At 32.5% G+C, this 108417-nt stretch overlaps 2 protein-coding genes across 2 annotated transcripts; both read right to left on the bottom strand.

Annotated features, from left to right (window-relative positions):
- Positions 1–46331: 46331 nt before the first annotated feature.
- On the bottom strand, positions 46332–57922 carry LOC145316490 (uncharacterized). The gene is made up of 3 exons (XM_080157054.1): positions 57829–57922; positions 51259–51465; positions 46332–48161 (listed from the first exon to the last, which is right to left on the bottom strand). Exons 2-3 carry the CDS (start codon positions 51298–51300, stop codon positions 47769–47771), a joined length of 435 nt encoding a protein of 144 aa, XP_080013180.1. The 5' UTR covers positions 51301–51465; positions 57829–57922; the 3' UTR covers positions 46332–47768.
- An 822-nt stretch (positions 57923–58744) lies between these two features.
- LOC145315399 (uncharacterized) lies at positions 58745–95729 on the bottom strand. The gene is made up of 6 exons (XM_080155382.1): positions 95530–95729; positions 88717–88859; positions 65212–65274; positions 61676–61771; positions 61317–61463; positions 58745–58903 (listed from the first exon to the last, which is right to left on the bottom strand). The coding sequence occupies exons 1-6, from the start codon at positions 95537–95539 to the stop codon at positions 58745–58747; spliced, it is 618 nt and encodes a 205-aa protein (XP_080011508.1). The 5' UTR covers positions 95540–95729.
- Positions 95730–108417: the final 12688 nt, after the last annotated feature.

Genomic DNA, 108417 nt, shown 5'->3' with positions numbered 1-108417 from the left:
CCACAGCTGCGCAGGTGGCTGCGATTTTTTACTCTTGAGAGTTTTATATTGAAGCGGCTTATAGTGCCTATAAAAAGAATAATATCATACATTACAAATGACCAATGATAGGCCAGTATACTTTTTACCATTGCTCAATTAAAATGTTTACTGGCCTATTATTGGTCGTTTGTATTGTATGACGTCATTTTTATAGGCACTATAAGATGCGTCTTCTACATTATCAATGTAGTAGTGGAAACTTTACCTCAATTATTTACTTTAGAATCTTTCCAATTATTAACTTGTAGTTTTAAAATAACATTTACTGTATAAAAATCTACTGCTCTTTTCATAAAAAAATTCTACGCTACTTATGTAGATAATTGTCCCTGGCATATTTAAGATTTGCAGAATTTTTCATATTTGATATGTTATATTTGATTCTATTCTTATAATTTGAAATATTATACCAAATTTGTACTCCAGATTAATCCTAATATAAAATTATTATCAAACTTCATGTTACAAATTAAAAGTTATCCAAAAGGCCAACGGAGACAAACCTATTTAAGAATCATGTAAGATCGGGGAATGCTTTTTCTAATAAACAGGCGCAACCTACAAGCATCTACATATTGGTGAGGGAGTGTTGGATCTTTTAACAAGATGACCTAATATAGTAAGTCTATATGATCAACCCCGTTGGACCACAAGAAACACTATCACGGACGGCCAAGCATTCTACCGGCACTAAAAGTTTTACATCATTAAAAAATATTTTTATTGAAACTTGATTACTTAGTTCAAACTTAGTTACAATTGATTTAAATATATGATTATTTTGTTTGTCATCATTGGGGAAGCTATTTATCCGCAAAAACGGGAAAATAACGCCTTTACGCATATTCTCGAGTATTCTAACATAATTAAGAGTGTTATCTAAAAAACGCACATCTCAGAAAACGCCTCTCTTAAAAATGCCCATATCAAAAAACATATCATATAAATGTGTTTTTTGAGTAAAGCCAATTAAGATGCGTAGAAGAATAGATTATAGCTGTGTATGTTAATACTGCTACGAAGAATCAGAGTATTTTCTATGATAATATCAGGGATCTAAAATGATAAGACAATGTCCTATAAATTGATGTACATCCTCAATGATGAAACACAAAATTACCCCTTCTGTGGATTAAAATTAGTGGTAGAAACGTTTTAACACTCAACTCGATGAATCAACCAATCAAAATTTACTAAAGTCCCCAAAGTTGTTAACCCAACGATTAAGAAAACTTTGGGTACTACTGTACTAAACAGCCCATTGTCCCCCTCTCCCTCTGTATACAGAATCAGAATATTTTCTATGATAATATGCAGAAAAGCTTTGTAATATTTGTATGCAAGCACCATCATGGTAATTCTACAATTGTAATCAGGCATGATACTAGAAAAAAAACAATTATTGCCCAAAAATCTCCTGTTTAAAATTCAAAGCCAATGTTATTTTATCCGTTGTTATTTAAGAAGCACATCTACTCTATAAACACAAGTATAAACCTGATTGCATTTAAAGGGGTCATCTCAAAAAACGCCTATTTCAAGAAACACTTTTCTCATAAAATGCCTGCTACATTTTTAGAAATAAAGCCTTGTGTTTATATTGTAAACTAGTTTAAAATTTTGAGCCACAGCTATATAATTAGCGAAATCCTACAGACACACAGAGATCCTGTTACTTTATTATAAGAATCGAATGTTTCTTTTTTTTCAGCAAGACTCTGTTTTTCATTGTTATAGCTGCCCCATTTATAAACGTAATTATCCTTGTTAAAAGCGAAGCTTTTCTATAATTAGGGCCAGTCGGTTCATCCGTAGCGAATAGCTCTTTTCGACAATTTAGACATGTTAGAATTATCCAATCGATTTTAAACTTTGCAACTTGATTTCTATAACAATTAGGTACAATACAGAAAGTTTAGCAACTCTATAAATGTTACCAGAAAGTCAGTACGCCCATTTAAATTGATTTTAAACCATTAAGAATTTTTTTTATGTGATATAATTATCCTATTTATCTTATTTTTTCAATGCTAATTCCTATTACAACACAGGTACAATAAGCAAGCACCTCCATAATCAAGTCCTAAGAATGTAAGTCCTGAAACAGTATCCTGTAATTACGTAGTTTTGCAATAAACTTGCTTACATTATTGTTTATTCAGTGCTGTCACTCTACAAGTGTAAATGTTCGTTTGTCCTGCCGTTTCAGAAAGTCACTTTTATGAATGTTGTCATCCTTGTTATAAGTATCTGTATACCATTGTTTGTATGGCTGAATTTAAAAAGTGCATCGTTTTGAATATTTTCTCCCATCCCAAGAGGATATGGGCGAGTTCTTGCATTTATACTTGGGTTGGGCCGGATACATTTGTGGCCAGATACCGGATATCCGACCGATTTCTAATGCCGGATATCCGGTTTCCGGTCGGATATCTGGCGAACGTTCGATATCCGACCAAACCGGATATCCGGCCCAACCCTAATATATACACAGGAATAAGGTATAGCAAAGCAGTTTATAGTGCCTATAAAAAAATAAGGTCATACAATACAAATGACCAATGAAAGGCCAGTATATATTTTACAATTAGTGAATTAAAATTAAAAGCCTATCATTGGTCATTTGTATTGTATGACGTCATTTTTATGACACTGTAAGATCTTTAGGTATAGATAACAATCGAAATATGTCTAAAATGATGATTGGGTGGCAGATAAAGGTTGTCTTTCATCGAAGCCGTGCTCCTCAGAGTCACAAAAATTAGCTGAAATTATCAATTATTATTTTTCTAATTAATTTACATACATGTTGGTTACTGCTGATTTATACATTTACACTTTCCTAATATCCAAATTTGAATTTTTTTTGTGAAAAAAAACAGGGATCTAAAGGGATAAGATAATTTGATGGACATCTGTAATGATAATACACGAAATTACCTCTTCTGTAGATGACAATTAGAGGTTAAAAAGTTTGGACACTAAACTTAATGAACCAACCAACCAAAATTGATATAAGTCACCAAAGTTTTTACGTCAACTAATAGAAAACGTTATTATAAAACTTTGGGGACTAGTGTAATAAACAGCATAGTGTCCCCCCCCCACTGGAAAAAACCTGTATCGAAACATAGAATAACATAGAATGGTTTTGACACAAATTTATCCCTTCTGTAGATTATAATTATCGGTTTGAAATGTTTGAACACCCGACTTTATGAACTAACCAAACAAAAGTCTCCAAAGTTGTTTAGCCAACAAATAAGAGAACGCGCTATTATAAAATTTTGGGGACTAGTGTAAGATCCCAATATCCCCTCCCTCCCTAATATTTTGTGTTATTTAAAGTATACCCATAGTATTACCTACACGTGTAATATAAGCTAGGCTGTAATTGATGCACTTAAGTAGATATTTTTGCACACCTTACCTAGCTAAGCTGCTCTATGATTCCTACTGCCTTGTCTGTTCAAGATTATTTTCTCTGTTGACATTTAAGATAGAGAACTGAGTTTAAAAATATCCTCTGACCGATGAATATCCACTATGTAACTTACTTTGACTGTTAGTCAGCCCATTGTGCATTTATTTTATTTAGAAAAAATTTAATTTTTACTTTTAACTTTTTTTCAAAATCCACGAAAACCCACAAATATATGACAGACTGACGGACGAGGTATATTCTAAACTAGATACTCATTGTTATAGGAAAAAAAATCAGCCATCTATTTTGAACAGCAGTAAGAAAATCTCCTAACCGTAGATGACAGACGGACTGGCGGACATTTGAATTATAAAGTAACTTTGCTACTAAAAAAACAATTTATTTGACAAAGTTCTGTATTGACATAGATTATCAATATTATTTATCCTATTAACATATATATTGTATGTTCAATATTCCTATTTTTAGCAGGGAAATGGAAAACTTATTCCTTAAATTAAAACGCCAATCAAAGATTATTATATTGTATTCTTATTGAAAATTTATTCATTTCCATAGTTATGTAGTGATGTGTTCAATTTTTGACCTTCATTTATGGTTGTAGGGTGGAGGGGGTGGTGTCAACAACCACCAAAATAAAGAAATTAGTAAAGGTCTTTAGGTATCTTCTTTAAACAACTCAAATCTCAGAAAATCACGAAACCTTATATGCATAACTGACTTTTGTAATGACTTTATAGCCTTACTGATAGACAGACGGACCATGTATAATCTTTACTGAGGCTCATAGGAACAGGGAATCTTCACTGGAAATATCAGCTGTCTATCTTGTATATCAGCTGATAATTTAGTTTCCCCCGCACTGCGAATTTTAAAAGAAAAAAAGTTGACCCTCAAAATTTCACCTGAAAGTGATACTTTTCTTATAGTTTATAGTCCACTGAGTCGTAAGCAGTAAGAATTAAAATCTATTAAGTCCCTTCTAACGAGATATTGGCAACTTTTTGCACACATTTTCGCAAACGGCAATTATTTCCTTTATTTGAAGTTTTTGTTAATAACATTTTCATAAAAGTTTTCAGTAATAATCATTTAAGATCCATTGTTGAGAAGAAATAACTGAAAAAATGTGTTTCCATGCAAAATAAGCTTAAAATCTAATGATTTTTAATATTTGCGATTTAATGATAAAAAAGAATGTTTTTTGCTTTTTGATAGCCTGAATATGTTTAATTTCGTTTTTTATTTAATCTATTCTTTGAAAAGACATGCATATTCTTTCAGATTTGAAAAAAATTAAAAAAATTAAAAATCGGAATTAATCTAAATTAATCTATAGCCTTTAAAAAATACTTTTAATATTTTGAACCTATATAATCAATAAAATCAATGGAAAATAAAATAGTTTTATAAAATAAACTTTTGGAAAAGGTTTAAGATAACTTCATAAAAGTAGCATTAAAGTAGGATATTTTACTTGTCTTTTTAAAAAATGCAAATTAAACATAGTTAACGACTATTTAATTATCAAGAATGGTAATAAAATATTTCAATAACCACTTAAACCTTTTTGTGGCTATGTTATTTACTTAAACAGAAATTCTATTTTGTCAGAATTATAAAAATAATGAAGTATTTTCCAAAAAGCTTGCAAAAAAAACGTAATTTTATCAAATTTACTCACAGTTTATAGCAGATATTGTTGTAAAATATTAATTATCAAAATAAAATCTTCAATTTACAACATTTAAAACACCTGAAAGTAAATTCTAAGCAAAATTAGATTTATCCCCTAGATTTAGAGTAGCTGCGCTACTTAAAAAAACATCTAGTATTCAAACCAATCAGCTGATCAAATTGCTATAGACATAATTTGTTGGGTTGTTATTATCTGAAACATTTATTTTCTTTTTAATTTTAAATGATGCTTGACATACTTAAAACAAGCGGCTACGCCCCCAGCGCTCATTAGGGGCACTAGAATTTGATCCCCTCCATTTTTAAATTTAAGTTTTACAAAAAAAAAACCAAGAACTATATCTGTTCAGTGGATAGCGAGTTCCTTTGTTACAGACAGATATACATACATCTCATTATTTCCATATAAGGACTATCGGCTACGTACGTAAAGTCTCTAGGGGCACTTGGGGATAGGGAGGGGAGAGGGGGGGGGGGTGGATAGTCCTAACTATACTTAAGATGATTGTTTTTCAAAATTTTTAGAGGGTTATTTTTTGTTCAGGAGCAATTTTTATATGGTGGAGGCACCCTTCCCAAAATAGTTATAAACATTGCCAGCTTTAAAAAGCTTTAATGTAAAGAAAAACCATATCTGTCTAGCAGTTAGCAAGATTCTTTGAGACAAATAGATAAATAGTTATCATGATACTTTTATATAAGGATAAAAAAATCAAAGACGTTCAAGCTTTATTTTGGGATTCAAATTAAAAAAAAGAGTTATGCGAAGGGTTTGTGGGTAAAATGATACTCGGAGTGTCAAAATGCTGTTTCAAACTAACTTGAAATTTTTACATTGTGGGATCAGAACTGTGGTGCAATTTGACCCATTTTGTAACAACTACAAGGACGTCCAAGGGGAGGGGGTAAAGGGGTGATTATTCCCCCCCCCCCCCATATAAAATTTACCCCCCCAAACAGTTTTTTTAATTGGGGGGTGAATATCCTCCCCCCCAAAAAATAATCCTAAAAAATTTAGAGAGCCTCATGTGCATTTTTATGTCCACTATCAAGATTTTTTACCACAGCCCAAATTCAAAATACTTTATGGTTACGCTAATAAATTTTGAGATTTCTAATATAAAATAATAATAAAGATAAACATCTTCTGAAAAAATTGTTTTTCTAACTTTAAAGATAAAAAAAGGCAGCTGTTTGAAATATTTAAATAAAAAGGACCTAAAAACAAAGGTTGTTAAATAAAAGGGTTAAGTAAATTATACGATATGATATTTAGTCAAATTTCAAACAAATATTTTTACATTAATTCATTTATAAAAATCAATATTATAAATATGAACTCACAAAGAGACGTTGTATATTATCATAATATATTTAGTCTGCTTTGTAAAACAAAACACACATTTTTCTTTCTTTAATGCAGGGATGATTTTGGAACAAAAAAAAACATAAAAAAATAAATTATTTTTAATTCAATTTGATATTATCGTACAATATTTTTTTATATACATAATTTAAGAAATATATTCATAATATAATAACCTGTCATAAAGACGACATATAAAAACATCATCCTGATAAGGAAATTAAAATATATCTTCAAAATTTTCAAATTCTTTTTATATTCAAGAAGGAACGAGAAGGATTTGAATTTCAACATTAACTTGTTATTTTGGTTGTATATTTATCATATCTCTTTACAGTTTATTGGTAAAGTTTGGTAATACTTTATTTCGAGTCTATGCCATTGTGCCCGTTTCGTCTCTTGCAGACGTACGGCCATTTTGAATTATAAGTTAGTAAAGCGCTGAAAAGAGTCATGCGTGACATCATAAAAATTCGCCTAAATTCATGTATTTCTTAGGGTTTCCTTTCCCACTTCTCCTTTTTAGACGTTTTTTTATAATGTCACACGTGACACTTTCCAGCACTTCAAGATATTTATCATAAATTCCATCTTGTTGCTATATCCAAAAATATTTATAGTTTATTTGTCTTTTTAGATCAGGGCTCGGCAGCCACAGCCATAATTTAGCCATGCGACCTTCAAAGCCACCAGTTTTGCCTCAGCCACATCCACCAAATTTCAATTCAGACTTGCGCGACTTGCTCAGCAACCTAATAAGTCTAAGTCTAAATCACGCGTCTTATTTAGCCACCCATTAATTCTCAAACATAGACTCGCAGCCAATCTGCATAAGAGCGCTGGGCTGCTTGGAGGAAGATTCAGTCACAGCCTAAGCAACTATCAGATGTTGCTGCAATTTTGTATTTAGCCGCAGCCGTGTGACTGAAGGACTATTTTCCTAAATCCTTATAATAAAGTAACAGGATGTCTGTCTGTTTGTACTACTAAACTGATATGGCTCTCCTTTATAGGGTAGCTTCTCATAGGTCCTAAGAAGGTTTATAACTATTTTGGAGGAGGGTACCACCACCATCTCAAGAGAATTCGCCTCTAGAAACATATAACTTACTTTAATACTTACAATTGAAAGTGGGAGGTCGACTTAACGCAACCACCCATCCTCCTTAAGGCCCCTAGAGGTATCTAGGGGCGTAACCGCTAGTAATAAATAAAATATTAGATTACCAAATATTAACTTTTTGCTTTTACCAAGAAATTCCTGCTTCCTGAATTTTGGATAGAAATTTAAATGATAAATATATTCTTTTTCTCAAGTCCTATGAACAAAATTCTACCTTTGGTATCTGGTCAATTTTGTGGAAAACGTAGGGTTGTAAATAATAACTTAAACAAGTACTGTATTCGCCCTACGACTGTTGTAAAACAAATGGTTTGTACGACCATTAGTGAGATCTCAAAGGACAATTGTTTATTTCTTAGCATCTTGGATTTATAAAAATAATATAAATTAGAGCCAAACCTATTTTGTTTCATTTGCAGACTGTCCTCCCCCCCCCCCTTAAGTATAAAGTTAAAACATAAAAATTCTCAACATAACCATCTATTGAAAATATCCTTATATCAAGTAATAAGTAACAGGATCTCTCAGTGTCTGTGTGTGCGTTTGTACCGAAGGATCTCGCTATCCGCTGAACCGATATGGTTTTCCTGTAAATGTAGCTTCCTAGAAAGGTTTATTGCTATTTGGGAGGGAGGATACCGACACCCTCCCAAGAGAAATCGCCCCTAAATAAAATACCCCTCCCTCAATTTTTTTCTTTTAAAAAACCAAAAATGGGGGGATGGACGTACAGCCTCCCTCCGAAAGAAAAAACTCCCCAATTTTTCCTTTTAAAACTAAAATAAACAATTAGGTCTTCGAAATCAAACCCCCCACCCTCCCTAAGTACTCCTAGAGACATCTAGGGGCGTAGCCGCTGTATTAAATTCTGTAAACTTTTAAAGAAAGTAAAATAAATTTTCTGCTGAAAGGAACTAAGTGTAATTTTGTCTGACAATAATACTACACAGATATTTCTGCTGGAGATAAATTTTCCTACTCATATCATATACATTACACACATATATATATGTATGTATATATAAGTGAGTGCCTAACAATTCTATGTTAAAAAAAACTTTTAGAAATTGAACATTCAGACGTAAAAAAAACATTCCAATTCTTATATTTAATACATAACAGATTTATTGACATAAAGGAAAAATAATGAAATTGTTATAGGTTTGCTTATATAACATTGTGTATAACTATTAACTATCAGAGCTATCCTTTGTGGACGTACGGACCAGCTTGCCTTGTAGAAAATATTTACTATATAAAATCTTTTGTAATAGTCGAACTGGGCTGTTCAATACACTAATTACCAAAGTTTTTAAAGAATATTTTTTATTCGTTGGCTTAACAACTTTGGGGACTTTTATTAAATTTTGATAGGTTTTTCTTTGAGTGTCCATATGTTTCAAACTAATTGTATTCTACAGTGGGGTTAATTTTGTGTGTAATCATTTTGGCTATTGTCTTATCCCTTTAGATACCTGCGAGCAAATTCTGAGAATATTCCAACACCAAAAGTTTGTTAAAACACGGCGGAAACATCCGAGGTTGGAGGAACGTATGTGAGCGCGTAGATTCGGCAACATCTCTCATACATTCCTACACATCTTCGTGTGTGTTTGTGTGAGTGTGTGTGTGTGTGTGTGTGTGAGTGTGTGTACCATTCTCTAGAGAGAGACACAGCATAGGACACATCCAAAGATGGGTGTTGTGTTTCCTCTGCACATATAATATCTCTCTTTCTGGGTATATTGTATGCATCCTTATACAAATACCCAGCTTAATTTACATTTTCATTTTTTTTATAGATTTAATTACACTATTTTGATTCTTATTAAAAGGTTTTACTTTTAAATTTAAACTTAATATTGAAAACTCTACATCCTCTATAGACAATAAATCCAGGTATCAAAATTGATAAGACAATGACCGATAAATAGATGTACATCCCCAATGATGATATACAAAATTACCCCTTCTGTAGATGGTTGAAACGTATGAACACTCAACTTAATAAACCAACCAATCAACATCCCTTGAAAGCTTCTTAAGTTGTTAAGCTAACAAATAAATTTTCAATAGGGGAATAGCAAAAAAGTTATTAATTAAGTTAGACATGAACAATATTATTCAATACTAAATTTTCGAAATAAATAAATTTTTTTTTATTTGAATGTTGTTAGGTGATAGGTTTTAATCCTTGCCGGAAAGGTGATAGGTTCAAATCAGTTAAAATTTGTATCCAGTGCTTAATTTTCAGTTGCGCGACATTTTTACCTGTGATATTGTAAACAGGCACATTAAGAACACAGTAATAGTGTCTGACTGATTATAACGTAACAAAAAAAATTAGCCAATGAGAGGCCACTATAAATTTTACCATTGGTCAATAACGGCCTCTCATTGGCTAATTTTTTTTGTTACGTCATAATCAGTCAGACACTATTACTGTGTTCGTAATTGGGATTTTAGTGACTTTGGGCCTATTAAAACATTTAAAAGCGAAGTTTTTATGGATGTTGTAATCCTTGTTAAAAGCATCCCAGAAGTTTTAAACAGGCACTAAAACCTGATATTGAATGCAAACACAAAACAATTATGAATGGGAAATCTGAATGTTCTCTTGTTAAATGTGGGTCAAGTATATGAATATGATTGTTGAAAATTTTATGCAAATGCATTTTAATATCTTTAAATGTGGCCCAGCCTGTCCTCACAATATTTGTGTTGAATGTGGAAGCTTTAAGTTGACATAGATTTCAGAATATATAAGACAGGGTTTAATAACTGTTTGTCCACGGGGCGGAAACCCAGTTCTGACTCAGTCAATTATGTCTTTAAATATCAGTCAATAGCGTCAGAAATATTAACACAGCCAAGTCGCTATAAAACAAAAGAAAGCTGAATTGAATGTAAGGGACAACACCTCCTCTTATAAGTGTCCCTATAGGTAACTGCATATTGTTGTCGCGGATACAAAAAATATCACAGCAGCAAGCTATTTTGTTGCATTAATAGCAGCAAATGTTAACAGGGAAGTTAGATTCTATATTGATCTAGAGGGATAAGACAATGGACGATAAATTGGTATACATTCCCAATTATAATACACTAAATTACCCCTTCTATAGATGACAATTAATTGTTGAAACGTTTGGACGCTCAAATGAATGAACCAACCAATCAAAATACAACAAAAGGACTAGAGTTTTTGAGGCAATGAATAAAAAAAGTTTGGGGACAAGTGTAATGAACAGCCCAATGTCCTCTTCCTCCCTGAATTAGATTCCATATTGATCCATTGTTAAATGTAACATTGACATTCATGCATTTTTCTCAAGGATTATACATTGCCTCAGATTGCCTCCTGAAAAAGGCATTGGGGCCAGGGATGCGAAGCGGTAGGTTGTTTTTAATCCTTACTTACTTATGTAAACTTTGATTGCTTGAATACAGGTAATAGTGAGAATCACAAACGAAGATAAGTGTCCCTAATGGTATTTTCTTATGTCAGGCTTATGTAAGCTTTTAGTTAAGTATCCCTTAGGAGTTTCTTAGTTATTGTTAAGTATTCCTAAATGTAGTAATGTTAAGTAAGACTTAGGAAAGGTTTAAGGTACCTTATGAAGTTTAATAGGGGTTTCTATTTTGTTCTTAGTTACATTAAGCTATGTCAAGAAAAAGCAGGTTTGATATACGAGTACCTTTTGGGTTATGTCTTAAAACAGCCAATTGTTTTTCTAACTAAAATTTTTAAAAAATATTCCTATCTTTTTAAATTTTTTGAGCACGGTTCCTTGTAAATTCCGCCACATACATCCTATCTGTGTTATACATAATAGCAAGTAACCATCTAAGGCCTCTTTAAAGATATTTTTGATTTTTCTAATTATAAAGAATGGTTACTTAAAAATATTTTTATAGGGTAATTTTTTTAATAGAAAAATGGTAAATTAACCTCCCCCAATATATATAAAAAACACAAATCATATTCAAATATTGGAAATGGGCAGGTGTCCTAAACATTTGCAAATTATTTTTTTTTGTTAAAATGAATGAACAACAAAATAGATGTAATCATTTCATTCTACATTTAAAGAGTCATGATTCAAAATTTATTACAATGAGTACACTTTTAGTTATCTATAATGTTTCTTTTTAGTAGCGAAGCTACTCTATAATTCACAATGTCCGTCCGTCCGTCTGTCCGTCCGTCTGTCCGTCCGTAATTAATGAATTAAGGGAAAAATGATTTTCTCAGCTCCTATAAAAGGTAGAAAGCTGAAACTTTTTGACAACATTCTCATCAATAAGGAGCACAATTAACTATAAAACATCAATGGCGGTCGGACTGCTTTTTAGAAGGTTTTAGGCTATTTTTATATTTTGCAAATTTTCCCCATATCTTTGGTGTTTGGTCCGATTTTCAAACTTTTTTCAGTTAAAGATATCAAAATTAAATTTCCCGTCGTTTGAAGAAAACAACGATGACTTTCAGTCTGCCTTTTTGCAGGTTTTTGGCTATTTTTATATTTTTTACATTTTTCTCCATATCTTTGTTGTTTATGGTCCGATTTTCGAAAATTTTTCAGTTAAAGATATTAAAATTAAATTTCCTGTCGTTTGAAGAAAACATCAATGGTGGTCAGACTGCCTTTAACAGGTTATTGGCTATTTTTATATGTTTGACATATTTCCCCATATCTTTGGTATTTTTAGTCCAATTTTAAAACTTTTTTGCATTCAGTTTCCAAATAATTTTTCCCATTGTTATGTGCATCTAGAATGTAATTTACTTTAACCGTCTTCATCATACAAAATAAAACAAGGTTTTGTGTTTATTTTCTCCAATAAATCTATTCTTGATTTAATAAATACACTTTAAATCTACTTGTACGTATTCCCATTCACAATTTGTGCTTCGCTACTTATGGATGTTGTCATCCTTGTTTTCTATTTATGTAGACGAAAAAAACTTTGCTCTAATTAAGACTTATCTTTCATATTTTTTTTTATTTTATTTCTTAATTATTTAATTAGGGTTACATAAAATTACTTAGGTATACTTAAAATATTAAAGATATCTCATCTAGTTAAGACAGGTAGAAAGCAAGTACAAAACTTATACATATAGCCAAACAAACAAGCAACACTAGCTTTTTTTCTGGCGGTCAAATGTTTCCTTTATATAACATACAGACCACAAGCAAACTTTCGAAATGAAAGCATTTCATAAATAAAGTCATACTGGCCTACCAATCGTCAATTAAAATGTATACTAGCCTGCCATTGATAATTTATTCTGTGTATTGGCCTATTATTGGTCATTTGTATTACATGGCGTCATTTTTTAAAGGCACTATTAAGAGCTTCTTTGAACTGTGTCTTTTCATGCCTATTTTATGTTCGGTTAAGTAAAGATTAGTAGAGCCCTCCAGGGTTAAACTTTCCAACAAGTACTATGAATTTGTATTTTTAGATAAGGATGAAGAAGGAGGAGGTGTTGTCAAAAACTTCTAAAGAATACACAAATACTAAAATTTGTAGCTATAATAGTCTATACAATACAAATGACTAATGATAGGCTAATACACAGACAAAATTACCAATAGTAGGCCAGCATACATTTTAATTGACCAATGGTAGGCCAATATAACGTTCTTTTAAATAGGTACTATAAAAAGCTTCAAGATTTGGATCCTCATATCTGAATTAAAGAAGGAAGTGAGAGGAACAGAACAGGGATATAAAGGGATATGACATTGGCTGATAAATTGATGTTCATCCCCACTGATAGTACACAAAATTATCTCTTCTCTAGATTACTTTTAGTGGTTGAAACGTTTGGACACTCAATTAATGAACCAACCAACCAAACAGTAAAGTTTTTAAGAAAGCGAATACGAAAACGTTATTATAAACTTTGGGAACCAGCGTAATAAACAGCCCAATGTCCCCTCTCTCCCTGGGAAGAGAAGGGGTGGGAGGAATAAGAATAAAATATGTGTTGACGCTTCACTAGGCCTTCTTTGCATTTATACAACCATCAAACTAAATCTCAACAATTTCAGATAAAATATGAATCATAAAAGCTTCTTGTAAAATTTACTTTTAAGAATGCATTTTCTAAGGGCTCGGCACTCATGATATACAGTTTCTGATCAAAAAAGGACCTGACGTTAAAGTGTCATTAACAGCAACCTCGCCCGTACAAACCAACGAATTGTAGACTGTAGAGTAGCTTCTCTCATAGTAAATTATAAAAAATAAGATAATTTTTACTTCTTTTACGATTGAATAGAGATGAAAATTATGATGATTCTTTTCATAAAAAACACACAAGAGGAAAAAAACTTTGCTATGCTATCTAGTTTTCTATTGGTATAATATATGTTGTACAATTAACAATACATATATATTCATACTTTTTACTTTTTAGTATTGCAGCCACTCTATAACTAGGGCTTCCCTTAAAAATTTGTGTTGATTCAATATGAAGACTTTAGTTATAAAGTCATTATTAGAAACGCGTTTAAAGGACTTCATTGGTTTATCTAAATTATTCATAATTGCAAGCCGAAGCTCTTTATAGTGACTACAAAGAATGACGCCATACAATACAACTGACCTATGATAGGCCAATACACAGACTAGATTACCAATGGTAGGCCAATATACCTTTAAATTTACCATTGGTAGGCCAGTATGATGTCATTTTTATAGGCACTATAAAAAGATTCTAGAAGTTCGATTAAATCATAAATTTAATATCATATAGTTGGTATCAATCATTTTAATTACGTTGTCACCATTATAAGAGAATTGACACTATACAGTCTCTACGCAGTTTATTAAGTCTTGCCGTGCAAGCAATGTGCAGTACACACACAAGCATTTGTGAACTTGATTGTAGCGAAAATATGCTACAGTTTTCTAATTCTTGGGACAGCGGAAAGTGTTATGTGTGACGTCATAAAAGTACGTCTAAAAAGGAAGGATGAGAGGATAATAGACGTATTTTTTATGACGTCACACATGCCATTTTCCGCAGTCCCCTAATACTTGACTTATAATATAGCATACACAATTACACATTATATATACTTAACATGTAATAAGATTTCTTTCTTTTTCTTGTTTGGAAATAATAATTATCTTAATTATATTTCGTTACCTATGGAAAGATAGTCCTTGTTATACATAGTATACAGGGAGGGATGGGATATTGGGCTGTTTTTTTTACAGTAGTCCCAAAAGTTTTATAATAACATTTTCTTATTCGTTGGTATAACAACTTTTGGGACTTTACTTGAATTTAGATTGGTTGGTTTATAAAGTTGAGTGTTCAAACGTTTCAATCTACAGAATCTACAGAAGGGATAATGTCGTGTATCATCATTGGGGATGTACATAAATTTATCATCCATTGTCTTATCCCTTTAGATCCCTGCCTAGTGTATATATGTATACAAACAAAGCATTGAGACACACGACAAACACAAGGAAATAACATTATCTTTTGTTGGAGAAAAAAAAGTTTTTGTTGTTGTATAGTTGTTAGGTCGTCTACAATGGACGTTACATCAGGGATTTAAAGGGATAAGACAATGGCCGATAAATTGAAGTACATACCTAACAATGATACACAAAATAACCTCGTCTGTAGAATATAATTAGTGATTGAATCGTTTGAACACTTAACTTAGTGAACCAACCAATCATATTGAATGAAAATCCACAAAGTTGTTGAGCGATAGAATAAGGAATTGTTACTATGAAAATTTGGGGAGCAGTATAATAAACAGCCAAATGTCCCCGCCCTTCCTGACGTTATATACAGTAAGGGCACTTGAACTGATTAGGGTTTTATAGAGCAGGTTTACAAGTTGTCGTATGTTACTCTTAGGGTTGGAGGGTCCCATTGGACAATTTTACTGGAACCCAAAGATTTATAAACAGTAAACACAGATTCTTATTCGTTGGCTTTAAACATTAGATACTTCTATTGAATTTTTTGATAGGTTGGTTCTGCAACTAGTGGTTTCCCAACTTTTCAATCATCAATTTAAATAACAGAAGTGAAAACTTTGTTTATAAGCATTGGGGATGGATATCAATTTATCGCCCCTTGTCATTTTACTTAAGATCTGGTAGTTCTTAAAGGAAGACAAGGAGGTATTATATAACTACAGAAAAATATTATTTAATGTTTGTTTCTTTTACGCTACTCATGCTAACAACTGTCCTTGTCACAAAATTAAAGTAAAACAATATAGATGGGGAAGGGTTAAACAACCGTATGAACCCAATCCGAGGAATATGTGCCGACTTTCAATTGGGTCTTTGAAAACCAACAAATAGCGTTGGGAATATTATCACGGCCAAGTCGCTACATAAGAGCAGAAATCAATTTTGATAGCAGACGAAAAAGGTCTCCGACAGGGGGATCCGGGTAGTTGTCTGGTTATACATCTATATTTATAGATTTCTGTCACAAAATAGTTAGAAATCTTAGTTAGAAATATAAAGTAAAAATTAGGTTTTTCCGCAATGTTTGCTAGGTAACCACGGGATTGAACCCACATGGGATTGAACCCAACGGGATTGAACCCACGGAATTGAACCCACACGGGATTGAACCCAACGGGATTGAACCCAACGGGTTTGAACCTACACGGGATTGAACCCACGGGATTGAACCCATGGAATTGAACCCGCACGGGATTGAACCCAATGGAATTGAACCCACAAAGGTGTAGGTTTCCCCCAATTTTTTTTCTTCAATTTTTTTGGGGGTTTAAGTCTCCTCTTCCAATTTTTTTTTCTTAAATTTTTGGGTGACTTATTGGAAGACTTATTCCCCCAAATTATTTATTTTATCTTTTTTAAATTTTTGGGGGTTGTAAGTCTCCCCCTCCATTTTTTTGTTCAATTTTTTGGCGGGTTTAAGTCTCTGCACCCAATTTTTTTTTTTGGGGGGGGGGGGTGTAAGTCTCCCCCTCCAAATTTTTTATTTTTTTTTTCAATTTTTTGAGGGGTTTAAACTCCCCTCCCAAATTATTTTTTTCTTGATTTTTTGGGGGTTGAGAAAAAAAAATTTGGTGGGGGAGGCTCTCAACCCCCAAAAATTTAAGAAAAAAAAATTGGAAGAGGAGACTTAAACCACCCAAAAAATTGAAGAAAAAAAATTGGGGGAAACCTACACCTTTGTGGGTTCAATCCCATTGGGTTCAATCCCATGCGGGTTCAATTCCGTGGGTTCAATCCCGTGTGGGTTCAATCCCGTTGGGTTCAATCCCATTGGGTTCAATCCCGTGCGGGTTCAATTCCGTGGGTTCAATCCCGTTGGGTTCAATCCCGTTTGGGTTCAATCCCGATGGAACCGTTTTACTATTATCAATTCATAAACCTCACTGGTATGCATTGTGTAAGATGTATATGCAAGGATGGAATTAATGAATGAAGAATACTAATATGGAATAATTATCTTAGTTTTTGTCTTTGTCATTGTATCTTTCTGTCTGTCCCAGTGTGTGTTTGTGTGTGTGTGTGTCTGTCTGTCTGTCAATGTGTGTCTGTCTTTCTGTCTGTCCCTGTGTGTGTGTTTGTCATGGATGTAGAATATACGTAGATATTAGGACAGGGGAATTTGTTTTGTCAATTTAGCTTGCTCGCATGGAACTCGTTTATTGGTCAGTTCATTCATCCAGTAAGAGGGGAGGGGATGAGGTAAAAGGGGGAAATAGTTATTTTATTACATTGCACGTTTCACTTTATTAAAAAAATGAGAATCTGTTGTAAGATCCATGTAGTAATATACCCATTAGATCTTTTCATGAAAATACCCTTTCTCGAATTTCATTCTTCTGCTAACCTAAAAAGTTACTTTAGGGGCCTAGAAATACATGTACAAAATTTCAGCTCTTTATCTCTACTGGCGACCTAGCGCCAGGCATGTAAAATATCAACAGATAACGGTAGCACGGCGGTTTTAACAATATCTCAGTAATGTGCAGGTTTTAAGCTCTTCTGCATATTTCAATTTAAACACATGAGGCCAAAGATATTATATCCAAAAAATCTTTTGTCAAAGTCTACTCTACACCTAGCGCCAGTCAGTTTTCTAAAATCATGCATTTTATACCTGTGAAAAATGAAATCGCCAGCGCTAGGTGTAGAGTAGACTTTGACAAAAGATTTTTGGGATATCATATCTTAGGCCTTATGTGTTTAAGTTGAAATATGCAGAACACCTAAATTCACCTTCCAAGCCATTCTCTATGCATTTTAAATTTTTTAATGAAATAACGGGATTTCAAAACTGCCTTTTGAAAAGGCCTAAAAAGTATCTTTTTTTGTCCCTTTTTTCACTGTTTATAGTTACAACTTATTCAGATATTATTCTCAGTTAAAAAAAAATTGGCGCTTCCAGCACCAAAACCGGCAAAAACAGGCAGTTAAACTTCTGTACCCCTACTTAACCCCCTAACAGACCCCCCCCTCTATTTCGGCTCCTGTTACAGATAGAAACGTAATTTTTTTTCTGGTGGTTATATGTATTTTTAGAGAAAATTACTTTTCTATTCATAGCGGTCAAACTGCTCCTTATCCGCTTTTTTAGCGGCCAGCCGCTAAATATTAAAACTGCTGTAGAGCAGCCAATTTTGAAGCTAAGAAAACCAAATTTAATGACGAACTATTATTTTTTATAACAAAAAAATACCTTTCCTGACCATCGCCGAAAAACGACAAATAACGGAAACTGCCAATTTTGGCGGTAAAATGGTGGCGCTAAATAATATTTTTATCTGTTTTTAGTTACAATTTATTAAGATATTATTCTCAGTTAAAAAAAGATTTGCGCTTCTAGCACCAAAACCGGCAAAAACAGGCAGTTAAACTTCTGTGGGGTACTTAACCCCCTAACAGACCCCCCCCCTCTATCTCGGCTCCTGTTACAGATAGAGACATAAAACTTTTTTTCTGGTGGTTCATGTTTATTTTTAGAGAAAATTACTTTTTCTAGTCATAGCGGTCAGACCGCTCATTATCCGCTTTTTAGCAGCCAGCTGCTAAATATTAAAACTGCTGTAGAGCAGCCAATTTTAAAGCTAAGAAAACCAAATTTTATGACGAACTATTATTTTTTATAACAAAAAAATACCTTTTCTGACCATCGCCAAAAAAGACAAATAACGGAAACCGCCAATTTTGGCAGTAAAATGGCTGTTGGCGGCGCTAATTAATATTTTTATCTGTTTATGATCACAATAAAAGACTTCATACAAAAATTGGCTGATTAAGGTCCAGAAAGGGGCAACACAGTTAATTGTTGAAACTAATGTAACAGATTTTTATTTTAGTCAGATGCCAGACGCAGGCAATTAAATAAATTAACATTTAGAAATAGGAAAGAAAACAAAGTCATTCCTAATTAGGACAGAAGTCACTGGAAATTGATCTAATTGATCTAAGGAAGGCTACTTATGTCCTTCATCTAACAAAATCTAACTTAAGGGAGGTGACTTATGTCCTTTGTCGGACAAATTCTTACATTAGGAAGGCTGCTTATGTCCTTCATCTTGCAAAACTTAGCTTTTCTGTCCTTCACATAGCAAAACCTCACAAAACATAGCTTTTCTGTCCTTCACATAGCAAAACCTCACAAAACATAGCTTTTCTGTCCTTCACATAGCAAATTCTTGCAAAACATAGCAAATTCTTGCAAAACATAGCAAATTCTAGCTACACATAGCAATTTCTTGCAAAACAGAGCAAATTCTTGCAAAACCTAGCAAATTCTTGCAAAACATTGCAAATTATTGGAAAACTTAGCTTTTCTGTCCTTCACATAGCAAATTCTTGTAAAATATAGCAAATTCTTGCAAAACATAGCAAATTCTTGCAAAACATAGCAAATTCTTACAAAACATAGCAAATTCTTGCAAAACATAGCAAATTCTTGCAAAACATAGCAAATTCTTGGAAAACTTAGCTTTTCTGTCCTTTAAATAGCTAATTCTTGCAAAACATAGCAAATTCTTACAAAACATAGCAAATTCTTGCAAAACATAGCAAATTCTTGCAAAACATAGCAAATTCTTTCAAAACATAGCAAATTCTTTCAAAACATAGCAAATTCTTGCAAAACATAGCAAATTCTTGGAAAACTTAGCTTTACTGTCCTTCACATAGCTAATTTTTGCAAAACATAGCAAAATCTAAGTTTTCCAAGAATTTGCTATGTTTTGTAAGAATTTGAAAATCTAGGAATCAATCTGATTTGACACACAAAAAGTGTAGAAAAGTATGAATAAATATATATGATTGATCACATGGTACCTTCTGAATAAATTTTGACAAATAAAATAAAAATGAGGGACAACAAAACTTATGTAGTACAATAAAAAAATATGGATTTTTTTTGTTATAAAAAATAATAGTTTGTCATAAAATTTGGTTTTCTTAGCTTTAAAATTGGCTGCTCTACATCAGTTTTAATATTTAGCGGCTGGTCGCTAAAAAGCGGATAAGGAGCGGTCTGACCGCTATGACTAGAAAAGTAATTTTCTCTAAAAATACACATGAACCACCAGAAAAAAGTTTTATGTCTCTATCTGTAACAGGAGCCGAGATAGAGGGGGGTGTCTGTTAGGGGGTTAAGTACCCCACAGAAGTTTAACTGCCTGTTTTTGCTGGTTTTGGTGCTGGAAGCGCCAATTTTTTTTTAAACTGAGAATAATATCTTAATAAATTGTAACTAAAAACAGATAAAAATATTATTTAGCGCCACCATTTTACCGCCAAAATTGACGGTTTCCGTTATTTGTCGTTTTTCGGCAATGGTCAGAAAAGGTATTTTTTTGTTATAAAAAATAATAGTTCGTTGTTAAATTTGGTTTTCTTAGCTTCAAAATTGGCTATGTGAAGGACAGAAAAGCTAAGTTTTCCAAGAATTTGCTATGTTTTGCAAGAATTTGCTATGTTTTGAAAGAATTTGCTATGCTTTGAAAGAATTTGCTATGTTTTGCAAGAATTTGCTATGTTTTGCAAGAATTTGCTATGTTTTGTAAGAATTTGCTATGTTTTGCAAGAATTAGCTATTTGAAGGACAGAAAAGCTAAGTTTTCCAAGAATTTGCTATGTTTTGCAAGAATTTGCTATGTGAAGGACAGAAAAGCTAAGTTTTCCAAGAATTTGCTATGTTTTGCAAGAATTTGCTATGTTTTGCAAGAATTTGCTATGTTTTGTAAGAATTTGCTATGTTTTGCAAGAATTTGCTATGTTTTGTAAGAATTTGCTATATTTTACAAGAATTTGCTATGTGAAGGACAGAAAAGCTAAGTTTTCCAATAATTTGCAATGTTTTGCAAGAATTTGCTAGGTTTTGCAAGAATTTGCTCTGTTTTGCAAGAAATTGCTATGTGTAGCTAGAATTTGCTATGTTTTGCAAGAATTTGCTATGTTTTGCAAGAATTTGCTATGTGAAGGACAGAAAAGCTATGTTTTGTGAGGTTTTGCTATGTGAAGGACAGAAAAGCTAAGTTTTGCAAGATGAAGGACATAAGCAGCCTTCCTAATGTAAGAATTTGTCCGACAAAGGACATAAGTCACCTCCCTTAAGTTAGATTTTGTTAGATGCAGGACATAAGTAGCCTTCCTTAGATCAATTAGATCAATTTCCAGTGACTTCTGTCCTAATTAGGAATGACTTTGTTTTCTTTCCTATTTCTAAATGTTAATTTATTTAATTGCCTGCGTCTGGCATCTGACTAAAATAAAAATCTGTTACATAAGTTTCAACAATTAACTGTGTTGCCCCTTTCTGGACCTTAATCAGCCAATTTTTGTATGAAGTCTTTTATTGTGATCATAAACAGATAAAAATATTAATTAGCGCTGCCAACAGCCATTTTACTGCCAAAATTGGCGGTTTCCGTTATTTGTCTTTTTTGGCGATGGTCAGAAAAGGTATTTTTTTGTTATAAAAAATAATAGTTCGTCATAAAATTTGGTTTTCTTAGCTTTAAAATTGGCTGCTCTACAGCAGTTTTAATATTTAGCAGCTGGCTGCTAAAAAGCGGATAAGGAGCGGTCTGACCGCTATGACTAGAAAAAGTAATTTTCTCTAAAAATAAACATGAACCACCAGAAAAAAGTTTTATGTCTCTATCTGTAACAGGAGCCGAGATAGAGGGGGGGGGGGGGTCTGTTAGGGGGTTAAGTACCCCACAGAAGTTTAACTGCCTGTTTTTGCCGGTTTTGGTGCTAGAAGCGCAAATTTTTTTTTAACTGAGAATAATATCTTAATAAATTGTAACTAAATACAGATAAAAATATTATTAAGCACCACCATTTCACCGCCAAAATTGGCGGTTTCCGTTATTTGTCATTTTCGGCGATGGTCAGGAAAGGTATTTTTTTGTTATAAAAAATAATAGTTCGTCATTAAATTTGGTTTTCTTAGCTTCAAAATTGGCTGCTCTACAGCAGTTTTAATATTTAGCGGCTGGCCGCTAAAAAAGCGGATAAGGAGCAGTTTGACCGCTATGAATAGAAAAGTAATTTTCTCTAAAAATACATATAACCACCAGAAAAAAAATTACGTTTCTATCTGTAACAGGAGCCGAAATAGAGGGGGGGGTCTGTTGGGGGTTAAGTAGGGGTACAGAAGTTTAACTGCCTGATTTTGCCGGTTTTGGTGCTGGAAGCGCCAATTTTTTTTTAACTGAGAATAATATCTTAATAAGTTGTAACTATAAACAGTGAAAAAAGGGACAAAAAAAGATACTTTTTAGGCCTTTTCAAAAGGCAGTTTTGAAATCCCGTTATTTCATTAAAAAATTTAAAATGCATAGAAAATGGCTTGGAAGGTGAATTTAGGTGTTCTGCATATTTCAACTTAAACACATAAGGCCTAAGATATGATATCCCAAAAATCTTTTGTCAAAGTCTACTCTACACCTAGCGCTGGCGATTTCATTTTTCACAGGTATAAAATGCATGATTTTAGAAAACTGACTGGCGCTAGGTGTAGAGTAGACTTTGACAAAAGATTTTTTGGATATAATATCTTTGGCCTCATGTGTTTAAATTGAAATATGCAGAAGAGCTTAAACCCTGCACATTACTGAGATATTGTTAAAACCGCCGTGCTACCGTTATCTGTTGATATTTTACATGCCTGGCGCTAGGTCGCCAGTAGAGATAAAGAGCTGAAATTTTGTACATGTATTTCTAGGCCCCTAAAGTAACTTTTTAGGTTAGCAGAAGAATGAAATTCGAGAAAGGGTATTTTCATGAAAAGATCTAATACCCATTGTGTTTGTGTGTTTCTTTTATTATTTGGCATAACCTATATAATCATGTACTATTGTATTCATATTTTAATATTAAACCTCAAAACTGATTTACAAATATAAGTTATAAGTGCTATTAAAAATCGGTCGATTTTTTCTTATACATTTCATAATCAAACGTGGGTAATTATCACCCCCCCCCCCTCCCTTTAGAAGAATTTACAACATATTTTTTTAGGGAATCAATGTAATACTCCCCCCCCCTCCCCTTGTAACAACAAAAAAAACAGAAAAATGACCAATATACCCTGTTAAAAATTGCTCCTAAACAAATTTATTATGGAAAGAGAAGAGAGAAAAAATCCAAGAATTTTGACAAACAATCCTTATTTCAATATGAACGTGAATTATATGTCGAAAGATCTAAAGAGACAGACAAACGAACATCATTCCTACTAATTCTATGTAATGTTGTATATTATTGTTATAACCTTAGTGATGTCTTTCAAGTATTTCCTAAAGTTAACGTCGATGTTCCATCTCTTCCACAAATGTGTTATGCCTCCAAAGGAATAATTTCGCATAGAATATGAACACAAAGAATTATGAGGCTGTTCAATTCATTAGTTTAATGATGACACAAAATATCACAATTATGCTGATGTATTAATAGACTTGCGCTTTTGTTAACATTACTTTGTAAAGGATTGTGTACAGTGGTGTACACAGGGTTTTGATGTAAAAAGGAAGGTATGCCATTACAATTTAAATCATCCCCTACATTACCATTCCCCGTGCTTAAGTTTTTGACATCCTTTCATTGTGAGCTTTTTTCATCAATATTTATTTTTACTTGTTATGCTTATAGCATTGCTGTGCTAATACTTATAAAGTATCAAAAAGGCTCATTTACGAATTGTATGGACACCGTGTGTCTGGTTGACGGACTAGATTGTATGAACACTATGTGTGTCTGGTCTAAATTAAGTTGCCAATTTGCATTGTGTTGCTCGGGACAGATTGATCTTAGCATAAACACATCTGGCACCTAAACAATCATTTTCAAAGCGACTGTTTTCAACAATTAGGGCCTTACCGTCCGTCCGTTGGTCCACACGTTATTATATTGTTGGAATTGTTACACGATCAATAGTAATTCCTATAAAAGTTAGGTACAAAGTTGATCTCAGCATAGACACATCTGGCACCTATACAATCATTTTTAAAGGGAAACTTTTCTTTATTTAGGTTCGGTCTGTCCGTACGTCTTCTAGGGATTTTTGTTCATACTTATAGATAATGTTCAATATTTAATGCTTCGCTTTTATAGATGTTATATCCTTGTTCAGTACACACATTAGAAAAGTCATGAAAACTTCACATTTTGAAGTAAGGTGCTCTTCAATACCCCCCCCCCCCCTCCCTGCGGATCTTCCTATGAATTTAGATTTAAAAGGGTGTTGAAAAGGGAGTATTTTTAGCAGTTTTCTAACACAACATAAAGCCGGACTAGTTAAAAGAAGAAAGAATAGACGGACGGACTCTAAAGCTTCTAATAAACAGAGGTTCCAATTGACAATAGGAGATTGTAGCGACAAGCCTTTATAAATGCTAGGTCGTTCAGCATAGTGCACACGATTAGATTAGGGATGTCATACATAACTTTTATTTTTTACAGTATGGCTCCGATATCGATTTATATCCGCTGGATTAGAACCGGTTCTCAGCCGTCATGAAAAACCATCTGTAGCATCATATTACAGACAATTTCCCACAAATATCAAAATACAAATAAAATTTTTTTTTTAATTTTATAATTTTTCATTTTAATATCCGCGGAAAGCTGTCTGTAATACGATGCGATAAATAACTTCTCTATAATTGTTAGAAGCGAAGCTGCTCCATAATTAGGGTTTTCGTACGTCAGAAACGGATAGCACTGTTCTTTATTTTAGGTATATTTAAATTGTCCATTCGATTTTAAACTTCGCATGATGATTCCTTTTACAATAGGGATTAACTTTAAAAGCATAGCAACTCATAAACATTAGACCTTAGTTAATATATATTACATTTTAATATTACATCTAATTTTGGAAATAGTAATTAGGCATTATGTTATAAACAAAGCATCTCAATAATCAAAATGTAAGGATGTACGTACATATCAAGCTTCCCTGTATTGGTGGACATTTTAAGTTTCTTTTTAAGGATATTGTCATCCTTGTTAACTGTATCTATAATATAAAGTAGAATGATGTCTGTCTGTCCGTCCGTCTGTCCGTCCGTCTGTCTCTTAAGATCTCGGTAACCACAGAACCGATTGGATTCTACTCTTCGGGAATTATATCTACTGGTCCTCTGGTGGTTTTAAGCTATTTTCTTGGTGGGTGGGACACCTCCAACCCCCCCCCCCCCCAAACACTAAATAATCCCTCTCAATTTTTAGAAATTTTTTAAGCAGTTAATTTAAAATAATTAGTTGCAGCACCAGAGGTACTTAATTTTGTTTATTACTCTATGGGGAAAAAACCCTAGAGGCTAGGGGCGAAGCCGCTAGTTATTTCTAAAGCGTCTGTTTATTAAAACTCAATTAGCAAATAAAATAAATCATATTTTATCATATCATTTTGTGAAGGAAAGGAAATTATGAGATGTGATGTATTTAAAGTCTCCAGACCTTGACTTCTTGTAGCAAAGTTATTCTTTGTTCTTCCTATTGTTTACTTCTATTAGCAAATATTTTCATATGAGGCTTAATTAACATAAACACCATTGCAGACAATTTTCCACGAATATAAAAATAAAAATAATATCTTTATATGTAGTGAAACCCTCTAATTCTTTGTTAATGTCTTCCTATTGTTTACTTCTATTAGCAAATATTTGCATATCAGGTTTAATTAACATAAACACCATTGCAGACAACTTTCCACGAATATTAAAATAAAAATTATATCTTTATATGTAGTGAAACCCTCTAATTCTTTGTTAATGTCTTCCTATTGTTTACTTCTATTAGCAAATATTTGCATATCAGGTTTAATTAACATAAACACCATTGCAGACAATTTTCCACGAATATTAACATAAACACTATAACAATATGGCTTCCAAACAGATTATTAGAACCGGATCTCAGCCATACTGAAAAATCAGGTTTAGCTTCGTATTACAGAAAATTTCAATAATATTAAAATAAAATCATAAAATGGATACCAGTTTTGTTAGCCTGTGGTTTTGTCCCCTTGATCTTATTTTTTCATTTTAATATCCGCGAAAAAGAAAGAAAACAAGGATGACAACATCCATAAAAGCGAAGCTCATAAATAGAAGGACAAACAAACATTAACGCTTGTAGAGTGTCAGAACTGAATTAGCAGAATATTAATGCATAAGTTAATTGTTAATTGTAAGTAAAATTGTCGCAAACTGCTTAAATACATGATACTGGTTAAGAACATACTAACATTTTTAGAACTTGATTATATTGTACCTTGTTGTAGTAGGAATCAGTATACCAAAAATCAGACGAATCGGATAATTTTAACATACAAAAATTTGTCTTCTAAAAAGTCAAAAATCAACATGTTTTAAATAGACGTACAGACTTTCTGGTAACGATTACAGAGTTGCTGCGCTTTCTAAGTTCTACCTAACTGTTATAGGAATCATCATGGAAAGTTTTAAATCGATTGGACAATTCTAACATGTCTAAATTAACGAAAAGAGCCAACCAGTACGAACGGACGGACTGGCGTACCGACCTTAATTATAGAAAAGCTTCGCTTTTAAAAATTATATAAGAAATAAAGACATATACTTTTCTCGTAATCATTCGAATCCGGTGGATAAGAACCGGTTCTATTCCAGACAAAAAAACTATGTCCAGTATCGTATTATATACAGCTTTCTACGAATATATGACACAACCCAATCTTTCCAGATTTTGTATAATTTTTTGAGGAACACGACTCCAGTGACGTCATATTTTTCTTTCCCGAAAAAGGGAAGGGGGGAAGAAAAAAAGAGATGGGAGAAAAGGGGGAAGAAAATCTCTTCAAAAGAGATGGGGAAAACCCCCTTTTAACCCATCTCTTTTTTTCTTCCCCCTTCCCTTTTTCGGGAAAGAAAAATATGACGTCACTGGAGTCGTGTTCCTCAAAAAATTATACAAAATCTGGAAAGATTGGGTTGTGTCCGAATATATAAATGTACAATCATAAGATTAAAGCCAGTTTTTTAGCCCGTGCCTTCGGCACCTCGGGGTTTTAATCTTATAATTGTACATTCTATAACCGCGGAAAGCTGTTTATAATACGATGCGAGAAATACCTATTCTGGCCTACTTAATAAACTGAATATGGTGCCTAATTACTATTGGCGTGTGTGACATATTACAGGGATCTCAAGGCATAAGACAATGGCCGCTAAATTGATTTATATCTCCATTTATAATACACAAAATTAAAACTTCTGTAGATTACAATTAGTGGTTGAAACGTTTTGAAAGTCAACTTAATATACCAACCAATCAAAATTCAATAAAAGTCCCAAAAGATAGTAAGCCAATCAATAAGAATAAAAAATTATAAAACTTTGGGGACTAGTGTAATAAACAGCCCAATGTAAACTACCTTCCTGAATATATTGCCTAATTGGAATAAACAAATATTTATGTCAGTGCAAGAACGCATTTATCCACGGAGAGAAAATGATAGACCCATGAAAATATTTTGAATGACATCATACTTATATGAGTCTACTTTCAGGTTCCTCTGGGAAACTTAGAATAGTTAAATATCGCATCGTGTTATAGACAAATTTCTGCGGATATTAGCATAAAAACTTATAAGAATAAAACCAGTTTAGTTGGGGTTTTGAATAACAGCCAATAACGTTGAAAATATTAACACAGTTAAGTCGGTACAAACTAGAAGAAAGCAATTTGCTAGCAGACGAAACAATTTCCCAACACTAGGATCCAGGTAGTTATCAAATTATATATTTATTGAATGAACAATCTTTGATATATTTATATCTTTGATTCCTCTATTGTTTTGAAACGAAATGAATGAGGTTTAGTAAATCTACTGTATATTGTCCATACAAAATGAAGAAAGTTTGGAAATGCATTCAACTAATGATAATAAAACCATCCTTGAAATTTTTATAAATAAAAATTGAGACATATTACAGTTAGGGAGTTGAATCCATTTTTATAGAAGCAGAAATATAATCTATGATTATGGTTTGGACCCTAGATTATATTTCTGCTTCTATAAAAATGGATTCAACTCCCTAACTGTATTAGAAGTACTCATATAGAGGGAATTATTTCAACTCACAAAATTAAGAATTAGATCTGTAGTACAAAGCCTCTTTGAAAATAAAATCAAATTGTTTAAGTAGTTAAAATAAAGAAATAAGAAATAAATCAAAAAGAAGATGAAAATCAAGCCTTTAATTCTAGTTATTATTTAAACTTAATATAAAACAAAATAATATATTCCATAACTATTTGTATTAAAACAGAAATTAGAAAAAAAAGTAATGGGACCGAAAGAGAAAGGATATTTAACAACAAACCATAAGGTGGAAAGATTTGAGACCTACTAACCAATAAAATAATATTATGAATATACGTGGATATTACGACTGCTGAAAAATTATCGTCAATTTAGCTTGCTAACATGGAAATAAGTTATTGGTCAATTCGTTCATACAGTAGGAGGGAATGAAATCGTCATTTTAGCCCACTGCGCGTTTTACTTTATTAGAGAACATGAAAATCTGATGTAAGATCCAAGTAATAATATATCCGTTGATAAATATGACTAAAATTGTTTTACATCAAATCTGGAAAAGAAAAGTATAACCCGGATATATCACCTTGCATTCCTAATAGGACGGAATCCGGTTGGAATAAATTATGCTAGAATGAGTTACTGCAAGCAGGGAGGGAGGGGACAATGGACTGTTTATTATACTAGTCTCCAAAGTATAGTAACGTTTTCTTATTCGTTAACTTAAACCTTTGGGAACTATATTTAATTTTGATTTGCTGGTGTCAAAACGTTTCAACCTTAAATCTTAATCTACAGAAGGGGTAATTTTATGTATCATTGATGGGGTTGTACATCAATTTATTGGCCATTGTCTTATCCCATTAGATCCCTGTACTGTGAGTGTATGTGTGGTGTGTGTGTGTTTGTGTGTGTGTGTTGTGGTAAGAAGACATATTACAGTTAGGGAGTTGAATCCATTTTTATAGAAGCAGAAATATAATCTATGATTATGGTTTGGACCCTCTAAAACTGTAATCTACCTTTCCACTTTCCCCTCTCTTGGTGAAGATATCTTCAACGCCGATACGATTTTTGAAATATAAGATTCCACTTTTGTCTCTCTGGTTAAAGATATCTTCACCAACAGAGGCAAAAGTGGAATCTTAAATTTAAAAAATCGTATCGGCGTTGAAGATATCTTCACCAAGAGAGGGGAAAGTGGAATCTTACATTTCAAAAATCGTATCGGCGTTGAAGATATCTTCACCAAGAGAGGGGAAAGTAGAATCTTACATTTCAAAAATCGTATCGGCGTTGAAGATATCTTCACCAAGAGAGGGGAAAGTGGAAAGGTAGATTACAGTTTTAGAGGGTCCAAACCATAATCATAGATTATATTTCTGCTTCTATAAAAATGGATTCAACTCCCTAACTGTATTACTTAAACAATTATATAACTAAGTTGTTAGGTAAACAGCCTATTTGTACATTATTAACTGGTGTATTAATGGTATATTTATTACTAGCGGCTTCGCCCCTAGCCTCTAGGGGCTTTTTTTTCCAAAGAGGTAATTAAAAAAGTACTACTGGTGATGCCAGTAGTTTTATGTGAACTGACTTCCCCATAAACAATATAAAATGGGGGGGGGGGGATTTTTTTATTTTTTGGGGGTTGGGGGTGTCCCACTCACCAAGAAAATAGCTTAAAACCACCACAGGACCAGTAGGTTTAATCCCTGGAGAGTAGAGCCCAATCGGTTCAGTGGTTACTGAGATCTTGAGCTTCAGACAGACAGACATCAAGCTACTTTGTATTATAGATATATAGGATATGTGTTTGGGGTTGAACAATTAGTTTTGTAAGCCTTGGCCTTCGGTCCCTAGGGGACATCAAAACTGGAATCAAGAATAAATTTTTTTCGTTTTAATATTCGCAAAAAAACGTAAAGAGAATAAATAAATATTTTTTAACTATAATGCGTTGCGATGAATAACTATTCTTCCATTTATCAACACCTGTATGCCTTGAAATTATCCTATTTTTTGTAAATTCTTTTCACGACTACTTTTAGGAATAGTTGAATTCTAAATCCTTATAATAAAGTAAAATTATGTTTGTCGAAGTGTCTGTTTGTCTGTACCGAAGGATCTCGCTAACCGCTGAACCGATCGGGTTATCCTTAACAGGGTAGGTTCTCATAGGTCCCAGGAAGGTTTATAAATATTTCCGGTCAATACTTAAACTAGCTTTTTTAGTTTAAGTTTTAACGTTTTTTTTCGGTTTTCCTTATCATTTATTTTTCCCAATGGTCTATTGACTATTCATAATTTTATTTAGATCTTTGCAACTTATGGATGTTGTTTCTGAATCTATCCCATGAATAATGTAATAAAATTCTGAAAGTTAGTATAGTATTAAATTTATTTACAATTAGTTACATTACAAAAAAATCAAAATATTACAGTTAGTTAAAAAGAACGAGTTACAAAAAAACTGGTACTGGACTAGTATATTTACAAATAAAAGTTTAATTACTGGTTACTTAAGTTATATATATATATATAGTTACAGGTTATTGATGATTGTGGTGATGATGATTCTGTTGATGGTGATGATGATTCTGTTGATGATTGATGAGCAATTGTTGATGGAAATTAAATGTTACTGGACCATTAAAAGTCAAAGTCACTGGACCATTTAAAGTACCTGAAAATATGAAAAAACCAGGGACCGCTGGCTGGACGGCTTGCGGCTGGACCGGTGGTGGTGCCGCTGAATCGACGGCTGGCAATTCCACTGGCTCGGCGGCTGGCGGCCGCTGCTGCCTACCACGGCCGCCACGCCCGCGACCGTTTGTTACAGCTGCCGTTTCGCTGATAGAAGTAGTTGCACTGCGCTGCAGTCTAGCTAGATCGGCAGCTGCTTGCCTAATCGTCTCCTTCTTAAATCCGTCAGGTTTTCTGTTTTTCTTTTCTGCAGCTAATGTTGCTTTCAGAATATTTGAGGATTTCTTTGGCATTTTGATTTATGATGAGTAAGTTAAGAATTGTTTAGCGTATGATATGTAAATTGACAATGAATTATGTGCTTGTATGAAGCCCGTATTTATAAACTTTCAGAGCTTAACTTGCGGTCATCGCTTAAGTTACGTATTCACCATTTCCCCCTTTGTAAAGTAACCCTTCTTTTCCCCTCCTACCATGACCCCACTATAGCGTGGGTTTTGGTTCCGGTCAACCGATTCTGTCCCCCTACCAACATATTTAAACCTTACTCCGCCCATTTTTTGGATTTAAGGCTTGTTTTAAAATAATTTTAGGAAATTTTTAATAAAATTAAGACTTATTTTTAATATTTAAAATCTTTTATTAGACTTTTTTTGCGTTCTTTTGATATTTTGAGATAATGATAACTTTAACCGGACTAAAAATTAAAAGCAAAATAGTTATAATTAAGATGAATTATTTCTTTCTAAAGATTATTTTCTTTAAAAAATTTAAAATTGAACAAAAACAACTCAATTTATTTGAAGCAAAGATGCGCAAAAAAGTTTGATTTAAGAACATTTGCTTTTACTCTTTGAAGAAGTAATTGAACACAAACACTAGAACTTCATACAGCACAACAAAATTTCACAATATTTTTAGTAGCGAAGCTACTCTATAATTCACAATGTCCGTCCGTCCGTCCGTCCGTCTGTCCGTCTGTCCGTCTGTCCGTCCGTCCGTCCGTCTGTCCGTCCGTCCGTAATTAATGAATTGGGGGAAACGTGATTTTCTCGGCTCCTATAAAAGATAGAGAGCTGAAATTTTTTGACAACATTCCCATCAATAAGGAGCACAATTAACTATAAAACATCAATGGTGGTCGGACTGCTTTTTAGCAGGTTTTAGGCTATTTTTTATATTTTTCAAATTTTCCTCATATCTTTGGTGTTTATGGTCAGATTTTCGAAATTTTTTCAGTTAAAGATATCAAAATTAAATTTCCCGTCATTTGAAGAAAACAACAATGACGGTCAGACTGCCTTTTTGCAGGTTTTTGGCTATTTTTATATTTTTCACATTTCCCCCCATATCTTTGGTGTTTATGGTCCGATTTTCGAAATTTTTTCAGTTAAAGATATCAAAATTAAATATCCTGTCGTTTGAAGAAAACAACAATGACAGTCAGACTGCCTTTTTGCAGGTTTTAGGCTATTTTTTATATTTTCCAAATTTTCCTCATATCTTTGGTGTTTATGGTCCGATTTTCAAAATTTTTTCAGTTAAAGTTATCAAAACAAATTTCCCGTCATTTGAAGAAAACAACAATGACGGGCAGACTGCCTTTTTGCAGGTTTTTGGCTATTTTTATATTTTTCACATTTTTACCCATATCTTTGGTGTTTATAGTCCAATTTTCATAAATTTTTCAGTTAAAGATATTAAAATTAAATTTCTGGCGTTTTAAGAAAAGAAACAATGGCGGCAGGTTTTTGGCTATTTTTATATGTTGATATATTTCCCCATATCTTTGGCATTTTTGGTCCAATTTTAAAACTTTTTTGCATTAACAGTTTCAAAATAGTTTTTCCCATTGTTATGTGCATTAAGAGATATAAGTTTTCCGGAATTGTAATGTAGGGAGTAGATTTGAAATCTGCATCAAATTTTAAGGATTTTTTATAAAATTCGTTTTTTGTATAATTCTTTATCTAAAAGCGGAAATATAAATTAAGTTAATTAATTTTGGCATCTGTGATTGGTGGATTTAAAAAATCTGCGCTCTGATTGGATGTCTTACATCATTCAACCAATTAGAGCGCAGGTAGTTTAAAATCCACCTATCCTATTGGTCAAAATTAATTAACTTAAAATGTATTTTCGCTTTTAGATAAAGAATTTTACAAAAAACGAATTTTATAAAAAATTCTTAAAAATTGATGCAGATTTCAAATCTACTCCCTACATTAAAATTCCGGAAAACTTATATCTCTTAATGTGCATCTAGTATGTAATTTACTTTAACCATCTTCATCATACAAAATAAAACAAGGTTTCATGTTTATTTTCTCCAATAAATCTATTATTGATTTTAATATATAAACTTTAAATCTACTTCTACGTATTCCCATCCACAATTTTTGTGCTTCGCTACTTATGGATGTTGTCATCCTTGTTTACACAATTATTTAAACTAAAGTAATGGGAAGTCTCTCTCTCTCTCTGTGTCTGAAGCTTAAAATCTAACTACTCGCTGAATTGTTTTGGTTCTTTTTTAAAGTTAAGCTTTTTATAGGCCAAGAAAAGTTTTATAAAAACTGTCTTGGGGAGGATATGTCCAATCTTTGAAGATAACTCGCTCTAAGAAAATACCCCACCTATTTTTTTTATCATTTTCGTTTCAAACTCTAAATTTAAGTTTAGGTTATCCCCACACAGTGGCTAGGCTAAAGCAGGGGTTGGTCCCTCTGCAGGGGTTAGGCTGAAATTATTGGAATACCAATAAAACCATTGTGGTTATTTTATCTGACTTACATGTGAGACTTACTTGTTAACACTTTGCTCTTAAAAATGCGTCTTAAGAATGAAAAATATTACACTTTAGAAGATGATAGCTAAATATGTAGCAGGTTAGATTTGAGTAATGTGGAAGCGATAAAAATTGTCACGTGTGACGTCATAAAAAACGTCTTTAAAGGTGGGATGAGAGGAGAAGTGGGAAAGGAAACCCCTAAATAGATATGTAAGTAGACGTATTTTTTATTACATTAAATATAACACTATCCAGCGCTTGGTAATGTGAAATTTAAAAACAAAACAAAAAATTACCCTTTATTCTAATTTTAGCTTCAATGTGAAAACATATACACCATAAGGTGGAGATCGTTAATGGTAAAAAGTTTGTTCTGTAAAAAGACAAGTTTTAGTACCATGGGACCTTACACATCATTTTTACCCCAGTATGGCTTCGAAACCGGTTAATATCCGGTGGTTAATAACCGGTTCTAGGCCTGCTGAAAAAGCATGTAACGTCGCGTATTTGTCCAGTTTTCTACGAATTTAAAAATGTAAAATAATCACATTAAATCTAGTTTTGTTTGCAAGTGCCTTCAGCATCTCGGGTCAAACAAAACTGGTTTTAATCTTATAATTGTATTTTTTTACATCTACGGAAAGCTGTTTATAATACGATGTGATAAATAAGCTTTGAGTAATTCTGTTATAAATGGCAACAATATTTTAGCCATTAATTATTTAACAAGTTTTCATTTTTTTGGTTGGTCTGTCAGTATGCGATGCTTTCATTTACACGTTCCTTTTAACTTGTTTTAAGTATACCCTTTATTTTTTGATTAAATAATTTTCTAGCTAGTCGGTTACACTTTAAGTTTTCTATACTTTTTGAAAGCGAAGCTTTTTTATAATAAGGGTCGGCCCGTTCATCCGTAACAGGTAATTTAGAGATGTTAGAATTGTTTTATCGATTTCAAACATTAAATGATGATTCCTATAACAGTTAGATACGACTTAGAAAACGTAGCAACGTATGTTCGTTTCGAGAAAGTCCGTACGTCCATTCAAAACATACCTTTTTTGACAATAACGTTTTGTAAGGTTTAATAAACCTATTGATCAGATTTTTGGAGGACTGATTCCTATTACAACAAGGTACAATATTTTAAGCGAAGCATATCTATAATATTAATATAAAATTTAAGTATGTCCATAAACAGTAGTCTGTATTTAAGAAGTTTACCTTTTAACGTACAATTTTGACAAAACTTTTATACATTTATGTTTTGCTTTTATATATAAGAAAATAATTCCATTATATTTAAAAAATTGTTTTTAAAATTTTATTATCATTCTTTAGAATATTTAGAAAGGATTTAGTTAATATGCATAATCTTAATTATGAAGAAAATTTTTTTACTTTTTTATTCCTTCTCTTTTCTTCTTATTATTTCCTTTATATCATATTTAAAATTGTTTACATAATACAGTTTTAAAACATATAATAAATCAATTTATAGGCCATTGTCTTATCCTTTTAGATCCCTGGGTCCAAGGATATTTCTCTAATATAGCTTTTATTGTTAAGCTCCTAATATAGCAGCAGAAGGTTTTATTTTTAACCAGGGGTTGCTATTTAGCCAATTAATTCCATTTGAACGTGCCGAAAATTAAATATTTTGTTGGAGTAAAGTTGGCAAAAAATTGTTTTAATTGCAAGGGAAGTGGGTATGAAGGGGAGAAAAAAAGGGAAGGGGGTTAGGTTAGGGAGTGTAAACACCCAAAAAAGAATATTCAATTAGGACTTTTATTAAAGGTCCACTGATTTGCATGATGGTTACTTTTTGCAAATTAGGTACAATTTAGAAATCATATCAACTCTATATTCGTTATCAGAAAGTGTGTACGTCCATTTAAAGTGTTTATGTTCATTTGGCATATCGTCTAATTTTTGTCTAATGGATGTTGTCATCTTCATTTTTAAAAGCGAAGCTTATCTATAATTAGGGTCGGTCCGTCCGTATGTCCGTAGGCATGTTTGAATTGTCCTATTGATTTCAAACTTTGCGTGGTGATTCCTGTATTAGTTAGGTACAATTTATAAAGCGTAGCAACTGTATAATCATTACCAGAATGTCCGTACGTCCATTTTAAACATGTTGATTTTTTCCTTTTTAACAACAAATTTTTATGTGATCTAATTGTTCTGATTTTTGGTATACTGATTCCTGGTACAACAAAGTACAATATTATAAGCGAAGCAACTCTATAATCAAGTCCTAAAACGTAAGTATGTCCTAAATATATCTTGCATTTAAGCAGTTTTTCAACAAATTTACTTACAATTTTGATTCGACATTTATACATTTATGTTCTGATTTTTCAATTCTGACACTCTACAATAGCTAATTTTTGTTTGTCCTACCGTTTCAGAGCTTCGCTTTTATGGATGTTGTCATCCTTGTTTTTTTTTATATATATTTGTGTGTTTTTTTTGTGTTTGTGTATATGTGTTTATAGTTAAGTGTGTACGTGTGTATATATATGGATGGTTGAACATATAGGTATGTGTGTGTGTGTGTGTGTGTGTGTGTGTGGCATTATAATGATCTTACTATCCAACCAATAAATGTATATATTCAATTAATCATCATACATTTCCAGGGATCTAATGGGATAAGACAATGGCCGATGTATTGATGTACATCCACAATGATTATACACAAAATTACTCCTTCTGTAGTTTACAATAAATTGTTGAAACGTTTGGACACTCAATTTGATAAACCAACTAATCAAAATTTAATAATAAAAAAACCAAAGTTGTTAAGCCAACGATCAAGAAAACGTTATTATAAAACTTTGAGGGCTAGTTTAATAAACAGCTCAATGTCCCCTCCCCTTCCTGTATATACACACACTTTAACATAAACACATGTACACAGATAAAAAACAAAACAAGGATGACAACATCCATAAAAAACTAATCTTTCAAAGTATACATTATGACAAACGCGCATAAACACTATAAAAAATAGGAAAACGTCATAAAACTTTTGGGACTTCAGTAATAAACAGCCAATTGTTCCCCCTCTCTTTGCCTTGGAACTTAAAAATGTTGTTGACTATTTTTTTTGAAAAAAACTTCTTTAGTAAGATTTTGTTAGGTATGTGTTTGTAAATGATATTTTTATACAAATACAACCATATATATTTGAGTTGGACATGCTCAAATTTTATTTTTACTTCTGCGTAATCCTTATAATAAAGTAAAAGGATGGTTGTCTGTACCAAAAGATCTTGCTAACCACCGCTGAACCGATATGGTTCACCTTGACAGGGTAGCTTGGGAAGATTTAAAATTATCTTGGGGGAGGGTACCACACCGACACCCTCCCGAGAGAACTCACCGAAACATACCAAAAATATTTAAATTTTCTCCTAAGGTTGCTGGACAAATTTGACGAATTTATCAAAGTCTCCAGGGGCGTAGCCGCTATTTCTCATAAAAGTATCAGAGGCCTACAAGTTATAGTTATGTACATTCACTAAGTTTAAAATGTGTTCTTTATTCTTTAGCTTCACTGTAAAGAAGACCCAAATCTATTTTGTGGTCAGCTAGATCCTCAATTACACACACATACAGATAGATATCCTTTTAATTTTACAAAAGGATTGTAAAAAGTATAAACTAAAATTTTCGAAGCTGATGATGATCGACCCTATAAAAAGCGTATTGCTCAGACTAATACAAAAACAATCCAAATTTGGACCAGGCTATCATGTAAGTATTAATATAATGATGAATATATGATGTATGTACTATGTGTCATTCTTTATATGATCGAGCTACACCAGATGACAGACAGTAATAAAATGCCGTTTTACTCGGTCGAACGCGGTCATACGCAATGTTAAATGGGTGACGCAAATTTCAGACCTCAGTTTTCGCGATTTGAGAAAATTTTTTCTTTATATCATTGCGCATTAAATAATCCTGCAAGCTTTGCTTTTATCTTATACAGAAAATAATTAAATCAAATAACGAAAACTGATATACGAAATTTGCGTCACCCTTCCAACTTTGCGTATGACCGCGTACGAACGCGAGAAACGGCCTTTAATTACTGTCTATCAGACCAGATATACTAATGCGTAAATATTGGTAAATTTATCAATATCTTATACTTTTTTTTATATTATCTCTCAGTGATGTATTTACGTTATTTTTCTGTATGGTATATTGTTATACCTAAGAAAATTCTGGATATTATTCATGTATTATGTTTTAGTAGCGAAGCAGATAATTTTTTTTGTTTGCAATTTATTGTTATTATTTCTGTATCTTCTTAAATTCAATCACTGATCAACAAAGCTGTGAGGAGAGAAAGTCGCTCAAAAAATCAGCATGTGACGTCATAAAAATGAGGGATTATCCATCCCTTTTTAAAGTTTTTTTCCTACTCCTCCTCTCCTCATCCTTCATTTTTATGACGTCAGAATTTTTTTGAGCGACTTTCTCCCCTTAAAACAAAGCTGTTTATAATGCCTATAAAAAAACGCCTTCATACAAATGACCAGTGATAGACCAATACACAAAACAAATTTTTAATGACAGGCAGGTATACTTTTGAGTTGACCAATGGTAGGTCAGTATGAAGTAATTTTTTAGGCACTATAAAAAGCTTTACATTTTGTATAAGAACATATTGAAACACAAATACATAGAGGGGTTTTCATCATTGCTTTCCCATAGTTAATCTATGTAAATTTGTTCCTGGAAATAAAAAAAAATTTCTTGGTTTTTAGGGGAATTGAATATTAGAAGCATATGTTCTTCCTCCATATGTTTTCCCTGTAGTAATTTATCAATATTTTTTTATATTAAGAAGGAAAAAATAAAAACCTACATAAATACAATATGTTTTTTTATGAGAACTTTTTTGAAAGCAATTTTACCCCACTAATAGTTATCAGAATTAAATGATTAATGGCATATTTTCTTCGTTTTGTAATGCAATTAATAGAACAGCAAAAAAAATATTTCAGTTTTTATTTAAAAAGTACAGTAAAATCTAAAATTTAAAACTTAGGTGTCAACATCTAAAAATGGTTTTAAAGCATTTTTCTTATGTTCAATTATTCAACCTTTTGCAAGAATGGCTGCTAAACACTTCAAAGTTGAGATATAGAGTTAAAATTGTATACAGATACTACAGTGTGTTTTTTTTATGAGAACTTTTTTGAAAGCAATTTTACCCCACTTATAGTTATCAGAATTTAATGATTGATGGCTTATTTTCTTCGTTTTTTAATGCAATTAATAGAACAACAAAAAAAATTTCAGTTTTTTTAAAAAGTACAGTAAAATCTAAAATTCAAAACTTAGGTGTCAACATCTAAAAATGGTTTTAGCGCATTTTTCTTATGCCTAAATCTTCTACCCTTTGCAAGAAAAAAATTGAATTTTCTGTAGTCGACTTTGGGGGGCCAGTACTCCCTCCCTGGTTGAGATATGACCTTCAAACTTTGATATGTTCTAGTACATGTCCCTAATAGTATCTATATACATTTTTAGCTCTATATCTCAACTTTGAAGTGTTTAGCAGCCATTCTTGCAAAACTAGAACATATCAAAGTTTGAAGGTCATATCTCAACCCGCGAGGGAGTACTGGCCCCCCCCCCCCCCCCCCAAAGTCGACTACTGAAAATCCAATTTTTTTCTTGCAAAGGGTAGAAGATTTAGGCATAAGAAAAATGCGCTAAAACCATTTTTAGATGTTGACACCCCCCTTAAACAAAAAATGGGAGAGCGGGGGGGGGGAGGCTTTGGAGAAGTGAAAACAGAAAACAAGAGGGGTCTTATTTTATTTACATAGGGATGGATACCGTACCCCTAAATTAAAAGGGGCTGTGAATTTTTATACTCGAGACCCCAATTAGCTAATATGGGAGGGTGTATCACTGGGGTAAAGACACCTTTCAAGGGAGTTGTAGAGGGGGTGGACACTTAGTTGATGTATTTCACCCCCTTTAGTTTTTCCAAGGGGACGGACACATCATCTTTTACACGATTGTGATTTATAAATAAATTTTCAAACTTTAGCTCTAAGACCATAACTTGAAAATCCGTATTATAAAGTAATAGGATGTTTGTCTAATTGTTTGTTTGTCTGTTTGTACTAAGGGATCTTGCTAACCGCTGAACCGATGTGGTTCTTCTTTACAGGGTAGCTTCTCATAGGTTCTGGGAAGGTTTATAACTATTTTAGGGGAGGGTACCAAAGAAATCACCACTTTAAAAAATTACCCCCCCCCCGCCCCACAAAAAAAGAATTTTAATTGAGTTATTAAATTCAACTCTCCCCTCCTCAAGTCCCTAGGGGGTATGTCGCTCGTTATATATATTGCCCTATTCATGATAAATAATAAGTGGGCCATGAAAAAAAAAAGATAGGGATGGAACGGTGCAGACTAATATCAATTGATTATCCAAACCAATGATTTGAAAGAAATCCTCATTACGATACATTAAACATATTCAACATATTCATTTTTATCTCCCCAATATTTTTTTTTGTTTGTCTGTGTATGATGATATGGTCTATTTTATTAATTAATTGTTGATGATGATTTTTATGAGGAATAGGAAACTGTCCCAATTTTGTATAACTTTTACGGAACAAGTTCCAATTACGTCATATTTTTCTTTCCCGAAAAAGAGAAGGGGGAAAGAAAAAAAAGGGAAGGGGGGAAGAAAAAAGAGATGGGAGAAAAGGGGGTTTTCCCCATCTCTTTTGAAGAGATTTTCTTCCCCCCCTCCCTTTTTCGGGAAAGAAAAATATGACGTAATTGGAACTTGTTCCGTAAAAGTTATACAAAATTGGGACAGTTTCCTATTCCTCGATTTTTATTTGCTGTATAAAGGAAAGAAGGAAAGTGTCACGTGTGACGTCTTAAAAATACGTCTAAATCCACCTCTTTTTTAGGGGTTTCCTTTCCCAATTCACCTCTCATCCCTCCTTTCTAGACGTATTTTTATGACGTCACATATTAAACTTTCCAGCGCATTGAAAATAAAACTTGTAGGTAATACTAAGAAAGAGGTTTTTCACATGAATTGTAAAAAATCAAGATTATGCATTTTCAAGATGATCAGTTATTCGGATCTACTGCAGTTCACGGTAGAATATTGCTTGTAAGCAATATTTCCAAAAATCTATGAATTTTAAAGGCTGCTAGCTGACAAACGACTGAACGTACAGATCATACCCGCTCACCATTTTAAGCGGCATTAGAAGGCCTACAAATAATCTGGAATAGTCAAGATCCAATTATGCACAGGGAAAGCTTCACTGAAGAAAAAACACGTATAAAATAGGTCTTTTTTACGCATTTCTCTGCACTGCGAGATAATTATGCATTATTAATTTATGGCTAATCCAGATTATTTGTAGGCCTTCTTGTGCCGCTTAAAACAGTGTGCAGGCATGATCTGTACGTTCAGCCCTTTGGCAGCTAGCAGCCTTTAAAATTCATAGATTTTAAGAAATATTGCTTACCAGCAATATTTTACCGTGAACTGCAGTTGATCCGTTAATTCTTTCAACCCAAAAGAAACAGAAGACTAAATCGTCCTTATAGTACTGACGGCGTACTGATCAGACGCTAGCTGTAGAAAAGCGAAGCTTTTGAAAATTATTATGTTGCGTATGCATTTTACACAAGGGAGGAAGGGGACAATGGGATGTTTATTACAGTTGTCCACAAAGTCCAAAAATAACAGTCCAAATATTCATTGATTTGAAAACCTTGAAGCATTATTTTTCAACAACTAATTGTAATCTACAGAAGGCATAATTTTATGATCATCACTGGGAATGGTTATCAGTTTATCGGCCATTGTCTTATCCCTTTAGATCCCTGATTATATCTATAATACAAAGTAGCTTGATGTCTGTCCGTCTGTCTGTCCGTCTGTCTGTCTGTCCGTCTGTCTGTCCGTCTGAAGCTTAAGATCTCAGTAACCGCTGAACCGATTGGGCTCTACTATTCAGGGATCATACCTACTGGTCCTGTGATGGTTTTAAGCTATTTTCTTGGGGGGTGGGACACCCCCAACCCCCCCAAAAAATGAAAAATCCCCCCCCCCCAAAAAAAACCAATTTTTTTTTCTTTTTAAAACTAAAATTAAAATAGTGGGGTCGACACCCCCCCCCCCAAAAAAAAAATTGCCCCCCCCCCCCCAAAATTTTTTTTTTTTAACTTTTCTTTTAAATCTAAAATACGAAAAATTGGTTTGATTAAACCTCTTGGGGCAGAGCCCCTAGAGGCTAGGGGCGAAGCCGCTAGTATAATATATATCCTGTAAAATTATTCATAATTAACAACAATTTGACTTTAGAGTAGCATTTGACACCAACATTTATTTTACGCACAAGGAGAAAAATCGCACCTTTTAGTTTCAGAATAAACCTTCAATTTTTAAAAGCAAAGCTTTGCTATATTTAGGGTCCGTCCGTAACGGTTAACTCTTTTCGATAATTTAGACATTGTCCTATCGATTTCATACTTTGCATGATGATTCCTGTAAGGTACGGTTTAGGAAGCGTAACAACTCTATAATCGTCACAGGAAAGTCCGTACGTCCATTGATTTTTACCCTATTATGGATGTTGTCATAAAGTTATATTAAGATGTGTCTTAAGATCTCAGTAACCGCTGAACCCGTTTTCATTTTATATACAGATGTGTTTACAAATAATTTGGCGTTATCCTCTTAGAAATTTTTTTCTCAATTTTTTAAATTTTGTAGAGAGGTTTGATTAAACCGATTTTTCGTATTTTAGATTTAAAAGAAAAGTTTTAAAAAATTATTTTTTTATGTGGGGGGTAGTCGATCCCACTATTTTAATTTTAGTTTTAAAAAGAAAATTTTTTGGGGGGGAGGTTGGGGGTGTCTCACCCCCCAAGAAAATAGTTGTAAACCTTCCCGGGACCTATGAGAAGCTACCCTGCAAAGAAGAACCCGATCGGTTCAGCGGTTAGCGAGATCCTTCGCTACAAACAAACAGACAGACAAACAAACAGATTTTCATTCAGAAATAAACAGCTAGTTGCAGACGAACGGCCGGATAATTTAAAGAGTATTAAAGAGTAACTTTATGCAAACAAGGATGACAAAATCCATAATTAGCCAAAAACCATGGTATTTAATTGACTTGAAATGTCATTACAAAGAATTGAAAGATAAATAATATGCAAAAATTGATGGAAATCACGAAACCTTTAAAAAGTAAAGTTTTATGTCTTTTTAAATATGACCGACAGACAGACGGACAAAATAATACTTGTAATAAATGCGCATATGTAAAAGAAATCAATACTAAAGATGTCAGCTGTCTATCTTCAAAAGTAGCCGAAAAAATCACATTTTCTCCATAGAATTACGGACTGACTGACTTACAAAGTGAATAATAGAGTAGGTTCGCTACTTATAAAAAAAACAAAATTATTAACATTACTTTTATTCTGCTTTATTTTACAAAAGCCATGATGATTTAGAATCTAAACATAATAATAATAACAATTTTTCACGTTTTTTTTCTCCAAATTATCATTTTCTATAAAAATTCACAAAAAGGGCTTTTGGCATTCAACATTGTGTAACAAAATATGCTGATCATTTACAATATAAACAATTAAAATTAAAAAGTCATTAACTCTACTGTATAATTTCATATTAATACTGATTGAATACTGATAGATTATAATATTAGCGTTTTCATTTCATTCTAAAATTTAAATTAAAATTTGATTTGGCCAAAACAATTTTAAAACCAAATTCTTTAGCTTGCCAATTAACTTTCAAAAAAAAATAAAAAAATTGAAGGGTAGGTTGCGGGTAAAATCTGTAAAAGTGTGTATTTAAGGCTTGAAAATAGTAGTAGAACGATAATAATCACTAAATATGTGTATTTCTTATTGAAACAATTTTTAAAAAAGTTTACATAAATTTTTATCGTTCTACTACTGTTTTTAACTTAAAACACACAACCTATACGGATTTAAACCTGCAACCTCCCTTTCCCTTTGTCGTAATTTTAACATTTTAAAGGAGAATTCTATTTGCCAGTTAAAATAGTCTTATATTTACAGCTTAATGTTAGGTTTCTCTGGGGATGCTGTGAGTATTGGTTTAAAAAATATGACGTAACAAAAAAAATTAGCCAATGAGAGTCCACTACGCATGCCGCCATTGGTCAATAACGGCCTCTCATTGGCTAATTTTTTTTGTTACGTCATATTTTTTAAACCAATACTCACAGCATCTTCTCTGGGTTTTTAATAGTCCCGCAGGGTTACGGCTTGTAGGGATTTTTCTTTTAATGTGAGATAATAGAAGAACCTTTGCAATTAAAAAAAGCATATTATCGGACGAGGGAGGGTGTTAAAAAAAGAATTTTGACTGATATTTTTTGGAATTTATGAAGCTTTTTATAGTGCCTAAAAGAAATGACGCCAACGGGCCTACCATTGGTGACTTTAAAGGTATAATTTCCTACCATTTTGGTCAATTAAAATGTATACTGGCCTGCCATTTGTAATTTAGTCTTTGTATTGGCCTACCATTAGTCATTTGTATTGTATGACGTCACTATAAAGAGCTTCTTTTGCACCGAACGTTTTGTTATTAATTGTTATTGATGATGATATTATTTTTTTAGTTAATGATGATTATTTATGAAGGACACTTGCATATTGTAACAGTTGCCAGCTCAAATATGTATATTTATATACTATATATCTTTGCAGTATGTCCAATAAATATGTATATTTATATACTATATATCTTTGCAGTATGTCTAACAAATATGTATATTTATATACTATATATCTTTGCAGTATGTCCAACAAATATGTATATTTATATACTATATATCTTTGCAGTATGTCTAACAAATATATATATTTATATAGTATGTCCAACAAAATGCTTTCATAGTAATCGTATTCTTATGTTATTAATATGCCAGTCTCCAAATTTACTAATGTTGATTCTTTTTAGGAAATTATAAAAACAACAACTTCTATTTGTTGAATGAAACTAAAAAAGACATTAACTTATATTGGTCATACTGTTTTTTCAAAACTGGTATTTTCTAAATCGATCAATAAGATTATTTTTAATTAAGCTGCTTAAGAGTAATGATTTAAGAGGATAGAAAAGTAATTATTACTCTATAAATATGAAAAGTTATATGTTTTCGGGAAAAGATTTGGAATTAATCAAACTAACTCTGTAACAAATTATGCTTTATGTTTTGGTGGCAAATTTCACAAGCAAAAAAATATTTCACATTTTGGTGTAGAGAACTTTTTGCCCTAATATCCCGAATGACGTCATATTAGAATTTTCTGTTATTCTAATATGAAGTCTTTCGGGATTTGTGGCAAAAAGTTTTTAAATTCATCCACTTTTTATAAATCACTATGAAGAGCTTTAATTTTGTTGGACACACTGTATATTATATTTCTAGCATCTGTTGAGAGATCTAGACAATATTAGCTTCTCTTCCTTCTTCTCCCCCCCTTCTCACTTTTTTTGTCCTTGTTCCTTCCCCTTTTATTATTCTTTCTCTTACCCCTCTTTGTCATAGTATGCATAGCAGGAAGTAAGGGAGGGGGCAATGGGCAATTAATTCAAGAGTTTTCGCTGAAAGGCCATGAAATCCATATTTATCCAGAAAATTTGAAGAAAATTGTAAAGAGTGTGTTAATCAAATTTAGAAAACTCTAAAATATGAAAAAAGTTCTAAGAAAAAAAGCATTCAATTAAAATAACCAGTACATCAGACTGACATAATCATTCTGTAATTAATTACTAGAAAATTCATCCCTGGAACTCATTCACCTCTTATTGCTATATTCAAAACTAACTCAGCGAGTAGCGGCAATGATGCGCTAATACCCAGAGTCAGCCAGAACCTACAAAATTCTTGCACATTCCCTTTAAGCCAGTCCCCAAAGTCTGAGACTCTTAAAAATTGAATATTCGATCCATTGTCCCCTCCCTTACTCCCTGATGTAAAAGGAAATTATTGTCCCAATAAAATGTTGAGTACATATTAAGGACAGTTAAAACTTTTAGGACATTGCACTTTCCCTGCAAATTTAACTGGCAAAGTTAGCATCCTCTTAAATAACACATTTTAATATGAAAGACGAGGCACTTTATAGTGTCTATAAAACAGGGGATAAATTTAAAAACTTTTGGCCAAAAAATCCCCAATGACGTTATATAAGAATAATGGAATTTTCGGGACATTTCGGCCAAAAGTTTATCCTCCATTTTATAGGCCCTATAAAGAGCTTCATGAAAGACGAAATATTTAAGTGAAATAATATTTTAATTACATTTCTAAAGTCATTTAATTGGTAGCACTTTTTAATACTTTAAAACATTTTTGCTTCAAAAAAAGTAAAAAAGCATTGCTAAGATCTAACATTCTTCATTTTTACACTTTTGATTGTACTGCTTAACTGTTAGTTTTTCTTTAAAAAAACACAGTAACATTTTTTTGACATTGAATTAATTATTTTATTTTTACAATTATAATACACCATATAAAAATAATAATAAATGATAAGATAATGTTTTTTTCCTTAATATTTTATCAAAGATTTCATAAATCTCTTTCAAGTATGGCCTGAAATTGATTATCATCCGGTGGATTAGATTTAGAACCGGTTCTAAGCCATACTGAAAAATCATGTATAGCATCGAATGACAGACAAATTTTCACGAAAATTAAAATAAAAATCTTAAATTTAATACCAGTTTTGTTTTCATGGGTCTTTGACCCCTCTGGTCTAACAAAACTAGTTTTAATATTATAATTTTGTTTTGATATTTGCAGAAAGCTGTCTATAATACGATGCGATAAATAACTATTTCAAACTTTGATAAAATTTCAAAAGTCTTATTCTAATATTTACCAGATTTGAATTGAAAATGAAGCTTATTTTATTTCACAATTATATCTAAAAGTTTAAATTTAACATTAAAGCTATTTTAACATTATTACAAATAATATTGATAACTGAAGCAGCTTATAGTGCTTATAAAAAATTACGTCATACAATACAAATGACCAATGATAGGCCAGTATACATTTTACCATTGGTCAATTACAATATAAACTGGCCTATCAATGGTTATTAGTATTGTATGACGTCATTTTTTCATCGACACAATAAGTTGGTTCTTGATAACTTTCCTTAATGAGAGGCATAGAACGGTCAACAATAAATTGGCCACTAAGAATGAATATCTACTAATATGCAGGAATACAACGGATTGGACAATGGCCAATAAATTAATGTACATCCCCAATAATGATACACAAATTTCCTCTTCTATAGATTAAAATTAGTAGTTTAAAAAACGTTTGAACATTCAATATAATAACCGAACTAATTCAAATTCACTTCAGTCCCGAAACCAGTTAAGGCTACGAATAAGAAAACGTTATTATAAAACTTTGGGGACTTGTGTAAAAAAACATCCCATTGACCCCTCTCTGATATCTTCTAATACACAGGGATACAGGGTAGAACTATGGACAATAACTTCATGTGTGGAATTTTAAATTTTAAGGCCTTACATTTGAGAAATTGGTGAAGTTTTATTTAAAGCCAAATATCCATTCTCTTCCTGCTTAATTAATGGTGAAACGGCTATTATAAAAAAAACATAATATATATATACTATATAATGACGGGACAGCGGAAAGTGTCATGTGTGGCGTCATAAAAATACGTCTATTATTTATCTCTTTTTTTATGGGTTTCCTTTCCCACTTCTCATCTCATCCTCCATTTTAAGACGTATTTTTATGACGTCACACATGACACTTTCCGCTGTCCCCATAATGACAATATAAATCTTTATATTTCTGAGTGAATCTTGCTTCATCTCTTGTAAGCAGCGTGGCTTATTATTGTAAATATTTATTCTTGTGTCGGCTCCATGTCCTCCTCCGTAGCCAGGTAGGAGGATGGCTCCGGGGGGCCAGCGGTTGCCGCCGTCACAACAATCTGTGGCTCTGGTCCACCCAGGCTCACGTTCACCCCCTCTATCTCCTCCTCAATAGTGGACATTGTGAAGCTAGTCTCGGCCAGGTCGGGCGACTTCAACTTCATCCGGGCCAGCTGGCTCTCCTTCCCGGTCAGCTGGTGGTGGCGCCGGTACCTGGAGCCTGGAAGGAAATGTGTTGGCGGCTGCGGCGGCGGCTGCTGCTGCATAGTTTGTGAATATGACGGGGGAGGGATTTGCTGCTGGAGTAGGGGGGATTGCTGATAGTCGGATAATTTCTCAGGCATTGAAATACTTGGCTTCGGAACCTGAACAATTATAAAATTGCGTTCGCTAGAAAAAAAATACTATTTAAAGATACTAGCGGCTGCGCTCCTATCATCTAGGGTACTTTTGTATTTAAATTGGTAGATAGTAGACTATAAAAGTTGGAAAGATTTTTAATCAATATAATAGATTTGAAATCTGCATAAAATTTTAAGGATTTTTTATAAAATTCGTTTTTTATATAATTCTTTATTTAAAGGCGCAAATACGATTTAAGTTAATAAATTTTGACCAATAGGATAGCTGGATTGGAAACTACCTACGCTCTAATTGGTTGAATGATGTACGTCACTTAAGCTTCTCCAATCAGAGCGCAGATAGTTTTCAATCCACCAATCACAGATCTCAAAATTATTTAACTTAATTTGTATTTGCGCCTTTAAATAAAGAATTATATAAAAAACTAATTTTATAAAAAATCCTTAAAATTGTATGCAGATTTCAAATCTATTATATTGATTAAAAATTAAAAAAACTTTTATAGTCTAGTAGATAGGGAACAGAAGAATAGCCTAGAACCATCCCAAATTTTTAATCTACAATCAAAATAGCTTGAAACCATCCAGGGACCTATGTGAAGATTGCCTATAAAGGAGAACTCAATCAGTTTAATAGTTTAATCTCAAAAAAAATATTACTTTATATGATAGGATAAAGAACAAGGAAGATTTAGTCGAATTTGTTTCTTATAGCAGACAGAAGAACGTTCATACTCAAACTATAGAGTAGGCAAGAATAAACTTATCCCCCTATGCTTGTGCTGATTTAAATTTGTTTTAATCTAAATTTATTTTTCTTCTTTGTTATCTGGGGCCAAGATAATACTAAAAAGCATTAGCTTTGTTGTTGTCTATTATATATATACGTATTTAAAGAGTTATGAATAATATGGAGGATAATTAGATTTGTGTCCTGTCTCTCATTCACTCCAGGGAGGGAGGGGACAATGGGCTGTTTATTACACTAGTCCCAAAAGTTTTATATTCGTTGATTAACAACTTTGGGGGCTTTTAATGAATTTTGATTGGTTGATTCATTAATTCATTGTGATATACAAAAGGGGTATTCCTGTGTTTCATTATTGGTGATATACATCAATTTATTGGCCATTGGCTCATCCCTTTAGATCCCTGCATTCACTCAAATAATCTAGGCCACTTTTAGGCTTAGTACATTACCTCTCCTTCGATTCTTAAGTGATCATACAGAGAATCCAGTGCATCATCCACGTGTAATGGGATGCGATACTCCAACACCCGCGGATATTAGGTTTAGTAACATCCACCAGACAACCAACCCTTTGATTGTACGACCTTTGTTTGAGATGTCCTAACTGTACATGGCAATGAGTTGTGCTTGTTTATGGGCCAAGGCATTCCCGCGCACCTCAAATAGCAGCAGTAGGAACTCGACGACAGCGAAGCGCTACGCGTTGAGCCACTGTCGCTGGCTTAGTATTTCACATAATTTTTTTATATTATATAGAAGAGCTATGCTACGGTAAAACATTTATAACCATTGTTATTTACATAACCTAAAAGAACCTATCAAAAGCTACTGTGAAAATACGACGATAACCCGCAAATTTGTTCTCTTTCCATGATCCGAATATTCGTATGAAGCCTATATGGCCAGACACAACTTAAGCTAACAGGTTTATAATTATTCACTATTCAGGGAGGGAGAGGACATTGGACTCTTTATTACACTAGCCCCCAAAGTGTTATAAAAAGTTTTCTTATTCGTTGGCTTAATAATTTTGAGAACTTTTAGTGAATTTTGTTTGGTTTGTTTATTCAGTTGAATGTCCAAACGTTTCAACTAATAATTGTAATCTATAGAAGGGGTAATTTTGAATATCATCATTGGGGATGTACATCAATTTTCGGCCATTGTCTTATCCCTTTAGATCCCTGATAATTATTAGTTATCAAAGCTACCAACCAACATATATAGTTTCTAATTTATACATTTAGAACGTAAATAAAAAGGATGATCTGTTTATTTAAATTATACGGAAAAACTTTTGAAAATCAACACAAACTTCTTTAGCTATGAGAGTTATTTGCATGGCTCGGCAGTCGCGTATTAGCCTTAAATTTGCATGTGTGAAAAAAACAAAATTCTGCTGGATTGTTTGTTTAGGAAAAGGCTTAGTTATTCAGCTTAATTTTAAAGTTATAATATAGCTTAATTTTAAAGTTATAATAAGACGATTTCACTTAGGTTGATTCCTATAATAGTTAAGTACGTTTTAGAAAGCGTAGCAACTCTATAATCGTTACCAGAAAGTCCGTACGTTTATTTAAAAATGTTGATTTTTAACCCCTTTGACAACAATTTTTATGTGATATAATTATCCAATTAATCTGAATCCTATTACAACAAGGTACAGCGTTATAAACGAAGCATCTCTATAATCAAGCAGTTTTGTAACAAATTTGGTTAAAATCTTATTTTGACTTATAGTTTATATTTTGCATATATAGTTCTTATACTTTACAAGTGTCGATGTTCGTTTATACTACCGTTTCAGAGATTCGCTTTTGTGGATAATGTCATCCTTGTTTTAAAGTTAATTATTTATGCCTGTCTAGCGGGATACTGGGATCTGACATCCTCCTGGGACATGGCCACCAGCAAGGAGGGATCTGTCTAGTGGGATTATATACCTGTCTAGTTGGATTAAACCTTTCTATTGGGATTATACCTGCCAAGTGGGATTATATCTGTCTAGTAGGATTTTACCTGTCTAGTGGGATTATACCTGTCTAGTAGGATTATACCTGTCTAGTGGAATTATTTCTGACTAGTGGGATTATACCTGTCTAGTAGGATTATACCTGTCTAGTGGGATTATACCTGTCTAGTAGGATTATACCTGTATAGTAGGATTATACCTGTCTAGTGGGATTATACCTGTTTAGTAGGATTATACCTGTTAAGTAGGATTATACCTGTCTAGTGGGATTATACCTGTCTAGTGGGATTATATCTGTCTAGTGGAATTATACCTGTCTAGTGGGAATATACCTGTCTAGTAGGATTATACAATATACATGTCTAGTGGGATTATACCTGTCTAGTGGAATACTGGGATCTAACATCCTCCTGGGACATGGCCACCAGCAAGGAGGAGGGATTCACCTCCGACAACAGGGGCGTAGACTTCGAGTTTGGGATGGCACCTCCACCTCCTCCTCCGGGAGTGGTGGGAGTAGTCGGCTCCGTCTCTAGACTCTGGTCCGAGCCACCGTAACGGTGCTTGCGTGTGATTGAGTGCGTCTAAAAATAATTTAGATATTTATACAAAAACACATGATATCTGTAATGTATACTGGCCTATCTTTGGTCATTTGTATTGTATGACGTCATTTTTTATCAAACACTGTAATCTGCTTCAAGATAAAAAAAAATTTCTCAAATTTTAATTAAACTTACTCCAATTGACAAAGAATAACCACATCCAAACACTATATTTAAAATGTAAAAGTAGGAATAGCAAAGAATATGGAGAGTAAAGAGAGCAAAAACGGACATAGCAAATACATATATAAATAATTAAAATATTCACACACAAATTCAGTGTTCTATCTTAAATTGCCACCGAGAATATCCCGTTTCCCCTTAAGCATGGTGAAATACAGCCATTTCGAAGTATAGAGTAGACTTGCCATTAAATAAGAACCAAAACAAAATTGTCATCATTACCATTTATGATAGGCAAAAATAAATGGTAAATATAGTCCTATCTATTTTACTTATTCTATGTCGATAATACAATCTTAAAACTTTTGTAAAAAATAGTCTAATATCCAAATAGAAAAATATGGATAGAAAAAGGAAGATTTATTTGAGACCTAATGTTAAAAAGTGCTCAGAGAAGAAACATAAAAAAGTCCGAGTCCTCCTCGCTAAAAAGAGCAAGCAAATTTATAGATGATGGGATTTCCATTAAGCTTAATCGATTCTTTTTATACTCTAGAATATACACGTCTTGATATATGTAAGGATTTTATGTTTCTACTTATGTAATACATTCTTCTTTTTAACAATCCTTATAATAAAGTAACAGGATGTCTTTCGTTCTATTTGTCTGTACCGAAGGATCTCGCTAACCGCTGAACCAATATGGTTCTTTTTTACAGGGTAGCTTCTCATAAAGGTTTATAACTATTTGTGGGAGGGTCCCACTACTACACAAAGAGAAATCGCAAAAAAACATAACTAATTAATATGACGGTCGAGAAAATATTTTTGGAAAATCGCTGATCTTGACGTAAATTTTACGTTGTGCTAGAAGCCTCTAGGCGCGTAGCCTCTAGTCAATACAATGGAGATAGTAAAACAAAATTATACCAATTATCATGCAGAAGTGTTTATTTTTAGAGTCGCAAGATTCTCTACATCTTTGGTATGTCCGTTCTTATTTTCCTTGACAATTGTGATATATGAGTCGAATTCAACTTAGCAAAATTCAGATATATAAATTACAAGGGTCTATTTTTTGTGCATGTATTAATGTAAAATAATCGAGCCTGCATTTTTAAAAATGCCCATAATGTTGTGAAATTTAGACACCGTTACTTTGTACAGCCCAATCAAGAAGAAATTTTTGAAATTTTTAAACCAACGAATGACAAAAAACTGTTATGGAATAAAAGAAAATGATGGAAGGAAGAAAAATTTGATGATTTTTTCCTAAAAAAACTCAAGTGTCTCTCATAAGAAAAGGGCATACAATATGTTAAAAAAATATAAATAATTATTGAAAGATTTGGTCAATAAAGTTATAAGAAGCGTAGCCGTAATCAACAAGCTAACATAAATCATAAGAAATTAAAATATCTTTCCACTCATTGAATATTATTTTTTTAGATTATGTTTCAAATTACACGTTAAATTAATGTGCTATCCATAAAGAAAGAATCTTCATGCAAATGAGTCGTTCAGACCAACGAACATACCCTAGTATATAGTAGCCATGCTATTCTAGTGAAAATATGATGATGCTTTGCTTATATCCGATTATAGACCCCTAGTATATTATAGCCATGCTATTCTAGTGAAAATATCATGATGCTTTGCTTATATCCGATTATGGCGTTGCTACAAAAGACCTACTCTACAAAAGACCTACCCCTACAAAAGGTCTACTCTACAAAAGACCTACCCCTACAGAAGACCTACTCTACAAAATACCTACCCCTACATAAGACCTACTCTACAAAAGACCTACGAATATATATTGTTAAATAAACATCAAATTTATTAATAAAGGAATACATAATCAATACATGGCCGCAGCGCTCGGCCCCCTGGCCTGCCTAGCCGCGGGCGCTCGGCCCCCTTGCCTATAACCTAACCTAACCTTACCTAAATATTGTAAAAAAAATATTAAAATTTGAAAAAAATCTACCAACCACTTTTTGTAAATCAACGAAATTCTAAAATATAATTAAGTTAATGTACGATAAACATTCATACATTATTACATATACGTTAGGTTAGGTTAGGTTATAGGCAAGGGGGCCGAGCGCCCTCGGCTAGGCAGGCCAGGGGGCCGAGCTCTGCGGCCATGACCTTCTAGCATTACGATTTTTTGTAGAGTAGGTCTTTTGTAGGCGTTGGTCTTTTGTAGAGTAGGTCTTTTGTAGGCGTTGGTCTGATCTTTTGTAGAACCGACGAGTAGGTCTTTTGTAGGGGTAGGTCTTTTGTAGAGTAGGTCTTTTGTAGCAACGCCCCGATTATAGACCACTAGTATATAGTAGCCATGCTATTCTAGTGAAAATATCATGATCCTTTGCTTATATCCGATTATAGACCACTAGTATATAGTAGCCATGCTATTCTAGTGAAAATATCATGATGCTTTGCTTATATCCGATTATAGACCACTAGTATATAGTAGCCATGCTATTCTAGTGAAAATATCATGATCCTTTGCTTATATCCGATTATAGACCACTAGTATATAGTAGCCATGCTATTCTAGTGAAAATATGATGATGCTTTGCTTATATCCGATTATAGACCACTAGTATATAGTAGCCATGCTATTCTAGTGAAAATATCATGATGCTTTGCTTATATCCGATTATAGACCACTAGTATATAGTAGCCATGCTATTCTAGTGAAAATATCATGATGCTTTGCTTATATCCGATTATAGACCACGCACCACCAATAATTGATAACTTAGTAGTAATGTAATTCGTCTCCAAGATCAAACTCATAAATAAAGGTATAGGACAAAGAAAAATAATAATAATTCTTTTATTCATAATGATACAAAATTAAAGTAAAACAATAGAGGGAGAAAGGGTTAAATAGCTGTATCTCCCCATCGCAACCGCCTTGTGCAACCTTTCTATTGGGCCATTGAAAATCAACAAATGGTGTGGCATATATTAACACAGCCAAGAAGCAGACGAAAGAGGTCCTTGAAAAAGGAAGGGTGGTAGTTGTCTGTAAACACATCTATACTATAGATCTGTTGATACAAAGGTATGAAAATACTATAGTAGCCTAAAATTAAAATACTGGATGGCAAATTCGAGAAGATTTTTATTCAATTGTCTTATATCTCTTGAGCTGAACCCCTATAAGAGCTTAATTATCTTAAAAGTGCTGGGAGAAGATTGGGAAGAAGAATGATTTTTCTTCTATTGACCTCTCCCTAAATTGTTTCAACACGAAGACAAGTATTTGTAGCTTATGAATACTAGAGAAAGATTGGACTTATTTTTCTGCCATTGTCCTATCTAACCTTACAAAATCTATGATTGATAATAAGAGGATGTATTTATTTAAAATTGCTATCACCAATGTAAACGTTTTGGTAGCTTGTAAATATTAGATGATGATCTAATGGAAGATTATCTCTACCTTCCTCCCTGACCTAACCTACACAAGAAAGGAAAAATCAGGGAGGGAGGGGACATTGGACTGTTTATTACACTCGTCCCCAAAGTTTTATAATAAACTATTCTTATTCGTTGGCTCAACAACTGTAGGGACTTTTATTAAAATTTGAGTGTCCAAACATTTTAACCACAAAAGTACAGAAGGGGTAAATTTGTAAGTTATCATTGCATGTGCATCAATTTATCGGCAATTGTCTTATCCCTGTAGATCCCTGGAAAAGAGAGACATCAGTCAATATTGGCAGCAAGGGAAACAAAGACCAAGGAGATGGGGGGGGGGTGGAGGAGGGGGGTTAGTATGGACAATAATGCTTATTAGTGACATTATTGAAAGGGGGAAGAAAGGAGGGAGAGGGGGAAGTATCAGGAAATTGTAAAGAAAAATATGTATTACCATAAAAATGCATTATTATTATTTATGCAAAAATAATGAGATATAATACACTGTTATATTAATAGTTAAAATAATAATTTTTAAGGTCAAATTTAATGGACTTTAAGTCTTTATGTTAAAGTTCAGGTCAATTCATTCTTTTTATCCTGTAACTTATAGAGTAGCTACGGTCGACTTTTATTTAAAAATGAAGATACATTTTTAGCAAGATACTTCTTTCTATAGATCAGTCCGTCGGTCGTCTGTCTGTCAGTCCTCCCGCCAGTCTGTAACTCTATGGGGGAAATATGATTTCTCCAATGTTATTTAAGATAGAATGCAGATACATTTTTATCAAGATACTTCTTTCCATAGATCAGTCCGTCGATCATACCAAAAATACATTGAAAAATATATGTTATTTTTTTGATGCTTTTTTTTGTGCTTCAATAGTTATGGATGTTGTCATCCTTGTTTCTTTTCCTAATCATTTATTGCTAATATGATTTTAATGGTCTTTTTCTTTTACTTAATCTTAGAGTTCTAAATGTTTTATGTACATTATTATTGTATATGTATATTAATACTTTTAGCAACATAAACATTTTTAAAAGCGAGGCTTTTCTATAATTAGGGTCGGTGCGTCCGTCCGTCCGTTACAGTTAGCTCTTTTTGTTAATTTAAACAGGTTAGAATTTCCTATCGATTTCAAACTTTGTATCTTGATTCATATAGGAGTTGGGTATAAGTTAGAAAGCGAAGCAACTCTATAATCGTTACCAGAAATTCAGTACGTCCATTTTAAACTTTTTTAACATAAACTTTTTTATGTGATAGAATTATTCGATAGGTCTGATTTTTGGAATACTGATTCCCAGGACAACAAAGTACATTTTTATAAGCGAAAGATCTCTATAATTAAGTTCTAAAAATGTAAGTATGTCCTTAAACAATATATTGTGTTTAAGCAGTTTTTTAACAGATTTATTTACAATTTTGTTTAGTTCGACTTTTATACATTTATATTCTGATTATTTAGTTCTAACACTATACAATTGTTAATGTCCGTTTGTCCTACCATTTCAGAGCTTCGCTTTTATAGATGTTGTCATCCTTGTTTTAGAGAAAATCTTTGCTAAATATCCAAAATGTTTGCTCTAAGTAAAAAGAAAATATTTTCTTGACAAAAATAAATACATAATAATGTAGAAAACAAGAATACTTTTATCCATCAGACACAAAAAAAGCAAAATAACAGCGCTTTAAAAAAGTAAGAAAATTTAAATATAGTGCCTTTCGTGGCAACGCCTCTTAAGGGGCGATTCGTCGTATTCTAACAGTAACCTTTTTACAGGTTATTTTAGAATAGGTTAGGTTAAGTTAGGTGATTGTCCCGCAGGGTTACGTAATTGGCCCCGCAGTGTTAGAACCCCTCGCAGGGGCTAGAAATATGAGAAAAGCTGCTGTGAAAATACGACGAATCTCCCCTTAAGAGACGTTGTCACGAAAAGGACTATACCCAAAAATTTTATTCAAGATTTGTTATTTCTTTCATCGTTTTATAAACTGTTTTCCGAGGATATAGAATCCACAATTATAAGATTACAACCAGTTTTTTAGGCCCGAGGTGCTGAAGTCGGGCAACAATTTCTAAAATACGTACTACTGTCGGACAATCGGACGTATTGACATACCTAGATTATAGAGTAACTACTCAAAATATAAATATATATGCGCAGAATAAAGATAAATGAACAGAGTTAGTTATAAGAAGAAAATTTTCACAGGGTATAAGAAATATATCCTCATTTGAGAAATATACCTCAGGGCTCGGCAGCCACGGCTCAGCCGCGCGTAAGCCTCAACTTAAAACCCTCTTTCGTGCCTATAGGAAATCATTGAATAGGCAGCTGGCCAAATCAGGAACAGTTTTAGACATCCAGATGATTTTTTGTGATATAAAACGTCGATTTTACTGAGGCTTATGTGCGGATGCCGAGCCCAGAAATATATCTAGAAGAAAAATTATTTTACTTTACAAAAAGCTGAAAACTACATTTAAACTAAACCTTATAAGAAAATATATTTTCCAACAATTCGCTATTTTTTTTGACTAGAGAAACATTTAAGGCATGTAGTTTTTCTTTCGGTGCAAAATCCCCGTACCTGCTGGTTGACTTACCCTGGGTTACCATGCACAGTTAAAATTCTCAGATAAAGGTCGTGCCATCAAAAAAAGTTGGTTATCTGTTAAATGTTGCTTAACCCTATATCCACCAGTGGGACTTAGAGTATTGCATCCCATTACAGACGGATGATGTCCTTGGTTTCTCTAGATGTTGACTTACCCTGGGTTGTGGAAGTCCCCGATCAAAGGATGAGACCTGGAAGCTGGACAATGAATCTATGGAGAACCAGGACGAATTGGACCGGTTGGATCCTGTTGACGAAGCAGCTTATAGTGCCCATAAAAATGACGTCTTACAATACAGATTACCAATGATATTCCAGTATATATTTTAATTGACTAATGATAGGTCAGTATATATTTGAATTGACCAATGATAGGTCAGTATACATTTTAATTTACCAATGATAGGCCAAGATACATTATAATTAACCAATGGTAGGCCAGTATACATTTTAATTGAACAATGATAGGCCAGTATACATTTTACTCGACCAATGGTAAAATGTATGCTGGTCTATCATTGGTCATTGTATTTTGTATATTTTTGTATAAACCTATGATAGGCCATTATAAAATTTAATTGACCAATAATAGGCCAGTATACATTTTAATTAACCAATGATAGGTCAGTATACATTTTACTCGACCAATGGTAAAATGTATGCTGGTCTATCATTGGTCATTAGGCTATAAAAGTTTTCCGGAATTTTAATAAATATAATAGATTTGAAATCTGTATAAAATTTTAAGGATTTTTTATAAAATTCGTTTTTTATATAATTCATTATTTAAAAGCGCAAATCCAATTTTAGTTAATAAATTTTGACCAATAGGATAGGTGGATTGGAAACTACCTACGCTCTAATTGGTTGAATGATGTACGTCACTTAAGCTTCTCCAATCAGAGCGCAGATAGTTTTCAATCCACCAATCACAGATGTCAAAATTATTTAACTTAATTTGTATTTGCGCTTATAGATAAAGAATTATACAAAAAACGAATTTTATAAAAATTCCTTAAAATTTTATGCAGATTTCAAATCTATTATATTTATTAAAATTCCGGAAAACTTTTATAGCCTATTGGTCATTGTATTTTTGGCGTCATTTTTTGTAGGTACTATAAGCTGGTTCCCTGTTGACCGGACGGAGCGACCAGATCCTCCGCTGGACACAGATGTGACGGAGTAGCTGGACCCAGAGTGACGGAGTCGGCCTGCACCAGAGGATACCTGGGGATTAAAAATTATTATAATTATTAATCTAAATTTTACCATATAAATATATCAAATGTATAGGTTTTTTTCACATTTAACATCTCTCACTAGTTTCTCAGGACCTGTTTGAGCAGCTTTCTGTTTCATAAAGAATTTTCGAATATAAGTCAGCCTAAGTAACATTTTGCTTCCTTTATCCATTTATTAAAGGGAGTGTGAACGTAAAAATTTCTCATCTGATTATCAAATCTTAACATTTTCTAAGCACATTTCACTACACTGATCAACCAAAAACGTCCTATTAACAAAAATATCCAGGAATAATGCCTTGATTTTATGGTATTTTGGGAGGGAAAAAGGAAAAAACAGGGAAAATCTGAACATTTTTATTTCTTATAATGTTTGTAGGGATATTTAACGTGTCATATATAGTTGAAACAATTTACTTACTGTTAAGGATTTATTTTATGCTATAAAATTGCCAATTAGTTTTTTTATAACGTAGTAATTAGGTAATAAAGACCTTTTTTAAATTCGTATTAATGACAAAAAAATACCTCACTGTCTACAAAGGGTTGAATCTCATAGGTTATTTAAAATAATAATATCCTTTTTTATTGTGTTGGACAATAAATAACCCACTTTGGAGAATTAGTTTACACTTTTATCAGACTGTTCATAAAGAAATATTGCGTCTTTATTTTTTACAAATTTGTAATTAAAGATGGGCGAGAGATGGGCCATCTAAAGTTAATTGGATAATAATAAAAAACCTGTTTTTGGCTTTGTTATTGTATTTGGTTTTCAATAAAAAATATTGCTTATTTTATCAATTTCTAAGTAACTATACATTGTTTTAAAGCAAGGATTATGTTAAAAGTCAGCTTAACCGTTAGGAAAAATCTAGAACTATGTGAAAAAGTTTAATTTTAGCTATAATGGGAGAAAAAAGCAATTTAATGCACATTTTATATAATACGGAAAATTTCTTCCTTTCCCTGTACCTTATAAAAATCGTCGGAAAAAGCCGTTTTTTAAGCAAACAAAAGCGCGTTTTGCTCAATCTGTGAGATATTATGAATGAGATGATGTTAAGATTTGATATTAAGATGAGAAAAATTTACGTTCACAGTCCCTTTAAAGAACTTTTTTTTAAGGTCCTTTTTCTAAAACTTGTACTTCTACCTTATAAAACTAAAACAAGTGCCAATAGAGGCCTCTAGGGGTGTATACGCTAGTATTAATAATTAGTTAACATGATCTGTGTGTGAATGATCTCGATAACCGCTGAACCAATATGGTTCTCCTTTACAATTTTTCTTCACATAACCCTAGAAAAAAATTACTCAAATCTGTCTTACTTTTTCTTTCTAAGACTAAAATTGTAATTGTGGGGGTGGGTCGACTTCCCCCACGCCCTCAAGCCACTAGAGGCCTCTATGTTCGTAATCACTAAGTATTAATAATTAAAATACATTAACATGTCTTAAACTTTTAGATTTAATAAAATTACAACACTTGCTTTTAACATTGTTGTTTCTTGTAAAATATTCATAGATTTTTAATAGATCAAATCAAATACATATTTTTTTTTAGATTCATAATATTCAAAAGAAAAAATTCTAAATATTTTTAATACAAAGTTTGGGTATCAATACATTTTTTTCAGCTAAAGTTTTAGTTTTAAATTCACCATCTGAGGGTTTTAAACTTTTACCAACAAACTTTATTCTCGGTATATTTATAAAATAATAATCAAGAGATAAATACAATTTTCAAGAAAAAGAAATATTAAGCGCATCTTTAATGCAATCTTATATTTGATAAAAAGGGGAATGGTAAATTTAAGACTTCGTTTTTCAGAGGTCATATAATTCAGTATAATTTTTAACAAATCCAGTGTAATGGAACAAAATTAAATAAAGTTGAGGGACATCGGAAAGTGTCATAAAAATACGTCCATTTTTCATCTCTTTTTTATGGATTTCGTTTCCCACTTCTCCTCTTATCTCTCCCTTTCAGACGTATTTTTATGACGTCATACTTGACACTTTCAACTGTCCTTAAAAAGGAAAACTAAATTTACCTCTTAAAAGAACTCTTAGATGTTTATTGATCAATAATAAAGTAAAACAAAGCCTTTGACAAATTGCATCTAAAAATCAATTCTTATTTGCATAATCCTACAATAAAACCCCTTAATTAAGATATTTTTATAATGTCTACCTACAACCCCTTTCCCACCTTTCATTTGATTTGTAATAGTTATTTATCGCATCGTATTATAGAAAGCTTTCCGATGATATTGAAATGAAAAATTATAAGTTTTGTTAGCCCCGGTATAATATTATTATTTTTATTTTAGTATTTGTGGAAAATTTTCTCAATACGATGCTATACTTGATTTTTCAATATGTCTGAAACTTACCTCGTAGCCTGAGACTGACTTTGGCAGTCCCGCCGAGTGATGGGATGACCGTCCATTTTGATTAGCTGGCATATAATTGTTCTTGACTCTGAGAATCTTGCATTTACACAACACACAGCACAGAGGAAGGTTACGCGTTGCCACAGCCTTTAAAAAAATGAGAGAATATTTATTTCCACGGTTGTTAAAATGAAAATTATAAGATTATTGTTAAACCCGTTAGGCAGAAGGCTCAGAACTGGTTCTAATCCAGCGGATATTATGCGATTTCGAAGCCATACTGGAAAAAATATTTTTAAAAAATCATTGGTCATTTATATTGTATGACGTCATTTTTAAATAAAGATCTTCAAATTAACCTGTTGAATATTTTTGACAAAGCAGAGTCTACAAAGAACTTGGTGACTACATGGGGATACTTGCATCACAGCCCGACTTGTTCCACATCCAATACACTGAAAATACAGATTATTAAACTAGTATCCAAACTTTTGAACCAATAATCTACATGGGGATACTTGCATCACAGCCCGACTTGTTCCACATCCAATACACTGAAAATAAAGACTTTTAAACTACCAGTGTCCAGATTTTTTAAGCACTAATCTACATGGAGATACTTGCATCACAGCCAGACTTGTTCCACATCCAATACACTGAAATAGAGACAGTTATACTAGAAGTGATCACACTTTTGAACCACTAATATACATGGGGATACTTGCATCACAGCCCCACTTGTTCCACATCCAATACACTGAAAATACAGACGATTATACTATAAGTGTTTACACTTATCAACCACTAATATACATGGGGATACTTTCATCACAGCCCGACTTGTTCCACATCCAAAACACCGAAAATAATATAGATTATAAGGGGTAAAATGTTTGTAATCATTGAAGATGTACATAACTTTATCGTTCATTGTCTTATCCGTTAAGAGGACCTGTAACCCTTGTTTTAGAGTAACTCGTGTGCTAAAGGATATTAAGGTATAAGACAATGGAAGAATTTATATATATTCCCAATTAAGATTAACAAAATCCCCTTCTATGGATTGAAATTCGTTTAAAAGTCTATACTATATGCTAATTTCAACTATTTTATAAAATTTCCTACAGTTTTAACCCAACGAATGAGAGAACGTTAGTAGAGTGGCATTGCTACAAAAAATCTCTTGTTCTTCTAAAACTCCGGAACCCAAAATTTTCTTATTCCTTATCTAACTTTGGGGACTTTTTTTTTGTTCCAACTAACAATGATTAAACCTTTTAACAATATTTTTAATCAACAAACGGGGTATTTTTGTTTATTATCATTGGGGATTTGTATGAATTTATCGTTCATTGTTTTATCCCTTCATGTCCCTGGTATACATACATATATTTTGTTTTATGATTACTAATGCGCCAATATTAAAGAAAAAGTGTGCTACATTTATGCAGAACACATAGTTATCTTCTAAAGAATGTAACATTGTACATTTCAGGGATCTAAAGGGATAAGACAATGGCTGATAAATTGATGTACATCCCAAATGATAAAACACAAAAATACTACTTTGTAGATTACAATTAGGGGTTGAAATGTTTGGACATTCTACTTAATGAACCTACCAATCATAATCCATAAAAGTCCCCAAAATTTTTGAACCAAAACTCTAGGGACTATTGTATTTAACAACCAATGTCCCCTCCCTCCCTGTATATATTTATATTGAACATACTAGAACATTGTTTCTTACAAGTAGCGCAGCAATTAAACAAAACTTATTTTCAATAAAAAAGAATACTGAACTGAAGCATGGTAGAGTAAAGAAAATTTTAGTAAGGTTTTAAGAACAGATTTATTCATATAACATTTTCGTTAGCTACGCCCCTAGATGCATCTAAGGGCAATTAGGTGGGGGCGGGAAGATGAAACCCTCCATTTTCAATATAAGTTTAAAAAGAAAAATTGGGGATGTTTTTTTTCTGGGGTTGATTTATCTTGTGGAGTGTGGAGATACCCTTCTCCAAAATAGTTATAAACCTTCCATTGGCTTAAAAGAAGCTTCACTGTAAATGAGGTTTAGCGGTTAGCGAGATCTTTCGCTACAGACAAAAAAAGCTTACTTCTTATTAGGACAACTATGTAATAGGATTTGGTAGCAGGAACAAATTCCCATAGTAGCTTCACTACTACAAATAAGTATTGTATATGCATATTTTGAAGATAGAATACTAATACTTTTCTTTTATATTCGTTTTATCTTTTTTACGACGTTTTCTTTTGTTTTACAGCATAATTTCTCTTGGGAGGGAGGGGACATTGGGCTGCTTAACACACTAGTCCTTAAAGTTTTATAATAACGTTTTCTTATTCGTTATTGAATTTTGGTTGGTTGCTTCATTATGTTTCAACAACTAATTAATCTCTACGGGAGGGGTAATTTGTGTATCATCATTGGGGATTTTCATCAATTTATCGGCCATTGTCTTATCCCTTTAGTTCCTTGTAATTTCTTACAAAACACATTTGAGTTTGTAATATAAAGAGGCAATGAATTTATTAATACTTGGTTCTTACACCAGATTAGCATGCACTATAATAAACTTGAAACTTGTAGCTGGCTAAAGTAATAAAGATCCCTCCTCACATCAAACCACTTTAACTTAATCCCCTCCTCTCCTACTGGAAGTATGAACTGACCAATAAATGATGTTTATATTAGCAACCTGAATTGACGATAATATTTCCACTGTCAAAATATCCACGTATATTCTATATCCATTAAAGAGGCCATTTGTATAAAAATGTCTGTTTTATTGAATTTTGATTGGTTGGTTCATTAAGTTGGAACACAGGAATAGTGTCTGACTGATTATGACGTAATAAAAAAAATTAGCCAATGAGAGGTCGTTATTGACCAATAGTAAAATTTATGGTGGCTAATTTTTTTTGTTACGTCATAATCAGTCAGACACTATTACTGTGTTCATTAAGTTGAGTGTATAAACGTTTCAATCACTCATTGTAATCCACAAATGAGGTAATTTTGTGTATTATCATTAGTTAATCGGCCATTGTCTTATCACTTTATGCATGTAACAGGTAACTATCACTATTTGATATCTTTACATCAATAGCATTCTAATTAACAATACTTAATCCTAATTTTGCCCGTCCTTCTGTCAGTAACTTCTGATATATAAGATGGATACACAAAATCCAAACCCCCCAAAAATAATATATTGAATATCGCAAAATTATCTGAATAAATTTGGAATTTAAAATCCTCAAAATCTGATGACAAAGTTTTATAAGATAATAATATTCTAACAATAAAGTAATCGAGTAGCTGCGCTCCAAATAATACGATCAATGATAAAATCTGATTTCCATCGAGTCACAAATGCAAAAAAATGTGTCTTAACGAGAACATTTATTATTATAATTATAACAAAAATAACTTTATAAATAGTGATCTGAAAATTGTTACTTTCTAAATACTTAAGTAACAAGATGTCTGTATGTCCACTTATATCTTTTCCGTTCGTTATACAATTTTCAGGAAAGCTTTAACGGAAGGTTTTAAGTTATTTTAACGTCTCTCATAACGACAAAAACGAAGCTTTAAAAAGTAGTGCTTTACCAAAAAGAGTCTGTTAAGCACTTAAACCCCATCCCCATATTTTTGAGAATTTTTCCTTGTCTTACTCCTACAGGGGTCCCTAACTCTACTAGCTGGCTTGCCGTTGCCAGTACCCAATTTAACCTAATCTGACTTACAGTTTTAAAAAAGCGAAAACTACCCTCATTTTGAAATCTATTTTAAGGAGTGCGCGAGGGGGGGGGGGGTTCTGTGCTCAACAAGGAGCTTTAAGTGAAAGCACCAAAAAAAACTTACTTCTTCTTCTGGATTGGTTGCTGGTTCAAAATCTTCCTTTGTCATAGAATTAACCAGTTTCTCCTAAAATAAAAAAAAAATATTGAAAAGAATATTTTTGACCAATAGTAGAGGTGACATAATACATAAATGTGAAACTATCCTATTTTAGCGCTTTTACTCATGGGGCGTGCATAGGGGGGGTGTATGGAATAGCAGCACTCCCTGAAAATTTAAGTTTGCAGGCCTATCCTTTCCTTTTTTCATAAACTCATGATTCACAACGTATTGGTTAAACCTTACACACGCCTATGCTTTAGTCCATATAGTACTTTATGGGCTATAGACTAAGAGAAATATGTTTATCGCCCCATAAATAGTCTAAAACCAACATAAAACCTAAACAAAGACCTTGCTTCTTCATATTATAGCTTTTTCACATATCAAAATCTATGCACCTTTCTAAAGTCGGCAAAGTTTTATAATAATGTTTTCTTATTCGTTGGCTGAACAACTTTGGAGACTTTAGTGAATTTTGTTTGGTTGGTTCATAAAGTTGATTATTCAAACCTTTTTAACCACTAATTTTAGTCTACAAAAGGGGTAATTTTGATTATCATCATTTGGGATGTACATCAATTTAACGGCCATTGTCTTATCCCTGTAGATCCCTGGTTTATAGCAGCTATATTCAGCCAAATTACAAAACTCACAAAATTTTATTTTTGGGAGATAATAAATTTTGGTTAACAAAGATTAAACGCACAAGAAGAGGTAGAAAAGTTTTGTTTTAAAAGTTGTTTTTATTTGGTAAACTTTAAACTTTACTCTTTGTCTGACGGATGTGTTTACATTTGGAACTATAAAACTATTTCAACTTTGGAATCTAATATATTGCTATAGCCACAGCTACTCTAGAATTTGAAACTTTAAAACTAGTTTAACTTTGGAATCTAATATACTACTATAGGCATAGCTACTCTAGAATTTGGAACTATAAAACTATTTTAACTTTAGAATCTAATATATTGCTCTAGCCACAACTATTCTAGAATTTGGAACTATAAAACTATTTTAACTTTATAATCTAATATATTGCTATAGTCATAGCTACTCTAGAATTGTTCGGTCGGTAGATCGTTAATAACTAATTTATTATTACTTGGATATTACACCAAATTATAGGGTACTATAATAAAGTGAAACTTGTTGTTTTCCAATCAACCCTCTTTCCCCATCCCTTTCACTCCTACTAGAAGAACGAACAGATTAACAAATGATGTTCATGTTAGCAACCTAAATTGACTACAATTTTTCCTCACATACATGGACGTACTTATATAGCAGGATTTGCTAATTGAGATGTTTGGCTTATCACACTGTACAAAATCATCTTAGAACTCATCACTTTAAAAAGCAAGTTAATATTTTTACATTTTAAAAACCAAAATTTCAATTGTGCTTAATTGGTACAAAAATCAATCACTTTTAAAGTCGATAATATGTCCAAAATTGCGATCTTTTTCCGTTCCGAACAGACGCATAGACATGCACTAGATGTAAAAAGCTTCGCTTTTACAAAAGTAGTTTTACTAGATTAAAAATTGTAATTCTTGGCTGATCTAAAAAGTGCAAACCCTAAAGTATATTTTCAATTTTGTAATATTTTACATCAAATTGCATCATTCACCTTATATCATAACAGGGATCAGGAATAGGATAATGTACAATAATCTTATCTTACCCCAATTCATTTGTATGGGGAAAGAATTTAAAACTTTTTCTTTAAAAAACTATAATTAAAAGGGGGGGGGGGGGGGGGCGGTCGACTTCTCCCCTAACTACAGCAAAAGAATGGACTGTAGATTAATTTTAACCAAAATTGTTAATATTCCATGCCTATTAATAAGTTTAATTTGAATATCTTAAAATAAATGATCCCCCACTTCCCTCCTTCTCAAAGCCCGAGCTCTCTCCTGCATAAAAATGGATGCAAAATATACGTGGATATTATGACAGGGGAAGCTTACTTACATGGGACTCAATTATTGGTCACTTCGTTGATCCAGTAGGAGCAGAGGGAGTGGGGTAAAGGGGGTGGAAGCGGGAGAACCATTATTTTAGCCCACCACGTGTTTCAGTTTATTAGAGAACATGAAAACCTGTTGTAAGATCCAAGTAATAAAACATCCATTTTTATAAAAATCTATAATTCACATCACGCAAAAATTTGTGTCCAATATTTGTGCTGGTTTATACTTGAAGTAAAGCCAACATTTTTATATTATATCACAGGGATCTAAAGGGATAAGACTTTGGCCGATAAATTGATGTGCATTCCCAATGATGATAACAAAATTACCCCGTCTTTAGATTACAAATATTGTTTATAACGTTTGGACACTTAACTTAATGAACAAACCAATCCAAATTTAATAAATGTCCCCAAAGTTGTCAAGCCAACGAATAAGAAAAGTTATTATAAGAGTAATAAACAGCCTAATATACAGGAAGGGAGGTGATATTAAGCTATTTATTGTATTAGTCCCCAAAATTTAATAATAATGTTTTTTTTGTATTTCTTGGCTTAAAAACTTTGGTAACTTTTATCGAATTTTGATTGGTTGATCTATTAAGTTAAATGTCCAACCATTTTAACCAATAATTGTAATCTGCAAAAAGGCAAACTTTGTGTATCATTATTGGGGATGTAATATATCGGCCATTGTCTTATCCCTTTAGATCCCTGTAATTTATAACTCTTTACAACACTGTAAAATGTATTTCCATACATCAAACTTTTAATTTTAAGTGAAGAGGATACTTCTATAGCCCTTGAGGCTTCAGACCAGAAAACGTTTGACCTATTACAAGTTTTAAAAGGCTAATAGCAAACCTTAGAATCATGAAAATATCAGTAGACATCATTATTTGGTTTGAGTCAGTATTAAAGTAAAGCAATAAAGGAAGAAGGGGTTAAATAATGGAATACCCCACCCAGAGAACCCTTTGCCGACATTCATTTGGGTCTTTGAATATCAGCCAATAGCATCACAAATATTAATACAGCCAAGTTGCTACTAAAGAGCAGAAAGCAATTTGCTAGCAGACGATAAAAGTCCCCAACACTGGATCCAGGTAGTTGTCTGGGTTATACATATATGCTTAATATATTTATGAAATCAATACCAATCGCCAATTGCTCAACTGGATTATCTGTAAAGTTTAATATATTGAACTCTACGGTGTATTTGGAATGGATGTATTATTACTTGAATCTTTAAAAGGATTTTCATGTAAACTTGCGTCGGGCTAAAATACCTATACCCCCTATTTACCCATTTACCCCTTTCCCTCCCCTCCTACTGGATAAAAGAAGTGACCAATAAGAGAGTTCCATGTTAGTAATCTAAATTTACGAAATTTTTTTCTCGTATTTATTCGAATCCGGTGGATAGGAACCGGTTCCATCCATACGAAAAAACTATGTCTAGCATCGTATTATATCCAGCTTTCTACGAATATAAAAATGGATAATCATAAGATTAAAACCAGTTTTTTTAGCCGGTGCCTTCTGCACCTCGGGGCTAAAAAAACTAGTTTTAATCTTATAATTGTACATTCTATATCCGCAGAAAGCCGTTTATAATACGAAGCGAGAAATAACTATTTCCTGTCATAATATCCACGTATATTCTACATATATCCAATGTATTGGTTATATTATTGTAGTAAAAATTTCCTATACGGGAAGAATGTTGACAGTGTAGGATTGCAACATTTTGGTCAAACCTTTCAAAAACAGAAAAAAATGAGACATTTGCTCAGAATTTGGGATTTTATGAAAAAATCAATAAATAGGTTTTACAACAAAAAAACAAACTTCTTAATACAAAAAAATAAAAATGTCTTACATTTTTTACAATCTGGCTATTTTTAACATGTAAATAGATTCTAAAGTGGAATAAAGTATGGTAGTCTGTAGCTTCAAATTTCAAAACCTACTGAAGCTTAACATAGGTACGAGGATGGTTTTAAGCTATATTTCTTTTAGATTTAAATTTAGGAATGATTTCTAGACATTTATCTGCCCTTGGAATTAAAGGTCTATGAGCTAAGGCACATCCGCTGATAAGATTAATATAGATATTGATAATTTGACTAATATTAGACTTTATATTACTGTATATGTTTTACTATCGACTATGCCTCTAGAGGCCTCAAGTTTTGTTTGTAAAAGAAAAAGAAAAAATATTTTTAGTGTGTATTTTTTCCAGAGGCGATTTTATTTGGAGTGTAGTGGTAACCTTCCCTGAAATAGTAATAGAACTTCCCTTGACAAAGAAAGAAGCTTCACTGTAAAGAAAAACCTAAATGGTACGGACAGAAAAACACACAGTCTTAAACAAGGACTTCCTGTTAGTTTTTATAAAAAGTATTATATGGTCCAAAAAAACGTCATTGCGCATATTAGAACACAAAAAAATGATTGTTTAAATTGGCCTGACAAAACTAAATATCAGTGCCAAAAAGAAGCATAATCTATAACATATGATAACTTTGTTGATGATAATAATTTCTAATTTGTGTCAATATTATTGAGTTATCATATTCTTCCTGTATTATTAGGATATATGATTCTGATGCTGCCGTCAGAGGTGACATTTTCTCCTTTGTTTATTAAGATTAATAATGAAATAAAGATGCCGTAAGGTGTAGATATAAATATAAAATTTTATGAGTAAGCTGCAGTTATAAGTATTTTTGAAACTATGAGAATAGTAAAGTATATTTTGAATCAAATTGGATACAGTGTACACTAAAATAAATTTAGGATATTAATAAGCTGCCGATTGAGTTCCACATACAAGGCTATGTGACGAAGAAGCTGCCGTGCGAGATCAGATATAAGAATAAATATCATTCTTCAAATGATATTTTATGTATGACCTTCTGTTCTTGGTGATATACAGTATACATGTCTGGATTTCGATAAAAAGATATTTATTTACACTTAATTTTTTTTTAATAATTAACCATTTACAAAATTAATGAATGTAAATGACAGAGCTCAGAACTAAAAGTCGAAATATGAGGCTTCTTCGTGACGCTGCGAGGCTCCCTGCCCAAGTACATGACAAGCTATTGCAACTAATTCTAAATTGAATTTGAATCCATTCTAATCTGAAGAAATTGGCAATGAAAAAAAATAGTATTGAAATATAGTTAATTCCTTTAAAAATTGCCATTCCGTTAACGGCAGCCTCTTACAGGCACTGCAACAATCTTTTGTCATTCATACAAAACTTACAAATAAAATATATAAGTTTTAAAAAACCTGCAAACAATAATGCTTTATTTGAATATGCTATTTAAAATTAAAACCAATTATAAAGGCAAATTTATATGACTCAAATGTACAATAACTAGCTTTACTAATGGTTTCGCCCCAATATATATGCCCAAATTTATTTTATTTTGCAGATTTAGGTTGGTTAATCCTTTAATTGTATGCCTTTTGTCCGTAAGTTTTAGTTTTGTATGTTAATAGACAAAATAAAGATTTTTTTTTTAAATACACCAAAAAGTATAAAAGCATCTTTTTCAATATTTTCAGAAAGTTACATTCCCATATAAACAACCCCTTAAATAGTGGATGTAAATATTCATTTATTTCCCTGGTATCTCATTTATATCCCTGGTATGATTTTAGAAGATTTTTAATTTTTTTGGAAGATTTTTGAATTTTTATTAATTATTAAAAGACACTTGATATCAGGGATATAAATGATCATAGCCGGGAAATAAATGAAAATTAAAAACCAAAATTAAACCACATTTTAGCATAAAAAATGAGTTTTTTGTTTAAATGAGAATGGTATTCCTGTCCAGTTTTTTGTTTAGGAATGAATATTTCTTACCCTCGTGAATAAATGATGACCTATCGGTCCATCATTTATTCCCTCGGGTAAGAAATATTCATTCCTAAACAAAAAACTGGACAGGAATACCCCATTTTAGATTTATTGTATAAATACTAAATATTCCTATTAAGATATTTTGTATTGAGCCTTTTCTTTATTAGATATCAACAATAAGATTATAAATGAAAGAATAATGCAAATTGTTAGACTTATTTATCAGTTTATTAAGTTCTAATCCTTATAATAACGTAAAAGGATATCTGTCTGTCTGTCTGCCTGTACCAAAGGATCTCGCTATCTATTAAACTGATATGGTTCTCCTTTACAATGGGTCAAGAGAAGGTTTATAGCTATTTTGGAGGAGGGTACCACCACCCTCTCAAGAAAAATCACCGAAAATCCAAAAGAATATAACTAGCACCGCCTGGCGAATATATTAGGTGAACAGCGGATCTTACAATATATTGAAGAAAAAAAAACTTTTACGTGCCCATAGAGGCCTCTTGGGTCGTAGCCGCTACTACATTTATAAAGAAAAATAACAATAGGATAGATAAATCATAAATAATGTGAAGATATAATAAACCAGCCTCAATAACATGTTTGTATATCTTGAGATGTTATTGTTAAACTTTTAAAGTTTCTAATTTAAAACATAATTAAATGAATATCTCAAACTTTAATAACTTATATCTTATATAAATATACATAACTTTAAAAGGGTGTTCAGTGCATCCAAATAAGAAAAGTTATAATAATAGCTAATCTAAGCTAAGGAGGCTTTTTCTATACCTAAGGTCGGTCCATTCATCCGTAACGAATAGCTCTTTTCATTAATTTAGACCTGTTAGAATTGCCCTTGAACAGTTTTAGTTAGCATAGTAACTCCATAATTGTTATCACAAAGTCCGTACGTCCATTTAAAACATGCCAATTTTTTACTTTTTGACAACAAATTTTGTATGATATAATTACCCTATTCAACTGGGGGGAAAGTAGACAGATCCAAGTTATTTAATTATGGTTACATGATCAGTGTTTATAAGGTTAGGTATTTATATTAATAATAACATTTTATTCAATTTCCTTCAAAATATAAAAACTGGTAAATGGAGAAAGTCACTCAAAAATCAGATACATTACGTCATAAAAATGAGTGATTATCCACCTTTTTTTCAGAAGTTTTCTTTCCCACTTCTCTTCTCATCTCCCTCATTTTTTTGACGTCACATGTATGATTTTTGAGTGACTTTCTTCATTTACAAAAATTGTGCAAATTATTTAAGCAACTATTTGAAAGGTTTCCACGATTCCTTTTGTCTTTAACTTGGGGCAAAGTAGACAGATCCTCAAATTCAACCCTGCATAACAATAATCGACCTTTGTCCTTGTACAAATTTAAGAGGTTTTAAAAGATGTCCTTTAAGTACGTTTGTTCTTCAGGACCTTGTCCTTTGTCCTTTAGTTTGTATGTCCTTTAGGAGATTTGTCGATGTACTGACAGATCCTAGTTGGTTTATTAATCTTAAAACGAAGGACTTAGAATCATGGATCATATGGTTCTTTGTTTAATAACAATCTTGCAAGTTTGATGGAACATATCTTTTGTATGGTTAGAGGGGCTATGTTGTATCTTATCTTACCAAAAGTTTGTGAACTTTAGCTTTGTTGAAAAGTTGTTCATATTGTCTAGTCCCTTAACTAATGTAGGTCCTCACTTAAAGCAGCAAAACTTTTTAATGAAGTTTTATAATTTAGTCTTAAATAATGGATACAGAAGAGGACGAATTATTAAGGCCTTGTAAAAATTAAAAACCTTAGTTTTTTCCTATATATTATTCATTGATTTGTATTTATTTATTATTTTTGAAATGTTGACCTTATCTGTTAAATGAAGCATTCTATAAAAAATGACGTCATACTGGGCTACCATTGGCCAATTAAAATGTATTCTGGCCTGCCATTGATAATTTGATCTGTGTATCTGCTTGTGTGACGTCATTTTTTATAAAGAGCTTCTGCTCAATTTACAAAAAAAACTTTGGATCCACATCATTTGTTAAGATAGTTTGTTCTAATTTTCATCTTTTACAGAAAAGAAAGAAAAGTGTTCATACAAGTATGCTAAAATTTGGAATAGTTATGTACACAATACTCTAGTGCTTTCAATCAATACATTATTTTTGGACCGAAATTACCCCCCCCCCCCCCCCCCCAACCCCACTATTTTGAATTTAAAAAAACATATATAAACTCCTTGGAGGGGCTCAAACCCAACTAGCAGGTACTATTCCTTCGGGGTTCTTTCCACCTTTACCCTAACTTAAAATAGGCCTTAAAAATTCTTTTTCGTCTGTATTCGTCAATATACGTTTTTATATTATCCAAAATACTTTAGTACTTCTACTTTAGTTAATGTTAAAATTTACAGAAAGTAAATAAAATAAGAATTCCCCTCTTTCATACTCTTTACCCCATTCCCCCCCCTCCTCTAGTGTGAACAAACTGACCAATAAACGAGTTCCTTGTTAGTATCCAAAATTGACGATAATTTTTCCCCCAGTCAATATATCCAATTTTCATTATTTTAAAATTATGCATATTTAGAAACACTGAGACTTTAGAGAAGCATTTGATACTATTTGACATACTCCTTTATACCTAACTATAGCATGAGTACGAGCCTTAACCACCTAAGTTCAAACTCCCACCTTTTTAAAAGCGAAGCTTTTCTATAATTAGGGTCGGTCAGTCCGTCCGTACGTCTGAGACAGATTAGGCAAGTTAGAATTACCCTATCGATTTCAAACTTTGCATGGTGATTCCTGTAGTAGTTAGTTATGATTTAGAAAGCGTAGCAACTCTATAATCATTACCAAAATGTCCGTACGTCCATTTTAAACATGTTGATTTTTTACTTTTTATATGATCTAATTATCCGATTGTTCTGATTTTTGGTATACTGATTCTTGGGACAACAAAGTACAATATTATAAGCAAAGCATCTCTATAATGAAGTCCTAAAAATGTAAGTATGTCCATAAACATTATCCTGTATAAAGATTAAAGAATTTTTTTTCAACAAATTTACGCACAATTTTTTGCTTTGACTCTTATTCATTTACATTCTGATTATTCAGTTCTGGCACAATACAAGTGTTAATGTCTGTTTGTCCTACCGTTTCGGAGCTCCGCTTTTATGGATGTTGTCATCCTTGTTTTAAATTTATTCTCTGAAACTTAAGCAAACGTTAGACAATAAAAATAATTAATAAAAATCTTGAAACAAGGGAGTTCTTTTCACAGTGAATATGTGTACATTTTGAATTTAATCTAACACAGCCGAAGAACAATAAATTAAAGAGAACTTTAATTTTGGACAAAGTTACATAGTATTCTAACTAATATAATTTAATCAAGTAGTGTAATAGTTTAAGATAAACTAGCGGCTGCGTTCCTAGCATCTAGGGACTCTTTATTCGTTGGGAAAGCTATGCAGGAAATGAAAATAGCAAAAAACAATCCTGAGACTTAATAATGATAGCCTAAAACCATCCCAGGACTTATGTGAAGCTTCCCTTAAAAAGGGAACTTAATCGGTTCAGTAGTTATCAAAATTTTAAGCTTCAACAAAAAAGTAAAGCTATAAAAAAGTCTTTATCTTAAAAGAAAAGAAATTAAATCATTATAATTTTATTAGAACTGTAAGTACTATTCAGTTTGAGATTACATGACAAATATCAAGTCCTGGGCTAATAGAAAGAAATGGAGCACGGGGGAATCTTTGCCCTGTATTAATGCAGGGAGGGAGGGGACATTGGGCTGTTCATTACACTAGTCCCCAAAGTTTTGAACATGAATAAGAATGTTCAGATCAGGGAAATGGTATATGATCTGGGACTGGTCCCCAAAGTCTTTTAATTACGCTTTCTTATTTGTTTGCTTAGCAACTTTGGGGACTTTAAGTTTATTTTGATTGGTTAGTTCTTTGATTTGATTGTCCAAACATTTTAACCACTAATTGTAATCTAAAGAAGGGATAATTTTGTGTGTTATCATTAGGGATGTACATAAATTTATCATTTATTGTCTTATCCTTTTAAATCCGTGGTAATAAAGGCTCTACAACAAATTTTGTAGTATAGATAATCTATTGAAAATATTGGAATATCTATATCTTTACCTGACTTCCCAAACCATCTCCCTGCAAAGCTAACCTGCAGTCGGGAATTTGAAATAATGATCATAGAACAGAGCTTTTATTCTCTTCTGTAAACCTGTTGTAAACGAAACTACTCAATAATTGATCCTTACTTTAAAGCTATGGTTTGTTCAAAGTTATATAATTTGAAAATGATTTTCTTTTTCAACCATTTTAATTTTGCCTAATAGTAAGATTTTTAAGGATGTTTTTTTACAGGTTTATGTAAGTAGACACAATTTCCTTTGAATATATTGACAAAACATATTATATAAAGTAGTAATGCTTTTTTTTTATCTGGACTTAAGATCTCAATAACTATTGAACCGATCGGGTTTTCCATCTCTTTAAATAGGTTCGTTGTTGGTTTTAGGATGTCAAAATAAATCCCATGGATACTAAGGGCGTATCCATTGATCTATAAAAATTAAAAGAAACTTACTGCTTTAGTACATCCTCAAAATTGATCAGCCCCACTGATCTATCTGTCCCCCGAACCTTTCTTGCCCCCACGCCCTTTCTACAGTGGCTACTACACTTTTACCCAATACAAAAAAATAAAATTTGTGACGCAAACGTCAGGAATGTAAAGTATTAAGATTAAAAATATCGGATCTACTGCAGTTCACGGTAAAATATTGCTGTTAACGAATATTGCCAAAAAAAACTATGAATCCAAGATCCAATGATTCACAGGGAAAGCTTTACTGAAGAAAAAACGCGTAAAATAGGCCTTTTTCGCGCATTTCTCTGCACTGCGAGATAATTATGCATTATTGATTTATGGCTATTCCAATTTATTTGTAGACCTTCTTATGCCGCTTAAAACAGTGTGCGGGCATGATATTTACGTTCAGCCGTTTGGTAGCTAGCAGCCTTAAAAATTCATAGATTTTTGGCAATATTCATTACCAGCAATATTTTACCGTGAACTGCAGTAGATCTAAAATGTCTTGTAAATGGGGATTCTAAGAACGATTAAGCACTACGATAATAGTGCAGAATATTTACAACCCTTGAAATGTAAGTTTACATTTATTATATTCTTTTTGTTTAAAGTTTAAAATAATATTTGATTTCTTAATTGTTGTATATTTGATACTAGTTACTGCATCCCTAGCATCTAGGGGAGGACAGGGTAGATCAGGTAAATAGCCCAAATCCACTAAAGGTTATTAAAAAGCTTTCCTGAAAATAAGTATATTCCGAGACCTTAAGCTTAAGACAAAAAAACATACTACTTTATATAATAGGATGTTTTGTTTAATAGTTTGCTAAGCTTCATTTTTATATGATATAGCTATAATTATTCTCAGTACTTTTTTCGTACGGGGTGAAAGTCACTCAAAAGATCAGCATATGACGTCATAAAAATGAGCGACTATCCATCTCTTATTTAAGGGTTTTCTTTTCCACTTCTCCTCTGATCTCCCTCATTTTTATGACGTCACATGCTGAGTTTTTGAGCCCCTTTCATCCCACGTACCTTTTTTCAATTTATTTGAGGTCATACCTTATATTTGCCATCCCTTATCCCTGCTTCAAGTTGAATAGTTGTCCGATACAGAAAGCAAAGGATTCCTGGAGCTTAAGGTCAAGCCCAGAAGTGAGGAAGGCAAATAGAAACTGGAAACAATGTTTTACTTTTAATGCATCAACTTTTTTTTATTTTGTTGTCCAAGACAATTTTGCCGACATTTATTAGGTTAAGTTTTTCTCAATAATGAATATGAAACACTGATTGATCATTATAAATTAATATTACATGAATATTAAGAGAGTTTGGTACATAACTTTCTCGTTTAGCTTAAAAACCAATTAGTATCTTGTTTCATTAGAACCGGTTCTCAGGCATACTGAAAAATCATGTATAGCATCGTATTACAGACAATTTTCCATGAATATCAAAACAAAATCACAATTTTGAAATATTTTGATATCTGCCAAAAGCTGTCTATAATACGATGCGATGAATAACTATTTAAGGTTTTTAAAGAGCGTTTTCACCGAATTTGGAAATCAACGCCATTTAACTAAAAAAATTTAAAATCAAACTAACCTTATATTTACATTAAATATTTGTTATAATGAAATTGGCTAAATAACGTAATGATATTTAATTGTCTTTGAATTTTATCAAAATAATGAATAAACGATAAAAATTTGTAGAATGAATCAAGACAGTTACTGGTTCAGGAATGAAAGAAGTATGGAAAGTAAAAATATTAGATTTATTAAATGTTATATTATAAGTATTTTATGTAAAGTTGTGTGTAACCGTTTAGTCAAATGCGCTTATTAAGTCAAACTGTTTATCAAATATTATCAAAATATAGAAAATGATTTATTTCTTTTTATGAAACTTTTAAATGCTCTAATTTTACTTAATCAAATGGTTAGTAAACATTTTTTTGTTGATACAATATCTCTTATTTCCTGATTCCAGACTGACTTTCTGGTGCCATCTGCCATCTGTCCTTCTGGCATGGTCCTGCAGGTTGTACCACACCACACCACTCATCAATAAAGATTTCCAATACAATAACAACCAAGTTTCAAGAAAGGTTTAAATTTAGTCTCGGAACAAGAAAATATTGTTTTGATTCTGAACTAGAATTAATATCCAAAATTTAGCGATGACGTGTCTACTGTGTCTACGGACGTACATCGTATTCAGCTGCGTATTTGACCAGGGAGAGAGTGGACATTGGGCTGTTTATTGCACTAGTCCCCAAAGTTAAATAAAAATGTTTTCTTTTTCGTTGACTTGATAACTTGGGGACTTTTATTGAATTTTAATTGGATAAGTTAAGTGTCCAACCGTGTTAACCACTAATTTAAATCTACAATAGGGGTAATTTGTGTATCATGGATGTACATCAATTTATTGGGTATTGTCTTTAGATCCCTGGCATTTGACATAACTTCATAAACATTATTTTCTCGTATTCATTCGAATCCGGTGAATAGAAACCGGTTCTCATCCATACGAAAAAACTATGTCTGACATCGTATTATATCCAGCTTTCTACGAATATAAAAATGTACTGTACATCATAAGATTAAAATCAGATTTATTTGCCCGTGCGGTCGGCACTTCGGGGCTAGAAAATTGGTTTTAATCATATAATTGTACATTCTATATCCGCGGAAAGCTGTTTATAATACGATGCTAGAAATAACTATTCTGTTAAACAAGGAAAATTATCTCCAGAAGTAGCACAAATGGATATTGAATAAACATGTATATTATGATATGGGAAAAGTGTCATCAATTTAAGTTGATAACATTAAACTAATTTTTTGGTCAGTTTGTTCATCAGAAGAAGGCAAGGGGGAAGGGTGTTTAGCCCGCTGTGAGTTTCGTTTTATTCAAAACATATCCCATTAATGGGTCAAACAAACTTTAGTAAATGTAAAAAAGATTCGCCTTTGATATGATATTAGGTTAAAACATTCAGAAATATGCTGAGAAATCACGTTAATACAAGTATTGAATATGAATAAGAATGTTCAGATCAGGGAAAGGGGTATAACCAAGGAGGGAGGGGGTATTGGACTGTTTATTACAATAGTCCCCAAAGTTATATGATTGGCTCTATCACTGAAAAGTTACCTAAGGTTGACGAGGAATGGTAACTGGTCACACAAGGAAGGAGAGGTCACAAAACCTGAAAACCACACCAACAGAGTTCTAAAATTGGCAAAAGAACTCCCAGAACTATCACTGCCAACAGACAAGCTCATCAACAAGCAAAGGGGTGAGTGTAATTTTATTAGTATCATAAAAACAAAAGATGAGCTGAACAAATATCAGTTTAAGCTCACTCCATCAAATGACAGCACCATTCATGTCTACACAGACGGGTCAAAAACCAAATCAGGTAGTGGTTTTGGCTACACAACCAAAGGTATCAATATCAAACAACAGGGATACAGGCACCTAGGTAAGATTGCCACAGTGTTCCAAGCGGAAATCCTGGCAATGGAAGCTGCGGCACAACATCTACTAGAAATCAACCCCATAGGTAAAAATATTAAAGTACATATTGACAGCCAGGCAGCTATCAAAGCTGCAAGTAAGTATATAGTGGACAGCACCTGCGTGGCGAGAGCCAAACAGGCACTAAACAGACTAGGTAAGAAAAATATGGTGGAACTTATCTGGATCCCAGCACATGTAGGTCACAAAGGTAATGAAATTGCGGATCGCCTAGCCAAGCTTGGCTCCGCAATGAACAACAAACAGGTAATCTATCCAGAACCACATGCACCCATTCCTATATCATACATCAATGGTATAATCAAAGAATGGGCCGACAGGGCTCATCAACAGAAGTGGATGAGTCCTGCTGACCCAAGATTCTGCAGACAAACACGAATGTTTCTGAAAGAAGCCAGAAACAATGTCTGGAAACTCATCCAGAACAAAAACAGGACTTTTGTCATGTATGCATGCCAGATCCTGACTGGCCACGCCAACACTAATAAACACTTATTTAGAATGAACCTGGTAGACAACCCAGGCTGTCAACAGTGTGGATTCCATGAGGAAACCATCGAACACCTCATCGGCTACTGCCCCAGATACAACAAGCTCAGGCTGGAGCTATTTGGTAACAACACCATACGGACCAAAGACTTCCATACCTTGAGTCTTAAGCACATATTGAAATTTATAAAAAAAACAGGAAAATTTAGAGTTTAAAACCACAAGTTTAGAGAAACATATATTATAGGTGGACATGGAACATCATGTCACAACAAGAGAAGGCTAACATATACTATTTAGGTTAGTTAGCCAAGAACAGTGGTAACAAAGCAGATGGGTCTGTGGACAAGTGCGTAGCACAAGTTTGGTCCCTGCCTTGGACAAGATGGCGAAGCCGCCCAAGTTCCTGAGGCCTGCTACATTCTGATACCTGATACCTGATATATGATAATGTTTTCTTTCGTTGACTTAACAACTTTGGGGACTTTATTAAATTAAGTTGAGAGTTTAAACGTTTCAACCACTAATTGTAATATATTGGGAATGTACATCAATTTATTGGCCATTGTCTTATCCCTTTAGATCCCTGACATCTGACATAATTTGAAAAATATTATTTTACGTCAAAAAGAAGCAAATATGTCCATAAGTAGCACAAATGAATATATAATAAACGTATTTGAAGTTGCTCCAATAACTTGTTTCCTTTTCATTATTAGCTTGACAATCTCAAGCAACAATTGGATAAAGGATATATTATTACTTGGATGTTACACCCAGGGATAAGGGATAGGAAACCTGGCCATAAATTAGGTCTCGGCCTGGTTTTGAAAGGGATCATGCAACTTTTACCATTTGCCTAATTTAATGACCTTACTGGCGGACGGCTCATATTGGCTACCGCTCTAAACCAATAGTGTTCTGTGATTTGGGCTTGTTTTGTATCAACCAATCACCAATTGGCGGAGCCAATTGGTGATTGGTTGATACAAAACAAGCCCAAATCACAGATGGCGGAAATTTTACAAGCAGACAATTCTAGAAAAAATAATGATTTCGTCTGCTACGAAAAAATAAATATAAATGGTGTTAGATCACATTAGTTTAATTATTAAATCTGCTTAGAGTTAAACATTAAAAAAGGGCCACATAGAAAAAACAAAAATAACGGGATTATTTTTTTGGAAAGAAGGTAGCTACGAATTTTCATTTGGTAGTTTATAAATTAGATGTTGTATTTTGAATTTTAAAAATTTAGTACGGAGTTGATACAACACCTTCACCCTAATTTTTGTACAATACAACACAGTACAGATATATCATTACATTATATCCAGTATAGTATCCAAAGAACTTGATAGAATGTTGCCCAAGTGCATATTTATTTATTTATTTTGAATTTTAATTAGCAATGAAATTTTCAAATAAAATTTTTACTCATTAATAAAAATGCAAATAATACAAACTAAAATCTGTCTGAGGGAAACCCAACGATAGCTTTCTGACAGTTCAAATTACCAAAGTAAAAGATAAAAAATTTTGGGAGAGAAAAAACTTCATTTTAACAAAAGCCATTAATATATAGGTTTATAAAAAGTTATGTTTTTTACTTTAAACTAGCTACCTGAATTTGATTCTATACTTTATCTACACACACACACACAGCTTTTTCATTAGCATTTTATACGAACCACTGCGCTATCCCAAAACTGGTTTATTAGGCTAGAAATAGGCCTAGGCTTGAAATAGGCCTGAAATAATATTTTCCTACGTTTCCCATCCCTTATCCCTGGTTACACCAGATTTTCATGTTCTGTAATAAAGTGAAACATACAACAGGCTAAAATAACATTTCCCCCCTTTTACCACCGTATGAACAAACAGACCAATGAATGAGTTCCATGTTAGCAAGCTAAATTGACTACAATTTCTCCCCTGTCATAATATCCACGTTTATTCTAAATACATCAATATTGCAATGGGTCAAACTTTAGTAAAATTCAGAAAAGATCCGCCTTTATGGAAAAAAGATATTGGGTTAAAACATTAATATGCTGAGAAATCAAGTTAATACAAGTATTGAATATGAATGAGAATGTTTAGATCAGAGAAAAGGGTATGCCCAGGGAGGAAGGGGACATTGGGCTATTTTTACACCAGTCCCCAAAGTCTTATAATAACGTTTTCTTATTTGTTGACTTAACAACCTTGGAAACTTTTAATAAATTTTGATTATTAAGTTCATTTAATTGAGTGTCCAAACGTTTCAACCACCAATTGTAATGTGGAGAATGAGTAATTTTGTGTATCATCATTTGGAATGTACATTTATTTATTAGCTATTGTCTTATCCCTTTAGATCCCTGGGTATGACAACTAAAAAATCTTTAGACAATTTATAACAAATTCATAATAAAATAATTTTATTGAACAATTATACATTAGACGCATTCAAATGAATATTTTTTTTTCAATTGATATATCCTTGTCCCTGATTAATTTATTGGAATGTTGAATGAGCCCACCCAAGGGAAAATCTTGAATATGGAAAATATGGATTCATATATAGACCGCCATGGGAAAGGGTTAGAAAAAAAGTTCAAACATGCAAAATAGATATATTTTTACTCTTGGATGTTACATTAGATTTTCATGTTCTCTTATAAAGTAAAAGTCGCAGTGGGCTAAAATTACAATACCCCCATCCCATCCCCTCTTACTGGATGAACGAATTGACAAATAAATGAGTTCCATGTCAGCAACCTAATTTTACGACAATTTTCCCCTGTAATAATATCCACCCACGTATATTCTATATCCATTGATTCAAATAGTGTTCTAAAAGCTTATCTCGCTCTGTCGCAATGGTTGATATATAAATTAGTAAGGTTTTTTGGGTATATTCCCTTTCATGTCAACGCCACTTAAGGGGCGATTCGTCGTATTTTGAAAATAGCTTTTGATGGGTTATTTAAGTTTAGGTTAGGTTATATTGGGTTAGGTGATTGCCCCGAAGGGTTAAGGCAAATGACCCCGCAGGGTTAGAGCTGTTACACTTTTTGTAACACCCCTACAAATTTTTAGATGATACCACAACCGAGGGCGCAGAAAAGATATTGTCTAAAATGTCTAAAAGTGAATAATACAGTATTGTTGATAATACGTTGTTTTAGTTATATTGTCAGTAAATTGATACAGAGCCCCCTGCAGGGGCTATAAATAGGAGAAAGCTACTTTGAAAATACGAAGAAACGCACCTTAAGGGGCGTTGCAATGACCATTTTTTTATTTGTCTGGGAACAAAATCTTGCTAACAAAAGTATATTGTTATTCTTAAAAGATATAAATTAAGCGCTCAGTCTGAATATTGGATTATTGGACAAAATGAGTTATATCTCTTAATAACAAGATATACCTAAATATAAATTATTCTCAGGGCTCGGCAACCGCGACTAAGCCTCAAATTTAAACCCGATTGATGCTTTGAAATTTGTTTGGAAAGAGAGATTGACATATATGGGCCAGGTTTAGACTTCCATAAGGTTTTTTTTTTAATTGTAAAAGGTTGATTTTCGTTAGAGAAAGCCTAAGATGTCACGTGTGACGTCATAAAAATACGTCTAAAAGGGAAGGATGAGAGGAGAAGTGGGATAGGAAACCCCCAAAAAGAGATGAATATTTATGACGTCACACGTGACATTTTTGGCTTTCTCTTCCCTGAGGCTTACAGGCGGCTGACGCGCAACTGCCGAGCCCTGATTATTCTTCCTAACAAGGCTCTGAAATATAATTTATTCTACCGTATGAATGTCTTATTCTGTCAAGGAGATTCAAGCTTTTTTTTTGGGGGGGGGGGGCAGAGATGGGGGGAAATATTCCAATTATACCGCCCCGCGCATTGGAAGACCTTTATTGATGTAGGCCACCCTAAAACTATTATCTCTAGGTGTTTTCTTTGTACTATTAGATGGCAGCTTAATTAAGAAAAAATCTCATTTATAATAACTTTAGATAATGAGGTGGTTTTTATGGCACTTTCTACTTGTAACCTAGAGTATAAGGGCGAAGCAGCTCGTATAATAAACAGTGATTACATATTTTGTATATTTAATGCTGAAGGCAAGTTAAGGTGTATAGAAATGTCAACTTCTATCAATTCCTAAGGCTCATTATTAATTTGAAGAGGGTTCCATAGATTCTAGGGGCGCTTCAGTTAATATTACAAAAGGTGCATACATATTTTGTATATTTAACGCTGAAGGCAAGTTAAGGTGTAGAAAAATATCAACTTTTATCAATTCCCATGGGGCATTATAAATTTAAGCAGCACAAAAACCTGGATTAAACACAAAAGCTAAGGCACATAAATATATCTACAACTTACACCATCAGAAAACAGAGAGATAGAGGTAAAAATGAGCTGTTTATTACACTGGTTCCCAAAGTTTTATAATAGCGTTTTTTCTTTTGGTGGCCTGACAAATTTGGGGACTTCAGTGAATTCTGATTGGTTGGATCATTAAGTTGAGTGTCCAAACGATTCAACCATTAATTGTAATCTACATAAGGGGTAATTTTATGTATCATCATTGGGGATGTACATTAATTTATCTGCCATTTTCTTATCCCTTTAGATCCCTGATCAAACACACGAACACACAGACAGTCACACACCCTCACACACACCCACACCCCACGCAATTCTTATGCATGAAAGTGAAGCTATGTATTTTTTTAATATCCTTATCTAAATGAGATGGCCCCCAAAGCTTCAGATTTTTCACATTTTGCAAAGATAAAATTAATGTTTTTTGTTGCAAGAAAAAAAAGTGTGTTTAAGGAGTATTGTTCAAGTAATTTTATTACACACATACACACATACACGCACACACACACACAACACTCACACACACACCTGAAATAGTTGACCCAGCAAAAATTATAACCATTGTGTCAGGGAATTGGCACCAGAAAAAAATAGTTTGCTTCATCTAAATCTGACAGTAAAACAGAAGATTTGTCAGCTTATAATAACTTAAATTACTGTATGTCCACGGGATGGGGGACCCTGTGTCAACATTCAATTAAATCTTTGAATATTAGCCAACTAGCGTTGGAAATATTAACACAGCCAGTTGCTACAAAAGAATCAGGAATCAATTTGCTAGCAGACGAAAAAGGTCCCCACTACTAGAACCAGGTAGTGTTTTTGGGTTTTACATCTATAATTATATTACTTTATATTTCTGATTTATTTTTTATCTTAAAACATATCATTTACATAACAAATATACTTAAAATAATTTTTTTAATGGATTATGCCTTACCTAATCTATATCCAATTATTTAAATTAGTATAGTTTATTTTAACTGTAGTTTCAGATTTCTATAACTACAGAAGTTCTCCATTTTAGGGAAGCTTCACATGTGGTTAAATGATAGTTTTAGGCTATTCAATTTAAAAATATATGTCTTTAGTTGGTTTTATGCTAGTTGTCTTTGAATACAGGACCTCTAAGAGCTTTGGGCGCAGCCGCTAGTCCAAGAGTAATGATAACGCATAAAAAAACGAATCTAAAATGCAGATTTGTTTTAGAAAAAATCTAAAAGTATGAAAATGTTGAAATAAATATTCTAAAGTTCTCCCCTTTCAACAATAAAAACAATTTTTCTTAACATTTCCATCCAAAGTTTTAATCTTATCCAACTATAAACTTGCTCAGTTTTCTCAGCTTTAATATTCATTGCTTGAGAGTATTTATTTCATCTCTCATTTATGCTCGTTATTCCTAACTAGAAGCCTCGCCACGAGTCTCTAGGGGCCTTTGTTTCTCCTAGGATTACTGAAACATAATAAAATAAGAAATGTACCCAAAAGGTTTAATTTTCTTTCACTCAGAAATGGTCAGAGAGTGATGGGACATTGGGCTTTTTATTACACTTGTCCCCAAAGTTTTAATATAACGTTTTTAATATATTCGTTGGCTTAACAACTTTGGGAACTTTATTAAATGTTATAAACGAAGCATCTCTATATTTAAGTCCTAAAAATGTAAGTATGTTCTAAATAGTTTCCGAATTTAAGTAGTTTGCAACACGTACAATTTTGTCAAAACTTTTGCTTATTCAGTTCTGACACTCTACAATAGTAATTGTTCGCTTTAATTTCCTTTTTCATTTCATATTTCTAAAAATATTGGATATAGATGTGGTAGGAATATAAATAAAATATATTGCCAGACATGTTTATTCTTATATAAAAGTAACAGGAACTCCGTCTGTCTATCTGTACCGAAGGATCTCGCTAACCACTGAACCGATATGGTTCTACTTTAAAGAATAGCTTCTCATAGGTTCTGCGAAGGTTTATACCACCCTACAAATTCCTCTAGAGGCGTAGCCTCTATTGTCTAAATATATTTGAAGTAATAAATACCATTTGCAAAAATAAAATTTGTTTTAAAAATAAAGGAGAAAGTTACCAGAGCTCTGCAGCCGCGCCTCAGCCGCACACAAGCCTTAAATTTAAACCTGCTTGCTTGCAAAAAGATAAATTTTGAAAAGATGGATTGTCTTTTTGGGAACCGTTTTACACATTCATCAGAATTAAAAAGTTTTAATATGACGCTTACACGCTTACACGCGGCTTACACGCGGCTGACGTGCGGCTACCGAGTCCTGAAAGATTCTATTTGCCTTGGAAATTTGATAACTCCTATGTTATCAAAACCAAACACATCATTCAACTTTTCAAATATTGGCCAATATTTCTTCTATAACCAGGGATCTAAAGGGATAAGACAATATATGTACATCCCAAAGATGATTACTCCTTCCGTAGATTACAATTAGTGATTTAAATGTTTGGACACTCAACTTAATAAACCAACCGATCACAATGCATTAAAAGTCCCCAAAACACTGGGTCTACGAATAAGAAAACGTTATTATAAAGCTTTGGGGACTAGTGTAATAAACAGCCCAATGTCCCCTCCCTCCCTGTATATAACAGATTCTGGTGAAATGTAAATAGAAGGATTCTATTAATAGACAGGAAGGGAGGGGACAATGAGCTGTTTATTACACTAGTCTCCAAAGTTTTATAGTAACTTTTTCTTATTCTTAACAACATTGGGAACTTTTCTTAAATCTTGATTGATTGGTTCATGAAGTCGAGTGTCAAAAACATTTCAGGAAGGGGTAATTTTGTTTTTCATTATTGAGTATGTACATCAATTTATCGGCTATAGTCTTATTTTTTTTTATTTTGGGCTTTTAGATCTTAGACAAAGCAATATCTATCCTATTATATAAAGTAGTAAGGTTTTTTATTGTCTGAAGCTTATTATTTCGACAACCACTGAACTGATTGAGGTCTCTCTTTCAGGAAATCTTCACAGAGGTCTCGGGATGGTTTCTTGCTATTTTTTAAAGATGTTTTAGGGGAGGTTTTAGGCTATTTTCTGTCCTTTATTTACCTATTTGAAGTCAGAGTCTCTAATGCTAGGGACGCCGCCGCTAATATATTGACATTGAAAGACTATTTTTTTCTAAACAAACAATACTAGATTATTTTCTCTATATTGTGCTTGTTTGCACTTCTTTGATATATCAAAAGGGTTTGACAGCATACAATCTTTTATATCTGTGATGCATTTCAAGTATTTCTTTTTTTATTTATCTTTTAATCTTATTTCTATTTAGTTAGTGAATAGACACATTTGTAAAATAAGTTTTATGATGCATGACTACCCTGTAAAGTAGAGTACGTCAGTCTGTTTGTAAAAGGACATATAAAAGACTGTTCCTTTGATTTTAGTGAAGTTAAAAAAAGAAATTGCCACTAATATTTTAAGAACTTAAGAAGTATTTTCAGGAATAGCTTGGAAAACTATTAATATCCGCTGGATTAGAACTGGGTCTCAGGCATACTGAAAAATCATGTGTAGCATCGTGATACAGACAATTTTCCTCGAATATTAAAATAAAAATCTTTTTTTTAGCTCCGAGGGGTTTTAATCTTACAAATTTTCATTTATTTTCCCCCCGAAAGCTGTCTTTAATACGATGCGATTATTAACTATTACAGGATCTTATTTGACTACCTACTCCACTATAGGGCCGCTGGGGCCTTGCCGCTAGTATGAAATATGCCGCGTGTATTTCTGTGACTCTTATAAAGATGAAGGATTTTTTCATGAATAATATCACAAAATGAAAATATTGTTGTCTGTCTCGATTTCATAAAATTTTACAAGGATGAAAATGTGCAAAACTAAAAAAAAGTATTTAGATTGGAAAGTTAGAGGAGAAAAAGATATAATTTTCCAATTTTCTGGATGGGACTGGTTATTAATAAGGTGTCTCAAAAACCATCCTTGTGACGTCATAAAAATGAAGGATTATCCAATCCTTTTTTAGGGGTTTTCTTTCCCACTTCTCCATCATTTTTACGACGTCACATGGCTGATTTTTAAGAAACTTTGTCCAGCTACCATATTAGAGTAGCTGCTCTATTAAAATGTATGAAATAACAAAATACAAATCAAATTATTGAAGGATATCTAAAAAATAGTCTATACAAAAATGGCATTGAAAACTGTTTTGTTAGATAAAAGGTTACACTTTTATACAGCTTTTTAATGGTATTACAAAACAAGATTTTTATAACACTATGAAATAACCCAAAACCAACTTTGTTTGTAAAAATAATTCAAGTATGGCTTCTAATCCGATTAGAATCCGCTGAATTAGAACTTGTTCTCAGCCTTACTGAAAAACCATGTATCGCACCGTATTACAGTTAATTTTGGCGCGCATCCTCTCAACTTTAAGAATGCTACAGGCGACTTTTAAAGCTCTTAGCCGACAAACTAACCAACCAAAAAAAATGCGGGAACAAAACTTACTATTTTATTATTAATCCTGTGTAGCTCCTCCATGGTGGCATCCTGGTTCCTGCGCTCGGGGTCCTCCGTCTCCAGCCTCTCATACTTCTTCACCTTCCTGCGGAGGAACGGGGCCAGGATGGACAGGGCTCCAGGAGCCATACCTGAACAAAAATAACAAGCTGTTACAATCATGCGAGTGCGTTAGGGGATGTATGTCCGCGTTCGCGGCTCAGCACGTAGCGCATCCTCTCGTCTTCGGCCCGACTACGCATCATAACTAAAAACAAAGGTCGTACTATCAAAGAGTTGGTTGTCTATTGTATGTTACTTAACCTAATATTCTTCTCCATTGGGCGTTAGGGTATTGTATCCCATTATAAGCGGGTGATGACATAGGATTATCTAGATGATCACTTTAAATCAAAGGAGAATCCCGCCCCAATTAGAAAATGTAAATATTAGGAAGTGTAGATGAGTTCAACACCCCTATTAATACTGAAATTTAATAGGCAAGCCTTAGCCTCCTGGCAAAGCACTGTGTACGCTTCTGGTTACAATAAAAGAAAATGAAATATCATTTCATAATGCCTTTAAATTTTTGTGGATTTTATTTTTTATATTTTAATTTAATAAAAGCTGATTCATCAAACAGATCTTTCTTTAAAATTTAAATTGAGGCATTTTTGATTTACAGGTGAGAAGTGAATATTGATGATAAACATTAAAAATAGTCTTGATCGTGTTCTTCCAAGTGAATCATCATATCAAAATTGTTCAATAATTGCATTTTTCAAATATCCAATGTTGGAGTACAGCTTATGGAATGGATGTACAATATACGTGGATATTATGACAGCAGAAAAAGGTTGCAATTTCCCCTCGCTTTTATTGGACAGGCCATTTATTCAGTAAGAGGGAAGGGGATGGGGGAGATTGTTATTTTAGCCCGCTAAAAAGTTCACTTTATTATAGAACATGAAAATCCGGTGTAAGATCCAAGTAATAATATATCCATTGTTAAAGGCAGTCAGAACCAGCCGTATTCTTTTTTTTATTTTATAGAATTCTGGTTGTGACAAAAAATTTAAATTTTAAGATTTAACATATTTTCCAGTATGAATTCGAAACCGATTAATATCCGCTGGATTTTAAACGGTTCTCTGCCATACTGAAGAATCGTGTATAGCATCGTATTATAGACCTCAAGGGGTTAACAAAACTGGTGTTAATTTTATGATTTTTAATTTTATATCTGCGAAAAGCTATCTATAATACGATGCGATAAATAACTATTATGAACTTTAGTTTTGGGACTAAATTTGATCGGCATGTTTCCTCATACAGCATATGGACCACAAAAAAACTAATAAAGAATATATTTTGATTTTAAACTTATATAAGGGTTGGTTAGGAGAACCCCGAAGGGATAGGTCTATCCGAGCAGGATTAGAGATACGTGAAGGGACTAAAAACCTAGAAACATAAACTATTATTAAGCATTAAAATTTTCAAAACTTAATATTACATATTTTCAATATTCTAAGATAACTTTATCTTAATTAAAGTCAAAGTTAATATTTTCTATGTGACTAGTGGCTATGACCCTAGTCTCAAGGTCTCAAGAGCTCGCTTACCAAAAGGACAGACAGACGGATGGACAGCCATATTAATAATTTGTATTTTAGATATAAATCCCGATTTCCGATAATAGAAGGGTACCATTTTATTCAACTTTTTAATTTTTTTATTTTGAAATAAGTTTTTATCTTCTAGTAATAAAGTTAATTTTTCTAGGTATTAAATTTGATTTTAATTAAGCTATTTTGATACTGAAGAATAAGAACAGAAAAATATTGTTTTTGTCTTTGATTTAATACAATTTTCAGAATTCTTAAAAATGGATAACAACATGATTGAAATTCCCCTATTTTGTTTAAAAATATATTTACAACAATAATAATATTGATATCAGAATAACAAAAACATATTTTCAAAATAAAATATCTAGAATATTGGAAATAAGCATAATCCATATAGTAAAGTAACAGGATTCCTGTCTGTCTGTCCGCTTGTTTGTTTGTACCAAAGGATCTCGCTAAGCACTGAACCGATATAGTTCTCCTTTACAGGGTATTTTCTCATAGATTCTGGGAAAGTTTGTATCTATTTTTTGGAAGAGTAACCCCCCCCCCCCCGTCCCAAGAGAAATCATCTAAAAAAGGAATCAATTAAATTTTTAGTATACAATGAGGAAAGGGTCAAAAACCCCTCCCTCCCCATTCAAATGCCTCTAGAGACCCCTAGAGCGTAGTCGCTATAATATAATAATTGAACAAAAAAGCTTAACCAATTAATTTTGATAACATTTTTTTTTTAACTAGCGGCTACGCCCCTAGAAGCCTCTAGGGGCTTTAAAGGTAGGAGAGGGAAAAATCGACTTCATCCCATTTTAAATTTGAGTTTCAAAAGAGTAAAAAAATATTTTTTGGGGGGAGGGGGGATGAAGACACCCTCCCCAAAAATAGTTTAAAACCTTCCCAGGACCTATAAGTAGCTTCACTGTAAAGGAGAACAATATCGGTTCAGCGGTTAGCGAGATCCTTCGGGACAGACAAAAAAACGCTTACTACTTTATATGATAGGATAGGATAACTATACTAAACCTAGTATAAACTAAGGTCGTGTTTAGTTTATTGTGCTCTATCTTTTCAATGCAACTTCAATAAATATTTTCTTTTTTTTCGTTGCAAACATTGGCTTCTATACTACCACCCCCCCCGCACCCACCCTCCACCAGCTTGAAATGTAATTTGATTGATGAATGGAAGCATCCTGCTAAATATAATATATTTCTTAATATAAAAACTGAGGAGGATTTGAGTATATTTAGTTTGTTGGGCTATTAGAGTAAAATACTAGAGGGGGAAGAGGTTACATAACTGTATATTCCCTTTTCAAGGACCTTGTGCCGACTTTCAATTTGGTCTTCAAAATCAACCAATAACGTCGGGAATATAACACAGCCAAGAGAGCAGAAAGCAGTTTGCTAGCAGACGAAAAAAGGTCCTTAACAGGGGGGGGGGGGGATCCAGGTATTTGTCTGGTTATACATCTAAACTATAAGTATAATGTTGGGCTGACAATGTAGATAATATGTTTTGTTACCATCTCAAATTAAACTCGGGTTCTCAGACTTTCTGGATAAATTTATATTTTATACTTGTGTAGTGTGCGGGGCTCGGCAGCCGAACATAAGCCTCACATTTAAATCAGCTTAAAAAAGTTGGATTGTCTATTTAAAAACAGGTTTTGACATTTAGGTGAATTATAAAGTTATAATATAATTATTTTACTGTGGCTTTTACGCGGCTGACGCGCGGCTGCCGAGCCCTGGTAGAGTGTCTTTTAATATATTTTACACAAAATAGGTTTATATTCTACTAGAAGGCAAACTGCAAACTTTACCAAGGAAGGATGACAACATCCAAGAGTAACCAAGATCTTAAACATAACATAAATAAAAACAGTCAAGCAAATGGATAAAGGGCGAGTTTAAGAACAGATGATCATTGTTCATGAAAATCGTTACACATAATTTTTAATCTTTGATAGCAACTAAAGTCAATAAAAATACTTATTTCAAATACAACATAAGTACAGATATATGAACTGAGTTGTAGAGTAGAAGAGTGGTCAAATAGGAATCTCCACACAAAATTACAGCCTTCCATCTTTAATAGCAGCTGAGAAATATGCCTTTATCCCTAACAAATTGCCATTTTCGATCTTTTGATATTTTAAGGGATTTTAAGAACCTTAGCAACTTAGTTATTCTATAACTAAGTTTTCTTAAGTTGTAGTAGAAGTTACTGTAAATTTAGCTTTTGTGTGTTCAAATTCTTCTTAGCTTGGCTAATTCAGTTATTGTAATCCTTGTCATTTTGAATTTAAGTTTAAGAATTAAAGACTAATATAGACGTTTAATTACTGCATATAGTTCTAAATTGGCAATTAAAACTTATTTTGTGTAAAAAAGTGAAATTTTTTTCACGGTTTTCTTAAGATTTTAGATGAATTCATTTTTGTTGTTGTAAATTTCATTGCCCAATACCCAAGTTTTCAAATCATATTCTTGATAAAAACTTTTACAATAAAATCAACAAGATGTAAGAAGAGGAAAAAACATTATATGAAACAATAGGCTACGACAAGAAATCTTTTAAGATAAAGCCAAATATGCTAGTAAAGATTTTTAAATCAATGCAAAATTGTCACAATGAAAATAGTACAAGTACATTGACACAAAGATTCCAGTATGTTGAATTACATACAATTTTCAACGAATACTAAAATCGTCTTCGGCCACTCGCGGATAACAAAACTGGTTTAAATCTTATAATTTCTACTTTAATATCCGCAGAAAGCTGTCTATAATACCATTCGATAAATAATTATTCCAGTTTTGTCTTAGCTGACCTAAATATTCATTTCTTCAATACAAAGAAAGGTAAAGATATTTCATCTAGGAGGAAGGGAACAATGGGCTGTTTATTATACTAGTCCCCAAAGTATTTTAATAACGTTTTCTTATTCGTTGGCCTATTAACTTTGGGAACTATAATACAAAGTAGCTTGATGTCTGTAGTCTGTCAGTCCATCTGTCCCTTAAGATCTCGGTAACCAATGAACCGATCGAATTCTACTCTTCAGGGAATATACCCACTGGTCCTGTGGTGGGTTTAGGCTATTTCCTTGGGGGGGGGGGGGGATACCTCCAAACCCCCCAATTTTTTTTAAAAAGAATTTTTGCGAATTTTGCGAATATGCCATTTATTCGCCTGGGTAGATAATAGAAGATGTAATTATACCTCTTAAAGACTAGGGGCGAAGCCGCTAGTTGAATATAAAGCATTAAAGATCCGTCGGGATGGTTTTATGCTATTTTTCGGCCCCTTCCTACACCCTCAAATATAGATGCTAAGGCCCAAGCCATTATGATTTGAATTAATACCCTGGCCTAATCTAAACCTAAACAGCCTTTAAAGTTCATAGATTTTTGGAGATAACCGTTACCAGGAACTGCACTAGATCCTATATTTCTTCTCTGCTTTTCGATGATTTATAATTTTGTTTATAATTGATGTCAAGAACACATTTGTTGTTACAGAACTTGCTTCAATAAGAAACTTAATTAAAAACCTTCATTTTCACAACTTTGCGAGGAAATAATGTATCTTTTTTTAAGTGCAAAGTTATGAAATTTTTTTGGAACAATTTTTAGTCGAAGACAAAAAAGTAGGTGAAAAAGCTAATAAGAATTAAATGTTGAAAGCTGGTAGAAACACCTTAGTTAAAACTTTTGATTGTGATCCTTTATAATTTGTAACTTTCTCTATAACTAGTGGCTTCGTCACTATCCTCTCGGGAATGACATGGGAGGTAAGAAATAGCTTAAAACCACACAAGGACAATTATAAAAGCTTCCCTGAAAAGTAAAACCAATTCGAACCGGTATTTTCCAATGTATTTTGCTTCATATATATTCTGTTATATGTATTCGTATCAACAACATCTTCAATGATACAAAGTTATTTAAATAGGAATAAAAAATGAGATAAAGTTTTTTTTTCTCTAAAAAGCAAAAATATAAGTCTAATATAATTTTCATAAGTATGTATCATGTACTTATTTGTTTGTGTATAGTATGCACATGTCTGCAAGGTCTGTTGGTATAGCAATGACCAAATAATAACATTCTGACTCAACATAATTAATTTTGATTGTTAGAACAGAAAGATATAAAACTTTATTTTTAAAAATATGAAATTATCTCTTCCCAAAAAGGTCTTTTTCTTAAAACAAAAGTATCAAGCAACATATCTGTCTTAAATAATTTTACTGATTGTGTATCATCACAGAGATATGCAAGGCTAAGACAATGGCTGATAAATTCATGTATATTCCCATTGATGATACACAAAAATACCCCTGCTGTAGATTATAATTAATAGTTGAAAGGTCTGTGCACTCAATTTAAAAAACCTCCCCATCAAAATTATGAGTCCCCAAAGTTGTTAAGCCATCCAAAAAGAAAACCTTATCATTAAACTTTGGGGACTAGCTTATCATGTATTTATTTGTATGTTTATTGTACGTACATATATAGTATGCACATGTCTGCAAGGTCTGTTGGTTGTTTTGTTGTGGTGGGTTAGTGTGCATCTATAGCAAATCAATCATTTATTCCTCGCCTGCAGACACACTAGAAAGAGAGAGTGGACAATGGGCTGTGTATTACTAGTCCCCAAAGTTATGCAATAAAGTATTCTTATTCGTTCACTTAACAACTTTGGGGACTTTTAATAAATTCTGATTGGTTGGTTTATTAAAAAAACTTTTCAACAACTAATTTTAATCTACAGAAGAAGGATTTTTTTGTATATACATTGAGGATGTACATTGTACATCAATTTACTGGCCATTGTCTTATCCCTTTAGATCCCTGCACACAAATATATTCATACAAGTAATAAAAACTATTCTTTTCTGCACTAGTTTTTATTCATCAGATATTGTTTTTTTTGGTATCATGAAAAAGAACTATTTATAATATTAAGTTTTCCTTTTTAGACAGTTAAATTAAAGTAAACCGTTTATCCAGTCTTTTTAAAAATATTTAATTTTCATTATTTTAATAAAAAGCATTTATTATTGCGGCGTTTTTTTTCTTCTGAGTATTACATACTTACTGCTTTACTAAAGTCAAACAAACAAAATTAATAGTAAAATTTACAGATCACTTCTTTACTGTTGATTTAAATAATATTTTACCTTTAATCATGAGGATAAGTTAAGGCACAGAAACTTTTACGACTTTTTTAGGTCATTTTCACTTAATGTTTTAGAATATATCTTTAAGCTTTCATGTTTTTGTTTATATTTGAGAAAACTTAACAAAATTGTTATGTCATATGTGAGATAATTTTTGTAAATCTTTATATCTCAAGATAGAGTCTGACTCGTGTACTGAACTAAAGACATGGTATAAGTATTGGTATCCGTATGAGTAAAGTAGATAAGGAGGGGGGGGGGGGAGTGGGGGTGCAACAATTCCTCCGATCTCTTTCAGAGTATAAAGACGCTTATCATATCTCCTTCCCCTTTTCTCTCCGTTGAAAATAAGAATCTTGTCTCCGGGAGAAAGATGCTTTAAATTAAAGTCTACTATATAGGGAGGGGGGGGGGGGGTTAGAATTGTATGTACCATATCAACCCCTCGTTCCCCCCAAAAAATATTTACGGAGCATACTTTACCGGCAGCGGCATACATTCAAACAATAAAGGACTCTTTTTTTTCCGAATCGCACCCCTGTTTCACTTTTCAACCCTCCCATTTTTTTCTTGGGAAATATATATTTTCAAATCTGCCTCTCCTCCCCTACTTTTGTCGTTGTGTATCAAGAATCCTTTTATAATGTTGCTAATCTTGCCAATTTAGTGAAGTATTTCGGGGCCTTTTTTGTCCCAATAAAATTGGGATTACAAAGACTGCCTTTCTTAAAGTAAATCTTTTCTATATTTATGGTCAGTCCGTCCGTCCGTCTGTCAAAAGCAACTCTATAATCGTTACCAGATTTAGTGGAGATTTAGATGTCCGTACGTCCATCTTAAACATGATGTTTTTTACTCGTTTGACAACACTTTTTTGCATGTTATAATTATCCTGTTCAACTGATTTTTGAAATCTCTATAATCAAGTCATAAACATACAAGTAGGTCCTTAAGCAGTAACCTGTATCTAAGCAGGTTTACAACAAATTTACTTACAGTATGGTTTTGACTTATTATACATTTAATTATCTTTTGCTTATTAAGTTCTGACAATCTACAAGAGTTACTGTTGGCTTATCCTAATTTTGATTTTATAGCCACGCTTCACTTTGCAATTATTATATGATGATAATTTAATAACTTGAATATTACCCAAAAACATATGACTGAACTTCTATAAAAAAACAGTATTCTATAGAAAAATCTGGATCTATTTGGTCTAATGTCTTAATATATGGCTTTAATTACAATTAATGTTGGCAATAAGAGTTTGTGACTTTTTCATTACTGTAACTATAAAATAAAGCCCGAAACAAATGTTGAAATGTAATTTTAGTTTGAAATTAAGTTGTGCTGTTATGCTCGAAGATTAGAAGTCCAGAACAAATGAGATGGGAAAACGGAAAGAGAGCCACCATCATTTTTGACCACATGTTGAATACGATCCTGACCAGCGATTTGTACACAGCGATTCACCAAGAGGTTGTACAACCATTAGGGGGTAAAAAAGGGGGAGGCAGGCCTTTCCAATTTCAATTTTAAGTGGGTTGTTGTCATAACTGTACACCACCTTAATAGTAAATGTCTTATTTCATTTGATAAAAAGAGTTTTTGCGGCTGACTAAATGTTTATTTGGGTAGCCCAAATGTAGCGGTACAAAGTGCCTAAAAAATCAGCCATGTGACGTCATAAAAATGAGGGAGATTAGAGAAGTCAGAGTAGAAAACCCCTAAAAAAGAGATGTCTAATCCCTCATTTTTATGACATTACATGGCTAATTTTTCGGACACTTTGTCCCACTACAGTATAAACTACACTTTTGAGGCACAAGATAATAGAATTTTTTATTTTTATGTGAAAAAAAGTAAAATTTACTTTCTTGCTTATTGTTGGTAAGCCCATTGTAATTAAAGATTAATATTTGTATATAAAGTATCTATTGTATATATTAATAGATCTTACAGAAAAAAATTTCTATTCCATACCGCACTAATCTAAAACCGTTTAAGCTAATTCAATAAAAAGAATAGCAAGAAGATAAAGCTTTTACAGAAAAACGATATATTGTCAATTTGCTCTAAAACAAAGATGTCTAGAACTACATACAAAAGTAAACATACTGGGTGTTTCTAATAAATTCTTACTACCCATTTTCCACAAAATCTTAATGGTAGATTGATGTCAATTAGTCAATAAAAATATATTCTATCCAAGGCTTTGAAGGACACCAAATTTAAATAAGGCGAATTTTGGGTCTAAAATGTAAAAACATGGAAGAATTATAAGAAAAAAACAGAGGAAAATTTTAATATTTTGACAATTTTGCAACAAACTAATTTATTTATTTTTTCATTTAATCTGGTTTTGTTGGACTATATCGGAAAAAATATGTTATATTATAATAAGAGTCATTTTAGCAACAGTTATGGTAAGGCTGTTGAATATCTTTTTAATTCTCCTTAATTAATAAAGGATTTATGTCAACAAACTGGCTCAACATAATTAATTTTGATTGTTAGAACAGAAAGATATAAAACTTTATTTTTAAAAATATGAAATTATCTCTTCCCAAAAAGGTCTTTTTCTTAAAACAAAAGTATCAAGCAACATATCTGTCTTAAATAATTTTACTGATTGTGTATCATCACAGAGATATGCAAGGCTAAGACAATGGCTGATAAATTCATGTATATTCCCATTGATGATACACAAAAATACCCCTGCTGTAGATTATAATTAATAGTTGAAAGGTCTGTGCACTCAATTTAAAAAACCTCCCCATCAAAATTAAGAGTCCCCAAAGTTGTTAAGCCATCCAAAAAGAAAACCTTATCATTAAACTTTGGGGACTAGCTTATCATGTATTTATTTGTATGTTTATTGTACGTACATATATAGTATGCACATGTCTGCAAGGTCTGTTGGTTGTTGTGTTGTGGTGGGTTAGTGTGCATCTATAGCAAATCAATCATTTATTCCTCGCCTGCAGACACACTAGAAAGAGAGAGTGGACAATGGGCTGTGTATTACTAGTCCCCAAAGTTATGCAATAAAGTATTCTTATTCGTTCACTTAACAACTTTGGGGACTTTTAATAAATTCTGATTGGTTGGTTTATTAAAAAAACTTTTCAACAACTAATTTTAATCTACAGAAGAAGGATTTTTTTGTATATACATTGAGGATGTACATTGTACATCAATTTACTGGCCATTGTCTTATCCCTTTAGATCCCTGCACACAAATATATTCATACAAGTAATAAAAACTATTCTTTTCTGCACTAGTTTTTATTCATCAGATATTGTTTTTTTTGGTATCATGAAAAAGAACTATTTATAATATTAAGTTTTCCTTTTTAGACAGTTAAATTAAAGTAAACCGTTTATCCAGTCTTTTTAAAAATATTTAATTTTCATTATTTTAATAAAAAGCATTTATTATTGCGGCGTTTTTTTTCTTCTGAGTATTACATACTTACTGCTTTACTAAAGTCAAACAAACAAAATTAATAGTAAAATTTACAGATCACTTCTTTACTGTTGATTTAAATAATATTTTACCTTTAATCATGAGGATAAGTTAAGGCACAGAAACTTTTACGACTTTTTTAGGTCATTTTCACTTAATGTTTTAGAATATATCTTTAAGCTTTCATGTTTTTGTTTATATTTGAGAAAACTTAACAAAATTGTTATGTCATATGTGAGATAATTTTTGTAAATCTTTATATCTCAAGATAGAGTCTGACTCGTGTACTGAACTAAAGACATGGTATAAGTATTGGTATCCGTATGAGTAAAGTAGATAAGGAGGGGGGGGGGGGGAGTGGGGGTGCAACAATTCCTCCGATCTCTTTCAGAGTATAAAGACGCTTATCATATCTCCTTCCCCTTTTCTCTCCGTTGAAAATAAGAATCTTGTCTCCGGGAGAAAGATGCTTTAAATTAAAGTCTACTATATAGGGAGGGGGGGGGGGGGGGTTAGAATTGTATGTACCATATCAACCCCTCGTTCCCCCCAAAAAATATTTACGGAGCATACTTTACCGGCAGCGGCATACATTCAAACAATAAAGGACTCTTTTTTTTCCGAATCGCACCCCTGTTTCACTTTTCAACCCTCCCATTTTTTTCTTGGGAAATATATATTTTCAAATCTGCCTCTCCTCCCCTACTTTTGTCGTTGTGTATCAAGAATCCTTTTATAATGTTGCTAATCTTGCCAATTTAGTGAAGTATTTCGGGGCCTTTTTTGTCCCAATAAAATTGGGATTACAAAGACTGCCTTTCTTAAAGTAAATCTTTTCTATATTTATGGTCAGTCCGTCCGTCCGTCTGTCAAAAGCAACTCTATAATCGTTACCAGATTTAGTGGAGATTTAGATGTCCGTACGTCCATCTTAAACATGATGTTTTTTACTCGTTTGACAACACTTTTTTGCATGTTATAATTATCCTGTTCAACTGATTTTTGAAATCTCTATAATCAAGTCATAAACATACAAGTAGGTCCTTAAGCAGTAACCTGTATCTAAGCAGGTTTACAACAAATTTACTTACAGTATGGTTTTGACTTATTATACATTTAATTATCTTTTGCTTATTAAGTTCTGACAATCTACAAGAGTTACTGTTGGCTTATCCTAATTTTGATTTTATAGCCACGCTTCACTTTGCAATTATTATATGATGATAATTTAATAACTTGAATATTACCCAAAAACATATGACTGAACTTCTATAAAAAAACAGTATTCTATAGAAAAATCTGGATCTATTTGGTCTAATGTCTTAATATATGGCTTTAATTACAATTAATGTTGGCAATAAGAGTTTGTGACTTTTTCATTACTGTAACTATAAAATAAAGCCCGAAACAAATGTTGAAATGTAATTTTAGTTTGAAATTAAGTTGTGCTGTTATGCTCGAAGATTAGAAGTCCAGAACAAATGAGATGGGAAAACGGAAAGAGAGCCACCATCATTTTTGACCACATGTTGAATACGATCCTGACCAGCGATTTGTACACAGCGATTCACCAAGAGGTTGTACAACCATTAGGGGGTAAAAAAGGGGGAGGCAGGCCTTTCCAATTTCAATTTTAAGTGGGTTGTTGTCATAACTGTACACCACCTTAATAGTAAATGTCTTATTTCATTTGATAAAAAGAGTTTTTGCGGCTGACTAAATGTTTATTTGGGTAGCCCAAATGTAGCGGTACAAAGTGCCTAAAAAATCAGCCATGTGACGTCATAAAAATGAGGGAGATTAGAGAAGTCAGAGTAGAAAACCCCTAAAAAAGAGATGTCTAATCCCTCATTTTTATGACATTACATGGCTAATTTTTCTGACACTTTGTCCCACTACAGTATAAACTACACTTTTGAGGCACAAGATAATAGAATTTTTTATTTTTATGTGAAAAAAAGTAAAATTTACTTTCTTGCTTATTGTTGGTAAGCCCATTGTAATTAAAGATTAATATTTGTATATAAAGTATCTATTGTATATATTAATAGATCTTACAGAAAAAAATTTCTATTCCATACCGCACTAATCTAAAACCGTTTAAGCTAATTCAATAAAAAGAATAGCAAGAAGATAAAGCTTTTACAGAAAAACGATATATTGTCAATTTGCTCTAAAACAAAGATGTCTAGAACTACATACAAAAGTAAACATACTGGGTGTTTCTAATAAATTCTTACTACCCATTTTCCACAAAATCTTAATGGTAGATTGATGTCAATTAGTCAATAAAAATATATTCTATCCAAGGCTTTGAAGGACACCAAATTTAAATAAGGCGAATTTTGGGTCTAAAATGTAAAAACATGGAAGAATTATAAGAAAAAAACAGAGGAAAATTTTAATATTTTGACAATTTTGCAACAAACTAATTTATTTATTTTTTCATTTAATCTGGTTTTGTTGGACTATATCGGAAAAAATATGTTATATTATAATAAGAGTCATTTTAGCAACAGTTATGGTAAGGCTGTTGAATATCTTTTTAATTCTCCTTAATTAATAAAGGATTTATGTCAACAAACAGAATTTTTAAATTGACATATTTCTTGATTAAGCCATATTAGAATTATGAAAAAAGTTTATCATTATGCCAACTATATGTACAACACATTGTATTTAGTTTTGTTGTCCATTTACCAACAAATACAACTTTACAGTTTGGTATATTTCCCATGCACTTAGGGCTTAAGCTTAATTCTATAGTGAATGAAGCACTCACATTGCTTCCTTTGTCAAATTAACAACAAATAACCTAAAGCTGGTTGGTATATTTTCCATTTATTTTAAATTGTGTGATTGAATTTTTTTTCTGTTTGTCATATTAGCAAAAATACCCTAAAGCAGATTGGTATATTTTCCATTTACCTGGATCAAGCTATTTGAAATTAAGTTTGAGATGATTATAATATTGTTTTGTCAAATTAGCAACAAATATCCCAAAGATGGTTGGTATATTTTCTATGTATTTTATATCGTGTATGAGATGATTATTATAATATTTTTTTTGTCCAATTAGCAACAAATATCCCAAAGATGGTTGGTATATTTTCCATGTACCTGGATTAAGCCGCTTTGTAGCGTGAAAGGAACAATAATTACATAATTTTTTGGTCAAATTAGCAACAAATATTCCAAAGATGGATGGTGTATTTTCCATGTACCTGGATTAAGCCGCTTTGTAGCGTGAAAGGAACAATAATTGCATAATTTTTTGGTCAAATTAGCAACAAATATCCCTAAGATGGTTGGTATATTTTCCATATACTTTGGTATTAAGCTATTTAAAACAATATGAAACGTATATGAAACTATTATTATATTATTCATTTTTGTCAAATTAACAACATATATCCCAAAGATGGTTGGTATATTTTCCATGTACCTGGATTAAGCCGCATTGTAGTGTGTAAGATGCTGCATAAGTATTCTAGCTCTGCATCCATAACAATATCCATTTTAATAGTTCTAATACAAGGACTACTTCCCACTCTTTCTTTTACATTCCATTAAAGTAGAACAACAGAGAGAGAGGGGTTAAATAAATTAAATGGACCTGTGCCGATTTTCAATTGGGTCTTTGAATATCCGTCAATAACGTCATAAATATTAACAAGCTAAGTCGCTACGAAAGAGCAGCTAAAGCAATTTCCTAGCAGACAAATAAAGGTTCCCTGCACTAGATCTTAGATTATCTGGATTATATAACTATTCTTATATATCTATTTAAATTCCTTGCTTAAAACGATATATTTTATTTTCTAGTTTAATTATTAGCAGATTTCCTATCAGGTTTTGTCGGTCAGTGTGTAGCATTTTAACGTCATTTAACTTGTGACGGTAAGCTTGCTGGGTGAAGTACTAGCCAGGGATGGAAATTAAAATCTATAGAAGAAGTAATTGTGAATATCATCATTGGGGATGTACATAAATTTATCGGCCATTGTCTTATCCCTTTAAATCCATGATTACTAGCTATTTCTCGTCAACAAACGAATATCCCAACTACTCTATAAATAGGGAATGTTCCTGATTTTGTAATTCTACAAAAAAAATTGTAATTTCCTTGCTTACTGTCGTATTTCTTTAAAAAATACAAGAAGAGGGAGATAACTTATAAACAAAAATGTAATGCTTTTGTTATTAATTGACGACATCTGCTAAAATTTAATTAACTGTTACAAATTTTAAGTAGTTACTGAAGGACTATTTTTGGACTTTATTGTCCTTGTTGTTAAGCTGAATTAAATTTTATTCAAAGATATTATTATTAAATCAATCAAAATTCAATAGAAGTCCCTAAACTTGTTAAGCCAACGAATAAGAAAACGTTATTATAAAACTTTGGGGACTAGTGTAATATACAGCCCAATATCCCCTTGCTCCATCATTATATATAGTGGCTTAAAATGGTTCAAATGCAAAAATGCGGGAAATTTGTTATTTATTTGTTGTTGAGCACATATACAGAACAAATACTGTGTTGTCTTGGTAATGACCTTGAAAATTATCATATATTACACATAAAAAGCATTATTTTTGGCTGCTTTAGTTTTTACCACAATTTTCCTATACTCAATATATTGCTTCTTTATATGAGAAACAAGAGCTGGGCTGCGCTCCTGGCATCTAGGAGCTCTGTTTTCGAAAGTGTAAGGAAAGTAGAAAAATAGCCTTAAACTATCCAGGGGCTATTTAAGAAGTTTTCATAAATTGGTTCAGTAATTATGGAAATCTTAAGCTACATAAAAAATAATCTAACTACTTTACATAATAGGATAAAGTTTTTGCTTCTTAACAATAGTTCGATTCAATTTGGTCTCAAAGTTCCTTAAAAACAGTCCCTACTTTTAACACTTAATTATAGAGAAGCTTTGCTTATAATAGTGTGTCTAATCATCCTAAGAGTCACCATAAAAGAAAATTCTTTGTACTTTTTATTTTGATTCAAACTAATTAGAGAAGTTTTAAATGTTATATAAATGCAAAAATACAATCAAATAAACAATTTCTTAAAATTCGAATGTGTATGATAAAATTTTTAAAATTCTTAATTTTGAAGATATATTGAATATAATAGTTTGCAATCTTGCAAGAAAGGTTTGCCAATTTTTTGACAAGGAATAAATTTAAGTTTTATACATTCTGACAAAAGCACACATTTACCTTGGTACATAAATATTTATATATCTTCTTCATATCTATAATAGATATTTGTTTCTATCTTAGATATATGTTTCTGTTCGTCTTAAGCTTAAGATCTCGGTAACCGTTGAACCTACAAATTTGTGCTTCTCAGATAATATAGGTGCTGGTCTTGTGGTGGTTTGCTATATTTTTGAGACACCACCATCCCCTTCAACAAATTACCCCAAACTCATTTTTTGTAAACTTAAGCAAATATCGGTTGTGGTAGTATTTTGTAACTGATTTCCTCGATTTTTCCCCTTTTAGGGTCAAGTTTCTAGGGACTAGGGCGAATCCAAAAGTCTATAATACAAAGTAGAAGTATGTTTATCTATCTTATCGGGTAAAGTTTAAAAAACTGAAAAATACTGGGACACCAACCTAAAAAAAAGTTCAAAGACTACTTCAAACAAAAACAAGGTCGATTACGTCCAAGAGCAGGGAATCTGTATTTCGCTAGTTATATTTCAATTGAGCAGGCCATCAAAATTTCAGCATAATATCTTCTTTTTTCCTTTTAAATGATTATAGTGATAAAAATCCTAACAACCCTTCATTACGGAATTACACACAGACACGGACACTTATAGAGAAGCTTAGCTATTAAAATTGCAAAGTATCCTAACTACTTTTTATTTATTATAATTTACAACATTAAAAAAACCTTTTTGGGATAAATGGGCTTTTGTTTCTCGATTGAATTTTCTGAAAACAAAATTTGCTATAAAGGTTGCGTGAATTTTATTTAGAAACAATTTATAGATACCTAGAATCTTTGTGTTGTATTTCCTTACTCACAGACTAACCAAATTTCTTAGATTTTGTGGAGATGATATTTCTACATTTATTCTTATACCTAACTAAAGGTGCATTATACACTAATAGGGTCTACAAATCCCTTTTTTTAAATTTTAGGATTAAGTTGGGAATAAAAAAAGTTAATGTAACTTTTTAGAATAATTCTATTTTGTCAAACATAAGCTCTATAATCCTATCATGTTAGAAGATACAATAGAGGGGGGGGGAGGGGTTCAATAACTGTAAGTCCCCACCCCGTGGACCCTGTGCCGACTTTCAATTGGGTCTTTAAATATCAGCCAATAGTGTCGTAAATATCAACACAGCCAAGTCGTTACAAAAGATCAGCATTTTGCTAGCTGACGAAAAAGGTCAGGTTATAGGTTATTTACTATACTTATAATATTTATTGTTAGAAAAAACCGGAAATAAAAAGTATTTCGAAGTTTTCAAGCATTTGAAATTGTCGTCTTCCTGTGACATTGACTTGATTTAATATCAACATAAGATATTACAATTAGTTTTGCAGTATGGCTTAGAAACCGATTATTATCCGCTGGATTAGAACAGGTTCTCAGCCATACTGAAAAATCATATGTAGCATTTTCTATTTAAATAAATAAAAATCATAAACTAATAGCACTTTTGTTAGCCCCGAGGGCCCCTTAATCAGAAAATTACCACACCTAACCCTGCCAAGGTATAGACAACAAGCGAAATAAATCTAAAATAATATTTGGGGGCAGATAAAAGATCGACAATTCTACTATGTGATGCCCTCCAATGACAGCTGAAATTAGGTATATGTTTCGTGATTTTTTCTGCTTAATTTCGTTTTAGGTATAAGCTGAACCCTCTCCCTCCTGTATTAAATCTTTATCTTATTATGATTTTATTATGCAAAAATGTCAATTAACACCTTTAATTTCTAAATACATATTAATGTAGTTTTTAAAAGCGAAGCTTTTCAATAATTATTAAAAGCGAAGCTTTTCTATAATTAGGGTCGTTCCGTACGTCCGTCCGTACGTAACGGATAGCTATTTTTGTTCATTTATATCAAAGCAAAGCATCTCTATAATCAAGTCCTAAAAATGTAATTGTGTTCCTAAACAAAATCCGATATTTAAGCAGTTTCAACAAATTTACTTACAATTTTGTTTCGACTTTTATACATTTGTTTTCTGATTACTCATTTCTGACACTCTATAAGTGTTAATGTTCGTTTGTCCAACCGTTTCAAAGCTTCGCTTTTATGGATGTTATCATCCTTGTTTTTTACTATTTACTTTTTGAACTCAATAAAAAATGCACTGGTTCTATTACATAATATTCTATCACGATAATTTGGTGAAATGGATATAGAATATACGTGGATATTATGACAGGAGAAGATTTGTAACTTATTGGCCAGTTCGTTCATCCAGTAGAAGGGGAGGGGATAGGGCAAAGGGGGATGGATGGGGGGAGGGGGTTGTTATTTAGCCAGATAAAAGTTACACTTTATTAGAGTACATGATAATCTGGTGTAAGATCCAAGTAATAATAAATCCATTTTTTAATATCCTTCTTCGTCGCCCTATTAACTTAATTTCTGCCAACTGAAATACAAATTTAAGATTATAAAGAAATTTTTTATGAACTGCTATTATTAAAATCATTGTAAAGGTTATAATTGTTGATACAGTTAAACAATAGTTTTTTTGCCACGCACCTCCTTACAATTTGACTACATCGAGTCAGTCCTAGATAGTAGGCGCGCAGCCCGCTAGTGTTATTTTTATTGAAGTCTGGAGTAAATCAAGGGGGGATGTTTAAGGCAATATAATATACAATTATAAAGGATAATGAGGATTTTCCAGATATCTAAAGGGATGAGACAATGGCCAATAAATTGATGTACATCCCCAATTATAATACACAAAATTCTGTTTAGTACAATTAGTGGTTGAAACTTTTGGATAATAATCTTAACAAAACAACCAATAAAATCAATTAAATTCCCCAAAGTTGTTAAGCCAACGAATAAGACAAAAAATATAGTAAAACTTTGGGGACTAGTGTAATAAACAGCGCAATGTTCCCTTCCCCCCTGGGATGTTTGACTAACATGTAACAGGTTTATTACATGCACCACTGAAAACACTGGGAAAATTATTGCATCAGTTTTATTCATTCATTAATTTTTTCTGCACTTGTAGTTGTACGTGTTTATAAACGAGGAAGATAACATTCATAATTATTAATATTAAAAACAAAACAAATATAGTTCAAATAGAGTTGATGCTTACATCATATTCCAGTCAAAAAAGCCACATTTTACCGCTTAAAACTTTTAAAACAAAAGAAAAAAATTCATAAATTATGATTAGAGGATTTTCATTTAGTCTATTATATTTTGATGCCGATAGACATTTGGAATATTTAAGTAGCTTCGCTACTAAAAAGTACATTTTGACTGTGAATTTATATTTTTGACTTCAGCATATAATGATGGGGTTTTAGGCCCCACCTTGTGGGTAAATAGGGGTTTCATTGATTTCATCATACAAAAAAATAAAATTATATAAAACATTGAGTATTTGCTATTAAAAAGCTCTTTTAACTTCTAAATCCATGACTAATCATGACCCCAAAAAAAACTTTTTTTCTGTAAATCCCAAATTCATATAATATATATTTCTTTTGTGTATGATTCATAAAACCTGTGCGCATTTTGTATGGTAAGGTCCTCGTTAAATTCTTGAAAAATCTGGTTATTTAGTGTGCTTGTGCGTAAAATATATTGTACGCGTTTTTGTATCATCTAAAGGTGTGCGTCGATTTTTATTGGTTAGTTTAAAAACTTTGGCTCTGCGAAAAGCTTCAAATAGAGTTTTTTTGTGATTTAAACGCTGTTGTCCTTTTAATAATGCATATATTATTACTTGTATCTTGTACCAGATTTTCATGTTTTCTAAGTGAAACTCGCAGAAGGATAGAATAACGAATAGAATAACGATACCCCCACCCCATTTACCCAATTATCTTCCCATCCTACTGGATGAACGAAAAGACCAATAAATGAAATCAATGTTAGCAACCAAGAATGACAACAAATTTTTCACCTGTCATAATATCCACGTGCATTCTAAATCCATTTTAATAATGGATTTGTAACAAACTTATAATGATAATTAACTTGCTGTCATATTTAGTGATTTATTGACAATGTTATTTTTCTTTATTTACAATTATAGACTTTTTTCGGGTATAGTCTCTTTCGTGGCAACGCCTCTTAAGGGTCGATTCGTCGTATTTTTAAAATGGCTTTTAATAGGTTATTTTTGGTTAGGTTAGGTTATATTTGGTTAGGTGATTGCTAGAAATAG

Source organism: Acartia tonsa, chromosome 4, assembly GCF_053477335.1.
Source record: "Acartia tonsa isolate MP-2025a chromosome 4, ASM5347733v1, whole genome shotgun sequence".
NCBI lineage: Eukaryota > Metazoa > Arthropoda > Copepoda > Calanoida > Acartiidae > Acartia > Acartia tonsa.
The sequence above is the reverse complement of the archived record's forward strand: the minus strand, read 5'-3'. Positions and strand labels throughout refer to the sequence as shown.

Bases quoted from the DNA above. Each gene is read 5' to 3' on its own strand.
- LOC145316490 (XM_080157054.1), bottom strand. From the start codon at position 51,300: ATGTCCCAGGAGGATGTTAGATCCCAGTATTCCACTAGACAG. The intron at 48,162-51,258 runs GTATAATCCCAC...ATAATTGTTCAG, and splicing joins CCCAGTATTCCACTAGACAG to GTTCCGAAGCCAAGTATTTC.
- LOC145315399 (XM_080155382.1), bottom strand. The intron at 65,275-88,716 runs GTAAGTTTTGTT...TTTTTATTTTAG, and splicing joins ACAGGATTAATAATAAAATA to GAGAAACTGGTTAATTCTAT. The intron at 58,904-61,316 runs GTAAGTTTCAGA...TTTAATCCCCAG, and splicing joins AGTCAGTCTCAGGCTACGAG to GTATCCTCTGGTGCAGGCCG.